This window comes from Perca flavescens, chromosome 11 (assembly GCF_004354835.1).
Source record: "Perca flavescens isolate YP-PL-M2 chromosome 11, PFLA_1.0, whole genome shotgun sequence".
In the NCBI taxonomy this organism is placed as follows: domain Eukaryota; kingdom Metazoa; phylum Chordata; class Actinopteri; order Perciformes; family Percidae; genus Perca; species Perca flavescens.
The window spans coordinates 28,982,878-29,093,867 of record NC_041341.1 but is presented as its reverse complement, the minus strand read 5'-3'; the positions used below and the strand labels follow the sequence as shown (position 1 = coordinate 29,093,867).

The 110,990-nt window shown below is 40.9% G+C and overlaps 5 protein-coding genes across 11 annotated transcripts; 3 read left to right on the top strand and 2 right to left on the bottom strand.

The window, feature by feature from the left end:
* Positions 1-6,148: 6,148 nt before the first annotated feature.
* Positions 6,149-11,849, top strand: LOC114563537 (uncharacterized). Its single transcript, XM_028590326.1, has 5 exons — positions 6,149-6,255; positions 7,320-7,435; positions 10,011-10,195; positions 11,197-11,257; positions 11,493-11,849. Exons 1-5 carry the CDS (start codon positions 6,158-6,160, stop codon positions 11,675-11,677), a joined length of 645 nt encoding a protein of 214 aa, XP_028446127.1. The 5' UTR covers positions 6,149-6,157; the 3' UTR covers positions 11,678-11,849.
* A 4,207-nt stretch (positions 11,850-16,056) lies between these two features.
* On the top strand, positions 16,057-20,847 carry map3k19 (mitogen-activated protein kinase kinase kinase 19). The gene is made up of 6 exons (XM_028591878.1): positions 16,057-17,090; positions 17,922-18,026; positions 18,296-18,534; positions 18,635-18,887; positions 20,097-20,305; positions 20,520-20,847. Exons 1-6 carry the CDS (start codon positions 16,158-16,160, stop codon positions 20,650-20,652), a joined length of 1,872 nt encoding a protein of 623 aa, XP_028447679.1. The 5' UTR covers positions 16,057-16,157; the 3' UTR covers positions 20,653-20,847.
* A 1,239-nt stretch (positions 20,848-22,086) lies between these two features.
* Positions 22,087-31,829, bottom strand: ccnt2a (cyclin T2a). Of its 6 annotated transcripts, XM_028590970.1 has the most exons (10): positions 31,532-31,828; positions 30,774-30,855; positions 30,525-30,653; positions 30,148-30,208; positions 29,513-29,575; positions 28,937-28,982; positions 26,471-26,634; positions 26,179-26,249; positions 23,893-25,207; positions 22,087-23,720 (listed from the first exon to the last, which is right to left on the bottom strand). In XM_028590970.1, exons 1-10 carry the CDS (start codon positions 31,687-31,689, stop codon positions 23,647-23,649), a joined length of 2,163 nt encoding a protein of 720 aa, XP_028446771.1. In that variant the 5' UTR covers positions 31,690-31,828; the 3' UTR covers positions 22,087-23,646. The 6 variants fall into 6 exon arrangements, 4 of the variants coding, with proteins under 4 accessions (XP_028446771.1, XP_028446772.1, XP_028446774.1 ...); XM_028590971.1 differs by lacking the exon at positions 29,513-29,575 and having other exon boundaries at positions 31,532-31,829; XR_003693705.1 differs by lacking the exons at positions 22,087-23,720; positions 23,893-25,207; positions 26,179-26,249 and having other exon boundaries at positions 26,550-26,634; positions 28,541-28,982.
* Positions 31,830-34,052: 2,223 nt separating this feature from the next.
* On the bottom strand, positions 34,053-41,061 carry acmsd (aminocarboxymuconate semialdehyde decarboxylase). Its single transcript, XM_028590974.1, has 10 exons — positions 40,982-41,061; positions 39,037-39,081; positions 37,591-37,687; positions 37,449-37,498; positions 36,889-37,125; positions 36,636-36,729; positions 36,054-36,149; positions 35,702-35,874; positions 34,516-34,614; positions 34,053-34,194 (listed from the first exon to the last, which is right to left on the bottom strand). The coding sequence occupies exons 1-10, from the start codon at positions 41,036-41,038 to the stop codon at positions 34,132-34,134; spliced, it is 1,011 nt and encodes a 336-aa protein (XP_028446775.1). The 5' UTR covers positions 41,039-41,061; the 3' UTR covers positions 34,053-34,131.
* A 5,121-nt stretch (positions 41,062-46,182) lies between these two features.
* On the top strand, positions 46,183-110,205 carry tmem163a (transmembrane protein 163a). 2 transcript variants are annotated; one of them, XM_028591316.1, is made up of 8 exons: positions 46,183-46,717; positions 52,912-53,031; positions 92,998-93,041; positions 94,317-94,408; positions 99,796-99,892; positions 107,359-107,470; positions 109,716-109,857; positions 110,077-110,205. In XM_028591316.1, the coding sequence occupies exons 1-8, from the start codon at positions 46,516-46,518 to the stop codon at positions 110,135-110,137; spliced, it is 870 nt and encodes a 289-aa protein (XP_028447117.1). In that variant the 5' UTR covers positions 46,183-46,515; the 3' UTR covers positions 110,138-110,205. The 2 variants fall into 2 exon arrangements, with proteins under 2 accessions (XP_028447117.1, XP_028447118.1); XM_028591317.1 differs by lacking the exon at positions 46,183-46,717 and adding an exon at positions 51,991-52,071.
* The last annotated feature ends 785 nt before the right edge of the window (positions 110,206-110,990 follow it).

The window sequence follows — 110,990 nt, the reverse complement described above, 5'->3', positions numbered from 1 at the left end:
GATTGTGGATTCATTTGGAATTACTCAAATGGATTAAAAAAACACTATTTGCTGTGTGATTAGTGGACATGTAGAAAAGCTGTCCACCTGTGGTGTGGATCTGAAGACAGGTGCAATGGTTTAGGATTGGATTCAGAGTTGCCCAACACTGTCATCTAGTGGTCATCTGGAGCGCTACAGCACAAGTTTACATACATCTGTACACGTTTTATATAAAAAACCTTATACAAAGTTATTATCGGGCCCTTTTCGAAAAGCTTTTAGGAGCTTATTGGGGTTCCCTCATTTCACGCGGCCTACATATGATCATTGTACCTTCTGAAGTTGTGTTTTAATGACACGATGATGACGTGTGATAAACCACACACAATAAAAGTTAGAACCCAACTTTTTCCAACTTTAATTAAACTATTGTATCGTCTTTAGACAATTTCTCAGTCTGACTTTCCTTCTTTAGTGTAATAAAACAGGAGAGGTTACAAAGATGAGTGGTTGTAATCATGGCTCACGCACATCACACTAAATATATTTAACAGTTCAAAGTGGTTTCAGCAGAAATGAATAAACCACGTGCCTCCTGTGCAGCACTCTACCGTCTGCCCAGTATGACCCACAGTGATGATGAGGGGGAACACATCAATAGAATATTATAACACTTCACTATATTTCACTGCAGCAAACCAGTAGTTTATGTTTGGATCCACATTGCACATGTTTTACTCTGGTGATTCATACTGGATTCTGTTTTCATTTAGAATCCATGGCCAACCTCGTAAAATCCAGTTTCTCTTCAATATATCCTTATACGTTGTTGAGAAATCCACTTTTTCCGTTTGTCTGACACCATCACATACTGTGTATTGCAGGGTTTTTCAAAGTCTGAGACTGTGGGCCTCCTCTCAGACAAGGCTTGGAAAAATGCGCCCCCTCACCCTGCCTTAGTTACTTACTTACCCATGCCTATGGGATCATGCTTTTTAATTCCAGGCCGAGTTAGCCTAATATTGCTGTCTGACATAACTTCAGACTACACATGCCTGTCCTCAGGCATGTATTAGTTTCTGACTCTGGGAAAGTGGGAAAAAAACATAAAATCCCCCAAACTACTGTGAACCATCTCTTTAACTAAATCACACACGTTTGGGCTATTCTATGTAATCATAACTAATGTAATAACGTATGTTCTATTCTTTCAATTCCATTCACTAAGCCTCCCTGAAACTGCTTGTAGCCCCCCTGGGGAGTCCCAAACCACTGCTGTATTGTGTATCAGCTTTTTTCAACTTTACGCTCAAACTACATGATCTTTACTCTTCAGGAAACATGAACATGAAACATGTCCTTTTGGAATTCAAAATAAAGTTGTGTTCAAAGTTCAAACCCACAGCACACACATGCATGAAAGAAAAATGTACATCACAATTTAATTATAGCTACAGTAAATACTAGACTAGTTGGAAATATAGTTTTTTTTAGAGCCTTTTGAAGGACGAGGAAGGTCCTGACTGAATAGAGGATTACACAGAGGCAACAAAAGTACCAGTGGCTGACTTTACAAATAAGGCAACAGAGAATGTTTTAAATGGAAAAAGCAGTGAAAGAAACTAAGGTGCAACTCAGATAAGTCTGTGCCACTAGAAAAGTCTCGAAAGGTCCAGAAAAAGGATAGCACAGAACAAAAACCTGTCCAGACCAAGACCAAGCACATCGTCCTCATCCAGTGGTCCAGTCGGGACAAAATAGAAACATGTTATGGAAAAAAAACATCACAGAACAAGGCGGATAATTTTTAGTAAGACAAAGAAGAAAGGATATCATAAAGAATAAACTTGAAGAAAATAATGAATGTATTATCTCTGTTGAACAGAGGGTGGAAGGGATAAGGAAAGCAGGAACGGAAGACCCCCAACAAATTCTAGGCTGTAAATCTCACTCTCATCTCAAACCAAAATGCTTTTGAGGCAGAATGCAGAAAGATTTAAGAGGAGATGAAGCAGAGAGGTTAGTAAAGCACTTCGTAAAAGTACAAATTATTCAAGAAGGACATAAAGCAAAAACATGAAGTGAAAACTGATGTAAAGTCAAGGAGGAAAGCTTAGGACTGTGACTCAAAAACAGGAGATGAAATGGTAAACCACATGAAGATTTGAAGAATAAAGCTTGTCAAGAAGTACCATCTACCATCAGGGTTGAGTGATCACACAATGATGTCAATGACTTTCTACCACATTAGTATTCTATTACCAAGAGGACATTAAGAGCTCATTACAAGAAAAAACTACATCTGGAGACAAACGTGTTCATCTTTAACGAAGGATTAAGAGCACTTTAATAAAAAAAATAAAAAAGGCTGAAATCAACATCTGTCTACATTGCCAAAAAGTATGATTATACCACACTATGAAGCATTGGAGCATTACACTGTATCACAGCTGTGGTACAGTTCACACCTGACCACACTGTGGGCTAACTGTACACACATCTTTTAACCCACAGAGGTCAGTACAACAATGTTTTTTTTGTCCATGCAAGTGTGGATTTACTCTTTAAACTTCCCTAATGTCTATGAGGAGCTGTGACCATCTGGAAGTATAGCATTACTGAATGGTATTATATCAATTTGCTGCATATGACTGATGTAAGTACGAAACACAACTTTGATATATTCTATTACATGATGATAATAGTTTTTTGTGTTCTGTTCCAGATCCCCTGTAAGTTTAATTCAAGCAATGACGTTGGTGTACATCATTAATGGTTCATCATATTATTTTGAAATTTATAAAAGTAATTGTGTGCACATCCCACCTTCTGGCAGGTGCAGGACAAATGAAAATTACTTAAAGTGAAAAAAAATGTAATGTCTGCAACACAGCTTTAAACTCCCATATTTAATATAAATGCAACATTTCGACCCTACTGGGTCTTCTTCAGGCAAAATGATCATATTATTTTGTTCATGAAGTTCCAAATCTGGAAATTAGCATGAAAAAGTATTTTGTTCCTTTAGAAATCAGTTATGTTTACATGTGCAAAAATTAATAATATGTTAATAAATGTTGCCTAACAGGTCTCACTCGGTCTAAATATGTCAGGCAGCAAACAGCCTGCTGGCATTTAAACCTGTCTGTCGGCCTGGCCATCTCCAAGGCAACCAAATGTAAACGTACAGCAGGAGGCGTACGGGGAAGAGAAGAAGAAAGGAAAGGAAACACTAGAGTGGAGAGTCTGTTGAAAAGGATCAAAAGGTTTGCTCGTCAAATGTCCACAGAGGGTCCGAGAAGACATATGGCTAGATGAGCTCATGAAGGAATGTGAAGAACGGGAGCTGAAAGAACAAAATGACATCACTACAGTGAGTAAACAGTTGTTCATTTTAACATTGTATTCCAAATCATGGTTGTTAGTCTTATTTTAAAGCTGCTGACAAATGTTTAATGTGCAAAAAGTACCTTCATATCTTCTAAAAGGCACTTTTGTATTATATCTATAGGGTATAATTGTTTGTATATCAGACATTTCGGCCATTTTGACTGTTGCTCTGTTAGTGTTGTCAAACATTAAACCACAGGGGTCATGTCTCTATTGTGAGCACGCCACACACACACACACACACACACACACACACACACACACACACGCACACACGCACACACGCACACAGTTACATACACATTTAAGTTATATATACCATATTTATGGCCTGACAGAAGCCAAATATTGTCTACATTCAACTATTTTATAAACCTGATTTCACATTGCATTTCCTGAACTGTAAAGCGGGGTTTTTTTAAGCAGTTTTTTAAGCAGGGGATTCATAAATGCCAAAGAACAATGTTACTCTGAGGTTTGTGAAGTTCATGCAGCAAATGTATCACTTGACATATCACACACAAACGCACGCACACACGCACACACACATTGCCACTGGTGGCTCATTTAAAGCAAACTGATGTTTATCATGGTGATTTACCAGCAGTGATAATGGGAAGGAATAATTCCTATCAGGCCCTCTGTGCTGCCTCTGCTGGGAATAAAGGATCATTAGAGACTTACATCCCAGGGCAAAGATCCCAGTGATGATCACACAAACATACAGACTAGCTAAGACACTGAGCTGATAGAACCGCATCGGTTCAGGGTTTATAACTATTTATTTCCTGAGTCATTTTGTCCTCTTGTTTGTCTTTTTCCATAACAACAAAAAAAGGTCAAGTGATGTCTGGCCTCCTGCTTAGACTCGGCTCTTCTCTCCGACTGCATTCACGCAGATCCGACTGAGATCCTGTGAGCTATGGAGAGAAGCGAGAAGAGAAGAGAGATAAGGAGTGTTAATGAGATGCTGAAAAGAGAGAAAGAGGAGGAAAATGAAGAACTTCTGGTTGTGAGGCGTAGACAAGAGGTAGAGGGCCGGGAGGATTTGGAGGTCTCCGACTCTGAACATGAGGAGGAGGAAGGATCCACTCCCCTTATCGCTGCCTGTCACAAAGGCATGCCTGAGGTAAATTATGTAAGCGTGTGTGTGTGTGTGTGTGTGTATGAGAGAGAGTGTCTAGTGTTGTGTAATTATGGTTTAGCTTTGGTCACCTATCACTTAGCAGATCTAATATCAGTCCATTGTTCACTAGTAAACAGGGGTGATTCCAGGAGTTTTTAAGTGGGGTGACACAGGTGGGACTAATTGTAATTCAGCTAAATAGAACATCACATTCATTAGTAATTTCACTTGTTTTCATTTTAAACAAATTATATATCTGAATAAAATACACATTTTCTATACTATAGGCTCAGTCTGCCACTTTTTTTTTTTTTTTTTTCAATTTCTGGTTCCATGGTATCAGAATTTTGGATAGTCATTATAGAAACAGTAATTGGTCATGTGACAAGGGCTGGGAAAATTGTCAGAACAGGCAGGCAAGTGCTTTGATGGATTGGGAAGGGGCACCATGGGGGCCAATCAAATTTCATGTTCAAAACAAGCATATGACTTACCGGTAACACAGCGGAGACACTCCCCCCACTGATCTCCTGTGAAATGAGATGACTCACATTTACTGTAATTACAGCTGATTTTTACTGAGAATTTACCCATGTACAAAGCCTTGTTTGTATCAACAAGGAGAAGGTCTGTAGCTTCACAAAAACAGCTATTTTCATTTACAGATGTACGTGTGATAAACACCTACCGACTTTCCTGTTTGTGTCATTCATTGTTTGACCTGCTGGTGTTGTTACTGTAACAGGTGGCACAGCGGCTGCTGGGGGCTGGGGCTGATGTCACCTTGTGTAACTGCAGCCAGCAGACAGCGCTCCACATTAGCCCTCCTGAGCTCCAGGGGAAAGTGTTGGGGTGGATGTCGAGGCCTCATCTGCCTCCCCAGGCACAGCTGCTGCAGGCTGCCTGGCAGGGAGACCTGCACTCTTTACAGCACCTGCTGGTAAGACTCCCACACAGCTAGAGAGTGAGTGGTAGAGGATGTCCCTGATGAGCAAAGGGAACAACTAAGTTTCCAGATAACAAAAACACAACTGGGTATTAATGTCTCATGATGTCACTGTGCAACTTTGTGTAACTAAAGGGAGAAACATCATCAGGTGCTTTTCGTTCAAATAATAAGTGTAATCTAAACAGCAGGCATGTGAATAATGTGTATTGTGTGTTTTATGTCTGGCCTCCAACTGTATTTACTGCTGTAGCACACAGAATTTTTAGGTGTTTAAAAGATACATTCAATTATTAAAATGATGATTTAAAGCTATAGGGTGCAACTATTTATATGAATGAACGTCAAGCCATCGCCAAATGAGTTGATCCAAAGCTAATTAAGACTATCAGCTCCACACAACTCTCTCTGTATTTCTCAGTATAGCTGTGTTTACAAAATGGTGTAGTCCATTTCACTATTTTACACTTTCGTCAACATTGCGAGATTTGTGCTGCATTCATGCGATGTCGGAAAGTTCAGAAACATGAGTTCCAGACTGGGAAAATTCACAACTCACAATGTATTAATATTGTGAAATAGGGCATGCCTTGGCAGAGGTCTGCACTCTCTGATTGCCCTTCTAGTAGATGTTTGTGTCTGTCGGCATGTTTCAGGTTCAGACAGACAAGGTGGATGTGAATGTTCCTAATTGTGACGGCGTGACGGCTGTGATGCTTGCTGTTCGGGACATTGACCTGTTTGAGGCGATACCGTTGCCATGGGAACACCGACCTGTGGAAGTGGTAAAGGAACTGCTGGAACTCTCAGCGTAAGAACACACACATTTATCCATGCATTAATATACTAAAGAAAAGTTAGCACACATACAAACACGCACAAACTTTTCTTTAGAGTCACGCCACCAGCAGTCAGAGGCAGTTGCATCTTGAATTAAAATACTCCTACTACTAATAATAATAATTCTACTTTGTGCACCAACAAGGCTTGACATTTCTTTGGCATAAAGTAACAATTTTTCGTGAGCTTAGAATTATAAGGTTCTATCTCCACTTTTGGCCGAAATTGAGTTTTTGACATAATCTGATCCCTTACGTGTTTATTAATGCCTGTGTGGTGTTATTTTTGTAAAAAAATATTTTCTTAGTTAGTTATTAATAAAATAAAAAGGTTTCATCTCACAAAATAGCTGGGATGTAAAAACTTTGATGCTCAATATCTCAGAACTACCTTAAACGGAGATAGAACCTTATAATTCTAAGCTCACGTTTTTGCTGACATTAACACACCGAATTGAAATGTACAGTAAACGCCAAGGGAACACATTTTTAAATATCAGCCGTTCTGTGTCTACTTAGCAGTGTTGCAGTCAAGACCACCTAAAGCGAGACCAAGTCTTTACCAAGACCAGAGTGTATCGAGACCAAGATAAGACCAAGACTTTGCGGGGTTGAGACCGAGACAAGAACAAGACCAGACCAGACCAGTGCCAGACAGGCTGAGCCTCTTCTCCTGTCTCTTTTGGGAGTGCGTGTTAAGGGGGCGGCAAGAGCGGATTGACAGTAACCAATTTCAAATTAGAAATGGGTGAAGTTATGGGTTGCATTTGAAGCAGGATGTTTTACATCCAATCACATTAATGATGATAACACATAAATCAGACAATGCACAGGCAGTTTGGTGATATCCCCGACCGGTCTTGAAATTAGTCCTCTTTATCCAAGACTGAGAGAAGACTGAGTAAAAACGCGGTCGATTCCGAGACGAGACCTTCAAAAAGTGGTCTTGAGACCGGTCTTAAGACCAAGACTGATCTTGAGTACCACAACACTGCTTCTTAGACTTGTTCCCTCTGTCTTTAAACTTGTCCATCAGCGATCTGCGGGTACGAGACCACAGTGGCCGTTCTGCTTCCCACTACGCTGCTAACATCAACAGCCCTCTGAAGGAGGACATCATTCATATGATGGTTGAGGCCCTAAGTCACACAGGTACACACTTACACTCACACAACAACAGCACAGCACATGCCAACGCTCGCAAATTCAATCAATCAGTGTTGTTTTCAACGGAGGTGGATTGAATACTAGAACATTGTACTCAAGTAAAAGTAAAAGTGCTTGTGGACAAATTAACTTAAAATAAATTTAAAAGGCAAAAAGTAGGTCAGTTAAAATGTACTCTGAGTAAACTTTTCTGCATAACATTTTTAAACGTCAACTGAATGTGACTTTGTTTTCACTCTGTAACCGATGTGACTTGAAATGTAGCAAAGTACGATACTTGTGATGAAAAGTACTAGTAACACTTTACTTGAAGGTATCTAGATAAGAGTGACATGACACTGTCATGAACACATGACACTCATGACACATGAACCCTAACTTGTCATGACAAAAACCGAATGACACTTAATGACAGAAGCATTATGTCATAAACATGTATGACTTGTTTATAATGTTCATGACACGTTCATGACAGTGTCATGTCACTCTTATGTAGATACCTTCAAGTAAAGTGTAACCAAAGTACTTAAGTAAAAGTAAAGGTACCAATTTTTAAAGTACAAAGGCTTTGTTACAGTAAATAGAGTAAATGTAAATTGTTACTTCCAGCCCTGGTTTCCAACTGCAGCGGGTAGCTGTTTCAGAAGAAAAGCTGACTGTATGCTACGTGCTCACACAATACGACAGGCAGACAAAGTTAGCAACTAGCTAGTGAACATACAGTCATGTGAAAAAATTAGGACACCCACGCTAAAGTTGACTAAAAAGAGGAATACAAAAATCCTCTTTTGGAAATTGATCTTAATGCCTTAATTAAAAAAATGAGGAAAAATCCAATCTTTAAGGACACCAATTTTCTTTGTGAATGAATAATATATCGTAAATAAATATATGTTCTTCCTTAAAATACAGGGGGCATAAGTATAGACACCCCTATGTTAAATTCCCATAGAGGCAGGCAGATTTTTATTTTTAAAGGCCAGTTATTTCATGGATCCAGGATACTATGCATCCTGATAAAGTTCCCTTGGCCTTTGGAATTAAAATAGCCCAACATCATCACATACTCTTCACCATACCTAGAGATTGGCATGGTTTTATTTCACTTAGCCTAAGAGCTGGTTTGATTTGCATTGAGAGATGATTTTATGGAAAGTACCCCATGCTAATCTCTAGGTATGGTGAAGGGTATGTGATGATGTGGGGCTGTTTTAATTCCAAAGGCCAAGGGAATTTTATCAAGATTGGATTTTTCCTCATTTTTTTAATTAAGGCATTAAGATCAATTTCCAAAAGATGATTTTTTTATTTGTCTTTTTAGTCAACTTTAGCATGGGTGTCCTAATTTTTTCACATGACTGTAGTGGAGCATTCAGCAGCTATAGATCCAAGTATATCCTTTAGGACTTGTTGGAGACAAAACCAAAACTTAAAAATGAAAGAATGCATTAGTCAGGGGGGCAAAATCACAACATCAAATGAATGCTATTGTTGCTCAGTGTCTGCAAGTAACTGTTAACTGGCAAGTTGGCCATATCAACTCCGTACTGTGATAAAATGCCAGCGTTGTGTTTACAGCTTAGCCAAGTGGCCAAAAAAGTCTACTAATGCTTGTGAAATTCAGATCTTAATCCAAACAGTGCACGTGATCTGCTTTGGGAAAGTACGGATTATTCAACTATTAGTACGTTCTCAAGCTATTTAAGCTGTTATCGTTCGAAAATAAATATAATCTGATTAGCAATATCCAGTTAACAAAAGTTTTGTATGCTGTTTCCCTACACAGGATCACATACAACACATGACCTGAAAAAGTAAAACATAGAAACTGAAAAAAAGAACGTAACACTTTTGTACTATACATGCATTAATTAATAGGTACCCATTTGCAACCTTGAGTAACAAATACGTTTAATTCTCTGTTCATATGATGGCCTTCTCATCACATGAAATTGATCACACTTCCTCATGTTATTGGCTTTACGTTGGTTACTGATTCATTGATCAGTTACTTATTAAACTGGGCGTTTAGTGCAAAGCATGCATGTACACACCTACCTATTCATGATTATGTGTAAGCACGCACACACACACACACACACACACACACACACACACACACACACACACGCACACACACACACACACTTTTCTCTCTCTCTTACACACATATAGGCATACACACAAACAGCATACCAAGTTCATTCATGACCCTGTTTTTCAGAGTAAAACCTCTGCAGTAGCACTCAAAGCCTGCACTTATGAGGGAGGTTATAAGAAAGGCTTGTTTGTGTATGCTTGAGCCAGCATGCTGCTAAGAGCCTTCGTGAAAGTGACACATAGATGGAGAAACAGAGATCAAAAACAAACAAAAAGATGTTGTTTTCTGACTTTTAGAACACTAACTTCCTCACCTTGTGCACGGAAAATACATTTTGTGTAAACAGCACAGAGGTGTGGAGTTTGGAGTATTTTTTTTAAATTCCTGACCTGCTCTTGTTGTAACTGGGAGAAAAAGTTTTCCTTCTTGATGCGTCAATACATTTCTGATTTTGCGCAGATGCTGCCTCCATGTCACTCCTAGACTCCCTTGACAAATACCCATGCCAGCATTTGGACTCAGAGTTTGGAGATTCGGACATAGAGTTGGACCTCGAGAGCCTTTGTCCTTGTCAGTCGACTGCTGCCTCCCCCACGCAGACACCAACCCATCAGCACGACTTTCTCCTTTACAGCCACACAGGGGTAAGTGAGTGCTTTGTGAGAGAGGTTGCTTGGATTCAGTAATTGATTGAATTGTCCAGGTTTTAGGGAACAACATTCGGTTCAAATGAGACTAACATGACAGAAACAAAACCTGTATGATCCGCCTCGATTATTGATCTGTTGTATTCACGCATGCAAGTGCAGAGGTCTGCACGGTTCACTGATAGCCACAGTCTGGCTGTTGTAGCCATGTAGCCACAATTAACAGACACACAGGCAGACTGGCAGTGAGTGGTCACCCAGAAGACAAACATGTGGAAACAGTAATTGGCTGTGTGTGTGTGTGTGTGTGTGTGTGTGTGTGTGTGTGTGTGTGTGTGTGTGTGTGTGTGTGTGTGTGTGTGTGTGTGTTTGTGTTTGTGTGTGTGTAGGAGGGGTGCTCTGGGTAGCTGACACTTAGCTGCCATACTACGGCATTATGGGTGTCCATATAGATGCTGCAGACAAGTAGGGCAGCTGGTTAGCTGTAAGAGAAGAGCAGGTGCTATACGAGTCTCAAAGGCCAACTGGCACACTCAATTGTAATGTATGTGTACATAAAGTGTTAAAACTACTAAAAAAAACTACACTTTATTCCAAGGGTTTACTTGGAATAACTGAAAAATCATTAAAATTGTAATGTTTAAATTGACTTCCGAACCACCAAGAGAGCTATATCTATATATAAAGCTATACTTCTATACATGTGCACAAGCTCCATCATATTAACAACTGAAAAATGAAATGCATGCCTTTGTGGTTTGTTTTGTTGTAATCTCTTCTTGCTTTGCATTCCGGACAAGCTTTGAAAAAGTATTCACCGAATAACTGAGAACACAGGAATTTAAAACCTTCGTTACAAAATGAAATAAGGGCATTATTTACTCTAATTTGGAAATATATTAAAATAAAATAAAACATCAGTTCTGCAGGATTTCTACCAGCCTCTGCTTTTTAAAGACTGGGACATATAATAAATTGCTCACTGTTGTTTCTTCCAGGAAGTGCTGGAGTCTCCAGGGTCCCCTCCTCTATCTGCCCATCACAAAGGCCTCCGCCAAGGTAAGGACTCTTTCAAGGACTCCTGGAGTTTTAGTGGGCTAAGGTGTGGACTATTGATGTACGAAATTTTCGTTTTTACTTTGTGGGCTTGTAAGTAGGGGCCAAACTTGTGTCATAAGTCCATAGAGGAAAAAAGGGCTAAAGAGAAAACACAAGAAGGTGATATGAGCGTCTTTGATGCCAAATAACTACTTGAAAAAGGTCAAACTTTTGAACTGTTTCTGGCATTTTATAGTGACAAAGAAAGAGACTGTCAGCTCCCAAATAGGCCATCAGATCACCTTCTACAAGGAGCGGAGAGAGGGAGGCGTGACTAGGTGGGAGGGGTCTCACACACAATACGACCTCTCAGCTGAGAAACCTGCCTGCTGGTCTTGTATCTCAGCCACAACAGCATTGCTGAGACGCAGAGAAGATTGAGCAGATCACTAAAAGACAGTGTTACATGGAGGAAAGGACATGTTGAGAATACAGAGAGCAAAAACAGAATAAAGGTGTAATCATTAGGTTGTGGAGAAATAAAGAAATAAACAGAGAGGAACTATCTGATTAAATTCTTAAACGTATTCTCGATATGGGAGCAGAGTGGACCAACAGGCTCAGAAACAGGTAATTTTGTTTTCTCTATGATAAGTATCAATATGTTCTATATGAATATTGGCAGCAGTTTACCTGTGGTTACGTGTATTACGATGGCTTAGGAATGTAGAAATAGAGCAAATTTGTAGCCTGTCAAGTGATACAGGTGCTGCATGAACTTCACAAACCTCAGACTAACATTGTTCTTTAACATTTATGAACTCCCAGCCTAAACGACTGCTTCAAAAAACACTGTACAGTTAAGAAAATGCAATGTGAGATCAGATTATTAAAATATTACATTCAACAATTATTAAAATAGTTGAAAGTAGACAATATTTTGCTTTTGTCATGCCAGAAATATGGTATATATAACTTAAATTTGAGTGCAAATTAGTCATTTTGTCTCATGTGTGTGTATGTGTATGTGTATGTGTGTGTGTGTGTGTGTGTGTGTGTGTGTGTGTGTGTGTGTGTGTGTGTGTGTGTGTGTGTGTGTGTGTGTGTGTGCGTGCGTGTGTGGAGCAGATAAGGGAATCCCCCTCTGTTTCCAAAACGCCATGGAAACAGCAGGTGGGCAGGGACGACATCAGGCACACACACACACACACACACACACACACACACACACACACACACACACACACACACACACACACACACACACACATCAACATCTGTTCATACGTACAGTAACCACAAACAGTTGTGTACACACAAACATCTAATGTGCGTACAGTTAACACTCCATCACACACAGTCACTTGTATAAACAGCACACTCCTTGGGCTAGTCAACAACTGCCTCTTACTTTACACCAACAAGTAGAATAGTTTCCTATCTGGTTACACTCCTGTCCTGTACGCAGACACCTGTCACTGTGTCCAGAGGACAACCTGTTCTACCCAAACAGGTTAGAATCACAGGGACAGGGGGAGAGAGGGCTTTGGTGAATCAGCTCATTGTCTGTTATGTGGAGCTCTCACCACTGAATCAAGTCCAAGCTCTCCAAGGAGAATAAAGGTCTTTGAGCAGGTCTCTAATTTCATAGCATCAGCTTCCAGTAACAGAGCTAGATGGGAGGAAAATGAGGCTTTTGGCATTATGTTCAGCTCAGCACAAGGCAATAAGACTCGTCAGCATTTGGAATTTCTGTTAAACCCGAACAAACTCCCGAGCGACCTACACTCTCTCCTTGTCAAAGGCAAAACTAACCCCATACCTTTCTGTGCTCTCTCCTCTTCAGCACAGGAGGTTTGTCTCTGCCGAGCCTGGGTGACAACAGCAGACGCTGGAGCCATCTGGATCCTGCTCCCTCACCTGGTTTGCTGAGTACCAGGGCCTCCTGCCTGCCAGTACCACCTAAACACAGGTACATGCTGCAGCTGGACTCATTATTTATCGGCATTTGGCATTACTTAAGAAAGACCAATCAATAGCAGCTAATCGATCCGTTACCCTGCTTGCCAATTCAATTCAATTTTATTTATAGTATCAAATCATAACAAGAGTTATCTCGAGACACTTTACAGATAGAGTAGGTCTAGAATACACTCTATAGTTTACAAAGCCCCAACAATTCTAATAATTCCCCCAAGAGCAAGCATTTAGTGCGACAGTGCAACAGTGGCGAGGAAAAACTCCCTTTTAGGAAGAATCCTTGGCAGACCCAGGCTCTTGGTAGGCGGTGTCTGACGGTGCCGGTTGGGGATGCGATGAACAGTGGCAAATAATAGTCACAATAAAGATAAAGGAACAGTGACTACAAATGGTAGTCGTAGCAGTTCATTGCCACCATCAGAGAGTGGATTGAAAAAATACTGCCAGCTTAATGTGACGGGTGGAAATTAAACATTGAATGAAATACTGAACATCTATCTTACTGCCCTTCCTTTTTCTAATAATTGCACTTTTTTGTACACAATAAATCAGTGGCGCACACACACACACACACACACAGAAAAATCTGATTTTGATTTGTCCCTCACAGGCAGAGAACAAGAAGTGTGGTTGCTGTATCCCCATCCTCCCCCGGCCTGCTGTCTGTGGCTGAGCACAGCCAGCTCAGCCAATCAGCCCCCAGCATCATGGAACCACTACTGTGTTCAACCACTATGATGCAGGCCAGAGCACACATTCAAACCCGTATGTAAATGGAGTTATAAAAGCTTTGACTCGTTTAGCAGTATTATATTTAGAACAGAGGAGTTACATTCATTTCCTTATATGTTATGAATATCCAAAAGGGTACGGAGCCCCTAAAGGGACATTGTGATGGTTTTTTTTCTACTTGTGTGCAACTTTCTCGCGGGCACAAGATACTTTTCTCGTGAGCACGCGAAAGTATCTCATGCTCACAAGAAACCAATCTGAGTTCTAGTCAGAATTGCTGCAGAGGAGGAGGTATTCATCTTCTGGAAAACGCAATGACATTTTCCATCAACACACTTAAAGATGATGAAGTAACTGGTAAACGATTTCATGCTGTGAATGTGAAATATTAACTTTAGCCACACTTTAGCAGTACTTCGTTGGCATAATTTTGCTAGCCTGAGATTTGTATCTCATGAGCACGAGATACTTTCACATGCTCACGTCACAAGAAAAGTTTCTCGTCTGCACCAGAGAGGATTCCCCATGTCCCTTTAGGGATTGCATAAAAAGGAAGCTGTGTTGTATGTAAAGTATGAATAGAACTATTGTGGTATTCATTTTGAATAGTGACCGATTTAAAATCAAATCAGCATTGTAGTTTGCTGATACTGATACTTGTGTGGATGTCGTTTAAAATGTATAATCTCTTCCTGCCTGCAGGACTGGGTTCTCAAGACACTGTAAATCAACAAAAGGTGAATTTCAACCAAGAAAACCCTCCTTATAGCATCTTCACATATTTGAGTTGTCATACTTGCATTCCTTTTTTCTTTTCATCCATCTAATAGTTTGTCTACCTCACCAGTCTGAACCATTGAATTACTGTCAACGTCCATATTCTGTGCAGTTCTCGCAGGGTCCCTTGCCGGCTCTGCATCCCAGAACACCCAAGCTGTTGGCACCACTAGACAGAAGGCCCAGGGACATTGCGGCTCTGCCAGAACTAAAGCCCCACATTCCCCTGAAGCCCATCAGCCGGGGCCCACTTTGCTCCAGGAGTCGGCTGAGGAGAGAGAGGCTGTACTGGGGCAGCCCACGCACTGGCCCTGTGACCACTAAGGGGGGTAGTGAGGAGAGTGGTTCCAGCAGCAGCATTAGCAGCCAGAGTTCCGTCGACCTGGAGGATGAGGAAGATGAGAGGGATATGCGTGAGAGAGCTTCAGGAGAAAGACATCTGAAGTTCGTAGGAGACAGGTTGTTGCCGCATTCAAACGATGTGAGCTCCACCGAGGCTGATTTGGTTGAGGAGACCCGGCAGCATTTTAAAGTTCAGTCAAGGATCAGTCATATTTCAGCGATCCACAGATCAGCACATGACCTGGATGGAGAGCCTGTCAATCATACAAGCGATCTTCTCAGCACTAAAAAAGCTATGAACTCTCACTGTGAAGGCAAAGCCACCAATGTGAACTATACAAAGGAGCCCGTTGACAGTCAGTCCTTTATAAAACGTAACTATGCACAACAAGGAGAAACTGTGAACAGTGAAATACCTTTCACATCAAAGTCTAAGGAAGAAAAGAACGATGTGGGCTGCACCCCGGAGCCTGAGACTAGCCATGGGATAACATTTAATATGAATAATGACCAAGGTCATGTTGTTGCATGCTCTGAAGAGACTTACAGAAATGACCTGCAGGATATCAAACAGACAAAAAGAACAATGAATGTTTCCTGTTTGGAAGAAATCAGAGTAGATAACGCAATCCCTTGTAGGGAGGATGGAAAGTTAACTACTAGCACTACTGAGGAGAAAATGCAGTTATTTACTCCAGCTGTAAACCTTCCACAATCAAGCATGGATCCCAAGAGAGCTGAGAGGATGTTGAAAGGTTTAAAGCCTGTCCGAAACAAAGAGAGAAGAACCAACATGAACTGTGAACTAAGAGCAAACATTCAAACCAGCCAGCAGTCCTTCAACGTTCTAGCACACAAAGACAGAAGCATCTTAAATCGGAACAAGTCCAAAAAGAGTCTGAAGTACTCCTCACTTTCCACACAAGTTATAGATAAAACCAGGAAAAGCCCCGAGCTAATAATTGGTGGAGAGACAGTGACAAAAGGAAAGTCGAAGCTTAAATCTGTTAAAGGTGCTCATTGTTACACTGGCACCCCGTCAACACGAAAGAAGCTCATTGATCAGGGCAAAAGAGGAAATCCTGACAAGATGACGAACAGCAACAGAGCTCCACCGTTGAGGGAGCTGAAGAGCGTCCGTCAGTTGAAGAGACCAGGTCTAGCTGGGACACCGAGGTCTAAATCTGCCGTGGACTTCATCACCTACAAAGACATGTTTCAGGAGATACAGAGTGGGGATGAAGGACCGGCCATCTACGAGATGTTTGCTGGTCCGATCTATGATAACCTACGAGTTTCCAGCACCAGTGGGAAAGTAAAGGACAGACAAGTGCAGTCTGCTCCGCCGAGGAAGACACAACAGTGCCATAAAGTCAAACACAGACCATTGAAACAAGCACAGAGGAGAAGTCTGGGGGAGAGTGTAGTGGTTTCAGCTAAAAGTAAACAAAAACTTGCGTCCTCCAGGGTTAAAACTCACAAACCTGTACCAAGGAAAGGCACACACAAAATCAAGGATATGCCTAAATCAGATGGGCACGCAGAGGCTGAGTTAGCTCTCTCTAAGGATGTTGACATTTGTCATACAACGGCTCAAGATACTATCTTATCTACCATAGAGGAGGATCTTTCTAGATATGGGTCTGAAACAATCAAATCTCATGACAAAACACTGACTACGCCAGCAGGTTCATCTCATGCTGAGGATTATAGTTACCTGCACATGAATATGCAAGAAATTGGAAACCCAAACCGACCGTTTCCTGAGCCTGTGTTATCTCAAAGCCCCGAACAGCTAAAGGTTAATACATGGGCGTCTTCAAGCAGCAACCACACCACCATGTCACCAGTTTACCGGAAGTTTCTGGATGAGGTGGGGGACGGGCCGCTTACAGATGACCTGCTGCAATGTCTGGCCGAGGAGCTGATCTCACTGGATGAGAGGGATGTATCCGTAGGCTCCGAAAACATGGAGTCCAACAGAGAAGACGAGCGAGTGTCAGGAAGAAATAAAATCCCTGAGGTAAACTTTTATGGTCAAAAGTAACAAAACAGAAGCATTGTCATAACTTCATATAGCCAAGAGTGATTTGGAAGTGCACATTTTTAACACTAACTTTACTCATTTGATTTTATCTCGAACAATCAACATTTTAAAGAAGAAAATGAAAAGAAATCAGATAAAAACAACATTTAATCATGTTCACAACCCTACAAATATTAGGGACTGTATGAAAATGATTAGGGGCAGTCTGAAAAGGGGGAGGGTATTATAGTTTTTCTTTTGGCTGAAGGTGGGGTAGTCTGACTTTTTTGGAAGGACAGGGTAAGGTTCTTTTCTAGGTATATCTTTTATTTCAGCCTTCTTTTGCAATATAGTTAGTTACATAAACAGACCTTCACTTGCACCATGGTTGATAAAGGTGGACTTTTCCACATGCACAGGTCCACCGTTCTATCTCTATATCAGGGTTTTATTAATGTATACATTTCTGGCAAACATTAGAAGTTCCATTAAGACATTAAGGGTCTACACAATTAAACATGTACCAATTTAACATAGTATTTTGACATTGTTTTTGCAAGTCAAGACATTTAAAAACCTGCAGAGGGCCTTTTTAAAAAAAAAAGTAAAACATAAGGTTCAGTCCACCTCACCAACTTAATAATTTCCGTACAGTCCCTTATGAAAAAATAAGACACAATAACGTTCACATGTGACCCTCGAATCTATTAAAAAATAGACTTAATATTCCAGAGCAACCAAACTATTCTCATTGACTAAAGCTTCAGAGGCCCAGATGTTGGTGGTGAAAAAGAAGATTAAATTGGTGCATTTTATCCCATATTATAGGTTAATTCAAAAGACGGTGCTGTTCTGCTTGGCTCTGGGTTGGTTGTGGACGACGCCATCACGTGGACAAAGGGTGAAGTGCTCGGCAGGGGAGCCTATGGGACAGTAAGTATGGGAATTTACATTGACAAAGAAAGGCTAAGGACACATTTAAGCATGAGAAAAATGTAGATTGTGTCTTTGTATCACTAACCGTGGGTCTGTTGACCATCAGAACTCCAGCTTTTTGATGCTCTCATATTGCTTAAAAAACACCACCAACGTCCAACCATGCTCTCTATAGTAATCTTGTAAAAATACTTAAAACATTATAGATACCGCAGAAGACATTGGTGCTCAACTAACCCTGGCGATCACTGCTGCCTTCTTACCAGGTGTACTGTGGCCTGACCAGCCAGGGCCAGCTGATAGCTGTGAAGCAGGTGAGACTGGATGCCTCTGACCCCGACGATGCAAAGAGGGAGTACAGTCGTCTGCAGGGGGAGGTGGAGCTGCTCAAAACCCTCAGACACACCAACATTGTGGGCTTCCTGGGTACCTCACTTTATCAGCATGTGGTTTCCATTTTCATGGAATACGTCCCAGGAGGATCCATCGCCAGCATCCTTCACAGGTTAGGTTGATTCCAAACAGCTTGACAACGAGCCCAGGAGTACCTGTTGATAAATTGGTCTTTACTAATGCCTTTAACACTGTCCCTTTCATGCCCTCAGGTTTGGCCCTCTGCCAGAGCGTGTCCTGGCTCTTTACACCCATCAGATCCTGAAAGGGGTGGCCTTCCTTCACCTGAACAGAGTGATTCATCGGGACTTGAAGGGAAACAACGTCATGCTGATGCCCACTGGCGTCATCAAGCTCATAGACTTTGGCTGTGCGCGCCGTCTCAGCTGCCTGAACCACACTGCCAGCAACAGTGGCGATCTGCTCAAGTCTGTCCACGGCACACCTTACTGGATGGCACCAGAGGTAGATATAGAGCGATTTTCTTCTCATCTGTAGAGATGGCTCTTTTTGAATTATGTTCTATCGGTAACACTTTATAATAATGGTACCTGAATTATCATGAATTCATGCATGACTTCCTGCACGAAAAAGCATGAATTCATGCATGTAGTACTTCATGAACTATCAGTAATGTACAAGGATTAATAGTATCTCAAGCATGACTTAATGCAGGAACAATTTGTTAATTAATGCATTGATTAAGGTATTTGAATCATCATGCCTTCTGATTTATTAATGATGTTCATGTCTTCTTCAAAAATACTGACCAGTCACAGCAGTGTACATATATTCTTAAAAAATTGTAGTGTTGTAATCATTGTTAACTAAACATTACTTCTTCATTACTTCATCATGTTTGTGGCCTGTTAAATAAAGTGCTGACCTGGTCCATCTTTGACATTGATAAATAAGATATAATTTATGGTGGCATGAAATTAAATGTATTAAGATTGAAAGGAGTGGGTTGGCAAAATAATACAAAGGTCACTACATTGACACAAAATACAGTATACTGCAGATGCATTTTTATATTTGCTTTATTTATAACAACATAAGGCAAACACAAATGCCTGGGAACAATGCTCACCCAAGCAGGATATTTATTAATCTTACTTTTAACTAACAAAAAAAAATCTCAAGACATTTTTTTTGTGTTCAGACACTTATTATTTTTTTTTATTTGTGGGGTCACAGAGATTGGGGCATATGCCACCATTATTCATAACTTATGTATCAATGTTAACGATGGACCGGGTCAGCACTTTATTTGAAGGGCCACAAACATGATGAAGTAATGAAGAAGTAATGTTTAGTTATTCATGATTACAACACTACAATTCAGTTTATTTAGCCTGTCACTTTAACTACACATATACCTGTGAAGAAGACATGAACATCATTAATGAATCAGAAATCATGATGATTCAAATACCTTAATTGATGCATTAATTAACATATTGTCCCCGCATTAAGTCATGAATGAAATACTTGTACAATGCTGATAGTTCATGAAGTACAACATGATTGACTTCATGCTTTTTTCATGCATGAAATCATGATAATTCCTGTACCATTTTTAAAGTGTTACCGTTCTATTTATTTCATTGCAAGCTTAAGGTAAAATTGCCCGTTAAGTCTTGCCTGACTCCTAGCATTTTTTCCGCTCCTCAGGTTATCAATGAGACAGGATATGGCAGGAAGTCAGATATATGGAGTGTGGGTTGCACTGTGTTTGAGATGGCCACAGGGAAACCACCACTGGCACACATGGACAAGATGGCTGCCTTGTTCTACATTGGGGCTCAAAGAGGGTTGATGCCCTCCTTACCAGATGGGTTTTCAGAAAACGCCAAGAATTTTGTGGCAATCAGCTTGACAAGGTAAGACCTGTTGTCCTCCCTGGTCAATGCAAACTGGCAAATTCCTTTCAAACACTCACATACCCTCTGAATCTTTTCCTAATGTAATTATAATAAAACATACTTATGAGTTTGGAACTATTTGAGTAAGCAACCTAATTCAGAGCATTGTTTTATTAATAGTCATGTTTGGGAATAAGTTCCCTTATTTTCATTTGTTTTCCCTCAACTCCAGTGACCAGAGACTACGGCCATCTGCAGACCAGCTGCTGAAGCATGTATTCATTCCTCAAAGTGACACTGAAGAGAACTCTTGGGAAACACAGAAAAAGAACTGCTGTGGTCACCCAGAGGGACTGTGTGGCTAAGCTACACAAAGACAGAATGCTTTTGAGTTCAAGGGGACATTTAATGCGCCAGATTGTTGATTCAAAACATTAAGTACTCTTCAGTGACCCTTTAAGGCAGTGGTTCCCAACCTGGCGTCCGGGCACCCCTCAGGGGGCGGCAAAGAACACAGGGGGACGCATGTCTTTATCTGGTTTGAGGTTGAGGTAAAAAAAAATGTTTGCACGTTAAAAAAATTATAATACTCTAGAATATATAATGTATACAAAAGTCTGTATGAAAACTATATATTTTTGTTCTCGCTTAAATTGTAGGCAGGCTACTTAGTAGGCAAAACCTCCGGGACCTCTTAACCTGGGACCCTTGCTGTCATCAGATCAGCTGATAGCTGTTCTTCCTGCCGCCACGGCATCACTATTTTATGAATGAAACATGGCGGAGAAACGTAAAAGTGCTGATGACTCCTCTGTATCAAAAAAGAAAGTAAGGCTCTATCTCGAGAGTTACCTCCACTTCGGTTTCGGGGGGGCTCAGCTTTTCTTAGACACGAGTAGGGGGGGCGCCAAGGAAAAAAGGTTGGGAACAACTGCTTAAAGGGGCATGCCACCTATCCCCAGTGATGCACTAGTAGTGTTTTTGGGAGCAAAGGGTGCTGGGCTCATGTCCCAGGCCTTTCTGGAAACTACAACAAAGTATATCAAGAAGGACCTGTAGTCATTGCACTCTTAAGTGGAAGTTTAAGAAGCTACATGAGATGCACTTTTATACGTTTAACTTTAATAGAACCTATAAAATGTGAACAGATAGATGCCAGATTTTTGCTACAGACTTCGGATATTTCCTATAGCAATCTTTCAAATGTGCCAATCTTATAAATACCTTAATTTTGTATTTATGCAGTCCAACTCTAGTTCTCTCTGCTGTGTAATATATGTTATGTTCTGATAAAATGTGTCTAATCCATATACAGCATAACTTTCATAACCTAGTTTTCCATGCTGAAAATGTATACTACTTCCTGTTAGCTTTCCTCAGTTATTGAGGAATCAGTGCGTACAATTACGCTCAAGAGAAATGCCACAAATAAAACTTGGCATTACTATAAGCAAATATACAAGCATGTCCGCTCCATTCTACAAATCACCAAGTTTCCTTCCCCCTAGACTCTAGCAACATGTTTATGTGCATAATAAAATGACAGCAACAACCATGGTTTATACTGTGTCAGGGTAGTGGCAAGTTTATTCATAATATTGAAATGAAGAAAAAAAAGAAAAAAAAGGATGTAAAGAGTGGGGTGTGATTATTTGTCCACAGTAGCTTTCGCTGTGTGTCTAACAGTAAATCCCCAATAAGGGTACAAACAATCCAGCCTCAGGCTTACCAAGTATTACGCAAACTCCTATCAAATAAATGAGTAACAAACCCAGTCAAGAACAGAGGGGACGGTCATGTCAAGATTTGAGAACAATATAGCGTTTAATGTATGAAAATCATGTGAAGACGTGTCCGGACAGGTACATGGCTGCAAATGTAAATTCAACCAATTGGATGAGGACATCAGTGACAAAATATCCAGCAGGTCATGTTGCATTTGGACAATTGGTCACTCTTCTGACAACTTTTGCTGGGATGGAAACCAGCCATAATTTTTTATTTTCCTACATTGTACAATGTTAATGGCGGACTGAATAATACTTACATGTATCGCCCTTTATGGGCTGACATCTAAGGGCCACAGCTTCATGTCATGAAATTATGTCTGATGCATTTCAAAGAAAAAAGGGTTATGTAAATTTTAATAGCACACTACTACCGTTTCTTTTTGAGGCACAACCTTTGGCATCCAGCTTAAGGTTTACTTATAGGTCCAAAAAAAAAAAAAAAAAAAAAAAAAATTATATTTTTGGTACAAATTGCATCGCTCTGATGTGATAAGTAGGTGTTGGATGTTGCCTGTGTTACTGAGGGCATCAACTGATATCCCCTGTGATGAAAAAGAACAGTACAGCACCCCCTGTAGGAAGGTAAGAAGCACACACCACTGGAATCATTCACCCGATGACGCCCAATCCATTGATCAACAAAATAAGTCTTTTCTAGGTATTATAGTTATACTTACAAGCAGCTCTAAACCTGAGTAGTCATGGTATAGCTTTTTTTAAATCTTTAAACATACAAAAACGTATGTACATGTATCTCCACTTTCTGTAAACAGCAAGTACGCGTTCTCCTTTTAAATCCCATTGATGATTGAAACATGCATATCATATGCACAGTACACTTAAGTATAAAAAGAAATCAAGACAAAGAAATTGAGGAGATGAAACTTTACATCTAAAAAAAAATGTTTTGCATCCATCAAGAGTACTAAATGGAACGCCAGCAAACATAACTTGAACTCATCTCCAGCTGGCCACTGGCTTCCTCCATACAACCGCAGAAATGTGATTAAATTAAATTACTCGTTAAAAAAAAAATATTTGAGGAAGAAAATGAAGTAGGTGCACCTTCCATGCCTCTCATAGTACTTGTTATACTTTTGTTTTCCCATATGGAGATCTGAAATGTGGGAAGGACTTTCCCTGCGATGAAAAAACACGCGCACACACACACACACACACACACACACACACACGCACCTTTGCACATTTCTAGACTCATTTGAGGAGGAAGGAGAACCAAGCAGCAATTCAACACACTAACAGAAAGACAGGACTGAGCATCACAGCCCAGAGATCCGACAGTCAGGAAGCATAATTTCTTTTTCATCTTTCTTATCTCTCAAAAATTGAGAAGTCCAACAATACTGATCTTTTTCTCTCTCTCTTTTTTTTTTTTTTTTTTTTTTTTTTTTTGCAGATAAGTTTTTCTGCCTTTTTGGTTTATCATGACATAATGAGTTATTTTCCTAGGGCACTTAACAGGGAGGTGAGCATAGTCTTCAAAGTCTGAGGTGTGGGTAGTTTGTTGCCATTTCCACGGGGGTTGTCAATGGCTGCAGAGCGGTAGACTCAGTGTCTCTGCTCTCCTACTTCATGTGGCGATTCGCTAGGAGGAGGGTACTGCTGAGAGGTCCGCAGCCCACCTGGGTGTGACAGGAGGGGGGGGGGAGGAGGAGAAACAAGAATAAGGAGGAAGAGGGGGGGGGAAGGGGGACGGGGAGGGAGGTTAGCCATAGAGCTGCAAGCCAGACGAGACACACTGCAGTACAGGAGAGGAGCAAGGAGGGAAAAAGGGGAGAGAAAAAGATGTAGTACCTGCAGCACCAGAGCCACCCTTGGAGATTTTGCTCACTTTGGAGCATGAAGTGGAGAAGGAGGATGGTGGGTGGTGGTTGTGGCTTGCCTCGGGGTACGCCCTCTTGCGCGAAGAAGACAAAGAGGTGGATCCGGGAGGAGCGAGCGGAGTCCCTTCCACGCTGACCAGTCCTGGAGGACCGCGTAGCAGGCTGCCGCCGCCGTTCCCGCTGTGCGTGTGTGGGTGAGGGTGACTGTGCTTGTGGTGGCGATGGAGGTTGTGGTCCGCTCCACGATGTTGTTTCTCCTTGCTCGCCAGAGGGCTGGAATGTTTGCTCTTGTTGTTGTTGGCCGCCATGCCTTCGTCCGACGAGCTGTGGCGCTCGGACGATGAGACTTTTATCTTCATCTTGAGCTCATCTTTGCTTGGCTGTCCACTTTTGTCCAGCTGGGAGCTGCTGCCAGACCCAGGAACGGCCAGGCGCAGTTTAAGCGAGCCTTTGTCCCGTTTGTCGCCGTGGTGACGTCTATCTTGGCCTGAAGTTGAGGAGGAGGGGACTTTCATTTTCATTGGGGAGGCAGTGGTGCTCCCGACACCACCGTGAGAGGTTTGGTGGGGCTGTGAATGTTTTCTATGGTCCGCTTGGCTCGCAGAGGACGGTGCATAGGTAGAAGAGGAGAAGGACAACATATCCCCCCTCGCATCACAATCCATATTTCCACCATGCGGTTCCTGACCGCGTTTCTGCCCAGAGACGGCCAGCTCCGCGGCATGTTTCTCTCTGTATTTGTCCAGAGACAGCTTCTGAGCGGGTGACGGCTGCGGTGGAGGAGGCTGAGCTGGTGGGGGGTAGGCGGACTGAGCTGGCGGCTGATGCTTGCCAACTCCTTTTTGTTCCTGTTTGATGACGGGGATGAAGTCTAGTGTTTTCTCAGTCTTGCACACCGGCAGATGCTGAAGCAAAGAGGAAGCGGAGGCCTGCAAGGACAGAGTCGGCTCTTGGATAGGGATGCTGAGGGGCTCCTGTTTTATACAGGTGGAAGGGATGCTGAGGGCTTCCTGTTTTATACAGGTGGAAGGGTACCCTGTTTGGCTCTGGTTGCCCAGGGGCCACTCACTGTGGCTAGCTGGGTTGTACGTGCCAGCCAAGGCGTCCAACGACAGGGGCGCACCTCCGGATTGGCCAGGCATGGGCACGGTAAAGGGACCGCCCGCTTTGGAAAAACTTGGGTTGGAGGAGGCATCACCGTGATCTTGGAGCATGGAAGGCCCAGCAAAGGAGTTGTCAGCCGACTGAGTGCTGTCACCCTTGGGCTTTTTGGCAGCTTGTGTTGCCTAGGGGATAAAAAGGGAGTTGTGACGCTGTTAGGAGTTTAGTTTTAGTTAGCAGTAAGCTCCCTGAAAAGGGTTTAACCACAGATTTCTGTTTTGGTTATTTGTGATTTATAAAGCTGGCACCAACAACTGCTGTAAAGTTGTTTGCCAAACTGGGGTGTAAATTTATAGTTCCTATACTATGGATATTTAAATGGTTTTCAAAAGTGTGTTTGATACTTGGGCCCTGTTCAGACCTGGCATTAAAATGTGTCTTGGGTGATCTGATCACAAGTGGACAGCTCTATGCACGTCAGTTCACACCTGGCATTAGAATGCATCTAAACACGGGTCTTGAGTGACCACATATGATCGGATCTCACTTCCCCACTCGACATGCAAATAAACATGTAAATCATTTCCGTTAGCAAAGACCAAATGCGTCGTTTCACCAGCGAAGCATTTCCTGTGCCTAGTCTGCTGGAAAAAAATAAAAAGATAGCAAAAAAGATACAGACTGGGTCTCCTTGGCTTTTTCTAGGCAAACCATAACCCCCAAGATCTTTGACCCAGGCATAATAAATGTCTGTGGGCTTTTCCAAATTTTCAGACATTGAGGACAAAGCCAGTTTACGCAATTTGAAAACGCTCCGCTTACGCAGAGGATGCCAGTTGACTAATGTGCATACACACTGCTAAACAACCTTGGAATGTGGTCCTAGTGGTCAAATCTCTACACGTCCTCAATGTGTCTTGGGTGCATTCACACCTGCACTTAGAGCTGTCCACTTGTAAATAGATCACCCCAGAGGAATGTTAATGCCAGATTTGAACAGGGCCTTTTTTGGTAGACTGAAAGATCAAAATGATGTGTAATGTAGCCGTTTTGGTGACACCATCTACTTTGATACATCCTGCGTTAACACTTAAAAATGAAATTGACAAGCCACACGTTTTTCCAATGCATGAAACAGAGCAGCAGTGCATCCTACCCTCCAGTTTCGTATTCTCTTCAACCGACTGGGTGTTTTCTCCAGAATCTGCAGAAACTCGTGGGTCAGCTCTACAAGAAGAAGACATACGTGTTGTCACAAAACCACCTACGTTCTGCTGCTACTCCGACACTCCTTTACGCCTTTTGACCTCGTATGTGAATTCTAAATACAAAAAAAACGCCCTATGGAAAACCTTACTAAATAATAGCAATACATACGAAATTGCTTCACAGTTAAGTTATTCACACTAAAATATTATAGAAAAGCAAAACACATTATTCATTCTCACCATCAAGCAGCTCAAGGGTGACAGAGTCGTCCACGTACTCCCACCAGTGTTTACCATCAGTGGACACTGGGATCTCCCAGTTGGACCACTTACACGCCAGGTGGATGCACACACAGGAGATCACTGTGGGCTTGTACTGGAGGCAGAAGGTAGTGAGGTGTAGACTGCATAGTGTGTGTGTGTGTGTGGGTATGTGCAAGTGACGAACGTGTGCAAGACAGAGTGAATGTTTGGCATGTGAGGATATAGGAATGTGAGGGAGTTGATTCAGGCCAGGCGTTGTCCCAATTGGTCCAACATATGCAGAAAAGAGAGAAAAAACACAAGACGGAGCAGACAGTTTTAATTTACTGTAGGGAATGGTTGCTAAAGATAAGCCATTATTTGATTGTGTTGATACATTGAACTCTGTCTGATAATGTAACATGTCAAACCCAGGTCACAATACAGGTGATACGATACAGGTCTCTAATAACTTCATGATTCATGGGAGGACATAATTCCTAGTGTGCTTAAAAAAGTAAGCATCCAATTGTGTCATGCAACAATAATTTATGTTTCAAGGAAACTGGCTGGTTTGAATGCTAAGACACGAAAACCAAAGCGAGGGCAGTGGAGAGGGGGGGGTGCCACGTGTGGTAGTTAAGTGCAGTCGGCCCATTGTGAAACCCTCAGGCCAGCCATGTGACAGTTAAATCATTGTACAGTTAACTGACGAGGGGCTGCTCCTACAACCCTCTGTATGGGTCTCTGGGACAGTGTTAAAAAGGGATGAACCTAGTGGGCCCTCCACATCAATGGATACAACGGGGCGCCAGCGCTGACAGTGAACGCATGGTCTCAACACAGAGCATTCCTAAATTGTAATATCGTAGCTAGTCTGACCTATGACTCAAGGGTAAAAAAAACAAAATCATAATTTGATAAGTGCAACATCGCTCTGCAACAGTAATGCAAGCAGAACAACATCAACAGTAACATAAAATTAGATAAATGGCCACCATTTATTTTAAAGCTAAAATGTAGACAAAAACCGCTACTGCACCACTAAAGGCTTTGGTTCTTTGTTAGCTCACTCATAGTGAACCAAGCAGTAATATCGCAAAAGCAAATGAAAATAAGTTCCCCACAATCATTTATCAGACACTTAAGCCATGAATATACTATTGTAATCCCACTGCATGAAAGTAAAGATTCTTAACAAAAACCTAGCCCATGACATAGCTAGATTCAACTGCAATGCCTCAGCATGAAGCTGTATTAAAAAAAAAAAAAAAAAAAAAAAGAACTAGCCATAACTTTGCAGTGCTGCATTTTAAAACACTTTTGGTTAGAGCTGGCGGTAACCTTGTACTGGGAGACAAGTACAATGTCTGGAGTCTGGTCTGTCAGATTACAGCAGCCTTAAACAAAGCTATCAGTCACAGCCAACGTTTACAGGCATTTGGCTAATGACATTTAAAACCCCACCTCAGATGGATTTGTACATCTTAAACCCTTAGAAACATTAGGAATGAGTCTTCTTGACCAAGTTAAAATAAAATCAATCCGTGAGAGTATTGGGCTATTTTAAGAACTTGCATTGGCTACGGCTTGCACTTCTAATAAGTGCCAGCTCAGTGCAAAACTTCAAAGACCGGTCACAGTCAGCATCCAGACATTGTCAACTGATTTGAAGTTAATTACATTAATGTGAATTCCTTTCCACCACCGTTGAATATTAACAAACCCTTTAAGGACCCAGTTTCCCTACTAAGACATGTCAAAAAGAACATTTTGTCCTTGCTTTAGAAAAAAAAAAAAAATCATGATTACCAAATGCATTTTAATTAGTATGAAAGATCATCAAATAGTTATAGTATTACACATACTCAGGTCCTTAATGGGTCGCAATTATGTTTTTTTTGGGGCATGTTTTACATGAGCTACATGTACGAAAGAATGTTTTAGAAAAACCAGAGAATGTGCATTTAAAAGACATTAATAAAAAAAGATAAATATTTGAGGAGATGCATTTTGAACAAATGGATATGAAAAAGAACATTTAAAAAGTGTATTTGCGGTACTTACCGGAAAGACCTCTACGAGAAATGTTTACATCTGTGAAATCTTTAGCTGCTATTCAGGCTACCAAAGTGTCTTTTTCTTTTAGAATTATGCACTTTTCGCAACCGAACAAACATGTGGGTTTCAAGCGCACCACTACACTCCACACCTTGCATTCAACCCATCTGTGCCAACACGTGGTCCCTTGTACAATACACCGCACTGCAACTGGGGCCGGTAACGCTACAAGCCACCCTGTCCCGCTCGCTTTGAACAAGGGAGGGGAGCTGAGGGGAGGAGGCAAGCATCCCAATAACCACCAGCGCAAGTAGGGCCCGTTGGACACTGAAAGGGTACCCTGCATTACAGGAAGCTATGGTGTGCAGTCAAAGTGCAACAAAGGAGGGGCAGGATAACAACCTGTTGGTAGCCATGAAATAGGAAGTCTGTGCCAGATCCTTGCTTGCTGTAAGGGAGACAGAAAAATAGAAAAAGGGGGATAGGGGGAGAAAGAAAAAAGGATTACGATTTCTGCAAGCCCAAAGCGTTTACTATCATTAGGTCAGTAACTGAATGTTTCAATGCACTGATTAAGCCAAGGCCAAGACTGACAACACTAAGCACATGCTGTTGCTAAATTTTTGAAACTTTCAGCAAGTTGGAGGATGTTTATAGATTAAGCCAGAACCACTTCATTGACTGCATCAACCACAACAAATATTTAAAAAAGGGGTCAGTGTCTCAGATACAGACTGTAAAGGTAAACCCACAAACTAAAAAATGATTTCAATTCTGTCTTGGACTTGGCCCAATAAGCGTCAGTAAATGTTGTGTATGTGCCATGTCATATAATGAACTCAAAAGGCGATCAAAAGAGCAAGATGTGTGGCCATGTAACCATTAAAATCGGCACGGTTTTCACCCCCCTCCCCACCCATGTTTGAGGTGGGACAAATAAGAGCAGAGGGCCCAAAGAGCAAAGAAGGAAGCCTCTACCTCGCACTAGCTGGGAACATTTCACCACATCAGTGTGTGGGTGATCAATAGTAATTTCAAAGCCTGGAACAAAATACATGACAGGTGAGTTCGACACAGAGACAGTTGGGAGGTGACATGTCATTTTATGATCAAACAAACAAATCTAACGCTCCAGGTTAAGGCTATCAATTCAGATTCTAGTAGGTATTTATGGACTTCACGGTCAATTCATATATGTACATTATAAATGATGTGCAATAAAAGCAGCTCTGGCCACTTTCATTCTGGATGAAAGAAGTTTCTCAGTATTGAATGTAATCAATAGGCAAGCACACATTGCTGTAGACCTAACGTGAAATGTTGTGCAGAACTGAAATGGAGAGAACATTTCTAAAAGCCTTATCAATGCCATGTTTCACGACTAATGTCAGCAATGGCAGAATGACATGTCACCTTTACATGATTTTTTTGTAAATATGTACATGACAAGATACCCATACAGCAGCTGATTAAACATTTCACTCAACAGGCTGTGATGAATATATTCACAACAGCGATCAACAGCACTTCCGCCTTACTGAAAAAGATAATTATTATGATAAACAATATGCTATGTCTCTCTCAAGTCATCCACTCCAGTCACCACTACTTACCCAGGGTCTGCAGCACTATGGATTCAAGTATCACCAGCTCTTGAGCTTGCTGGAGGTATGCCTGAAGTTTGATAGACAGTCATTACATCACAATTGTAATGAGTCTATTGATCTATCCCCCTAACAACTGATTTCAAAAAGGCCAAACCTCCAAACAGAGATGCTCATTTTATTATTAATGTAGCCTTTGTTAGGTGTATGGTACACACCAACAGCAGACCAGGGCAGTTAAAAAGAAGCCCTTTTTAGAAGGCAATGGAATTTGGCACAGCCAGTTACACATAGGGAAACCATGACCACTGAGAGAACAGAAAAGTCAGATGTAGAAAGGGGAAACTTTCAACCATACAATATGTAGAGCATGAGCCCAAACTTACATTACTCTTTGTGTCTAGAGGTGGTTCTTGGGGATTTAGGCAAGCATGTGCCACTTTGATCACATGTTCGAGTTTCCGAGGTTGCTCTTCCACTTTCGCGGCCAAGAATAAGGTGGTTGGAGATATTATCTATACCAAAAAAAATCAAGACATTTCAATGTATACTCCTTATGTAACAACTGTGGTAACAATACAACACGTGATACTAGGTTGCAGGTCAATAGCAGTATTATGTAACAGAATACTTACATTCCTATGGAATTTGGTGAAAGAGTGGTGCATATAAAACCTATGCATGTAAACAATGGCTGTATTTATGGTTAATTGAGAGCTGGAGGGTGGGTCAAGGAAAATGTAAGGTTTCACCGTCTGTAAATCACGTTGCCAAGAACAGAGTGAACAATTTTGCTCTACGTCATTACATAAAGCCACGCATCATTGGGCAACGTATTAGCACGACTGTAAACAACTGTTTGAAATAAGTAAAGGCCAGAGTAAAGAAAAGTTAACGGTGTATAGCAATCGAATTAGGTGACTTACGTTAGCTTTACGATAGCGCTAATTGAGCTACGTCTAAATAACGACGAATGTCAAATACATTTACACATCAGCTTTCGTGTTCTAATGAAAATTGTCGTTATTTGACCAACAAAGCTCTATCGGGCAGAGGGGTAACAGTTCAGTTAAAGACACCCAGTGCAACAGCTGCAAACTCGGCTAATTGTCTTTTGGACGTTAACCCTTAGCTAGCTTGGTAACTGTTAGGCTATATTAGCACATATCTAACGTCAAACATAAAACAATGACATTCCGATTCCAGGCTAAGACTCATAACGTAGCAATAGTTTAACAAACACAACAACAAAATATTCATTCACAAATCTTGGTCCCTAAAATCAACAATCTGTTTAGCATTAGCTAGCTAGCTAGCTACCAGTATCGGGCCCGCTGCAGGGGTTAGCGCATGTCTAATAGTTCCAGTCTAGTCGTTTGTTTACAAAGGATACACGTTGAGTCTCTGACCCATATCTTGGATCAGATTCGCCGCTTGTTGTCGGTAGGAGAGCTCCCGGTCTGGTTCTACTCCACATCGGCGCGACGGCGTGGTTTCGAGCTGTTCCCGGGTGAAAAACCATTTCGACGAGGATCCCCGGCACGCCGCCATTGCTCTCTAACATTCACTGGCATCGAGAAAGCGGATATGACGCCGATGTCGCACAGGAAAACACTTCTTCTTCGATGGTGAGACCGTGGTGCGATCATATACTGTCTATGCGTGCGATCGGTGCGATGCGTTCCGAGCATGGGATCCGGATCCGAGCGGTTGGGTGGGTATGAACGGTATGAACCGTTCTCTTAATGCATCAATGATATGAACCTGTGTATATTCAAGAAGCAGGTTGGGGGAATAATTTAAATTTAAGTTAAAGGTGCTCTAAGTGATGTGACGTGTTTTTTAAGCTACAACATGTTTTGTCACATACAGCAAACATCTCCTCACTATCCGCTAGCTGCCTGTCCCCTGAATAGGGGTGGGGGAAAAAATCGATACAGCATAGTATCGCGATATTTCTCGTGGCAATACTGTATCGATACACAGGCGCCAAGTATCGATCTTTTATTATTTAAATTGCACATCAGAATTTAACTTTTTGGTAGTATAATAATGAAATCAATTGCTTATTCAGTCCACCAGAAGGCGCTGTTTGTTTTCTGGTGAGGTCAGCGGGGTGACTGTCAGCGTGCAGGAGGATGTAGATAAAATAAACATGGCAGCGTCAGAGAAAGAAATCAGAAATGCACCATCTGCGTTTAAATCAAGTGTTTGGACTTTTTTCGGATTTTTTAACAAGGAGGGGACAACTGAGATGGACATGAGACATGGGATTTGCAAGGAGTGTCGTATGCAAATAAAATACTCAGGGAATACCACAAACATGAGGGCTCATCTCACACGGCACCATCCAGAGTTAGCGTTAGCCGAGGACGGTAAAGCTAATGCTAAACCAGCTCCGCCGAAAAACCAACCAACACTGGACACACTTAGCTTGACAAAGCTACCTCCCAATTCAGAGCGAGCTAAGAAAATAACTCAAGCCATCGCCTACTTCATGTGCAAAGACCTGCGTCCATACAACGTTGTGGAAAATGAAGGATTTTGTCACTTGCTAAAAACACCGGAACCAAGGTACGTGACTCCGTCACGCCGTTTTTGTACTCATTTTAATTGTAAAAAATACCTGTAGTAGCACAGCAGTGCATACCTGTTGGTATTACAGTCTAGTCCACCTTAATTAAAAATGCAAACAGTTCAGTTTGCCAGGTGTATACAACATTTATAACATATTCATTAAAGTGCTGGTTAGTTAGTCAGCTTGACAGTCACATTTTACAGCAATAAAATTCATGTGAGATGAACAAACAGATGTTGACAAAGTTTTCCTTTGGGGACATAATAATGAAGTTGGAAAAAAGGTAATAAATTGCAATATATTGCAGAATATCGCAATATGTTTAAAATCGCAATAATATCGTATCGTGACCTAAGTATCGTGATAATATCGTATCGTGGTACCTCTGGTGATTCCCACCCCTACCCCTGAACACAAAAAAACGTGGTCTCTGTAGACAGCCCAGGCTCTACAAACGCCAACAAAAACAAACTTTGCCAACCTGCCCCACGAACCATAACAAACAGTGTTCCAGCCAATAACAGACAAGAAGGAGTTGGTTGAGTGTCTGTCTTAAGAGACTGCGTTTTTTTTACAGTGTGTTCAGGGGACAGGCAGCTAGCGGATAGTGAGGAGATGTTTGCTGTATGTCACGAAAAATGTTGTAGCCTAAAAAACGCGTCACATCACTTAGAGCACCTTTAAGCAGCAAGAGGTAGCTATAGCTTCAAAGTCTTTAACCCCGCACTCATTAGCCGAATGAATGATTTTTTTTTTGTGTGTTGCAATTAACCTCATTAGGCAAGAAAGATAGTAGAAATTCAGACCGCAGCAGAAAGCTCCGTGCTTGAGCATCAGAATACTCAGGGAAATAATTTAGCTTGCGTGGACACTACATCACTACTTGATCAATAAAAGAGCTTACTAAGCAGTTAAACTAGTAATGTTACTGCCCAACAATGCTTGCAATACAAGTTGGATTTATTCCACATGTATGTTTACCATTAAAACACAATGTATAAATGCAATATATGAATATCCATCCATTTTTCATCCATCCGGCCTTGTTTATTATGCAACTCAATTGAATACAATATGTCATTGCTCCATCTCTCTTTCAGCTAAGGGGATCTTGGCTTACAGAACATTGATCTAATCTGAACTAATCAAACTAACACAAACTAACTCTCTATTGATGGCTAACCATATAGGATGTATAAGAATACAATGTGTGGATAAATAGTATCAAACAAATAAAGCAATTCACAAAATACTGTGAGTAAATTATTTTATTATAACAAACCACCAACAAGTTTGTTATATTTAAAGTTAAGTTAATCCAAAAATGGTTTTCATAATCATCCAAATAAGAATATTTGAAAAAAAGCCTTTGCACTGAATCATTGGGTATTGCAGTTGTATCTCAGGTTTGCATCTCACTCAAACTCCTCTCGTTTCAGGCCCAAAAATTCCACTGCGTTTCCAGCAAGCAATTTATCCTGCAAAAAAAAAAGAGTACACACCATGTATGATTGGACATGCAGTACTTTTAAGATTTTAAAACTTGTTCATTTGTGTATTTGTGCAGTTCAATATTAAAAGCTAGCTGAATTAGAGACATTTATGGACATCAATATGTTTGCCATGGCTTCTGGATTCTACCAATACCAAATTCTACATTCTACCAAAGAAGAATTGTACTGCATCCTTTGCACTTCTGCTAATAAGCATTTGCTACCTGGGTTATGGAGGCAATGCATGACAGCAGTATTGACACCATGACTGCATTGTCTAAATGAAGGAGAGGAAAATATTTATACCTTTAGTGTGTCATCAAATTCATCCATTGACTCAATTAGTGATCCAGGCTGCAGCTCACCCAGTGGGAATGGATAATCTGTTCCCAGCATCACTTTATCCTGGAAGAGAAATACATGCATGTTAAACTATTGGAGTGAACATGTGCAGATATACAGTAGGCTATGTCTGTCGAATTGATGAAAGCAAGAATAGTTACTGTCATCAGTAGAACCATTCTAAACACACTCGCCACGTTCAAAACTGGCAACACTCCTCCAGTGTCTTCTAAAGCTTGATTTATGCATTTGCGTAAAATCTACACCATTGCTACGTACGTAGGAATGTGGAGACCCGAACCTACGGCGAACCCTACGCTGTAGCCTGACGTGCTCCTCTCGAAAAATCTAATGGTATGTTCTTTTTGTCCCCCGAAGTCGATTTACGAGTCGTTTTGCGGAGTTACGAACCGGAAGTTACAAAAAGAACGCCACCGAGGTGGTATATACGACTCGTCAAGTCGTCTGAACTCAGAGGACCCCGAGTTCACTTTCAAAGATGGCTACGTCGTGCATCACACGTAGTAAACATTGTAGTTTTCTACAATTTTAAGCACTTTTGTCGTTGTTGTAACCAAATGAAGAAGTGGTACACATAGCACTGTATACTGCTACCTATAGGCATGTCGCTACAGTCTTATTAGGAGTTAAATACCGCCTGATTAGTTATTTGTAGCTTGTGCAGCTGAAATTGGCTAGAGACGCTCGGTTGCTATATGACAACAATGGCTTTAAGCCGAGTCTTGAGCAGAAAGCAGAGCAGTAGCCTAACGTTAACGTTAATCAAAACGTAATTTTCGTGTATCAAACTGTGAAATATATTTGTGTAATATGTCAATAACTGGGTGAATAGAATCCTAAATGTTACTAAAAATGTTACAAAAATCCATCTTTTCTCCGACTCGTAGGATTGTGTGACAAAAAGAACGCAACAACCCGCGGTTATTCGTTTTTTCGACATGGATGTGACGTCACACTCGAGCTACTAGTCGAGATTACAAGACAAAAAGAACGCACCATAGCTACACGTCGCGGCGACATACATCGCTCGGCCGTGGCTTGGTAGGGTTGCATTTCCACTCCAAACCCACTCCCCAAACACACACATGTGTATGTGTGTATGTGTGTGTTAATAGAAATACAAGCTCACTTTTCCGATCACGTCAATGAGCAGCTTCAGGGAGAGGGGATCGTGAACTAGAGAGTCTGTGTAGAAAGAGCCAAGGTATTTCCGTGGACTGATGTTGTTGTCCACCGCACACAGGTCAGGGCGGACTTGGTGGCCATGCTCAATTCTGCCAACGGTGATTGGAAAAGATCCACCTGTATCCAGATGAACAATAACGGTAATAAAGCAATAAGCAATATACAGTAGGTCAAACAACATCTGTAGTTTAGCATGAAGTAAGAATATGTTGAAGTTGACACCTCAGTGCTTATATTATTCAGCTGTGACTTTTATGTTCAACAATTGAAATGTGTCACCAACATCTGGTTTATACCTCCATGTGCAAAGCACACTTTCAATTTAGGAAATCTCTCGAAGATGCCTCCGAATATCATCGAGCAAATAGCAATGGTTGTCTCTGACGGCATGCCTTTGAGTTGGAAAAGACAAGAAAACATAACCTTTCCTTTTCAAACTGTACTTTTTAACATACATAACATCATATATGTCTTGTTATTAAACGGCAATATAAGTGGGTGGATACTAAGTGGCAGAAGCAAAATCAAAAAGTAGGGTATAATATAATAATAATAATATAAAATATACTATAATCCCAGTGCAAATCAAATATCATGTGAACGCTGCAACACTCAAAGAAAATCAACACCAATGTGGGAGTTTTAACAAATGGGGAAATAAAATGATTTGGTTTTGATGGTTTCATCAATCATTTTAGGAAAAAGTGGGTATAATGTCGGTGCTGCGTTTTTGCTATTGGTTTGGTTTCCAATGCACAAATAATTAAACACGGATCCGTTTTGTCAATGTATTTTCACAAGAAAAGATAATTTTATTTTCTATTGACTAGACCAGGGGGAATATTCAATTCCCCCTCTTGCTACTCCATCTCCCTCACCCACCAGCCAGGGCAGCCAATACTTAGCCATCCTCCCATCTGTCTGCATGTCCCACGGGTGGACAAATATGGAGCAGCCCAGCTCCTCAGCTGCCTGCATGGAAAACACACCGCAAGTTTTTGTCAATGAGAACTTGACCCTCTTAATACGCTATGAAATTAGTCAAACCAGTGTAAACATAGGGACATTTGCAACCTTTACAGGAACATTATGTCATCATATAAGCATTTACTGCAATATTCAATGTCTCACAGCATAGAAAGGATAGAGTTCGGTGGCGTTGAGGTCCCAGTCGTTGATATGTGAGCCGATCTGCACCCCAGGGAAGCCCAGCTCCTTCACACAGCGCCTCATCTCCAGCACAGCCAAGTCAGGGGCTTGCATGGGCAGAGTGCCCAGGCCCACAAACCTCTTGGGGTGGCTGCGCACGGTCTGAGCCAAATCGTCATTTAGAAGGACACAGAGATCCAGTGTATCATGAGGTTTGGCCTGTAATCCAAAAAAAAAATAATACAATAGGTAAATATATCTGTGAAAGGTGGAAAGACATTTTAATAACCTATTCTTCATCTTAGTTTTGATGCTTCTGTGACTGAAGAAGAGTAAAGACAGTTAAGCAGCGTTGAGAGAAGTATAAAAGCCACTTTGGTATTCCACAAAGAGCCTAGAATTTAATTTGCTCCTTGTTTCGAAAGGAATGGGTAGCTGCAGCTCACTCAACACTGTGATACAGGTCTTTACCATGCAGCAATAAAACATAATAGATGCATTGTTTTTTTCATCAAAGTTGCTCAGACTTAGTGTGCACTTACCCAGTAACTGAACATCACAGGAACAGTTGAAAGGGCTTGAACTGTGACACCTGAAAGATCATAAACAGAAACGTACGTTTTAGGAATCAATAAGATGAAACACTTGAATACGTGTAGGCGTCTTTCATGTCTGTGCATATACCATGTTGATCCATGTCCCTTATGCGTGCCTTTGCATCCCAGCAGTTCTCTTGAATCACTCGGAACAGCTTCCCATCCTTCATCATGTTTGCTTCACCCTGAAACACAACATGCACAGCGGTCACATCCTCTGTTGATGTGACTGTAATTAAAATGTTCCTTGTCTGGACACCTTGGCAGATTCATTGTTCTCGCTCATGGTCATTTCACTCATTACATTTTCAATTTTCCAGCTAATGAGACCATGTGACAATTAGATTTCATAACACTTCTAAATACGACCACATGATGGCAGCAGACAGCTAATACACCGTTTCATGGAACACACACATTTTATATAAAAACCTTGCATTAAACACCTGGCATTAAAGTGTTATGACAAACAAAATGTATTTGTAATGCTAAACGTATATTTAAAATATATACAAACAACATCTGGACAATGATTTTCCCCTGTTAATGCCTGTAATTCAAAATCTTACATCTACACCTGTGTTACAATGTGACCTGGAGTCCTAATAGATCTTGTCTAAATATTAGCATCAGGACTTAAACAGATGCTCATCACCAGACACGGCTTATGTTTGAATGCATGTGACACAATCCACTATTCGTCCTTATGTGCAGTTTGCTGATGCTAAAAGCTCAACCAACGTCGGCTGCTAAAAGTTGCCACGTTGCTCTGAATTTTGCTGTGTTGCAGCGCTATTTCAAGTGATGCAGTGGCACCGTGCTGAGTCCTGCAGCTGCTCGCACGTCGAGAGCCAGGCTGAAAGGTCCACAGGGTGGGGGTGCAGCTGGGAGGAACCTGCTGTGTCCCGAGCATTGTGTGCAGTAAGATTGCATAACACCCTGTCTGTATGTACTGTACAGTACAGGCCAAAAGTTTGGACACACCTTCTCATTCAATGCGTTTCCTTTATTTTCATGACTATTTACATTGTAGATTCTCACTGAAGGCATCAAAACTATGAATGAACACATATGGAATTATGTACTTAACAAAAAAGTGTGAAATAACTGAAAACATGTCTTATATTTTAGATTCTTCAAATTAGCCACCCTTTGCTTTTTTTTGATAACTCTGCAAACCCTTGGTGTTCTCTCAATGAGCTTCATGAAGTAGTCACCTGAAATGGTTTTCACTTCACAGGTGTGCTTTGTCAGGGTTAATTAGTGGAATTATTTCCCTTATTAATAAAAAAGCAAAGGGTGGCTACTTTGAAGAATCTACAATATAAGACATGTTTTCAGTTATTTCACACTTTTTTGTTAAGTACATAATTCCATATGTGTTCATTCATAGTTTTGATGCCTTCAGTGAGAATCTACAATGTAAATAGTCATGAAAATAAAAAGGAAACGCATTGAATGAGAAGGTGTGTCCAAACCTTTGGCCTGTACTGTATGTATGCATAAAAGAAGAAGAAAAAAAACTATAACTCACCTTACAGTGATGGTGAAGCTGTACAAACCCATCATATCCATACCTCTGAAACACATGCAAAAGAGTGCCTAAGCTTAATAACTGAAAAACACTATGTATTAGATTATGTTGTATTTCATTGAGATGTGAAATCTCTGTGTAAATGTGAACGTAGTTTGGTATCCCCCGTGCGTACTTGCTGTGGGAAAGCCTCTATTGATTGTGTTATCCAATCTGCAAGGGTTCAATCTTCATCCTAGAGGACTTTCCACTCCAACGCCCTGGATAACTCGAAGCGAGTGCCACCTGAGGCTGTTGACTCTTTTGCATACAGATGAAGCTGCAAGTGATCTACGTGAGCAATACCGCCAGTTAAGCCCCATTTCATATGCCTATACAGGTCTGTAGTACTCTGTGCCACAGATAAGCTTCAGGTATTCAAAATGTGAGATGGGTTTTACACCCTTCTTTTAAAAGTGCCAATCAATGTCTTCCAAGTTACTATTTTGTTGAAACTTGCTTCAAATAAAACCCATACGTTCCAAATCAACAGTGGAGTTTATAACACGTTAACCCTGATGTTCTTTTCGGGGTCCTGAGTAACCATAATCTGGCTATCACCAGACCAAGCTCAATCTTTTAAGATTGAACATTAGTCTGGGGAGTCCGCTCTGTATTTTCTACCGCACAAGAGGGGTGATCAACGGGCATAGTTCAAATAACTCTGTACGCAATTGGATAGTCCTTCAACCAATCAGACCAGCGATCCGGGTGACGTAGCAGCGACAGCGGCATCAATGGGTTGCTGCGCTCCGGTGGCCGCTATGTTGACTGTAAACAAGAAGCTGCTTGCCGTCACTTCTCTATCTTCATCGTGTAAAAATAGCGCGCCAGGTGGATAAGCCAGTTTGTGATTGGTCCCTGTAAAATTGTAACGGAAGCAGGATATTTAAACGTACAGGTTTCCAGCCTGAGCTGCAGGGCGAAATCAAATCGCCGGCAGATCGGGCTGGGTTTACCCAGTCTGGAGTAACCAGGCACTCTTTACGACCCCAAAATGTACATAATATTGTACTATCACCGTCATACTTCATGACTTTTCAGAATTGTATGAGACCTGTTCATGAAAGTAATTTTGAACTGAGGACATGTCTCAGAAGTCTGCTACAGAAAATGATGCATTACTTCTGTTTCAGAGGTTCTCAGAGACCCCAGCTGTAAAACATGGTTAAACACAAAGGATTTTCATATGCTCTAGTTTTTATGCAGTACTACCCCTGCCAAATCCTACAAAAATTATATTATAGCCTCCTGTTAGATGTCTATAATCTACTGTACATTTCTTTGTTTGTGAATAACTTTTTGGCTAACAAATAAGAGTCACCCAGTTTGTGCAAAAGGGGTTTTTATAAGGTTGGAAGGAAATACATTTTTAATGGGGGAATATGTTAATTTTGCAATTATTATAATTATTGTAGTAGCAGAGAAGGTACTTCATAACTCAAAATAGGGTAACATGCACCAAACTGGCATGTATAAAGAAAGAAATGCATTGTGGGAAGGTGTGGTCATCAGTCTGCAGACCACCTCTTCTGTGCAGCACTAAAGGAAAGGAGACCAGGCCTCCACAATAACAAAGACATAGGAGCAGGAACAGATAACAGATAGGACAGGGAAGAGCGAGGCCAAAGTCACACATTGATTAAAGTTTAACCATCCGTAGAGAACACACATTTATGGAGTGAGCTGTTAAACTTGCTGCTGACGCTCCAATGGGAGAAGTCTGTACATTTTATTTTTTTGGCTTTTAATTGCATTGAATTGAAGGAAGTGCTCTACCTGCTGCAGAACTGATACAAGGATATATATATATATTTTCTTTATAAATCTACTCAACCGCCAATATGTGGCTGATATAAAAAAAACCTCTCAGATCCCCACTGAGATTGTGTCTCTCAGTGCCTACCTGCTTCAAGTCGGGCCACTCCTTTGGTAAAATATGATTATGAATATCGACCTTCATCTTTATGATTTTCCCTCGGGGAGACGTGGAGGTCTGCTGCCAAAGATTTCTTGCAGTAAACTGAGCTCAAATCCAGCAAGTTCACTCTCCGCCCTCCCCCAGAAACCAATGACCGACAGGTGAATGACTGCTGCTGCTGGTGCTGGTACACCCTGGTCATTTATTACCTAGTCTGTAAAAAAACAAAAAGAAAGTAATCTTAAGTCTGTGGAGGCTATTTAACGTCATAAATAGTTAATATCCTGAAACATCAATTGATTGATTATTTACACCCAACCCCACTTCAATCACCAACACACAAACACACATAGCCTTATAGCATTTCTGTGCAGGTGGCTGTTTATGAATGCTTGGATGTTGCAACATGATGCAGTTAGCCACACATTTTTAATGCCATGGCTCCTGCTAAATGGGCATTATCAGTGGTTATCAGCCTCATAGATATGGGTCAGAAGGGCCCTGCTACACAGGTTCAGAAGGCCGTATGATTACACCTGGCTTTTGCTTGCAGTAATTTGACTATAGGTTGCTGCACAGTAATAATAATAATAATAATAATAATAATAATAATACATGTATTTTATATTGCACTTTCAAAAGGTACTTAGAGGCACTTTACAAGGTATAAACAAAGAAAACCAATAGCAAGATCATTATACAAACATCAATAAAAACTATAGATAAATATTAAAAAGGTGGAGCAAAACAGCATAAAAACAGGATAGAAACAGTAAGGAAGGAAGGAAATAAGGGAGCAAAGGAAACAGCTAGGTTGGTTACAGGTGAAAAGCAGATTTAAACAGATGGGTTTTGAGTGCGGTTTTGAAATTAGCAAGTGGTGTGTAAAGTCTGAGGTGTTTGGGGAGAGAGTTCCAGAGGGAGGGGACAACTCATTAACCTACAGAATGTAGAGCAAATCGGTGTCCAACTGACTGATTATTACAGTGGGCTCACATCCTCACCGGCCCACAACCCTGCGTTTTGGCGACACATGGTGGTCAGTAGTTGAAGCTTAGGATGACAGACTGCAGGCAGGTTGATTCACCCAGAGGCGTCGTTAGGCCTGGGCGTCCCCCCCGCTACAGCCCCGAATGAATTGCCCCGGATCTCTCTCTCTCTCTCTCTCTCTCTCTCTCTCTCTCTCTCTCTCTCTCTCTCTCTCTTTATTTTTTTTTATTTTTTATTTTTTTTTACAAAAATAAGTAGCCTATAATAGTCCCAGAATGGCATACGCAAATTAAGAAGAAAAGTATTTTCCCATGCACTCGCAGTTTTTTTTGTAGAACTCATGGTAGAAGTGTAACTTTATCCAGTTTATTTAAGGTGTAATCATAGCCAAATCAGTCTAATACATGGATGCCATTAACACAAAGTTTAGGAGTGCAATACTATCGATATAGTTTGAAGTTCCTGTGACGTGACGTTTCCAGTCTATGGTTCAGACTCAAACACACGGAGCTCTGAAGCAGACCCTGTGCGTCGCTTGGTGTCCACTCTCGCTGTAAAAAACTGTGCAGCTTTACCCCTCAGTCACATTAGCTACAGGAGACTGACGAAGCGGCAGGCTGCCATTCATTTTCAATGAGAGTGGCTGTTTGCCAGCGACAAGCGACGAGCTTGCCGCTGCCACGGGCAAGGCGGGGCCAAAATAGACAAGAAGTCTGTTTTATGCAAATGCTGAGCGATGCGACAAAGCGACTGCCAATCGGAGTAAAGGCAACGTGACGTATGTACGTTGGTTGCTTGAGTGGAAGAAAATCATTTAAGATGGCGGAAACGCTTCAGGACATCATATTTCTGTATATATCTGATATGTTGGGCATTTTATCTCATGTATTTTGTTACCCCTATCTAGAAATAAATACTCTTAAATCCAAAAACATCGTTCTTGTGACTTGACAATACCTCTGAAGTGACTTATAAGACCTCAAATCGATCAAACTTTAGTTCCACAAAGCTGTGAGAAAATGGAGGAAAAACTTATTTTAGTGGTGTCAACGTTCACGGTCCTGTACAATCTAACCGAACGTGCTTGAAGGTAGCGCCAGAGAATTTCTGTTTACGTTTGCAAAGCAACCAGGGGCCTGTTTCACAAAAGCAGAATATATAAATGCAGGATAACTGATAAAGCGAGGCTTGACCTAGTCTAATCTGTGCATCGTGGCTCGGTGCGTTTCACGAAGGCCGAGCCAGGCTGAGGAGGAGCGACTAGGTCGAGCCAGGCTGAAGTCATTCAGATAGATGCACGTCCACGGCTTTCCTCAAAAGACCGCGAGGTCGATCACAGATTTACTGATGCCAAAATATGCATTGTATACTTCATACAGAGTGAGCAGCAGCTTCTTGTGGAAGTATGATGATGTGAAACACATTATTTGTATAAAAAGAAAAGAAACACAGTTTACGATGTTTTTGGCACTTTTTCAGACCATTTAAACGTTTGGTTTTTTTTCGGCCTTTTTCCAACTTTCTTGGCGCTTTATTCAACGTATTTTCCGCTGGCTGAGGAACGTTTCTAACTAACTTTTTTGACTAAAATGTATGTGAGAAGACTACAGCACATGAGTCATGCAATAATACAGTCAAAATATTTGACTTTTTCTCTTAAATAAAAGCATGTCAATAATCACTACATGACTGGCCCTTGATGTGGTTCTCATTTTCCAGTATGGCCCTCTGGGAAACTGAGTTAGACACCCCTGCTCTAATGTATCAATGAATTACAACTGCCAAAAGAAAAAGATGTTGAATTTTACTACTTATTTCGCTCTACATGTTTGTAGTTGTATTCATTAAAAAGTTAAAATAGTATTTGCTTTGTTGTTTTTATTGACCAGATGCAAAACATGTTGGTATAGGTCTGGTAAAATCACATGTCAAATTTACAATGTTCTTCACTGTAAATTCACAGCAAATTGCTGGCTACTGAGTTGCATTACTTTTACAGTAAAATTTAAAATATACAGGATATTATTGTGATTATATACAGCAAGATAATGTAATTTCACAGCTAAATGCTGCTTTATTACAGTAAATATGTGTGCCTGGTTGCTGTGAAGTTACAGTATATAGCTGTAGATTTATTGTAACGTAGGGAATAGCCGGGACAGTTGAAACACTTTTTAATTAAACGTAATTTACAAAGCGATTGTATCGCACTGAAAGCTAATATTTTGTCACTAGCAACCTACACCTGTCCTCTGTCAAATACAGTTGCATTTTCAGCTTTCAACAAAACCGTTCAGGAATTATTACAGCAACAGTGGGGCGTGCGTAATGTTTCATTTGTCCCTCCTAGTCGGGACAATTGAAACAGCATAGGGGGACGAATGAAACATACAGTTTAAGCCATATAAACTTCCCACAACTTCAATATTTTACTACATATCATGAATGGTACTCCCAAAAGGTGTTATTTTAGATAGATTGTTGCTGGGCTATACGTCTTGGTGAATATCTGTTAACAACTCATTGCCGTCACCTTCAAGTGTGTATGAAGCGGTTATTGAAATATCATGCACTGTGGATGATTCTGCCATTTTTATAGCTAGAACAGTACGTTTTCCCATTTATATCATGTTTCTATTGTGGAAAATGTCGTTTCACTAGGTTTTTACGTGGGTTAGGTCACTGCATAGTGCCCTTAACGACCCACAGCCCATCAGTCTCCATAGGATAACATGGGAAAACTCGACCCCCTACCTGGATGGGCCCAAATATATTTTCGTCTTTCTAAAACTGCTTTTCCATGTCTCCCCTCCATAAATTATTGTATAAACACAGATATTTGGCTGATAGTAATAGGTTAACATGCTCTATGTTTTGACCTAAGGAAGTCTGTCTATCATCATTACACTCCGAGAAAACTGGAATGTTTCATCCGTCCCGCGTTTCAATCGTCCCGGCTCTCCCCTACTGTAAAAATGATACAGTAACTTACTGTGAAAGTCATGCAACTGGTAACCTGCAATTTATTGTAAATTTACAGTCAAATAATTAACAGTGTGTGTTTCCTTGTCTTGTTAGATTGTTGTATTCTGTGGCTGTGTGTACTGTTTGGGGTTTTGTGGGTGAGTTGCTTTTTCCCCCCTGTCGCTGTGTTCCTTGTGGTTTTTGATGACTTTGGATTTTTTTGGGACTTTGGAGATTTTTGGTGCTCGTTTTTTTCCCTACCTGTTTGCCTCAGGACTTCCTTTGTTGTTGGCTCCGTTTGCCATTAAATCCTCTAAACTATTCACTGCCTACCGTCGCTGCATTTGGGTCCACTACACTCCAAACCCTGCTAACAGATCTAACAGATCCTAACTAACCGTGACAAAATGAAGTGTTTAATGCTCAACATCTCCCCCCCCAACCCCTCCCTACCACCACCATGAGCCACCACACAAATCTGGAAACAAAACCTTGGCCTTCGAGTTGCCTGGCCAGTTATGATTAGGCCAAATGTTGGTGCCATCTAACAAACTGGAAGCTAAAATGAACATACACTGGCTATTAACAAGCTGGGCAAGCCAATCCGTTTTGCATTGCATTTTTGATTATTTAAATGGCCCCGGGCTTAGCCTCAAACCTCCTCAAGTCCTAGAAACGCCGCTGGATTCACTCCCAAGCTGAGGAAATAGCGGATTTCAATGGGTTTTGATAAATCGATAAAAACGGGTCAATAAGATGATTCCGGGATTAGATGGAAAATCCTCCATCAAGAAAGCTGTACACCAATCCAATTATCATCTCATTCAGTGCGCTTTGGAGGAGGGTTTGGCAAAGCGAATAGCAAAAAGCATAGCCTGATAAAAGAAGCTATAAGTTATTAGGGGTAATCCACAGAAACAATGCAACTTTTATTCGTTAGGCTACTTATTCTGCTTAAAAACAGCTCCTCAAACCCCATTAAAGTGGTGTTTCATAGCTACACCAATCAAAGCTAAGGTGTAGGAAAAACTTCAAAATGATGAAATAAAAAAAAAAAAGTGATTTAGGATGGATGCCAGTGATGCCTATTTCATGTAGTGGCCTGCATGATAAATAGGTGCTAGATGAATTCTGAGAGGAGGAGGAGGAGAAAAGGAGGAAGGGGAGGAGGGGAAAAAAAAGAATAGCTGGCACCGCCTGCCAGATTCCCAGCAGATCTCCGCGATTTATCGCATCGCTGCATCTAACCCTGAACTGTCTGAGTGGCTCCGCCGGACCCGGTGTTTACTCTGACGCTTCAGGGCTGTTCCTCGTTCGCAGGGTGAAGAGTTTCGAGGGAGTTGTCTCGCTGCTGATGCTGGGGAGATCAGTCCGTTATCTCCCATCTTCTCTTATCGCCATATCTCCTCTCTCCCCCCGGTCTGCGCGTCTGAGTCGACACCGGTGGCATATGGACGCGCTGGATGGCTGGTGCACTTAGCAAACCAGCGTGAACGTTTTTTTTCCTTTTCATATCATCATCTTTCTTTGCCTTTGAGCCTGAAACCAAAAGAGCAACTACAACAATGACGGACCCGGTCAACCAAGAGTCCTACCCTGTCCCAGACCCGACTATAGTGGATCCCAGCTCGGCTGCGTTGCGGAACGGCCAGTGCGCCCCAGATGGCTTCACCAACAACCATCACCAGTCAGCCAAAAGCCCCAGCCAGCCCGAGGCGTTCACCACGGGCCAGGAGATGAAAATCACAGACAGTGTGGAGGGAGAAGGTAACTTCTCTCTATCTATGTTTGGATCTGCTTTTTATTTTATTTCAAAGTTGTGTGTGTGTGTGTGTGTGTGTGTGTGTGTGTGTGTGTGTGTGTGTGTGTGTGTGTTAACGGCGACCCTGGGGAGATGGGAGGGGTATATTTTATCCATGTGAGGTATTTTTACTCTGCTGTCATTTGAATAATTTATGATAGTCCTACATCAGCAGGATTCATGTTAGAGTCAAGCAAAAGTTGAATTCAAAGCTTAAAATATTGTTTTAAAAAGCCATTAATTCATTCAATATTATTAATAATAGAGAGTGTAGCTCAAACCACGAAACAAACAAAATCACGCAAATAAAAAAAAAAAAAAAGTGCAGACACTTGTGTGATAAAAACCATGCAATCAAATGAGCAACAAACAACAGACAGACAATATGTGAAAGATCAAAATAAAACATGGGAAAGCATAGGAACAACAAAACATGTCAACCATGATTAAAAACGCAAAGAGGGACAATTGGTTAAAAGCACTGCTGAATAAATACGTTTTCAATTGGTTTAAACATTTTCACGGGAGGTTGCATCTCTTATAGCCTTTGTAAGGGAGTTCCATCATTTTGGTGCATAGTTAAAAAAAATTACGTGTCAAAGTTCCCTGTGAGAATTCAATTGATCCTTAAAAACATGCACACATGACGCACACAGACTCTGCCTGCTTTAAAGCTAGATTCTGATACCAGTCACATGCATGCCAAACCCTTAGGAGTGCATTTGCTTAAGCATGTGAGTGTGTGTTTGTGACTTTTAACGTAATCCCATTCATCTTCTAATATGCATAAAAACCTGTGAAACATTCCACAGTTGATAATACCAGGGCCTCGGTTATACAAAAACCCCAAGCCTGTTACTAGTTAAGCATTTAATTTGTTTATTGTCATGAATGTTTACTGGATCTGATTTCAAGGGATAATTGACAGGCAAATAGCTTTCAGTAGCTTAATGACACTAATATATTTAAGCATGTCTTGAGTAATTCATAAAAAACTGAAATGGTTATTGTATTTAGAGTTGCTATGTTGATTGGATTTGGCTATTTTCTTTTAGAGCTGAAATCAACCTACAGTATCCACCTCGTATCTCCCGTAAGAAAAGATACAGAAATGGTCAGAATGTAGGATGATAGAAGAAAAATGCTTTTAACTGCGTGTGTCTCAATGTTAAGAGTGTTGTCATTTCTTAAATGGCTTTAAGACGCTGCTCAGTTGGCAGATTTTTAAATCTTATGCTGGGTTCGCACAAGTTTGCACGAGACGCACCGGAGAGTAGAAAGGGCTCCATGTAGATGCCAATGTTTCTTTACGCCATTTCTTTCCATTATCAACCATGGCCGAACATAGCATCATCTGGAGGTGCACACAGCTCGGAGAATTTCGCTGCCCACGGACGGCTACAATGATTTCGCGACATTTCACAACAACTTCAGGATGTCAACACTGATAGGCTTTCGTGACACAGCTTCACGCGAATGATGTAAATTAATTTTGCACTGCCCGGTGCGAATTTGTGTATGTTTGCATCTTTGCATTGACTTTTTAGCCTATGTAATTGCGCCATGCCAACAATTTGCTTTGCATTTGGTGTGAGGGGTACTCCATTGAGTTGCATTTCATTCATTTAAAGTCTGGTAACTTGTGAGAAACATTTTTTAAATGGTTGAAAATCAAAGCAACAGCGGCAGAGATATTCTGACTTCTAGTCCCTCTTATGGATAAAAAATACTGGATCCTTCATTGCTCCATAGTGCAACTTATTACCATTTTTAATTAGAGCTCCTCCCCTACCCCCATGCCTGGTAAAGGTCCTTCTGTCTGATCCCCCAGCCAGAGATCATGTGAGCAAAGTGATTAACCATGCTGTTTCACTTTCGTCCTTTGCCCCACACACACACACACACACACACACACACACACACACACACACACACACACACACGCTAGATAGTTTAGCTAAAATAGTTTGAACAAAATTAATGTTCTTTCAGTTGAGTGTTTCTCAGCTTCATGCAGCATCTAACCATTTCTCGGCTGGAAACAATGGTCCTGTTCATCGAAAATCCCTTTGGCTCCTAGCACCTTAAGGTGTTATCACAGCATATCCAGTCAGGGGTTTTACAGACATGTGCTTTGCAATTAATCAGCATGTCAGAGCCAATGGATCTTCCAACATTCAGTTGGCCTTGCATGCTAAAATGTGATAGTCATATAGTTATATATCCCGTAGCTCTTAATGTTGCTCCATGTGACTGCTTCCTTCACACGTACAGTAAACCCTACCATGTAGCCTACAATACATGCATGCACATTTGCAGCTCCCATTCAGTGCAAGTTGTTTGTTTTCCTCTTCTTAACAACTACAACATGTTGTAATGAATTCAATATGTGAATGACACTGAACGTAGAAAATGATGGATGCAAGAGAAAAGAGAACTGCTCATAAAAGGTTTCTCAGTAAAGATATAGGAGGCTTACATTAGTTGGCAGCTTTCTAAACCAATGACATTCAAACTAGTTCTCTTTGTTTCCCACATTGGCACACGTACAGGAGATGTACATTTTGGCATAAAAAAAAATAAATATTTTTTACAGATGCATCATAACAGATTCTTAAGGGGCCCCGGCACGTACCTTTTAACCTTTTTTATATGCACTTGGATTTAAAGTAGCTTCTGACAGTTATAGATACAAGTTGCCGGAGGGTTCGCTGGTGGGAAGCTGGTGAGGGATCATATCCTAGTGGCACCAACTCCCTCTGGACACTCTGTCTGCAATGTCTCTTTCTGTCTACACCCACACTGTTGATTCTTTTAAAAAGCAGTTGACGACTTGACTATTCAAACAGGCTTTTAGTTAGACAAGGGCTTTTATGGCTGTCTGATTTTATGTACCTATGTTGTCCTTGTATTCTTAGGTCTTTTATTTATCCTATTCCAATTTATTGTAAAGCCCTTTGTGATTTTAAATGTGAAAAGTGCTATATACATTTAATTACTTTCTTACTTTTAGACAAACAGGAGTTAACAACAAGGACTGCATGCATGGTGAACTGGCCACCCCAGAGAAATGCAAACATGAAAAAGAACCTATATCAAGAACATATATCAAATTAAGGTATGATTATACCCTTGACAAAGGACCATTTTCTCATATGGGATACAAGATTGTATTTCTGAGGGTATAAATGGTAGGGGTACAACATGTACTTAGACAAAAGGGAATTTTATGCACTTGTACCAGGCAATACTCCAGCAATAAGCTTTTCTACAAGGGATTTTTTTAAACTCTACTGATTTTACACATAGACGTTGAATTCTGAAGTCATGGGGATCACTCCTTAGCACGGTATAATCTCTTCTGTGGTTGTGGGGGAGCTTTGTCATGTCTGAGAAAAAAACGAATTTCACAATTTAGTGTAAAGTCTCTAAACGCAGCTCAGTTTGGGCTTCCTAGCAAAAAGCTTGCGTTACAAAGCAGACTTGTGGAGTTGAGAGGTGTGGGCATGCACAAGACAGGAAGGGCCAAACAAAAAGATGCAATTGATTGCATCACAGGAAATGTAGATTCTTGCATTTTTGGCTAGGAACTAAAAGTCTTCTGTGGTTCTCCCCCCCCAAAAATGTATGGAAGTGCAATACTAAAACACCAGAGTTCTCCTTTAATTATTTAAAGGTTTCCTGTAGATGAAGTGATGTGGCACCCTGACAAATATTTACAATTGAATATTTACAACAATAATGACCCAGTTTTGTGTCCCATTGGAGACAGAGTGGAGGTTTCTACAATATTCACGGAGATTCAGTTGGTTTTTCCTTTTATTTATTTATTTTTTTAAAAGAGGGAGCACAGAAGAGGTGGAGGTCTACTTTGTGGAAGCATTTTGGAGTTCACGTGCACAATCTTGTATAATAACTCTCCCACTGTAATGACACATTATCCGTGTTGAAGCTTTGTTCATCTGTGCCAGTGAGAGAAAATGCCCCCAAAGCAGGAGTTTTATGCACCAAAAATACCTCAATTTCCAAAAGACTTGAGCAAATGATTTTGCTCGATAGAAATTCCATTTAAACCTTTTCCATTTAGCCCCAAAGACCTAAAAATTATGCAGTTAGCCCTTTGACTGCAGATAGCCTACTCCTAAATGAAAATATTCAAGTAACGTCCACTGCATGGTGTCCAAAACATTTGGTTCAGTGGGTTGAAAAGTTAAAATAACCTTGTTTTCAACTTGACTGGTTCCAACTATCTGCCTGTTTTGGTGGCCAAACTTGCAGACTGAAAAGGAAACACCCTCTCTCTGACTCTGTGGTCCCCGGGACACATTTCTGGATAGAATAAGAATTGATGGCATTAAAAGGATGTAAAAGTTCAGGCTTATAAATAGTGCATGAATCTGCAGAGCCGGCCTCACGTTTCATGACAACGGAATAGCTTCAGGTAGTTTGGAATCTGAGATGTTTTGTCTGTGGCTTCAGGCAAAGACTTCTCACCCAGACACAGAGCTGTGACTGTAAGCCATTAGGAAATGCATGTGGAATATGAGGCGCATTCTGCCTTAACACCTTCTCGGTTTAGAATAGACCTGTTAGAAGGGAACCGTGCCTTCAAAAAGCTATTACGGCTGGTTCTCAAATTCAATGGCAAAATATAGATTTTTTTTGTTGACTTATTTTGTAAACTTGATATACTTTGATTGGTTTCGTTGGTAATTCTATATTCTAAAGAGGTTATTACCTAATTGCTTTTTGTATTAGTTTGAGGGACTACTTTACACAGATAATGTACTCTGTAGCTGGGAGTGCTCAGCATGGTGGATTGATAGGTGTGCGGTGGCTGCTCTTGGAGTTCTGTTTAACTCTGTGAAGATCCATAAAGAAAGTAGAACTGGACAAGATATCCCTGTTTCTCTTAAGACCTGTAATCTGCAGTATAACAAGGGTCCTCAGGCATTACACAATGTCCCTCAGTGCAAATCCCCAATGGCATGTTGCTCTCCTGGAAAGTTTGAAGAATTATCTAACAAGAATGATGCATGGAGGGTGGAAGAAACCGCTCCATTCATGTTCCAAACAGTAATGATGTTTGTAAAGTCTGTTTCCTGTTTTATTTTGAAGGCTCACTCCTCACATGTCTGGTTTTACTTCCTGTATTTGTAATTGCCTGCGCCGCCCCCTGATTGGTTTCACCTTGTGTATTTAGTCTGTACGTTTCGTTGCCGCCTTGTCAGTTCATCTTTGCTTTGGTGTTTTTGGAGTTTTGTTACATGCTCTATGTTTGCCTATTACCTGGCTGCCTGCATGCCTTTGGACTCTGCCTGTAAGCCTTTTTTTATTTTTAATAAATCATTGAGCTGTACCAGTCTGCTTGTCCTCAACTGCATGTGGGTCCTTCCCCTGCTGACTGCTCTCCAATCCTGAAACATGAATAGCCATTGGTGGGTCTATTGGGCCTCTTGCAGTGTATTGATTGTACCAGGTACAATAGCAAAATGTTTCTATGAACATGTAGCATTTATCTAGCAGAGCTGGACCTCTGACCTCCCTTTGCATTGAGGAAAATAGAGATACGTCCGTACAATGTTAAATAACATGGAGGACTGGGACCAGTCGCTGGCTCCAACAGTGTGAATATGCTTTTGGAAATCTACTTTTAACCACAACCTAGCTGTTGTGAAATGCAATAACATGGATACATTTTAGGATACTATGGCATGGCCATTGTAATGTGTTTTTTGAGGGGGGTCTGTTTTGCGTCTTATATATTTTTTTTCAAATGAAAATATAGCATAGTAGCCGATCCCTCTCACCCCGGACACAGCACTTTGGTCAACTGCTCTATAAATGTAATGGAATTGAATTGTATAGTAATCATTAGCCTAACACCATTGTTGTGGAATTGATCCAAAATCCTGAATTTTAATTAGTTAATTTTAAACAACTTTTAGCATACTTAGCAGAATTTGTAGCTCAGCATTTCTCCTTTTAGTGGATTTGATTATTCATGATTTCAATGTGTTATTCCTATCCCATATGGGTGTTGGAAAAGGTCAAATGACCACTAATGCAACCTCTAGCTGTCTGATATGATCACACACTAAAACATAGACAAAAAGAGCAAAGGAATTGCCCTTGTTACAGAGTGTATGTCTCATTGCAGGTCTCCTGGAGAGCAGCATGCGCCTAAAGCCCCATGAGGCTCAGAGCTACAGGAAGAAGGCACTCTGGGTCTCCTGGATCTCCATCGTGGTCACACTCATACTGGCCGTGGCAGCTTTCAGTAAGCATTTAAATTACTAATTTATAGGCATGCAACATGTACTAGAGTGCTATACGGTAACTTGTTACCAGTGTTGGTGTAGACTGACTACAGCAGTTTATTTCTCACTTCCCTGTTGACTAAGAGGAGATGGTGTCATCTAAACGTCTGCTCTATAGTAATGGTGCAAACTGCATGTTGTAAGTGCAAAGACTGCCAGTGAACACATCCAGGATGTCACTGACAAATGTGAATGTAACTAATAAAATGACACACGAAAAAACAGAGATAATTCATTGTACGGCTAAAACTGTGTAGTGTTTTTAAAAGAAGCCTGTGTAACAGCATATCATAAATAGACCACACGTGTTTTTGTACAGTATGACGACAAAAGAGAGCATGTGCCTTTTACCCACATGATGAAGGTCAACTGTCCAGAGAAGCAAATGAATGAATCGCTGCAATTTCTTGTGAAAGCAGAGTTCAGACATTTAGGCAAATCAACAGTGCTACTGTTCTCTGCTGGAGTGGGGCTGCACTTTCATACTTTTTATTCAGGACATTTGGTTTGGCCCTTTACATCATGTGATACAAAGAAGCACTCTTGTTTCATTGTTTCATCAGTTGTGTTATGTCAGTTGTGTTTGATGGAGCTTTTGGAAACCATTATAGTACTTTACCATGAAAATAAAACCGCGGAGCATAAGACACATTTCTCAGAATCAGAAATCAGTAAAAAGAGTTTATTGCCCCAGTAAGTTGCTTATGTGGAACTTCCCTTGGTGAATGGTGCATACATAAACAAACAACATATTAAACAATAATATGAAATAAACCAACAATAGGTTGAGTGCAGAATGTGCCAAAAATGTATAGTATGGGCAGGTGTATAGTCCAGGATGAAGGTTGGTGCAAAGTGTAGTGACTGGGGGGCGGTCCAGGGCCTTGTTAATTAGGCTGCAGAGGGGGAGGACCGCAACCTCCTGCCGGGGGGTGGTCAAACAATTTGTGTCTGGGGTGAGAGGGATTGTCTACAGTCTTTCCTGCCTGCCTCAGTGTCCTGGAGGCGTATAGGTCCTGGAGAGAGACGGCAGATTGCAGCCAATCACCTCAGCAGAGCGGATGATACGGTGCACTCTGCCTTTTGTCCAAAAAGTGGCAGAGAACAACCAGAGATGCTGTGAAATTGTGTTGTTTACTTTCAGGTAGAGGCTTTAATCACATATGAGCAATAACTAGTCTTGCATTGCCGACCTTCCTCAACAGCGCTGCGGAGGAGGGTCTGGCTAGTCCACACAGCATTCCGGGATGGGAGAAAAACGTGCTCTGGTTTATTGGCATTTCTTTAAACCAATCACAATCGTCTTGGGCAGCGCTAAGCTCCGCACGGAGCCGCTGCAAAATAGCCTCGGGAAGGAACTTGTTTTGGTGGAACGTGTACGTTCAAAAGTTGTTTAAGTCGTGCAACAGACAAAGATTGGACAGATAGTCTAGCTAGCTGTCTGGATTTACCCTCCAGAGATCTGAGGAGTAGTTAACCATAGTCCTCAGAAATCGAATTGAGTTTAAAAGAAAAGCGGAAGGAAACCGACACTGGCAAAATATTCTTTAAAGGCTCCCTGCCATTAATTTGGCAAGGTGACTGATTCCCTAAAGTTAAACACTACCGGTCGAAAGTTTGGGGTCACTTAGAAATTTCCATTCCACTCCATTATAGACAGAATACCAGCAATATCAGTTGCATTGTTTTTTTTAACCAGGGCAGCAGTTTTCAGATTACATTATGTGCTTACATAATTGAAAAAGGGTTCTCCAATTTTTTCTCAGTTAGCCTTTTAAAATTATATCAGATTAGTAAACAGAGTGGCTTTGGAACATTGGATGAATGGTTGCTTATAATGGACAAACAGTTGAGAACCCTTTTGCAATTGTGTAAAAACATAATGTAATCTGAAAATTTCTGCCCTGGAAATTTCTAAGTGACCCCAAACTTTTGACCAGTAGTGTATATAACATAAGAAGTTGTGAGAATTCACCGGAAGAGGGCAAAGATTTGAGAATACATATTATGCATTACATTTCTCAATATTGCATACGGTTAGAGAAGAGTGCAGAATGGCACATTCCAAATTTTTCTATTCATATTAGAGGTGTTGAAATTAATCAAATAATCAATGCATCAAATCGTGGACACGGACAATGCTGCATCGATAATCGGCCGGGCCATAATCGATTATTTCTGTTTACAATTTAATGTAGGCCTAACAACATTTCTGTTTACATATTCTGTTATGTTTTGCACATTCAGGAAGTGCCATGTGCTCAGTGCTGTAGTTTTATGTATCCATTTTATTTAGTTTTTGAAGCTTGAAAAGCTATGAATTAAATATCCTACATGGCTTTAATAGAAAAATTAATTTGACACATCGTGATGCATCGTGATATCGAATTGAATTGCTGACATGATAATCGTAATCGATCAGTGAAGATTCACATCTCTAATTCATATTCACCCTCAGTTTTTAAAATAGGTCTTAGCTGGAAATGTTTTAAATGTACAATGTGATGCCTTTCACTGCCTTGATATCCCCTTACCGTGTGCTAAACATGCCTTTGTTCTTTACAACTGAATCGCACAGCCTCAGATCTGTTTGGAGTCTGCCTGGTGATGCATTTTTGGTGTTTTTTAAAACTGCATACTGTACCTCAGTAACCCCTCAGTAGTGTTGTGAAATGATGCTGCAACAGTTTCATCATACATGTTGTCTTATGATATAGAGGATGTCTGTGATGTGCTGCACTGTTGTGTGCAACATGGGATAATGCCTTGTCATCCTGACAAAGCATCAGTTTCGGGTCACGATGTGTCCCAGTATATTTAAACTTAACCTTGATGTGCTGACTAAGAACAAACTTGCTTTTTTACGTGATGCAGCTGTGTGGATTCACACTTAGACACTACCACAGAAAGGGACTTAAAGAAAACTACATGAGGGAGGAATGAGCATTTGTAAAAGTTCCTGTACACCTATAACATGACCTTTTTATCTAAAGCCTCCTTTTTCTAATCTAAAACAATACCCAGTTTTATTTGAAGAAATATTCATACAATTTAACGGACCAAACCATAAGGCAAACCAATTTCAATTAGCCAAAAGGTTTATTCAGTCGGCCACACAGGATTCACCATTTAAATATTACTTTGATTAAAGCTGCTCTAATACATATTTTTATATTCAAAATGGATCACATGACTACTTGTTTATGAAATGTTGGTGCTTGTATTGACGAACCCACAGAAAATAATCCCAAAATCCAAATCTGAAATTCACCTTAGTTTCTGGAGTCTAGTAGCATCTTCCAACTTTTTGTTTTGGCATCTTAATTGTTTTACTTTACTCTCAGGGCTGTCATCAACTGCTTTAAGCAAAGAAGCTAAAAACCCCCTGTATGCTATTTGCCAGACAGACCAAGTTAGAAACTGGTAAACAGCTAGTCCACACAGCATTCCGGGATGGGAGAAAAACGTGCTCTGGTTTATTGGCATTTCTTTAAACCAATCACAGTCGTCATGAGTGGTGCTAAGCGCCGGACGGAGCAACAGTGCCTCTGCAAAATAGCCTCGGGAAGGAACTTGTTTTGGTGGAACGTGTGTACGTTCAAAGGTTGTTTTTAGTTGTGCAACAGAAAACTCAGATTGAACAGATAGTCTAGCTAGCTGTCTGGATTTACCCTGCAGAGATCTGAGGAGCAGTTAACCATAGTCCTCAGAAATCCACCGGAGTTTAAAATGCCAACATAAAGATGGCGGAAGGTAACGGACATCGGCCAAAATGAGGGACATCCGGCGGGATTTCCGGCGGCATCTGAACAATCCTGAAAAATTAAAAAGTTGTCGATATAGACTACGAAATTGCTAGAGGCAGAGTGGCTCTCTGGTGGCCAGGCTTTAAATGTGGCTCCATACCTGCTGGATGTGTGGAAAAGTGGAAATATGTCAGTGTGTTCACAGACTTCTTCCATGGCCTCCAAGTGGTCAAGAAATCAGTTATTGTAGCTTTAAAATTTCTTTTGAACAAGATGATAAATGGTAGACTCTGCAAAGTGGAAAAATGGAAAAAATATTGTGTGTGAACAATGTTCGACGGAGACAAATAGTTGGAACACAGGCTTGAACAGATGATGACCCACAAAAGTGTGAAGCACTAAAATTGAAGGCGACAGCCCGGCTTCTGGGACACAAAGCGGCAAGAACAAGTGAACGGAGGAAAGTGTAGACATGCTCCCCTCCGCCAGTCATAACAGCAGCCTCTAGAGGATGGGTCGGCAGCACTCGGTAAAGAAAATGAATAAATGAATGCAGCGCTTCACTCTTTTGCTACCACCCAGCATGGCGACGGGTAAAAAAAATAAATAAATAAAAGCAGGGAGGCTGTGCGCTGAAGAGGAGACAACTTGGTGAAAGAGAGTGAGAGACAGATGGGTATAGAGGTGTGGAGTGAAGCTCTGAAAGGTGTGATGGGACCAGGGGACGAGGCAGGCTGAGTCCTGGCAGGCAGCGTTGGGGATTTAGTGGTTGTGATGGCTCAACTTTAAAGAACCCCAGCGTACCGTTTCCTCCTGCCTGTGCCCTAGTTTCTCTTTCTCCCTCGCTCTCGCCATCCTCCATCTTTTATCTTTTTACATTTTTACATCCTGTCAGCTCCTTCCCTCACCCTCTACTTTCTTTACCTCCTCTTTATGTGCCTGCTCACCATATCGCTCCCTCTTTGCCCCCCATTTATTTTTTAACTAAATCTACTAAATTCTATGCGGGCAAAGTCAAAAGATGATTTGATTCTGTCAAGTGTGTATGTTTTAGTAAAGCAGGGTAAAAGTCAGTCATCTTTTTTTTCTCTCTCTCTCTCTCTCTCTCTCTCTCTCTCTCTCTCTTTCTTTCTCTTTCTCTCAGGAAAAGCACAGACATCCTCTGCTCTTCTGTGACCTTAGCAGTAGTTTAACATTTAGAAGGGATGAGGGTTCAAGTTCCTGATCCCTTTCTGCTCTACTTTCAATTGTATTGACTCTTGAATGGCTCGGTCACAAGTGGCAGCACAGCGTTCATTCACGACCTTTCTGAGGAGCTTTCTTTTGTGTTGCCTTGGCATGCTATTCACCTATTAAATTGGTAAAAGACTTGGAGGCTTTATCAGTAGGGTTGGGTACCTTTCGCATTACCACTACCGGTACCTGGAATTCGGTTCCGGTACCCAACAGTACTTTTTTCTGTACTTTTCCCTCTGTAATTGCAAAAAAAAAAAAAAAAATCTGTTGTAAAAATAATTCCAAACCTATTTACTTAGAACATTGTTATTTATTTAGAATATTTTACACTGACAGAAATTAAACACAAACAAAAATAAAACCCGTCCCTCTCTTCTCCCAAACCCATCCCTACAACCAATTAAATTGAATAATTATTCTACTTTTCTTCTTGTATTTGTATATTATTCTATTTCAGCCTGTTTTTATTTTCATCATTTTAATTGCTATTTAATGTTTCATGTAATGCACTTTTGAATTGCCTTTTTGCTGAAAGGTGATCAGAGAGGACAGATAAGCTTGCACTACCGAAATTTGGCACCGTTTGACTTTATGTGAACCAATACTCGGTAGTACCGACGTGATTCGGTCGGTACCGGTAAAAGTACCGGGTTCGGTACCCAACCCTATTTGTCAGACATATCAAGTTCAGATAGTGAGCAGAGACCACATTTCAAGGTGTTATATTAGTGTAATGACATCACATTGCCTTGATGTATTGGGCAGTAAGGCATGTGAACACAGACACAGATCTGAACTTTGAGGAAAATAAAAAGACAACCAAAATAAATATAACAAAATAAAAAATAGAGCCACAGTGATGCTGCAGCAGACACTTCCACCCTCCCACGTATGTTTCATTCCATTTTTTTTCTGTAAATAAGAGTCTGAGACAACAAATGCTAGTCCGAGACAATATTTTATGCAGTTGGTGATTGAGATCCGACATTTTACTGGATTCATGACGGCATTATATTATGTCATTGGCAGTTAGTTCTATTTAGGCAATAGTTCCCTTACTTCTTCGTTCCCTTAAAAATCCAAGTGAAATATGAAATATAAGCTATTACAAAACAATTTATTCTAATGAAGTTGGAAGTGAAAAATAATGCCACAGCTTACAGCAGATTTGCACACCCTCCTTTGTTACATTTTTCCTCAGATTGTACTTCTACACTTGTACCATTGCAAAAAATCATAATGCGACACAAAGAATGTGCTGGGATGTAAGAGCATGTCCACGATGGGTGACCTTATTGATATGAGGACGATAAGGTTATGTAGGCTACATAACTGATAGACTGGGAAGAAAAACCATACCGCTCAAATAGGTAGGCTAGTATCTGGAAATGAAAATGCATCTATAGTCGGGGCCTCAATATCGTCTCCCGATGTATGTTTAACTCCCTGAGAAGTAATACAGCTTCTTCATCAACGGGATCATCGACAAAAGGAAATGCCATGTTTTGAGAAAAAAAAGTTTTATAGTCTGCCTAACAGTTAATAAACCAACACTGTTTTTTTTTTTTTTTTAACTGACTCGGAGGTTAAGTTCCCTCTCTTTCTGAAACGGGCTGGAGTTACCCCTCTCTCTCAGGTTTAAATAACCTCTCTTTCTGAAACTGAAAACTCAGGGTTAACAAACTCAGTTTTCACTAAACCTGCTTTCTGAAACGGGCCCCATCCGCCGGCTCCGTTTGTCAACAACCCACTCCCTTCCGTTGTCACTCCCTTCCGTTGACGCTTATGTATTTGTGTTGTGGCTTTTATATTTGAGTTGTGGACCTAGTGGGTATTGACGGACGGCGGAGCACGGAGCCGATACGCAGCGGAACCGGTCCGCAGACATTCTGCATTCAGTGAAAATCCGGAGTAAGCAATGTTTCTGTTGCCTGTAACGTCTGTTTCGGAGCATCAGAGAGCAGCGCAGACATTTAGGTGGCACTGTAATGAGGCACTGAAATCTGAGTTGCTATTCCGTCCTGTAGACACCAGGCACCGGTGCCATATTAGCACCGGATTTTAACATGCGCCGTTAACGTAAACAGAAAATTGCCTTGCCTTTGTCTTTTCACGGCAAACGTGCGTGTGGGGAAAGCAGTTGCACAACAGCAGACAAATAAAATATTGACTTCTTTTGGAATAAGATTTTCCAGTTTTGTAAGTTTTTATGTTTTTATTAGAAAAAACACAAATATTGTAGGTGGTTGCCAAAGGGGGCAACTAGAGGCCACGAAATGGTTGCCAATTGACTCAATCTGGTTGCCAAGGGCATTGGTCCACAGTGCTACAGTGGTCAAAATCTCCAATGGCTACAGTTAAATTTGTGTGTATTTTGTAACCATTGTTAATTGTTAACATAGGGTGAAGCATTGCTATTGTTGCCAGATTACTAAACCTTACAAATGGATAGAACGCTGGTGTAACTGTTGACTGGAACTCCTACAGACACCTTTCAGCTAATCCGAAAAGAAGACTTTTTGTGGCCACTGGCCAGGATATCAAATTCAAATGACACACAGGAAAGGTCTTATTTATTGCACTTCAGCTCCTTCGTTGGAAATCAGAGGGTCATATAAATGAAATGGAAGAAATACATATTTCCTATTTCTTGGATGTTTTTTTTCCAGCATTTGTTTCTAATTAGAAATACCAACCCCAAGGTGTGTTAGTAACTGAATAGATATTGTTTCATTATCAGGTATAAGGGGATTTTTTAAATTGTGTTTTAGTGATGCATTTGGATTGTGCTTGATAAGCAGCCACAGGAAACGCTGTTCCATATTCAGTGGGGCATGGACTGCACACCAGCAAGGATGATTTTCAGATTGCCTTACAGGCCCTCTGGGTGCAGGCCTGTGGACTAAAAGGCTGCCACACGATCAATCAGTGGTCCTGCCAACCAATATTTAATGTTTGAGCAAGGAGATGGGGAGGGACTAAAAGAGGGAGGGAGGGAGGGGGGGAGGAATTGGCAAGATGTTGAGTAAGAGCAGGACGGAAAGTAGGGGAACATAAAAGAGGAAGAACACAAAAAGACTGCAGACTATAGAGAAAGTTAGAGTGGGACAGGAGGAGATGGAGATCGAGTGAAGAGAAACTATTAACCACTGTAGAGCAAAAAAAAACACAATAAAACATTTGGCCAAGACCCACAGCTTCTCTCTCAATCATCTTTTTCCAATTTCTCTCTTTCTCTGTTTCTTGATTCCTCTCTCGTTTTTTTTCTGTCCCTGCAGTAGAGCTGTAATTACTGTGATTTAACCCAGATACATAACGTTAAAAGCCCAACATAGTTATAAATAAACCATAAATTTATGGATATCTATCTGTGCTGGGCCTTTTGTAGATCGGAGCTGAGCCAGATAATGTAATAAGTAAACCCTTATTTGACATCAACACTTTAATCCCTGGTCTTCTCCATTCACCAAATGTGTAGGGGACTGTAGCTCCATTCTGTACACATCCCTAGACCACAGAATAATATCAGACCTAATAAGAATATTTTAGGAGCAGTAGACTTTCAGGCCATTAAAAGTTGTTATTGTAATGTTTACAGTGGAGACATAATCTATATCTATATTTTAGATTACATTCTGTGTTGTTGGGGACTAAGAGCTTGATGGGATATTTTAGTGTTTCAGCCTACAGCGGGTGAAAATAGTCCCTCAGAAATGCACTATTTACTCCTTTTGTAAGTAATGTTCGCTGAAAACTACCATGCTCAGCTAGTTTAGGGAATTACATCTACTTCCTAAATAATTAAGCTACATATGTGTGACTCATTTTTAGAAGATTATTGTCTCCAAAACGAACAAATGAGATTCAGGCTACGGAAATATTGAGAGGTCGTGTAATGCAATGGTGGTTTTGGTATTTTTGTGGGATTTAGTAACAATAAGAAAAAATATAAGACACCAGCCTTCTCGTCTTCATAAAATGCGTCTTGAATTATTTTCAGAGTGATGTGAATTAGATATTTAGCATGTTTGCAACCACAACAGGTCGTGTGATAATTCTTTATGTCGTGGTTTTCAGCGCTGTGATAACGTGTCCTATTATCAGGATTTATTTGTGGTCATTAGAGATGCATTTGCTGACTCCTGCTGCTTCCACTGTCTCATTTGCTGAAACATAGCCAGGGAAAAAACAAATGAGGAATCACAGAAGGCAGAGTGTACACAATAGAGATGTTTGCATTCAGCTGTACAGTGGTATCTGCAGGCCATTCATCATATCTGGGCAGTCAACGCAGAAACACAGTCAGTACCAATATGTCTGTCTCTCCCCCTTCCCTCCCTCTCTTGCTCCAATTCTACCCCTCTCTGCGCGTCTCTCCCCTAACATCCAGGCCCACCCACTTTCCCTCTTTTCTTCCTCTCTGCCCAATCCCCCTCCTCCTATAGCTTCCACTCTCTCCATCTTCCATCTCCTTCCCTCTCTCCATCCACCTTACTCGTACACCCAAACCCCACCTACAGTCTGTCTCAGAGTAGAAAACACAATCATTTATTCATTTGTTTTCCCTTCCGTCCCTGAGCAGGCTATTTTTACTGGTAAATACCAAGTTGCCAGCGGGGACGTTACCATATGGTGTCAGACTTAGAATTCAAAAATAATTTACTTCCTGTTGTTTCTCTGCAATCATACTAACTGTGCTTTTAGCTTTGTTTTGCCTTGCCTGTCTACCCACTACCCTATTTATATGGCTGTCCAGGTGTGTATTGTTTTTATGATTACCAGCTGATTCTAACAGAATCAGAAAAAGACTTACAGTAATCTCCTGGTCAGCAGCAGCCTTTACATGTCAAGTCAATTTTATTTATATAGCTCAATATCACAAATGTGCCTCAAGGGGCTCATGTCACTCTGTTGGTCATTTCCAAAAATGTCAGAAATTGAACTAACATTGTGTTAAACGATTGGTACTTTGAGGTCAGCTTGGCTTGTGTCCTATGTCCATTTACATTCCTGAGGTGCAGAAATAAATATACCAGTGGCATTCATCTGCCAAATTTCAGCATATGTATTTGCCGGGTCCTTTTCAGATTTCTTTTGGTCAATAGCTTTCTAATTCAGACCAACTTTATATTTATCTGGGTCTCCTGCCATAGACACAACCTCCACCTCCAGTTTTTGAAGAAAAATCAACCGAATGCAACACAAAGTTACACCATTAATTGATATGCCTATAAGGTGTGTAGCAAATGTGACCTACCTTTTTACAAGCTTTTGTACAAATCCATCATACCGTTCATGTTAAAAAGACAGACAAACTAAAAGGACCAAATACATCATACTGTATGTCTCAAGTGTTTTTTTCCTCAATATTACACGTGTTTAGCTTATCCAAAGCAGCTTACGATAAATGCATTCAACCATGTGTATACAACACACAAATTGCAAGAATCATGCCAGTATCAACTCAACAAATATGTGGAACTGCTTCAAGTGCTACATTAAGAAACAATAAGAGATAGAGAACAAGTATTATCTGCCAGCTGCAGAAAGAGAAAGCCATGATTACTTTAAAAGATGTCTATTCAAACTGGATTACTATTATCAATTGACCTAGGAATTTGCAGTGGATAATTTGCCCTGAATCCCGACTTTCTAAACAGCAATTACAGACATAAAAAATGTCAGATCAAATCACGGCTAACCAACTCTTACGATTGCGCTCTAATACTCCACATACCTGCTTAGTGTTCAGTGACTACCCCTGGCATTTACACTTGAACAGCAGCAGACAATGTAGAATAGTGAAGCAGAATGGGGTCACAGACTGGCTGTTGACTGGTATGTTAATCTTTAGTGGTTAAACGTCTCATTCTTTGCCTTAAGTAGTGTGTGCTGTAGAGGATAATATTGTCTTTTACAACCCATGATTTGACATTTGCTGAGACAGTATTTGCCATTTACTAGCAATAATGGATAGTAATTGGTCTGTGTAAAAAAATGTACTGGACTCAGCAGCACGGAGCATCACTATATAGTATCTTATTGTTGACAGAATGGGGACAAGGGTACTTTGACTTCTCCGGGATAGAGTGGGGTTACTGAGGTGTTAGCTGCTCTGCATAGCTACCACTCTCCATGATCCCTGCTCTGTGACTTGAGAATACATCAAGTTCTGCTTTTTAGAAAATGTACTTTGATTGTAACAGCCTCTGGTTTGCTTCGCCTGGTGTGTTGAAGAGCAAGACAGCTTAAAAGAGAGGCTCTTAACCAAGCAAACTCTGGTGCAATGTGTTTAAACCACAATCTTTTTCCAAACCTTAGCAAGTAGATTTTTTTCAATTCACAAAGTTAACCCAGTGTTTAAAACGACTGGTTGACATCATGTACTGGTTGCTCTTTTGAAAACATGATTGAGAATTTCTTTTTTTTTTTTTTTTTTTTTTTTTTTGTCTAAGAACATAATTTTCTAGGAGACAGGGTTGGAGTCCGTCAAACTTGTAAGGTGTATTGTGGCGGGCGCCCGGATAGCTCAGTTGGTAGAGCGGGCGCCCATATATAGAGGTTTACTCCTCGACACAGCGGGCCCGTGTTTGACTCCGACCTGCGGCCCTTTGCTGCATGTCATTTCCCCTCTCTCTCCCCTTTCATGTATTCAGCTGTCCTGTCAATAAATGCCTACAAATGCCCCAACAATCTTAAAAAACAAACAAACAAAAGATGTATTGTGGCGGTAATCTAAACTACCATCATACAGTGCGGCATTATAACTGCACGGTTTTCTGCAGAAGTACCACCCTGTCACAATAAACAGGTCCCCTGCTACTCCCACTCTCTGAAGCTCCTCTGAGAGCAGCAGTGTGGTTGTCTACAGTGTTCTCGCTTTCTCACACCAGATGCTATCAGTCACATCTCCCCTCCTCCTCTTCAGCACCAAGAAGACAAATCCTCACTCTCCTTTATAGGCATACACATATAGATGTCCTCACATGGCAGCAGAATGGCGTAGATTGAAAATATGAAGACATTTGTTAAAGCATTACAATCAGAAGTATTGCAAACATTTAGAGTGGTTGTAGTTTCCTGAAGTTAAACGCTAATAACAAATGTAATGTCATCTTTTATACCTACAGCTCTTTTCTTGCTACTGACTCCCCTTTCATGGATTTAATTAATTCAAGACACCATTGTCTTAATCATTAGTGACTGAAGTGTCCACTGGGTGTTTGGTGTAGCATGTGTGCATCAATCTAACATACAATAACACTGGGCGTGTGTAAGTGTTTGTACTCAGGCCCTTGTTCTACAGGTCTAGTTATGAAATATTTATAATGCCGAGGATAATGTCAGAGTTATAAATCAGTCTTAATGTTCCCTGAGCACCCATTTTTCTTCCTCTCTACTAGGCTTGGTCATTCCTTTGCATCCATTAGTGGATCATGGCCATCCCTGGACCTGTACCTTTTTATATAAAATGTGAATTATTTTTAGAGCGATGTAAATTAGATATCTAACGGGTTTGCAACCATAACAGATCGCATGAATTACCTCTTCTGAAGTGTCCATGTTTTTTTTAATCCTCCGTGTCCTCCTTGGCAACTAGCAATTGCTTGGAAAAAAATCTCTAACTTTGTGAGATTTATCAATGAGTTCAGCATTTAAATGCATGTTGCAGAGCTGAATATAGTTCAAGACTATTGTAGTTTTGAGTCTGTGTGTCATTTGAAGTTGTATGCTGGTATGATACCAGAGTGTTGTTACCGATACCGAAAGACTAATTTTGCTGATGAAATTTTCAAAAAATTTTATTTTATCTTTGCCTAACTAAAAACAGTCTAGAATTGTTGCAATAATGATTTAAATGAGTACTTCTGTGACTAAAGATTGAGTTAACAATCCTACAAATCTGACAGTTTTCAGTATGCCAAATATGTGGAAATTTTGTGTGTGCGTGCGTGCACCTGTGCTGTAAACCCTTGATGTTCGAAGAATACCATGTGATCATGCGTGGTTCGTTACACAGCTTCAATCATCAGATGTGATTAAACTGGATAAATTATGAATGCTGGAACAGACACGCATAGAAACACATATGTAGGTTGTGCAACATGCCATTAGCTAATGTAGTAACGGGACGAACGCTTAGGATGTCTTCCCTGTGATTCAAGACCTGCTTTTTAAAGCAGGAATTTGTTCTAGTCCTGCTGAAATATTGCAGCTGGCTTTGTTCATATGTAGAACTTGTTTAGTGATACTGAAGACAGAGACAAGTAAAAAAACAACTCGCACTGAAAAACATGCTGGCATTTTGTAATGAGACTGCAGCTTTTTGTTTACATTAGGATTCAGGCTTTGCCAATGTTGTCAAGGTGCTTCTGTCCTACTCAGCAGCACTACTCAGCCTTACAAGTATTCACGCTGGATGTATTTCTGTTCAGATTTCACACTACATTAACTGTCTGATCCCACCTGTAGTTTGTGCCCGGGGTTAGATGTTACAATCAGGCTGCTTAGTGGCTTTAATGTGGTTAATGGGCCAGAATGACTCTATGGCAGCCATTCCAGTCAGGTCCTGCTCAGGTTTTAGTTGAGTACATGCTTTTAGGGTGATTATTTTTGGTTTGGATCAGGAAGTGAGGCTGATACAGACAAGCTCATCCATTCTCTGTCACATATGATCATTTTCTACATCTCCATCCACATATCTTTTTTTTTTTTTTTTTTTTTTTTTCCTCGAAGGACATATGGGTTGAAATTTGTTTTCGCAGTTGATTTCATTCGTTGCTACCGTTGGTGTTGCCAACGTGCAAAGTCGCCTGCTGCTGCTTTAAATATGAAGCCATCTCACTGCAGTAATGCTACACTATTGATCCCCTTCTCAAAATAAATTGTTTTTAAAACCGTGCAGGAATGATGCAGGGTAAAAGATACTTTTATTTACCAACCAAGATGGACATAGAACCTTTTTTGTTTTATAAAAGAACTCGTCTCTCACACACTTCACCTTGCTGTTGATGTGTAAAGGAACTCTGTGTAGGCATTTTTATCAGAAGCTACAGAGTTGTTTTATCTGTGTATTTGCTTGGCTGTCAGAAACTCTCCATCTGCAGAGTAATTATAGGGCAGGCTCACACCATCTTTTATCAGTCATCAGCACTTGACTATTTTTACTCCTCACTGGTGAGCCAAAGAAGTAAAGGTGTGATCGGATATAAACGTCAGAAGAGAATGTCTGTGTGTGTGTGTGCGTGCTCTGGTTATTTCTTGTTAGTCACACAGTGGAAGCGTTTCACAGCTATACCAAACAGCTCTGTGCAGCTCAGATATTCATCGCTGCTGAAACAGAATTGTTAAAAAAGAGAGAAACTTCCTAGTGGGAACTTGACAGTCTGAGACATTGTCTACAATAATGTCAAATTGTAGGACTGTCACTGTATCTAAAGAATTGCCATTATTTCCTACCTTTTACAGTCGCTGTGGTAACTATACAAGTGCAAATGTAGCTCAGACTGTGTAAAGGATTTTGACTGGGAGACATGATGAATTGTGAGTAGTTATTAGTGTGATAGGACCCCACAGTTTCGATGTTCTCCCCTCCCTGGTTGTTATCTTGTATCGCCGCTACGGCGCTGTTGCGTGTGATCTGTACACGAGAGGAACAGCCTTGTGAACGTCATTAAATATTAATATCAGCTCAATTAATTGCACTGTACAACATCAGTGTGCTGTGCTGTGCTGTAGTCCACAACATGTGAGGTGGTTAACAGCTGAGGGGAGTCCATTTTAAGACTGTAGCTGTGTCGGTTGATCATAAAATACGTTGAAAAAAATACAAAAGTCATCATACTAGTATCTGTAAATGCAACCACTCTACAACTACAACTTGATGTGCAGGGTGTCAAGTCAATACTCCATCAAACCAAGACTAATAAAAGAGCCCCAGCCATGATCATATATCTGGTTACCTTCTGAAATGCTGTTCAGATCAAATATGTTTTTTTTTAATATTATTTTTCATCTCTTATTATAAGTGTTCCTTAGAGCAGTAAACGGTCAACAACTGTCATAAATGTCTTATGGCCTTGTCTAACAGTTACTTTACTTTAGTACTTTTGTTCTGTTTTCTACTTGCTATTTTGTTTTCTGTTGTGAAGCCCTGTGTGACGTCTTCTCTTGAAAGGTGCTATATAAATAACTAATTATTATTAGCATCCCATGAAACTACTCTTGGCTGATGTTTTTGGCGACAGTTTTCGTTGTCACTATCTTTTTATGTATTATGTTTTTTATACCTTAGTCACTGTGCTCACATCTCTATGCATTTCCCCCTCAACAAAGATGCTCCAGATCCACAGGAGACATTATGCAACTGTTTTTACAGTCTGACTAGAACTAGCCATGGCTGGTAAATTAATCCTGATGTACCACATCAGTAGATTTCCCCGTTAATGCATACCGGAAGACATTGTCAGTCAAGGCCAATCACGAGTATTGCAACCTGACTGATGATCTTTTCAGAATTTTAACCTGAATAGGACTGTCTGTTGAATCCATATTCTACCTTTACCGTACCTATCGTCACTGCAGCGGTTATTCCACTCTAGTCACCCGCAAATGCAAGGACTCACTGTAGCTTGTAAAAAATCTGAGAACAAATCACATGACCCACTCACGTCCTACTGTTCCCAGGTGGATTTATTGTAGAAGAGCATCCCTTTAATGTATGAATGGCTCGACGATCAAGCTGTTGTAATGGACTCTTATTGAACTATTAGCTTTTCTTGCCTTATGCATTGGGGGGAACTCGAAAGACCAGGAGGTAGAACTCCCAGAGCAGCCAACAGCTAGTTCCACGCTGATCGATGGTAAACTGATGCTTGCAATGGATCCATTACCAAGAAACCTGGGCTTCCTCATACTGCAATTTGTTACCTGGCAATAGATTATATGGTGGTGACGGTGGCCTCAGGGAAAAGAGACTGGGAAAGCCTAATTTTCCCCTTAATGCATTACTTTTTTTATATTGAGCACTATGCTGTTGGGCCTATGGAACACGTATATATGAAGGGGGGGAGGCCATATAGGGGGTGAGGAAGTCAAAGCTGTGGAAACAGAAAGGTGAGGAAAAAAAAATGGACATGTAATTTATCTTCATTCTACAAGGTAATTTCCCTCCCTTCCTTTTATCTTTTTTGGCGAGCAATGAGGTGTAACTGATGTCAGCATCTTCCTTTCTACTCTCCCCATGTTGACACACAGCTTTACACCTTCTGAGGTTTTATTACGAAACTGAGAGTAAGCAAAGAGAGAGACCGATATAGGGAGGGGGCTTGAGAGGAAGACCAGGCAGTGATGTCAAATAGAGGGATAAAGAAGAGAAATGAGTGACCGCAGACAGAAAGTGGAAGAGATACAGGAGCGATTGAGTTCACAGAGGCAAAGGACAAGCGGAACGCGAACAGAGAGCTGCCGAATGGCTGCAGTACGCCGCTCAGCATTTCTAACAAAAAAGTCAAAATCCAGTTTGCTGTCCACATACTTAAAGCCCAGCTCCAGCCAGTGTAACTTTGTGTTTAGCGCTTAACGTTGTTTTTTTTTTTTCCCCAAACAGAGAATGGTTGTGTGAATAATAGTTGGATGTAATGTATTACCATGGTAACCAGATTGTAGCAACAGCATCTTGTAAAACAGTAATATGGCACTCAATTTGATGGATTTAAAATGTGACAAGGATTAACACATCACAGACTCTCTTGTTTTCCGTCTCCTCCTGGCCAGGCGGCCATCTGGCTGCTGCAGCTGCACCAAGTAGCCACAGCGCCGCACGCAGGCCATAGAGCACCGCAAGACAGAGATGTTGCCGAGGTCTGTCATGAGAGAGAGAGAGAGAGAGAGAGAGAGAGAGAGAGAGAGAGAGAGAGAGAGAGAGAGAGAGAGAGAGAGAGAGAGAGAGAGAGAGAGAGAGAGAGAGAGAGAGAGATTTCTACCGGTGGGGTTTTGTGTAATCGCTGCCTTGATAGCAGCCTTAACAGCACACACAAATGTAAAATTACACACTAAACTAAGGTGGAGGAAACTACAAAAAATAAAATGAAGACCCCCCCATTAAGCTAATGCTTCTATAGTCTCATGTCATATTCCCGTTTTTAGCAAACAACCTCCTTTTTTTTTTTTTTTTATTATAACTTTGAGCACAAAAATAAAACAAAGTGGTTAGTTTTAACATTGTCAGGAAATGACTCAAAATATAGAATTACATAGAAAGTCTAAATACATTGGACAATATTGGTTCAACAGTTCTACATCATGCAATAGCCTTGAAACACAGTAGGTTAAGATTTGATGTTAAGTTGGGCTATCTAACGGTGCACGTATTGTTCTGACGACCACGTTTGAATTACAATACGCCTTTTGACAGCATTTAATTCAGGAGAAAAGAAACCGCTGAAGCCTGACCTTCAATGAATCAATTTTACCTTTACTTTTAGCTCGCAGGCTCTGCATTCATTCCCCAACAATAGGATGTGCTTAAAACAGAAATATTTGTCTAAAAATAGATTCTAGTGTATTTTATGCAATTCCAGCAGGGAAAACAAAATGGTAGATGCTTACTGCGCATGCCACCTGCTAAATGCACATCATTCCCTGGAGAATTCATTCACAGTTTACACAAGTTACTTTTGGCAGTTTTGGGATAATTTCTTTTCTCCACTATTGAATAATAGTATACTCTGAGCATCCACTCATGCTAGGCTGGTATGAAAAGAAGCAAACCCATCCGCTGAACTCAACCCAGTCAAAGCCTTGACTCATGTCCATCCTGTCAGGCTGACCGATGAAACCGAGGTAATCAACCACCTCTGTGAGACAGCCAAGGCTACAATGTTGAGTGCCTGTGTGTGTGTGTGTGTGTGTGTGTGTGTGTGTGTAAAATGATCCTGGCTGATGAACCAAAAATAGATTTTTTTCTTTTCTTTCAACAATCTTTGATAACAGTGACTCAGGATGTTTTGCTGAATGAACAGCATGCAGAAAAGATGTCCTGCGGCACTCAGACACTGAGCAGATCATGTACTGTAGGTGTGTGTGAAGTCAGAGATATGGTATGAATAGGTTGACAGATGCTGGCAAGCATTTATTTTAAGTAGCGAACAATAACAATTTGACCTTGGCTAGAAAAAAACCACTTTATCACTGCTTCAGTAGAGGACTGTGTGGACTTTCTGACATGTTGACCGCATGGCCATCCTGGATGCATCTACGTGTGGTGCATGTCATATTTTCTAATATTATCTGGTTGTGAAGTGATTTAGGCTGAAGATCTTTTTATTGTTTAATCTCTCAGCTCATTTATTGCATAGAAACAAAATGGTAAAACGATCCCAGATGAAATTTCAAGCTGTCAATTGACCCCATCTGGTGCTCGACTCCACTGCCTAAACAGCTGTAGCCCTGAAAGCACATAATGTACAGTAGCAGCCTCTCACTCAGCACAAGCACACACTATATGATACCAAGATCAGAGCAAAAACGGCACATTCGAAGTGTTATTTGCACCTCGATATTTGCTGAGCTGTTATTGCTTCTCCAGTATGACAGGTACTGCCAGGTAGTGTTAATAGTACAAGTCACCAGTCTTTGTTGCACACATGGGTTGGTTTTTATTTAAATTCACAGCAATAGTTGGACAGCAATAGTTTCTTCGCTCAACCAACCTGGTGAACAAAGTGCTAATGGTTTTATACATGGTTAGCAACAGGGAACACATTCCCATCTGCATCTTTTTACTTGATCTATGTATGTGTTTTCAGTGAGTCAAGGAAAGAGATCATCATCATTGCTGTAACGTTGAAAGATAAATATGGCTGGTTTATTTTTACGAATGCTGTTCCCTCATTGCTACATGCGTATACTTTGTATTTTGGTTTACAATGTTTGGTGTGCTTGACAAAGTGCAGTGTAAAGGCAAACTACACCATATGAAAAACGCAACAATGTAGCAACTTCGCACCAAAGCTACAAAACTATAGCTGTAAAAGCGTATCTTAATATTATCTCTGACCTTACGTACACACCGCCGCCGACTTGAGCTGCAAAGAAGCTCTGGACGCCCTGTCGAGGACGCTTGTCAAAAAGTCCGAGGAAGCTGTTTGACGCTTTGGCCGCTCTGACGTGGGAGCATTCTTCGATCATGTGCAACACACGATTGAAGAAAAAGCACAAGCAGCCACTGCACGGCCAATACACTGACACTAGAAACCTTTTATAAATTACATATATAAGGACATCATTTGTATTGTTTGTTGGTCACAGCGGTGTCTGTTAGCAGTTAGCCGCTGAACCGCAGCAGAATGCAGGCAGAGCGAGCAGCCGCCAGCTGTTGACCCGTGCAGGACTTCACTGTGAGCGGACTGTTTAGAGACCATGTGACGGCACGTTAACTGGTCCCTATACGCAAACAACGTTACATCATAAATGATAGGGGAACCCAGCAACGGCGATTAGGAGATTTCCCTCCATTTTCATGGAACTAATGTCTTGGTAGGAACAAACGTTTACATCGTATGTTTCTCCAGAATCAGCCAGCGAGAAGGACGTCTATATTCCGATTGGTTGCTGCCGTTTGCCGCTGCTTGCCGCTGAACCGCGTCATAGCTCATTACCATAAAGTTGACCAAAGTTCAACTTTCTGATTGACGCTCAAAACGCTCAAAACGCCCAAAACGCGACGCCGACAGTTTTGACGCTCCTTGCAGCTGAGAGAAGCCAGCTTCCTTTGAAAATTAATGACTTCCGGTATCTTTAGACGCCCAAGTCGGCGGCGGTGTGTACGTACAGTGAGGAATGATTGCAACATATGGTCGTTACACAGCCTGTGTCCAAAATTTGCTTGCTGTAGCTTTTTAAAAGTACAAACAAGAGATGCACTTAAAGCTATAGTGCATAGTTTCTGTTGCCCCCATTAGGAATTCGCGAATCCCCCCCCCACCCCTCCGCCACACAGTTGCTAGTAGTCAAGGAGGACACGGAGGATTAAAAAAATATGGACTCTTCAGAAGAGGTCATTATCTTCACTCGAGTTTCTGCGTGTGAAAGTTGCCAGACAACACAATCTTTTAAACACAGCCATGCTGAGAAATACAGAGAGTTGTGTGGAGCTGATAGTCTTAATTAGCTTTGTAGCAACTCATTTGGCAATGGCTTGAATGTAACGGACGTTTGTTAAAAAAGAGCAGGACAGCCAGTCCTGTAAATATTCATTCACACTTGTGACTTGTGTTAAAGGAAAACAATTCAGTAGTTTATCTTGCATCATTCTATCCTCAGTGTTAAAATGAGTCTTTCTCAGTCTGTTAGCCCCGCGACTGTCTCATAATGACGTGTAACATAATAAACCTGAAAATCCATCTCCAGCTCCTAATTGGGGACTACAGAGTCGTATATCACAGTATCTACCTTTTTTTTTGTCACCTAATTGAATCCTTCCAGACTTGTAAACAACAAGCTTATCCCCGTTACATGGCGGCAGGTTTTTGAAGAGCCAAGAAAACACCTCAGCGGATCACTCGCTCAAGATTGTAATAGGTATAAAAAGTTCTGGTGAAATACTTTTCTGGTTTATTTATTTAGCGTTAGAAGTGTGCTAACAATGCTGTTAGGTAAAAACAAGCTACAGCTGTGAAGCTTATCAGAGCATTACAGTTTATCAAAATTCTAATCTTCGCGGGACATCATGATGTATTCCCCCCGCACGTGATAGGAGTTAATAGGAGTCCACACATAATATCCTAGAGAAAAATTAACATTCCATTCACAGGGGAAAAACTTGTTTCCCATCTATAGCACAATATTATTCTACAGCTAGTTTAAGGCCAGTAATCACCAGTAAAACATCATTGACAAAGTATGCCTGTTAGACTTGTTACCAAAGCCACGTCTCCTGATATTGAAACATAGTACTTATTGTGTTAGTAGATGATAATATACGGGGGTAAACTGTGTTTCTAGGTGCCTCTTCAAATCAGTTATGATTTGTGTTTGTATTTATGTATGTTTTTTTCTGGTAACGCATCCTTTGAAAAGTGGCAGATCTGGAGTTTCTGGATGCACACTGTGACAAGCAGTCCTGTCATGGCAACGGGCCTCCTGTTTAATAATCATTCACCGTGGTAACACAAGCACAGAAGGCGCTGATGGGCTTCTTAGTTGACAACACTGTGTGATGTATTATTGGACTCAGTAGTGATTGGTGGCTGAGGAGATTCACTGAAGTGAAACTGTAGTTAAATCAAAACACAAACATAGAACATGACATCAAGCTCCAGTATATAGCAAGGAAGGTGTCACATTATGACCGTGTTATGACAAAAGTCTTCTACAATCCTACCATGCTCCCTTTTCATGAAGCAGATTGAGATTCCTCTCCCATCACAGTCCTTACTGAGCATCTGTTTACATTCAAACATCGGTTTTGAAACACTCATATATATCACTTTGTCAGAATGGCCTCTGGCTTTGAGAAATGTATTCAACAGTGATTTTTATAGCTCTGTTTGAAGAATCTTGTGCACTGCGCGCTAACCCACATTCATGCGGAGTAGCTGCAGCCCAGTTTCACTCATTCAAACAACTCTGCACTCAATACACTTTCGTACATCTTGCTTAAAAATGAATGAGGTTTGAGTCGGGACCAGCAACTATTTCCATCTATTTTGATTCTGTGCTGTCAATTTCTATTATAGCATCTTGCATCTTGGGAGAGTAAGCGCAAAAGATAGGCAACAGATTATATTGGTCTGTATGGATTGGCCATATTTTGTTTGATCCAACTAATCCATACCCATCCATATAAAGAAAAAGTTGGTTTTAAGCATGCTCCAGTGTATTTGCTTTTATTGAAATCATTTAATTATCACTACAATAATTGGTTATGAGTAACCTAATACAGGAGCAAACATGAATCTGTGTCTATTGACATTTAATAGCACAAATCATGCTCTGAATACTTGCCACCACTTATCTTTGTTGCTGGGTGATACAAACGTCTTTAGAAATGAGAATAAATATAGTATGCTATTACTTTGTAAAGGGAGACCGCAGACTTTTTTTGGACATTGGTTGTATCTTGTCTCATTTTCAACCACTTATTCAGGCTCAGCAGCTCCAGCGGCAGATGCTGCCTAGCCTAAAAAATATAATATTAACTAGAACTTTTATAACATCCCTCCCACTGTGTCTAGTGGGCTGCCCTAGTTGAATACAGAAAGTTGTAAATGGCTGATGTAGCCATGAACCCTTTAAACTATGGAAGCTGGGCTATTATCTCACTTTCTCACACATTTCCTAGCTGGCATCTACCCTGCATTTACCCTTCTTCTCATTTTGGCACATAACGCCAACTGTAACTCACATATACAAGTGTTGCTTTTTATTGCTAAAAGCAATAAATGGATGTGCTAGTGAAATGTTCGATAGAGCCAGCCTGCATTTATTTTGTTCATATTTTATTTTGGCACAATAATGACCCCATTTTGGCCTTCAAATTAATTGTTGAAAGCAGTGCATGGAGGCCATTATTGCTGACTTTCACACCCTATTCTTTATCCAAGTTATGTTTACTTTAAATTTGTTTAAAGCTTTAGTGCTTAACTTTTTGATACTAAAACCCTCTGAAATGGAGCCTATCGTATACGAGGAAAAATGGCATCGCTTATTTAGATTTTAATCATTTTATAGCGATAACGGAGACCTATTGTCTTTTGCAGCTAAAAGCTACTTGGGCCTTCACGGTGGTGTCTTTGGTGTTTTTGAAGCCCTTACAGGAGGTTTTCTATCCAGAGCAATAAATCCAAACTCTCACATCCAAGATTCATCCACTTGATGTCCATAATTTATCACTTTCGGTCATTACTGCCACTAGCTTCGATGCTAGCATCCATCTTAAAATTCCCCATGATGCTTTGCGAGAGTTTGTTGACATTTTGTCAACCAATGGAAGGCAAGTCCGTCACAAGAACAAAGATTGTTCATTGTGAGGAGAGATCACTCACACAAGTCAGAATAGTAACATGTGACCAAAGATGTACTATTACCATTCAAAACCATTCTACAGAGAATAATGGCATCACTGTTTTGAGATTTGGGCCTTTTTTGAAAAAACTAATTTGTTTTCCATGGTGGTCTGCTGCTTGAAGTGTTTAGTAAGGTGCTGATGTAGAGTACCTCTCCATGGTGGTCTGCTGCTTGTAGTGTTTAGTAAGGTGCTGATGTAGAGTACCTCTCCATGGTGGTCTGCTGCTTGTAGTGTTTAGTAAGGTGCTGATGTAGAGTACCTCTCCATGGTGGTCTGCTGCTTGTAGTGTTTAGTAAGGTGCTGATGTAGAGTACCTCTCCATGGTGGTCTGCTGCTTGTAGTGTTTAGTAAGGCGTTGATGCAGAGTACCTCTCCATGGTGGTCTGCTGCTTGTAGTGTTTAGTAAGGCGCTGATGCGGAGTACCTCTCCATGGTGGTCTGCTGCTTGTAGTGTTTAGTAAGGCGCTGATGCAGAGTACCTCTCTCCAAAACTGCCATACTGACTTTTCCTGTTTTATCAACGATTTCCTCGCTCGCTGCGGCACTCACTTTCTACTCCACGCCGGTTCTGTTATTGAAGAACACGAGACAGCGATGTGGCGCAACCAAACATGATACTGTTACATGATTGGCTGTTAGAGTATCACTGCCTACGTTGCTATGTTGCCAGAGAGTGAGGACCTTTTGTTCATGCAACCAAACTTGATTCACAACCTCTGGTTTCTTCCAATGGTTTCTTCTGATGAAGAAAAACAAGTTATCGAACGTTTTATCGACCGCATTTTCTATTGATATTGATTATGTGTCTATTGCGATACATATCGTTATCGTTTTATCACCCAGCCCTAGTTTGAACTAGTTGATAACCAGCATCGTGATACAGCTTATGCGGGACTGTGGTTGTTAGGTTAGGTGAAGCCAGATAACTGAAAGAGATCCAGGGCATGTTGATCTTGCTTACAGGCGTCTGGTTTAGACAACGCAAGTGTGTGTGTGTGTGTGTTATCAATAATTATGACATTATTATTTTGAGTATTGCCATAAGGGCAAAAGCGTCTGGACTTTTTTTGAAAAGAATTTAGATATTTTGTCAACTGTATAAGTTATGTTTATTTCTTCACAGTTTGACTCCCAAGATATGACAAGTTCTGAGTTTTTATTGCTGTTTGTGTGATATCAATACATATTTGTGAGATTCATGTCCCATTGTCTTTAAGGTCCTACAACCTTTTTTAACATTCAAGTGACCTCACTGCAGTACAAATATTCGAATAGCTCAGTTTTTCGTGAAAAAAATGGTGTTCATAGATTGACTGTGTACTACAGGGTTGATGTTTTACAAGCTTTTTTAGAAAATAAAACCAGACTGACCAGAGGTTGTCACAAATACTTTAGGCCTCTGAACGTTAAATGTCAGTATCCAACCCATTATTGCTTTAGCAATTTTACATAATAATGAAACTGTGGTGCACTCGAGAAACTTTTGTAAAATGGTATAATACAGATTTAAAAAATGATGCAGTGTAAAGGTGGTGCAGGTGTGTTTGTTCACTTCTACCAAAGTTGGTCTAGGTTAAGGTGTAAGTGCAACTTTGAAACACACAACAGACTTTTTCATTGCCTTGTGAAGAGATGCATTGCTTAACTTTTCGCTGTTTTTGTTGCTCATGATTGCATATAGCTACATCGAGCAAAGGCTCCAGAGACTCACGCACTTACACTGGCGGGAGTCTTCGAAAAGACAACCCCAATATCGTTTGTACAAGCAGCAATTACAAACCATATACGTTTATTGTTAGGCGGTGCCCTCTAGTGGCCAAAGTAATTATGACTGGAGCAAAACAGGAAGTCATATAACGTGGTATTAAGACCGAGAAAGTCCGTGGGTGGGAAGGGTGGTGTATGGGTCATACAAACACAGGACTTTCACCCAGGAAACTGGGTGGGAAACTTCCACTGCAAAAAGCAATGGCACGTTCTACGTCACGTGCATACTTTTGTCATGCGCGTATGCACAGAAGTGAAGTAACGTAAAAAATTTACTCATTTTAACACTAACCCACTAACCACAATCATTTTTAACTAAGTAGTTGTGTTGCCTAAACATAACCAAGTACTTTTTGTGCCTAAACCCAACCAAACTTCGACCATTTCACAACGTTAACGGCATTTTAAACCGTAACAGTTATAGGTATGAGGACCGAAAACGCGTTTCTCGTATGTAAGGGCACTGATTATGAAACACTCCTATTATAGGGTAAGAACAAACAACCTATGTGGTCATATGTATGGAGGACGTGTTGAGCCGCTGAGAATTTGCCCATCTGTAGTCTCGAATTGCCAGACCTTCCTCCACAGCGCTGCCGAGGAGGGTCTGGCTAGTCCGCACAGCATTCCGGGATGGGAGAGAAATGTGCTCTGGTTTATTGGCACAATCGTCTTGGGTGACGCTAAGTGCCCAATGACCATGTCTCTGCAAAATAGCCTTGGGAAGGAACTTGTTTTGGTGAAACGTGTACGTTCAAATGTTGTTTAAGTCGTGCAACAGAAAACTCAGATTGTACAAATAGTCTAGCTAGCTGTCTGGATTTCCACTGCGGAGATCTGAGGAGCAGTTAACCATAGTCCTCAGAAATCCACCGGAGTTTAGAATGCCGACACGAAGAAAGCGGAAGGTGATGGACATCCGGCCGAAAAAGTGGGACATCCGGCTAACTGTATTTATTTCCACTCATGCAGTTTTATAACAAAACGTTGCAGTAATTGGTGTTTGACAGCTGAAATAATCCTTGTACTTCCCACTAATAGTAGCCTAAATCATGTGTGTGTACTATTGTGTGCCCAATTAAGTATGTGTCTCGGGAACCTCTCTCTGTCTGCTTAACTCGATTTGATTATGTAGAACACAGAGCTTCTCCACAGAGCTCATTATTAAACTGTGGGGGAAATGTGATGTGGTCATTTAGTTGTGACTGAAGCTTTCACAAACAAAACACTGTCTGCCTTACTCCCTCATCTTTATATACTTCACACATATGCACAGAATGTCACATTCATACATATGAAGATGCACAGGTATAACAATGTAAAAATCGGATGTGTAAAAACACGCCTCGCTTTCCCTTATTATGGTGAAAATAAATCCTCACTCGAGTTATATCTGAATCAGTACTTCAGAGATGGAGAAAGATACTTTCATACTGAATACACTTACATGGACACAAAGGTGCAGATTGGGTATTTGAACTGTAGAAATTAAATTTGAATTGTTTTGTGTAACTATCTAGACACAATTACAAATGCATTTTAATACTGAGGTCTTAACTTTAATGTACGTTAATTGTATGGTTCAGTGTATTCCTGTGGCCCGTGTATTTAATGCCGGTCTGCTAACCAAATTTCCATAGGGATAAGTTAAAGTTGAAATTACAGGCTTTAAGAGTTTGTGTCGGAGTATTTCGGAGAAAAAACTGTCAAGGTGATGTTCTGAAGATAAGGTTGAATGCTTGTTTATGAGTCAGTATGGGAATTCTCCCCATTATTTCACATACTAGCTCCTCGAAATGACAAATATAAGAGAAATAAATATAATCTCAAATAGAAATTGTAAAGTTTGACGTCGCAAGCTCCATGTAACCTGCCAAACAATGCATTGAATGTAAACCAAGCCCTGTATGAGCATTTTGATGAACTAAAAGTGAGACTAAAACTCTTTTGATTGGATTTAGCTAGCTTGACTGAGACTGCAGGCAAGCATCATCTTACAAGATCAAAATATTAACTTCCCTAACAGGAAAAGCTACTGGATAAACAATCTGGCTGCATAACATTTTTTACTGTATATCTGTAATACTAACAGTGATCTGGACTTGCCATTTGCCTTTTTTTTGCTAAGTTGGGAACTGTTCAGCCTTTTCATTTTAACAAGGAAATGCATATGCAGTTTCTGCAGCATATAAGAAAAAATGCTCTCAGGCTGAGGTGATGTGGGAAATTGACAGTGATACAAAGAAATGCTGCTGAATTACTGTAGCTCAAGGGCATATATAAGATTATTAAAGACAGAAAGAGAGAGGTAGTGTGGTGACTCGGGTGTCTCGCAGAACTCCTCACTGCAGGGCTAAAACGGTCAGCCTTTGGGAAATCCATTCTGTCATAAGCTAAATATTATGTCACGAGTACCAGGAGGTAGGTAGGTAGGTGTGTGTGTGTGTGTGTGTGTGTGTGTGTGTGTGTGTGTGTGGTCATGTGCCTATTAATTTGGTCTCCACAGACCTGTGTGGACCTTATGTAGTGAAGACTGTGTATCTGTAGTTTGCGTGTCAGTAGCCAATCCGGTGCTGACAGGTCAGAACAGTTAGGCAGCAGTAGTTCCACCCACACCTCATTGAAACTGCTTAAACACTTCGTACTGGTCAGAGTTAACCGCAGCAGCTGTCTACTTTGGAATAATGAATCTGCATGATTTCTGCTAATTATTGCTCACTGTGTTCCAGCCAGTAAATGCTGGAAGTCTTGAAATATCAAAGCACATAAATTAGGTAAACCATAAACAGTGGGGAGATTTTTTTTGCAATGCTCCTGCCAGCCGGGGGGGGGGGGGTGAAAAGGTAAACAGAATTCAGCTGCAGTCAATGAGAAGGATTTTCACCTAATGTTTATTAGTTAGATAATAATGCCCGATGCAACTAAAAGCATAAATAAGTAGTAAAAGAGAGTATAGTAACACAATGTCTACACCAGACATTCCAATCAATTCATTTGTCTAAACCATAGACTGTTAATATTAGTGGACAGAGCATGTGTGACGTCACCCATAGACTGCTGGGCGCCATCTGTCTGTGACGTTAGCTGAGAGTTGGCAACACTGCTTACACTCTACGTTACACACTTTCACTGGTGATCTGGATGCAACTGCTGCTGAAATTAGCCTACATAATTCGAGGTAAGATTTAGCTTCGCTAGGTTTTAAATATATCTTTGTCCCATAGTTATATTACATATAAGACAGGCCGCGAACGGTCAATCACATAATGGCCATGCCCTATAACACCCCCTGCTTTATCGTCGATTTTAAAATCGAGACTATAATTAAAAAAAAAATGAACATCATTCGGTGTTGCAGAAGACTTCAAACTAGCGATTGAGACCATAAACTCTTTATGAAAAGGTTTACTGAGGTAATAAATCAAGTGAGAAGTGGTTCACTTTCTCATAGACTTCCACAGAAACAGACCTCCTTTTGCAACCGCACGTGTCGCCCCCTGCTGGAATTCAGATAGAATGCAGGTTTAAGGCACTAACACATTTGCAGCACTTTGCCAAACCGGATGCTTTGTCCATTAATATTAACGGTCTGTGATCTAAACCAGAAACTTTCACTTTACTCAGACGTGTACGCACCTAATTGCAACCCTTGTAAACCTAGTTTTCAATGCTTTAACTACTGTGAACAGTCCCAAACATCTCTCGCTGCATGACAGATCCACTGCAAACAGATGGAAGACTGCTGATAGTGTGCTGCTGAAGGGCTGCTATACTGTATAGCTATGAATCTGGTGTGGACAAGTTTGGAGTCTGATTCAGCTAGTAGTGTGGCCTGCTGCAAAAACAGTGACACAAATTAAGTGCTAGGCTAGTTGACAAAACAATCTTCACTCCAATTCTACTTAATTTCTGAAGCTTTAAATGCCATCATCACACAGTCCGCATCAGCAGAATCTGCTCAGTTTTAAGATTAGATGCTCAAACTCAGAGTGATTCTGAGCCCCTCTACAGCTTCTCATTCATCTAGCTGTCATGTAACTCTTTTTCCAAGGACCATTTGGTTAGATTTAGAGAGTTTCCACAATTACTGCCCTCACGTGGTCCAGCTGCAGCAAAGAATGGTCAAATTGGCATCAAAAACACAAACAATAAGAAAAGAACCAATCTGTAAGGTGCAGTTTTGCCAGTTGGAAACTAGCTCAGTGTTTGCAGAGGCCTGGGCTCTAACAAGTGACTTTTAGTGAGAGATTGTATCTTTTGAAGCACATTGACACACTGATTTGGAATGGGTAGAGAAAATTTTTTATAAGTATTTGAAAGCCTTTTGTCTTGGAATAAAAAGCATGATTTCAAACAAAATGTCATGCCGTGATTTAGGTAGAAAATCTTCCTCAATGAAATTGCATCATTTAGGATGACTGCTGCAGGTGTTCTGAGATCTGAGAAGTCTTAGTATTAAGAATGAGTCTTCGTGTCAGCTTTTCTTTACTTCAACTTGGAAGTTACATTTCCCAATTGAATGGTGTCTATACAAATCAAATTGAACCAACTAATTCTTCTATGATATTGTTGAAGCCATAACTGCACATTGCATTTGCACATGGAGTAGAATTAGAGTATGTTCCACAGGGATTCAATTAGATGTTTGTTATATTGTAACCAGAAGACTTCTATTTTGTGCAGCTAAGACAATGCACAGCCCTGCCGAGGGTATTTTAGCTTTATATTTTGGGATTATTTAGATAGAACATTTAGTAGGACAATTAAAACTCTTGATGTATGAAGCCACTGCCTTTCTTTGTTCTGCCATTGAACTAAAAGCCTGGATCCTAGTGTGTGTAAACTACTACTCAAACCAGCTACAATAAACCACAGTCATTTATGTAAGATTATCTTTTAGATTAATCATCCGGTCACACGATCCACTCATCAAATTCTGAGAGAAACTAAAATCTGCGCTCCACTGAAGTACAGCTCTGGCTGTCGCAGTGATGTAGCGGAGCACGACCACAGCGGCGGAGACCTTGCAAGGATATTTTGTGTGCTGCTAATGAATTCCCTCGTAATACTGTCACATTTGTTGCCACAAGATGTCCTTCAGCTAACTGCATCCTTCTCCCTGCTGTGAGGACATTAACAGAAAATGAATAGTCAGTGGAAATGTCATGTATGACTCTGTTGGGTTTTGCTGAACTATAATTCTTGCCCAATTCTGAAGCGTTATGTTGAAAGTCTTGTATCTTATTATCACTTCACCCAACGCATACTGTACGTGTCCAGTTTACAATGCAAACAATGACACTTCTCTGTTGATATTGGAGCAGGATAGACTACTCCTTTTTTGGAAAATCCTTAAACACCACTGGACTTTTGTTAAGCTGGTAAAACGTTTCCAGAATGAAGCTCTTTAAAACCTACAGGTGTCTAGGAAGCATTAGTTCAGTCAGCCGCGTGCTTGTCCTAGCTTAATCTCCACACAAACCCCAGTGCCAAGCCGCATGCAGATAGCACCTCCCTCGCTGTGCCCATCCACTGCACTTCTGCCCTGCTACAGATCAATACTGCAGGGCTACTGTGAGGGGAGAGGGAGCCCAGGAGGTAGGTACCACAGCCAGGGAGGTTTAGGAATACAGGAGTGTTAATGTAGGAAAGGAGATGAGAGAGGGGCTGAAATGGAGAAGACGGATAAAAGAGCAAAAATGAAAGGGATGGAAATAGATAGGGAGGGGTAGGAAAGAGCAAAGAGAGGATGATTAACGGTAAAACAGAAGTGGGATGAAGGAAGGAGACGGATGGGAGGATGAAGACAACTGCAGCAGAGGACCGAAACAAGGGAATGAGTTCTCTTTTTTTAAGGGACCAAGTGGGCCATCCACAGGGGGACGGAGAGGGGAAAGGAGGACAGAAAAGAAGGGAGGTTAAAGAGGAGGAAGGAGGAATGGAGAGAGGAAGCATCCCAGTAGGGTTTTCCGCAGGGTGAGCTCAGCCACAATGCGGTGTAGAGCTGAGCCGTGCTGAGCAGTAGGTCCTGAATTATTAAACACAATATTTTGCAGCAAACGGCCGCAGCCATCTCTGATGTGTCTGCTGAGGAGGCAAGGGGGGTGGGGGGTTATGCCATAGTATTTGCATGGACAGATGTGCGTTTGCAATAGTGTGTGTGTGTGTGTGTGTGTGTGTGTGTGTGTGTGTGTCAGGGCGAGTGCATGCCCATTTAGAGGCACTAATTGATGAGGAAGCAACATCCTGAGGGCCTTTGTTTTAACTCCCTGCCCCAGTGGAGGGCAACCGGCAATTTAGCACACATGCATTTGGTAATAGGTTTGTCCAGACAATATCTGTATTTACCCTTGTCTCCTAGAAATGACATTTAAATATAATGAAATTGTTTTCTTAATTACGTTGTAGTGCAAAAACGTAGTGGCTGAACCGCAACAGAGTCACAGGGAGTGGTTGATTGTGGGCGTACAAAGCAGGACTCTCGCCTGTAGGCAACAAAATCACTTTGGTTAAGGTTTGGTAAAGTTCACGATTTTCATTTAAATGTTAATAAGCACATCACATCTCTTGTTTCAAGTCACTGTGGTCTTTTTTTTTTTTTTTTTTCCAGACCACAATCTTTCCTTCAACTTAACCAAAGTGCTTTTGTTGCCAAACATAATCACAAAAAAAGTTGAATAATTTTGTTAGTGAAAACTTTACTCAGATTTTCAGTGTCAGTTTTTGCAACTTGCCCGATACGTTCATAAACAAAACTTCCTCATTATGTTAGAAAATGTAATACGGCCGGAATAATGTTTCTTTCAAAATGTATATGCTGTTGCAAACCAGTTGTATATGCGGACAGTCTAGGAGACATTTCAAGTTTCTTGTATTCAGATTACATTACATTTATTAAGCTGATAATTTTATCCAAAGCGACTTAGAATAGGTGCATACAGGGGAGTGCAGTAACAGTTTTACATTATGTTTTCATATTCAATAAGAGTCATTTGAAGTCACCGATCAAAACGTTTAAAGCTGCATTAGGTCACCTTGCACATTTTAAGTCAAACATAGCAGTGAGTCTGGCAGGGATTTCATATAAAGTCTTGTGATGCACAGCGTCAACATTTGTGCCAATGGGATGTTCTTTTCCATTCCAACCCTGCTGCACAATTTCAGCCCTGACAGGTGTATTTGCATAAAAATCTTGTTTAGTCCTGCTTTAACGATGCATAATTTCTCCTCACTGTCTGCTCCTTCCCCCACACTCTGAACCTCTTCCCATTTCTGTCCAGCTCTTTTATTCCTCTCCCTGGCCTTTTCCTTACCCGCCTTTGCCTTTGCCTACCATTACCCTTCTAATTATTACATTGTGCAAATAACAGCTCTGCCATCACCACAGCGCAAAAACAAAATAATGAACTGCTTTTGCACCACACCACTATACTTCAAACACGTTGAATTGCTTTCTTTATCCTGGGACGGTTAAGTGGTTTTCCTCAACTTCAATAAATGTGTCCATTGGGAGCTTTTTTTTCCAGGGCACTAACACAGATGAGTCACCTCGATGAGATTGGAGGCTCAGAGATTTACTGATTGACAGCCAGAGAGTGGCTCCTGCAACCTCTCTCTGGTCTCCTTTCTGTCTTTTTTTTTTTTTTTTTTTTTTTCTTTCTCACTTTCTTCATCTCTTCTTGTCTGTCTGCTTCCCCTCTCACTCACACTGCCTCCCTGTCTCGCTCTCGGTTTGTCTGTCCATCTGCCACTTTCTTCACCTCTCTCCTTCTAATTCCCCGTCTCCCGGATTATTCCTTTGCTCCTTTTGATGTAATTAAATTTCACAACCCTGAATTGAGCTCTTGCCCTGGAGGAACAGAGAGGAGGACGTAATTACTTTTCCGTTTGGCTGCAAATGATTCCACTGATTTGATATGGTATTTTTTATATTTTTTTCATACAGTCAACAGCAGGGGTGTTTTGACGGGTCATTGAGTGGAAAGCAGCCAGAGTGGAAATCGTCCGTCTGGATCTACTCTACCTGTCAGCGGACAATTGGAGAAAGACACAAGCATGAGTCAGTGTGGATTTTGGCAGCTATCGTTTAAAGCTATAGTGCGTAGTTTCTGCCGCCTCCATGAGGAATTCTATGGCAACAAAACTGTCGGTGCGTCCACATGATGCAAGCCTTATGTGACTGTGCACCGCCCCCGCTCCCCTTCACACAGTTGCCTAGTAGCCAAGGAGGACCTGAAGGATTAAAAAAAACATGGACTCTTCAGAAGAGGTCATTATCTTCCCTTGAGTTTCTGCGTGGGAAAGTCACCAGACGGCACAATCTTCCGAACCTAGCTATACTGAGAAATGGAGAGAGTTGTGTGGAGCTGATAGTCTTAATTAGCTTTGTAGCAACTCATTTGGCAATGGCTTGCATGTAACAGACGTTCATTAATATAAAAAATGTACGCACTAAAGCTTTAACACATTTATAGATTCAGTAACATTTTAGTTCCGATCTAGAGCAGTAATTGCAATTAATGTCCGATCAGATCCTGCTGCGAGAGAGAGAGAGAGAGATGGCACTATCCCCGGTTCTTGCATAACTCACTGATAATTAGCGTTTTAATGCTGCCGAGTCCTAACCATGGCTATGCAGGTATTGGCAGGACATCTAATTGGACTATATGGAACATGAAATAGAATAAAAATAAACAGAATAGTAAGACAAAATGGCCTCATGTTTGACGACCATAGACTGGCGTGTGTAATCGGCTTATAAGGGTTAGGATTAGTGTTTTACAACACAACAAAGGCAAAGAAGCGCATTATTTAGACACACAGCACACTATATGTAGTGACTATTTTGTCTTGTTTGTTCTTTGTCACCTTGGTGTTGACTGGGGGACTCTTTGACGCTTGTTTGTCCCAATAAACCCAAAAATATCCAAGAGTAGAGTTGAAAAATATATGTTCCTTTATTACAACAGATCCTTTATCTGGTACATAAATTATAAGGCAGACTGAATATTTTAAAGTACGAAAAAAAAAGAGAAGCAGCAGATCATGCAACAGTTTGCAACAAGGTCAAAAAGCTGTGTGCTCCCAGTCAGCCACACCTCCACTCACGTCACCTTCCTATTTAATGACTTTTGAAAGGCACAACTTAAGAAGAACAGAACAAACATTATTATAATGAATAATCAAACAAAATATATGTTTAAGGAATGGCTCCTACACTATATTCCAGTGTTTCCTTTTCTTTGATTTTTCAATTTAAAGAGCTTTATTGGCATGACAAGACATTGCTTATATTGCCAAAGCAGATACCATATAAATAAAAGGAAATTAACAATAACTTGCACAGCATACACTACATAAACCATAACATGAACACCCACTTAAACATAAAGTGATAGAGGCACGAAGAGTACAATGGTAGAACAAAATCATTACACAATCATCATTTTCCAGTCTCCTCTCTTCCTAGTCGGCGTCTCCTCTTCTTACTCTTTACTGTAAAAGCTTTTCTAAAATTCCAGTCAATGTGATAAATCAACTTCTTGACTCATGCACCTTGGAGAGGAGATCTGGTTTAATGTACTACAGTGGCTTGCCTTGTATACAACATCATCAGGATAGTCTATATCCACAACCTTCCACTTCCGGGATTGGTCCGGTGGCGTCGGAAATTCCTTGTGTCCTTCCGCTTTCTTTGTGCTGTAATTCTAAACTCCGGTGGATTTGTGAGGACTATGGTGAACTGCTCCTCAGATCTCTGCAGGGTAAATCCAGACGGCTAGCTAGACTATCTGTCTAATCTGAGTTTTCTGTTGCACGACTAAAACAACTTTTGAACCTCCACACGTTTCACCAAAACTAGTTCCTTCCCGAGGCTATTTTGCAGAGGCACCGTTGCTCCGTGCGCCGTCCATGACGATTGTGATTGGTTTAAAGAAATGCCAATGAACCAGAGCACATTTTTCTCCCATCCCTGAATGCTGTGTGGACTAACCAGACCCTTCTCTGCAGCGCTGTGGAGGAAGGTCTGGCAATGCGAGACTATCAGGACAACAGTTGCTGACCTCCATAACAGAGATTGATTTAGTCAGGCGTTTCAAACGGAGGCCTGTCATAAATGCCTCTTTGGTGTTACAACCCAATTGTTAGCAGACTCTCATCTGACAAACTCACGCACACGATCATGGGCTCCACCAGAATCATTTGACTACTAAAATCTACAGTTTCCACGTCCCACATTACCCCTCCTTTTTGAATACCCTCCTTTTTTGTATTTCCTCTTCCATCTTCTTTGTCTCCCACTGCCCTCTTCTTCTTTCCGCCTCCTACTACTCCATTTCCACCTCTCTCTCCACCTTCTCTCCTGTTTCCCCAGTCTTGTTAGCACTGGTCACGCACGCTCGCCTTCCTGATTAACTAACAACCCAAAGGATGTTACACCGAGCAGTGGCTGCTCTCACCGAGAGAGGCATCGATTTGCTGGCAGGCGGTAACCGCACAGACTGGCACATCGAAATGAGCTTGAGAACAGAAACTGGAAGAAAGAATGACTGCCAGGCAAAGAAAAACGCACCATTTTCAAATTAGTAGCCGATATGGAGTCAAGAGAAGAATTGTCTCCTTGGCTCGATGACCACATACAGTACACAAACACTTTTTGAATACTACATGTATAAATGAGGGCAGACAGACAAGGTGATGAAGATGAGGGGTCTTAAATGCTTTCACTAATGACTTAGATGGCACAGACACCGAGAGAGGACATCTGTTTCTTCGGTAAGTAAATGCGTATTAAACATAGCTGTGTGTATGTGTGCACAAGTGCTTCCTCGGTGAAAGTGTTAATTAACGTTCCGCCTGACTCACTGCGTTGCTGTTGAAGGCACAGGATCAGATAAGCCATTTATTATATAATAGGCTCGTTCGAGATGAACTGCGCCTCGCCTGTAAAGCGCACGAGAGCAGGCGGCAGCAGCCGAGGGGCGGTGACAAAAATCCGCTCTCAAGTCGGACAGTTTTCCAGCCGTTTCCAGCAGCCTTCAGGCTGAACAGGAAGTGACCGAAACACTGTGGTCCGATTTTAATAAAATATTATCAGACCCATATATCTGCTTGTACACAGTCTCCAGTTGTTTTGATTATGACAGAGTAGCTGTCAGAATGCTCTAGATGCGATCTGTTGCTGATTTTAATTAACAGACTGTAGATGATCTGTAATCTGAACGGATTTAGTCTTTCTGACTTCTAAACATAACTATCAGCCACACATGTGTTCTGTACAGAATAAGCCTTTAAATCAGACAAATCAGTTAAAATCCCTCCAAATCAAAATTAATAAAATGTTTATATAAAACGTCATGTTGAGTCGATTCTGAACCAATCAGCTGTTGGATCAGCTGAGAGGCCGGCGTTTCCCAGCATTCCCTGGGTCCACCTGGGTCTTGCAGTCGGTGGAGAGCAACTGCGGCGCTACGCTCTAAATACTGCGGCCGCCTTGATCTCGTGAGGTTATCGGTTGCCCACGTGTGCATGACGTCAGAGCAAGTCGGGATCAAGTCGGACACAAATCTAACCGGCATGCACTGGGCGGCGATCGCCGGTGATCGATTCTGCGCAGATCTGGCTCATCTCGAACGATGACAAATTCAGAGAAAACGCTCACACTCACGTGGACTGATTGTCCCCGGAGAAGCTGTAAAAAAAATATGTATTATAAATAAATGTATAATAAATATATAAATATGTAATTTTCTATTTTCAACTAGTTTATTCTGTATTATTTGCCCTTCTCCACTGAATACATGCAATTAGTCCTACATGCAGCTTAAATAGTTGTCATTATTCTTATTTCTGAATATACAACAGCATTAGCTATTTGATTTTTGGCACAAATCACCATACTCCAACTAATATCCTCGTCATGTTGAGTCTGTATGATATTATGATCCATTTTAATTATATACAGTAGCCTATTGTGAGAAGATGTTAAACATGACCTTATAGTCTCAAAAGGATGACACGGGTTGGTTTTTTTTCCTGATCCAAGGCACGCTGTAGTCACAAGTTTAGTCATTTTTGAGCCATGTGAAGATTGAAATTTCTTTCTGTAAAGGAAATAAATATTTGACTGACTCAAAATTAGGAGCCAAATGATTTCTGCCCATAATAAATCTCTTAATTAGGCATAGCTTGGCGTTGTATGTGTTCTTGAGGTGTGCATTAACCTGGATGAAAACCATCAAACTAGGCTAAACCCGTGACAGTTAATGGATCCGTGCTTCTCAGCCAGCAGTTCAACTCTGAACTCTTTATCAGAGACTCTCTTGGAATGTAGACGGTCGGTCACACACAGAGGCTTTTAGATCCAAGAGCTAATTATCATCGAGGTCATAACCTAGCACATCACTGGACGCACACCCGTCATCCTTAAATCTCATAGTGTTCAGAGTTTGGAAAGAGTGAGAAAAGAGAGATCTTTTCCTTTTCCCCACAAATTATGCCTTTTTGAATTTAAGAAAGTACTAGCTTGACTCCTCTCACAACTAACAAGTAGGGAATTCTGAACATGGAAGGCGATCTAGTGCCCCTGATCAAAGCACTAAGCATTAAAAGCTACCCACCACCAGGGTGGGATTATGGTTGTCAAAGGCAGATCTCTAGAGCAGATTAACCAAATATGATTAGCTCAAATCAATCCAGATAATCTTTCTTGTATGCTATTAGTTGGTGATGAAATACCGTGGTTTCTTGATCCTTGGCTGTGCGCCAATGTTGTAAAAAGCTACAGTTGTTTTCAGGACTATTATTTTGCGACATGAACTCTGCAAAACACAAATTGTGCAAGACAAGAATATTGGAACTGAATTACTTCAAAAGTACAGTGAAGTTAAACATTTTTTCTTCCTTTTTATAGAACTGAAACATATTTGTTTTTAGAATATCTATAAGAAATATGCTCCTGAAATCGTTAGTCCTCCTAAATATTTTAACACTTCTTGTCTGGCCCCGTGGTCTCCATTGGCATATGTGACATATCTCAAATCATATCAGAACCATTTTGAAATAACTGATGAAATGATTTCAAGGAGACTGGTTTACTCCGATCCCTTGTATTCTTACAAGGACTGTTCTCTCTTGGGAAAAATCGACCTCCATGTGAATAAAACGCGTCGTTACAGCTTGTAAATGATAATTAGCTCATTGGTTACACATATTACAGTTACACGGCACTAATATCTGCTGCAAGTTATCGTTCTTCTTCAGGGAGCTGAGTTTAATGAAATGTAAGTGGAGTAATGGCAGGAACCCTGACACCCATGTAAAAGAACAAACAAGTGGAGATGCTTTACAGTCTTGCGGTGCATTGGTGGTATTGATAGACATAATTAATAAGCTGTTTATTAGTATGTGATTTCAGCTCTCAGGTTCACTTTATTGATCAGCTGTCCTAATTTCCTTCACAAGGAAAATAACAATGTTGCACTACATTGCTTGCTATGATGTTGGTAAGTCTGACCAGCTAAGATTGACACTGAGCAAAGTGATAAAAGAACATGGGTTCAAGCCTGGGGACCTAGGTGCAGTAACTTCTCCCAGCTGCCCGATTTACCATGTGTGTTTTTTTGAATTCATTGTCAAAACAGTCACACTCTCAATTTGGCTCCATTTGTGGACTCTCCAGATGGGTCTGAGGCATGGTGGAGCTCCTGAGGGTGTGTGTGTGTGTGTGTGTGTGTACGTGAGAGAGAAGACAATGAAGAAAGGGGTTGTGTAAGAAAAGCAAGAGAGACCCTGGGTGACAGTCTCCAAGACGGAGCGAGACAGAGGGGACAGCATATGTGTGTGAGTGTGTGTGGACAGTCATGTTACACACCCAGCCTAGACTAGTGCCATCTGCCTGGTATCAGAGGTCTGTCTGGGACTGCCCTCTCCTTTTCACTCTTTAATTCCTCCTTTCACCTTCTCATTATTTCTTTTTTTTTCTCCTGTTCAGCCTTCTTTTCTCTATTGTGATTGTAGTTCAGACTACAGCTGCTTTTTCATTAATTTTTTTTTTCATTAGTGATACTGTAAGCAGCAAAATCAATGAAAACTTATCTGTTTAAATATGTATGAGTGCCTGGCAAAATGCAACGTCACTCCATGCCTGTGGGCAGTCAGCTCTAACCAGAATGAATAAAAAGACAACAAGACGTGACAAGAGACACTGAGATATAGGGAGGAAAAGAAAGAGAGAGAGAGATGTGTCAAAGGCAATCAGAAACTGAGAGGCCTGGAGGAAAAGAGAGGCCAGGAGAAAAGAGTGGGAAGGCGACAAAAGGCAAACAATGAAGAGTTGAGAAAAAGAGGGATGACGAAAGCTCTGTAGTTCAAACTTCCAGCTTAGCTTCGAATCTCCTGTTACCATGGTGATTTAACTGCAGATATGCTGTCCCCCCGAGACTGTCCTGAAAACACACGGGGGGGAGTAGTAACACAAGGACAGTCAGAAGGGCAAATAAGCACAGGTGTTTGAGACAAGGGCTTCAATAAATGTACGCTACCCTGTATCCCATTCAGGAAACCTTCCAACCCGGTCTTCTAAACGGCATCCTCCATTACGTTTTCGAGGAAAATTTATGTTTACCGGATTGGGTTTGTTTCAACATAGTCTATATCCACGACGTTCTACTTTATATATCTACTTTATATATTTGTATATCTGGCTTGTTTGGTATACACACTGGTGCTGATACTGTTTTCTCTTGATCTTCTTATTTCATCTAATGTATGTTCTAGATTGTTATTCTATCAGTGGGGCTATAAAAATAAGTAGAAACACTTAATAATCCTGTAATGTTTGATCATGTAATTGCTTTTAATTTTGCATTATTAACTCTTCACACGAGACACACTTACGTTTGTTCTACATGATGCAATGTGTGTGCAGGTAATCAATAATGCAACTGGGAACATGTGACATTAATATAGTACCTTATATTCAGCTAAAGTATTGAAACCACTAATGTCAGATAACTACAGCATAAAGCTGACTACTAAAATACAAACCATTAAATCAGTATTAACTGTTTTCTCTCTCTCTCTCTCTCTCGCTCTTCCCCCCACAGCTGTATCATTCATGAGACACAGCGCGTCAGCCTTTGGATTTGCCGTGAGTTCCGCCTCCCTTCTCCCCTCCATTTGCATTGATCAAATAGTCATAACTTTAGTCTATTGATTTATTAATGAATCTTGTTACCAAAGTGTTATTGGTCCCTTTGTCTCCAAGGTAACAGGGCAGAGAAGAGAGACTGGGCATGGAGCTCAGGTTGAATGCCTGTTTGCTCAACATGTCTGCTGGCTTTCCGCGAAACTAGAGTTCATATTACTACTTATTACTTCTTGTAATTAGTTTAAAAAATAAGATTTATTAAGACTGAAGTGAAAATTAAATCCTCCACACCCTAGGCCAGTGAGGGCAAATGTGATTAGCATAATGTGATTAGAATATTATAAATCATAATCTGCAGTGCTAGCTATCTCTTTATTAAAATGTGGGTTTTAATTAGCAAGTACTTGGCTATCTATGAGCTTTTTAATAAAGTAAGAAGACCAACCCAAAGGGGTGAGATCACAGCAGCTGGACTGTAGCTTTAGCTGCTATGATGTTGGAAGTTGACATTTTTACAGGTTTACAGGTACATTATGTGCCTTGAACAATAAAATAATACTCATGCCATATTTTATGATAAAGCTTCAGGGCAGATAAGACTTTCTTTAGTCTTCTTTGAGAGAGTATACCTGATTAATGCAGCACAAAGTCATATATCATGTTGATAATGCTTATCACCGTGATTCCCCTGAGGCGATTAAACATCAACAGGCTCTTGCTCATGCAATAGATTTTGAGATGTCTCGATGAATGCTTGCTCTGGTGTGAATCATACAGGAACTGCATGCTTTAATTTCTACACAACTAAAGTGCCCAGAATATCAAGTGCCTCTTTATTTTGTTCGAGTTCAATACATCATGACATGCTTTTTAAGTTACATTATATACAATACAAATATTTTACTACACAGGATTTTAATTTGAGATCTTCTTTACCGTGCTGGCAAAATTACATGCTGTATTTTTATTTTCAACAACGCAGATAAGATCGGGATACTTATATGCCACAACCCATTTGATACGTTTGAGCGTGGTGGTTTCAGCAGCATTGATACAGTATCGTATAACACAACATATCATATGTCATAATAAAAAAATATATATACACAATATTCTGTGTGTATTGTATTAGTGTTAGAATTGTAACAAGTTATCAATGTGCTCTTTGAAACATGCTCTTTCTTTCCTTTTTCAGCTATTGCATTAAGTTAAATGTAACCACTGTAATAACTTGCTACCCTTTCCTCTGTTGCTGGGTTTCTGTTCCTGCTACAGTTTGATGCCACGCTGGACGTCCTGTCATCAGTCATTGTCCTCTGGCGCTACAGCAATGCAGCAGCTGTGCACTCTGCACACAGAGAGTATATGTGAGTACCAAACAACCTGCTCAGTATAGTCAATGTTTGATTCATGATGAATCTATATGGTGTGATGCAATCTGGGTTACTCTTCTCCACCTGCATTAAAGCAAAATAGTTCCTGTATTTCATTGTTAATTTACAGTTTTCATCCATCTCTTTTTGTGTTTGACTTTCTTACAAATTCCCCCTAAACTTGATTTATTTTTACAAAGATGCAAATTCAACAACTAAATCTAGTTTCTGTTGCTGTCCGACGTCAGAGATGGTATTATTTTCATCATAGTCGATATTTAAATGGCTGGTTTCACTCGAAAAGACACTGTGAAAGTATGTTTGATCTGAAGGTAGCATTTAGTTGTTGGAGGCTGGATGAATAGATGCAAGAGGGAAAGGGGTTATTTATCTACACTGGCCTTTTTAGACAGATAGCGTTGAGTCAGAAAAAATGTAAACTCTGTGCAGAGGATCTGTCTCTCAGGTGTTGCTACCATAGCCTACCTAAAGCCCCAAATGGTACCTGCAGAGAGGAGGAATGGAAAATATTCAGATGATGACAAAGGGAGAAACCAACATAAAATGGCTGAGTAAGGTGTTGATCCACCATGAGCCTCCACAACAGATTCAATGCTCCGTGACATACGTTATCCAGGTCTCTGAACTCTACTGGTGGAGGAACACCATTCTTAACGAAGACATTCCCTCATTTGGTGTAAGAGCTTGTTGTTATTGAATGGGAATTTTACAGAATTGAGCAGTTAAAGTACGGATACAATGGAGAGTCACACTTAGAGTTTGTTGAAGGGCTTCATTCCCTTGCCTTACAATCCACTAATTCCATGCATGTGTGTGTGACATGTCTTGATATTCTTTTGAAAAATAAACTACGTGGCAGAATCATTCTGAGAGCTGAGAAATCGAAAAAGGTGGATAAAACGAATTGTGTTTTTGCAAGGTCGAAGCACTGCATTGCACTTGCCCACACTCCAAATCCATTGTGTTTCCATATTTTCCAATAGAATACAATAGAGTGAAAGAGCAGTTCAGGGGCATGTTGGAACTGTGAGCTAATTTTCTTATTAATTGCACCTTTTGAAGGTATGAGGCCCTGTCTCATTAGGCTTTCAGTCGTGTTGGACATACCCAGCTGGGCTGATAACGTACTTTTTAGAACCTCTATTTCTTCATTCGAGGGTGATAGGGAGTGGAGCAATATATTCCTAATTGAACAAGGTCACTGTACATCAGGGCTAAACATAAGCCTGTTAATCCATCAGTTTTCAGTCCCGCTGCAGCTCAGCTGAGTCTGTCAAGTGGCTGTCAGGTTGCACAGAGCCTTGTCGGTCTTAGGTCTTACAACAACACCTCTGCTTCGCTCAGAGGATGGAAGACCGAGCTGCCACTCTGCCCCCCATTAATACACACACATACACACCTGGATGTACAAAATCATTAGCACACACAAAATATTTTTTATACAGTAGTCAACAACCAACCACATATGCATCAAAAATGACATTCACATACACACCAAGGGCCCTATCTTGCACCCAGCGCAGAGCAGCGCAGCGCAAGGCCCGACTCAAGTGTCTTTGCTAGTTTAAGACCGGCACAGTTGTCAATTTCCCGTCCAGCGCCCACGTCATTTAAATAGCAAATGCACCTGCGCCCATCTTTGCGCCCATGGTGTGTGCTGGTCTTACTGCGAGGTGTGTTCAGATGAATTCTTGGCGTATTGCTATCTTGAGGCAGCGGGAATTGATCGCGCCATTGACCAACAAAAACCTGGTCTAAAGTCAATAGCGCAGCAGATCATTGTTACATGTCATGTCATTTGTTACATGTAATTTAGCTGACACTTTTATCCAAAGTGACTTAGAATTGCTATATATATGTCGGAGGTCGCACACCTCTGGAGCAACTAGGGGTTAAGTGTCTTGCTCAGGGACACATTGGTGATGTATCGCAGTGGGAATCAAACCCAGATCTCCAACACCAAAGGCATATGTCATGTCCACTGTGCCATCGGCACCCATCATTGTTATTTTATTAATAAAATGTGCCTAGGCTTTTGCACAGCGCGCGCACACTATGATTGTTACACACACACACACAGGGAAGCGCAGCAGCATGCAAACATGCAAAAGATTACAAATAAAAATATTACGGTGCAAATCCGCCATCATTATAGCAATGTGCCAAGGTACAAATGCGCCTGGCTTTTAAAGGAAATGGGAGATGACACTGATTGGTTTATTGTATTGTTACGACCTCGCCTCTGCAGTGCAGGGGTGGTTCCTCCTGCAGGCAGAGGAGGGTCGTTAATGATTGGAGCCACCTGGGCTCAGGGTATTTAAGCTGCTTCTAACCACTCTACAAGTGGGGGATCCCGGACGAGCCCCCACTTGTCACAAACCGGCTCATGGCCTGTGGCAAAGAATGAGGGGACACCAACAACAAGTATAGGCCAATCAAGAAGATACTTTATTGTAAACCAAAATGATTAACTTTAAACAAAGAAAAAGGAATGAGGTGTGAGAATGTCATAATTAAGGTGTCTGTAAAGTGCATGGTTGAGCGAGTCTGTGTGTGTGAAAATGAGTGGAAACTAAGTAAAACTATAAAGGAACAAACAAAACAGGATCATACCTGGAGGAGCAGAGAGAAGAATGGTTAGAAGCAGCCCAGGTGGCTCCAATCACTAACGACCTTCCTCTGCCTGCAGGAGGAAACACCCTTGAACTGCAGAGGCGGGGTCGTAACAGTATGTTACGCCCAAAACACACCTATGAATTAATAGAGACACTAAGTAAAACCCTTTTGAACCATGCGCCCGGCGCACAGACCCTTTTTTCTGCCGACAAACTAGCAAAAGTGGATTTGGACACGCCCTAAACGCACCTGCGCCATGCACTTCACACCGTGCACTTAGATCGTTCCAATAGGGCCCCAAGAGTGAGAGCAATCATTTCCTATACACTAGGATGACCAAACGTGCTCTTTTGCCCGGACATGTCCACTTTTTACCTACTGTCCGGGAAGTCCGGGGGGGGTTTTATAAATTCTTGAAAATGTCCGGTTTTCACTGTTTTTCATGGGACCATTAAGCGTGTGCTTAAATTGACTGCCGCTTTGCACACAGTACTACGGTACTTTGTTGTGTGACGTAATTCCCGAGAGGCTGCCTTGTGGGCGGCTCTGCGACGCGCACATACTCAGGGACCAGGGCAGACAGCGGAGCAGCATTGGACACAAAATGCTGACGCGTTTCCTGCTAAAGCTTTCCCACCGTGGTCAGAAAACACAGGGGAGACACTTTTTCTCTCACTATGACTCTAGAGTCGCTACTCGCTAGCCGTCACTCTCTCTTCTCCCTCGCTCTATCACCCACTCCCCACGCACACACACATGCCGGATCGACGAACACACCAGCGCACAAGTATAAACATCGGGCCACTTACGTAGGCTACGGAGCCTGCGCACAACCACAAAACAAGACTAGTGCCGCTTCACAGTTGAACAGCAAAAGAAATGTCCCACGTACCGTCCCGGTCGGGACCGGACAAGTGGGAGGCGGAGTGCTGGCACATATGTTTCAGTGTCTGGCACATATGTTTCAGTGTCTTTATTATTTATCTTATTACATTGAAAAGGTATTAAGAGATATTTTGTTGAAGCTGGATTTTCTAACACAGATGAGGTCATATTTAGAACATTATTTCATATTATTTATGTATTTTAAAAGAGAGCTATTATTTTGTTACAGGTTGTTGGAGATTTTATTTTATTTTATTACAGAAGTTATTTTTGCACCATTGAGGTATAATAAAGCATGTTCATTAACCTCTGAGAAGCCTGTCTGGATATGTTTCGAGGCCGGGCCGAGGCTTCCTTTAGCTTGATATTGCACATGTAAGTTTGTTGGGTCTTCCGGTAGGGCTGAACGATGATGAACTAAATCACGATTAATTGAAGACTTTACCTCGATTCCGATTATTGAATGATTATTTTGTAACTGGCTCACGGTTGCCTTTTGTTGGCTAAACTTATTACTTTAGTGTCTTTACTGAAGCCAAAATGTGTCCAAACGACAGATGTTGCGTTTTTCTTTGGTACAAGCTGCTCCTGCTCAGTGGACTCGTTTCCATGTTGCTTCCATGCCACATACTGGACGGGGCAGAGTCACATGACTACACACACGTTAGTATGTTTTTAAGGGGAAAGTACATGAGAACACACACAGTGGGGAATGTATTAACATGATTAACAAACTGAAATAACCGACCTGGGAAAATTATGACGGTTAGAGCAATCTCAATTTCAGCTTTGATTACTTTTTGATTAATTGTCCAGCCCTGTCTTTTGGTACTACATATAAAAAAACAAAAATAACATTGTGGGAATGAGACAGAATGAGACTTGTAGGTTGTTGTGCATGTAAGTGAAAGACTGGATACAGAGGCATAAGAGACAGGGCCATAGGGGGATAATAACAGATTTTGAATTAGATTGGGGCAAATGGATAAAGATTGTCTTGGATGGAGAGTGTATTTGTATTTGCATACCATTTGTAATATTATGCCATTTTTTCCCCCCATTATTTTTTTTAACTCAAGTGCTCTGATGGAAGTCGGCAACCTTGTTTATTCTGGTACCACACCGTGCCCTAAATACAGTGTAAAACCGTCTTCTGAAATCTCCCAAACACTGATTGTGTTGAGAAATGTAGTTGTGAGATTAGATGTTATCACTCAAATCAGACATAAATGTTCTTTGTCTTTTTCAGTCAGTTAGTTTCTGCATTATACGTCATTCACTGTGCCAGACACAGTCATGCTGCTAATTCTAACAATAGCCTGTGAAATTCATTTTAATATTAAGTGTAATTTAAGGGAATTTATGCATCAGTAGGCTTACCACCACAATGCCATATCACTTTTACACACTTACTGACATGTCGTTTTTAAAGGTGCACTGGCTGAACAGTTAACTTGGAGTTGTTAATGACTGCCTTTTTAATTTTTTGTTAAAATGTTCCTTAAATATTTCATAGAGGTTGGTAAAAACCTTTCCTGTTTTTCCAGACTGCCAGAGGCCACTGTCAGTATCATTTATAACTCTTTATGTCGGGAAACTTTGGTTTTTGACTTTGTTTGGGTCTTTGCTGCAGCAGGAATATTATTTTCATTATTACAAATGATCTTGAATTAAATGCAAGAGAGAGAGACAAGAACTGAGAGAGATTGTGACTGCTTTCGAGTCACCTTCTTTAGGTTATTGCTTTGGATCAACTTTACATAACTTCCACATGACAGGTTTAGCAAAGAGATCCCACTCACTGAAGCTAACTACCAACACTCTGCTCTCTGTCTTTCTGTCCGTCTGTCCATCTGCAGAGCATGTGTAATCCTTGGGGTTTTGTTCATTCTCTCCTCCTTGTGCATCCTTGGAAAGGCCATCCATGATCTTGCTACCAGGGTGCCCCCAGAAGTGGTAAGATCTCTCTCTCTCTCAATTTTGTTTATATTGAACAATATTGTTGGGTTGATGTCCATGCCTACACAAGAACTGTGTGACATATATATGTAGTCATTTTTGGTGTTGATGTGTTAGTTAGTGTTACAAACTTCACACCTGGAGTTTGTAACACAGGCTTTCTGTTATACTTTTTAAATATCAAGCCCCAACTCCTCAGGGTTATTTTTTTTTAAACTTTGGAAAGCTCATCTAGAGCCAAAGTAGAACCCGTACAACTGTTTTCACGAGCAGTGTACAACTTGTGACAAGAAAATTGTGTAAAATTGGTAGAGTGTAAAGTGTTACATTAAAATGTTTAAACTGAATATCGGAATGTAAAAAAATATTTCTGATCATTCGTTTACAATAATGATGCCTTATGGCATTGGATTGCATGGTCATAGTTTTGTGTTTGGCAGTTCTGATCAGGGCAGGGCTTATTTATTTATAAAGTGCTGTTTAATTCAAAGTTAAAATATCTTTTTCTTTTTTTTTTTTTTTTTTTTTTTTTGCCGGTGCAGCAGTTTACACCTTGCATTGGGCTTTGTGATTTTCTACAGTATTTTATTGAAAATGGCACAACACATTAGCTGCTCCTGGCTATTTTCTCAACAATATAAACATGTTTACGAGAAAACTGGCAAGTGTGTTTGTGAGATTATGGCACACATTACCCCACATACACACTGTGCACACGTTCACATGCATACCACACACAAGCTGGCACAATGAAAACAAATGAACAAGATTCTTGAGTTCCATATGCTCCCAATTTGAGTCAATATAGACACATGCAGTACAGGTACGCACAGAGCAACACAAACGTGCACACACACATCATTCATTGTTGTGAGTGCCGCATCTTTTTATAGCCCTCTGCTGTAGCTGCTCTGACGTCAGTGTTTTTGTCTCCCTCCACCTGACTGTTGTTCCTTTTCTCTCTTTGACACAGACATGCATACACTTTTAGTTTTTTAATGTCAACCACCCACCCCAGCCCGCGCACACACCTCTCTCTGGAGGTGTTAAGAATATGAATAAGGTCTCAAAATAGTCTCATCTTTCTGTTGCTGGGGCACGGCCCAACTCTTCCATCGTCACACTGTTTGGGGAGTGCCCATTGCATCCTTTCCAGTTCTTTGCTTTGAACCCTCCTCTTTGATTTGTAAATGATTTACCTTCACCATCTGTTCATTTCACTAACCAGTGAAGCCAAGAGAGATTTCCACACCCCCAAAAACCACTTAGTTCCTCTTTAAGTTTCCTAGCTTCCGTGTTTCAGAGGTCTAAGATGCACCTTTGATTTTGTTAGAGAGCCCAGCAGTGCTCCCAAATCCAGAAATGTCTTCCCATTCCACTGTTGATGTTTTTGAACACAACACAGTTCACACTTGAATTTTAAAACAACCTTGAGCTGAGAGGTACATTTGAGACTTGTTGGACTATTGGACAGAGATGTTCATAAGTCATTTCTTGGAAGTCCAAGTCGAGTCTCAAGCCTTTTGAGCTTGAGTCCAAGTCAAGTCGCTGGCCATCTGATCTGTCCCTAACACTGTATTGTTAAATCTTATGAATTCAAAGCATGTCCTGTAGCTACCATCCATACAGTACAGTATCAGAATCAGTTGTAGGATAACTTTATGGGGTTTACTGCAATACAATCTGAAGAAACCCAAATTAAGAACTCCGTTTCAATTTCATAACTGTATTTTTCAACATTTTGGTATCTGCAGCAAAATTGTCTGTGTTACTAACTGGCTGTAAAGCCCAACCTCATGCATTACGTTTTTCAGTGTTCAAAGTTTGATGGAAACCTCTGTATTGAAAGTTAATACACCAACTATGGTGCAAACATGTGAGAAATGATACTTTCCGTATTGCTATTTAACAACAACCTGGTGAAATATTAACCTAAGTCTGTCACATCATATGGATACAACTATAAAGATACAATTTGCATGTTGCCAGCATTAGCACAACACTTTTCGATGGTTAGCTTGTTACCTGTGACAATATATGCTAAATTTAACGTCTCTTTCGCATTAGCAAGTGACTGACCTATCTGGGTGCGTTTTGAGATGCCTGATGAAGTTCCACGTTGTTGATGCCACACACCTTGCATGTAGCTGTTGGCTTACTGCCACTGTTTACCAAGTTATTGAAGGCAAAACTAATGACAAAAGACACAACTCCGGGAGGACTTGATGTCGTTATCGTCAATGCATTTATGGGAGTGCGCGCACATAGGCATAGCACATGCGTTACATTGCACATTATGGCAAAGGGCAGGGGACAAGCAGCTTGTCATACATTTCCCCAACGTATATGCACCAATAAAAGAAAATAGAAATATATGACTAAATTTAGATTTAAAAAGTCAAGTCTGAAGTCTTTTGGGTTGAGTCACAAGTCAAGTCTGAAGTCAGCTGTTTGTGCGACTTAAGTGCAACTTGAGTCTGAGTCTCAGACTCAAGTCCCCATCTCTGCTATTGGGCCCTTAACCTGTGGTGGAGTTTTCTTGTAAACGCGTGAAAATGTCCTAACACATTTATTGAAAGCATTTCCTTCCTTATGAACCACATGCAAATCCGATTTAAAAAAAAAAAAAAAAAAAAAGATGCCTGGGTAGATTACCTGGTAGAGCGCGTGCCTATATAAAGAGGCGTAGTCCTCGACGCAGCGGCCGCAAGTTCAACTCTGACCTGCGGCCCTTTGCTGGATGTCATTCCCCCCCTCTCTCCCCTTTCAAGTCTATCCTGTCAGAAATAAAGGGTGTGTGTGTGTGTGTGTGTGTGTGTGTGTGTGTGTGTGTGTGTGTGTGTGTGTGTGTGTGTGTGTGTGCGCGCATTGTTGGTATCCATGTTGCTATTGGCTAACTGTCTTCTTTGTCAGGAATGTCGAATGCGTGCCAGAACATGTGCTGTGTCCTTGTGCGTGTGCACGAGATATACCCGCCAATAAAAACCAAGCTCCATAGTGCCACTAGTGACCAAAACTCTAAAGGGTTCCTTTTTAAGATGAAGAACAAGTTTCTTGCTTGTAGTTTATTGTAATGCAAATGTTCTTTATCTGTGCATATAGTTTAAGTTCTAACGTTCTGTATAGGCTATTTCTGACCATGACTCTTAAACAATTGCTATAAAAATATATAGACAGAAAGTAAATTTAAGCTCTATTTACTCCAAAAGTGAAGACAGTTTTAGCCTTGCATCATTTGCGCAAATCTTTCCACTGCGCCATTAATCGCTCCAAACAACCAATGTGCCAACTGTGAATGCAGCATCTGTAGGCAACGGGACAAGATTTTGGGATTGGAAGCGTTCTGGTTTTCATTTGTAGTCTGTTTGCTACCCCAAGTAGTATTGGCCAATCACGTTTGAGGAGGCTTTGGTTGCATCCAGGTAAGCAGTCTGTGTGGAGAGGAAAAGCGACAGAATGCATTGGTCAAAATGCAATCTCTGAACCCGTCGCCATCTTCTAAAGACAATTTAGCCTTCGTAAGGTTTTTTAAAATTAAATTAATGTAGACGTTTGTCTCTGCAACTCCAACTCCATTCTCACGCCCCAAGTTGCTAATCAGACTGTAAACTATGACTGGCGCACAGAAGAGCACCCGAATATACGCTGGCTACAATGGAAAGCCGGAAATATTGGCCATCGCCCTCAGTGGCAGATCGGTTATAACATAGCTGGCAACCGTTGTACACACAGTCTCTCTCTTTTTTCTTCTTGTCACTGGAAATTTTTGGATAAAATGAGATTTAAAAGGAAAGATAAATATGAAGAAGAGTTCTGATGTGAGAATGTATAAATATCTGTACCAGACAAACCAAGTGTGTTTTTTTTGATCATTTTTAAGCCCATGTTTGATGTTGTAAAAAAATGACTCATTGATGCTCGCTTTGACCACAAATAAAACGCCAAGAGACTGAAGCTGGCAGAGAAGCGGGTTGAGGGCTGCTATTCTGCAGACTGCGTTTGATGCTCCAGTTCCTTTATGTTAATAGAAACTGGGGGTGTTAGGTCTCAGGGGAGCTTCCTGACACCAGCAAGAGCCTATTACCACTGTCTGTCTCTTTGACATTCTCTCCCTTTACCTCACTGTCTTTGTACTGCATCTTCCATTTCAATCTGGGCCCCAGACATCTGGGTCTTAACCGACATCTGATTGATTATCCGTTTGTCCAATCTGTCGTTTTATGCAAAATACTCTCGCAGGCTACTTGGCTTGGCAAGATTTCGTAGATGCAGGAGTGTAAAGGATCCATCTCATTCTCTGTCTCATTTATCCAGGCCCTATCTATTTTCTCATTCATTATTTTTTTTTTTCACACTCTCTCTTTGTCCCCTCCCTCCATACCACATCTCCTCACCCCCAACTTTACATCCAGACTCTTTCTCTAACCTCTATGGTTCTCCCTTAGTCTGTCTCCCTCCATTACTATGTCTGTCTTCACTGCTTTATGGGTTTCAGACTTGTCATTCATAGCCTCACTTTGATTGGGCTTTTATTTGGTCGAAACAGGCTGTTTCAAGGAAGTCTTCATCAAACAGAAGTCAGTGGTGATTTATCAAACTATCTTTGATCTGTTAATGTGCTCTGTTTGTAAAGCTGCAGGACAGCGTGCATGAAAAAAGAGCCAGATAGTTGATGGAAAAAACTAAAATGGAAATGAAACGTTCAGGGGGGAAAGGGGAATCTGCAGGCTGAATATGAGGTTTCTCAGTTGATAGTGCTATTGACTAAAGCCAGTGGTAATACTGTAAACGTTGCTACCCTGAAGTATTGGGCTGTAAAATCACATTGAGCGCACAGAGGGTGGAGAAAATCAGGAATCCTGATTCGCATCACGTCCCGGCTCGCTGCTCTCATGGCAGGCTGTCTGTGTCTAGTGCCTGATTAAACACAGAGAGCTGAGATTGTCTCCCTCTGACTCTGTGCTAGATGCAGAGAGGACAACACACACTGAAGCAACAAAAACATACACGTAGTGACACACATTCGTTTTTACAGTTTGTTCTCTGATTTTGATCACTGTGAGACTTCCCCAATAAAAAAAAACGCCTAACAATTTAAATAAGGAATTGCCTAAAGGCAAAATTAAAACTAAAAAAAACTAAAAGGGGTCCTTTTTTTATACCCTCTTTCATCCTATTGAAAACAAAATGTACAAATGATGCATGGATAGAGAGTCCATAAAGCAGAGATCCAAAATCACTAACTACATTGTAGTCAGCAACACTGAAACAGTGCACTTGTTTAGCACAAGCTCTTCCTTATTCTGCCTTCATCTAATTCAAGTAAATGGGAGTAAAAAGGGTGCAAGGGATTAAGTTATTTGGTGACCGGCAATCGTGTGTGTGTGTGTGTGTGTGTGTGTGTGTGTGTGAGAGATATAGTTCAGTGTATTTTCCATTAACACTTTTATTTTAGTGTTAAATATCTTTATAATGCCCTCAAAATTCCATGGCATGTACTTTTTGTTAACAATCCCACAATGCAATGCGTTATATCTTATGTGAAAGTTACCATTGTGTAATTTTGTCTGTAATGTTATGACAGCTGTAGAGTTGATGTCATGATGACGCCAATGATACATGTCCTCAATTTGTATTTGCTGCGCACTATAGAGTAAACCATTGAATACATATTATGTAGGGACATTTAAACTTCTCATAGTAGGAAAAGCTGTTTCTAATAACATTACACCCAGTAAGCCGTGACAGTGAGTCAGCAGCATTAACAAACCAGGACCCTAAAACTGAAGCAGCTAAATTGAATTCAGCCATCGTTAGCGTTGCCGTTATTTATCTGCTTTTCCTACTTTGACATGCCCATATATCTTTTGTGAAAAAGGCCTATTCCACTCTTCAAGACCCTGTGCACCCACACTCAATCAGTTGCTGGCTGGATCTATGCTGGAATTACACAAGGTCACCATACTTCACAAACCAGTAAGAATGATAAGGTGTAACAAAAATGTGATTTTAGTCAAGCATACTCTTTACAAAGAGTCTAATCTGGCAGATTAAGTGAAAGCACCTGTGTGGGTGGACCATGAGTGTGTAGTGCCTTGAATAAATACATACTATTATAATATATGGAATATAGTCTCGCTTTGCCAGACCTTCCTTCACAGCGCTGTGGAGGAGTGTCTGGCTTGTCCACACAGCATTCCGGGATGGGAAAAAACGTGCTGTGGTTTATTGGCATTTCTTTAAACCAATCACAATCGTCATGGGCGGCGCTAAGCACCGGGTAAAACCACGGTGCAGCTGCAAAATAGCCTCGGAAGGAACTAGTTTTGGTGGAACGTGTGTATGTTCACAAGTAGTTTTAGTCGTGCAACAGAAAACTCAGATTGGACAGATAGTCTAGCTAGCTGTCTGGATTTACCCTGCAGAGATCTGAGGAGCAGTTAACCATAGTCCTCAGAAATCTACGGGAGTTTAGAATTCCACGTATACAGCGCATTCGGAATCTGCGTCTCAATCTATATATTTCTGTAGTTTACGTCCAGTTTACAGCCTCTTGCCGGTTTACGGCTTATGGTCAGCTCTGTGCGTTGCAATGGTTGTTATACACATACTAACCAGCCAACAGTTTGCAGGGCTGTGGTAGAGATGCATGCCCGAAAGAAAAGAAGGATTAGCACTGCTATACTTTTTAAACATTATGAAAGACTTGGATATCAACAAACATCGCTACGGCGACCTTTTCAAGAAGGGGGTTGAACAAATGAAAGAGGGATGTTGTGTTTGAACGGTCCAGCAAGTCCGCCATCTATTTTGCATGGCTGCCTGTAAACTGGAATATTATTGTAATATTCACTTTCATTAGCCATGTACACAGCTCAGTCAGAATATTGTCTTTTTCGGAATAAGGACAAAACCGGAATATTATGTGCATGTAAACCTATTCAATGTTAATAGTTAACACATGTACTTTTATGAGTATCTGGTAAAAATAGCCCTAACAAAAGTCTGGTGAACAAAGGTGAAGTCTTCTCTCATGTGTCTCTTATTGTCTTAGTTTCTGTCTTTGTTCTTTTTCTCTCCTCCTCGTCTCGTCTCTCTGGTCCCTGTTGGCCCAATTAAATCTGATAGACACACACTCTGGGGTCAAGTGCTGGTTTTTGCTTAGTCCGTTTGAGACTTAAAAACACCAGACCTTCATATCACTGAAAGATGCCATCTAAATGACCTTCGGTTGATGCACCAAGTTGTGTGTGTGTGTGTGTGTGTGTGTGTGTGTGTGTGTGTGTGTGTGTGTGCGCGTGTGTGTGCGCACAGGAAAGCTTTGTGGGTCATTCTGACTGATAATGTTCATGTGCTTTTTTGTGTTTGTTTTACAGATACTGTGTGCATATTTCTGGGTTCATTTGCATGCTTTATTTTTAAGCACACATGGTTTACCACAACCTATCTTCTCTTCCCTGTAGGATGACTTCCTCTACAGTGTGTCTGTAGTGAGCGGGATCACATGTGCTGTGCTAGCTGTGGCCAAGTTCATGCTGGGAAGAGTGCTGACTAGCCGGGCACTTATCACTGACGGTAAGGCACACGCCCACACACGTCCACACACACAGCACACCAGTCTCGGAGGTCTTAACAAAGCTTACGGATGCCTACAGAATGGCACGAGGATATACTATGCCCAGGAAAATTATCTTTTTCCCCATCACTTATTAGTAATTTCTTCAGCCTTTCAGTGTTGATGATCAATGTCTGTGTCTCTCCTGCTAATGACGGGCAACCAGAGCCGTTACAAAACTGACTTTTGTGAAATAGTTAGTTTTTAGGGGGATAAATATGGCCTTAAAATGATTTCTGCATGCTATGAAAAGCAAGAGTTACAATTGAATAAAATAGTATGTATGTAGTGAAAACAGTGGTAGAAGATAATTTACTTAAAGACAAACTAGAAATACCATAGTGTAGAAGTAGACAAGTATTATCAGCAGAAGTATCCTAAGAAAACATTTTTTATGCAGGAAAATGGCCCTTGATATATTATTAGATATTATTTGTATTTGTTTATTATTACTCTTGCATTTACTTGTCAAAGGCATTTCAGAGCTAATTTTCTTGTTGTATATCCTGTTGCGTAGTTAACTGTATAATAATACATCACATTTTATATGCTCATTATAGGCCTTCAGAGGCTTAAACTGCAAAGTAACTTAAAGTAACTTAGTAAAGTAACTGCCAAATAAATGGATTGAGGTAAAAGTAGCATAACATTGAAAGACTTTTGCCTAATCCTGGCCTAAGTGTAAAAGGCCAGGGTTAATGTTAGGGTACTCTAACCCAAGCGTGCAAAAGGTATCCGAATCCCAAGCAATAAAACCAAAGCCACAAAACTGAGTATATGTGTTTCTATGTTTGTATGTGAGAGAAAGATGCTCTCACAGCTGGATTGGAAGTTTTTCTGGATTGGTTATGACCCACTGGCTGCTCATAGGCACATGCAGCATCACATGCGGCATTTGAACAAAAGCACAGTACACACACACACACACACACACACACACACACACACACACACACACACACACACACACACACACACACACACACACACACACACACACACTCGCACTGCTATCCCCAGGTCTCAGAACGCACAGGGCATCAATCCAATAAACCTGAGGTTGCTGTTTTCAGAGACTGGATTTATTTCCCACAAGACCATACACTAACTGCAGGCGAGACAATAACCCACTGTGCTGGCTTTCACACAAGGAGAAATGCAATTATAAAAAAAAACACATCAGTAGCTATACAAGGTAACTCAAATACAGTAGATGTAGTCAACAAGGATGTTAGCAGTTATATCCATTCATATTTGAGGGTTTCAAAAAAGACTCCTTTCTCCTCTGCCACCTCTGAGGTATTTTTAAAGGAATCCCACATATTTTTAGACAAAAGCTGAGAGGATACCATTCTAATGTCTGTATGGTAAACATGAACCAATACAGCCAGCAGCTGGTAAGCTTAGCTTAGCACAAAGACTGGAAACAGGGGGAAACAGCTAGCCTGGCTCTGTCCGCAGGTCAAAAATTCCTCTAAAGCTGGATGCCTGGCAACCGTTTTGGTGACGAATGAACTCCAGGAAGTCACTGCGCTTGGCCAAGAAATATTACGGGGCACAATATTTTTTTCCTAGGATGGCAAAGGCATGACCCGCCCTACTCTGCCTCTGATTGGCTTACCCTGATAGTCTTACCCTAACCTTAACTAATCTCACTCCTTATGCCTAAACCTAACCAACCAATGAAGGCAACGACTACTAGCCAATTCCAGGAAAAGAAAATTGCAGTCCGGACCATAACCCCTATATTTTAAAACTGTTTTTTTTTTTACTTTTATACAGTTTAAACAGTTGGGATGTAACATTTTAATTAGTCGGCTTTGAAGGTTCTTGTAGGCAGCCAGGCTTTGCTGTTTTTCCCTGCCCAGTTTTTTATGCTATGAGCTAAGCTAACTGGCTGCTGGCTGTAACTTCATATTTACTGTACAGACACGAGAGTGGCATTAATATTCTCATCTGAATCTCAGCACGAAAGCAAATAGGTGAATCAAACAAAATGTCATACAAGCCTTCAACACCAAAATAGCTTACCCTCCGATAAACCCACTACTTTTTATGTTCAAACCTGTGTACCACTTTTGACAATAACCGCGTAAATCCTTTGATGGGTCATTATCAGGTTTAGTAATGAGTATTTAAGTTTGGGTAACTGGAACTACTCCAGTACTCATACACATAAAAAGACTTGTTGTTTGTGCTTTTTAGGGTTCAACTCTCTGGTCGGTTCAATTATGGGATTTTCCATTTTGATCAGCGCCGAAGTCTTCAAGCACCATACTGACGTCTGGTTTCTGGATGGCACCATGGGAGTTGTTATTGGACTCATCATTTTGGCATATGGCATCAAGTAAGGACATTTCTTTGACCTATTGAATTGTATATGTCATCATTTCTATAAGGTTGATCCATATTCTATAAATGCCAGATTCACATGTCAACTCGACAGCTCTGTACTGGCTACACTGGCTGCTGAGTGCCAAAACAGGCCGAGACATCTTGCAGAAGTAATTTCTGCAATCTGCACATTCACATACTTTACAATGAGACCTTGTTTCTGTGTACGCAGACTCCTGAAGGACATGGTGCCCCGTGTGAGACAGACGAGGAACTACGAACGCTTTGAGTGAGAGTGTGTTGGCCAGACGAGCAGGTTCAAAAACACACACACACACACACACACACACACACACACACACACACACACACACACACACACACACACACACACACACCTGGCTGCCTCTGCCCTCTTCTCTCTGTCCTTCCTACACACGTTAATACACATGCAGCACATACAGACTCTACATGTTCCCATACACACAAATATATACACACATGCTGTATAAACTGTACATAGTACATTCAGACAGAAACAAATGCACATGCATACACAAATGCAGCAACTGAGAGACTTTGAGGAAAAAGGACGTGATTGAAGACCACATCCTGGAGAGAAAACATTTAAAGTTAAATTCTTCTGTTCTGCCCTTCTTTACTTTTTGTCCATTAAAACCACCATTTGAAAAATGACACCTAGAATTTAAAAAAAAATGCCCAAGAGCTGAGACTCCGGGTCTACCAGCAGGAGCATTGGATTTATTCGACCTGGGGATCCAGCAGTCGCTGTTTAGATAACAACATTCACCAGTTATAACACAAGAGACAACAGTGTATTGGTTTGTCCTTGTGGGTTCAGCTATTGGCATGGTGGGCATAATGGGGATCAAAATCCAAAAATTACCAAATGGTGGTAGATTTTACTGTAATGAGGCCTACACAAAACACACAGTACATTTCCCCATAATTTATTTAGCAGGAATTTCTTTGTCTCCCTATTGTATCTTAAATACAAACTCCAAGTTGAGCTGAGGGCTGCTCACTATAATTTAAGGTTGTTTTGTTTTTCTATTTATTGTTAAGGACAGGTGTTCCTTTACTAAATCCATTCCTGTCAAAACCTCACCAGACTCCCCTCTTTAA

Excerpts from the sequence above, each read along its gene's own strand:
- LOC114563537 (XM_028590326.1), top strand. The coding sequence starts at position 6,158 with ATGCTTGCTGTTCGGGACATTGACCTGTTTGAGGCGATACCGTTGCCA. Across the intron at positions 6,256-7,319 it reads GAACTGCTGGAACTCTCAGC|CGATCTGCGGGTACGAGACC; the intron begins GTAAGAACACAC and ends CTTGTCCATCAG. Across the intron at positions 7,436-10,010 it reads TGAGGCCCTAAGTCACACAG|ATGCTGCCTCCATGTCACTC; the intron begins GTACACACTTAC and ends GATTTTGCGCAG.
- map3k19 (XM_028591878.1), top strand. The coding sequence starts at position 16,158 with ATGACGAACAGCAACAGAGCTCCACCGTTGAGGGAGCTGAAGAGCGTC. Across the intron at positions 17,091-17,921 it reads GAAGAAATAAAATCCCTGAG|GTTAATTCAAAAGACGGTGC; the intron begins GTAAACTTTTAT and ends CCCATATTATAG. Across the intron at positions 18,535-18,634 it reads ATCGCCAGCATCCTTCACAG|GTTTGGCCCTCTGCCAGAGC; the intron begins GTTAGGTTGATT and ends TCATGCCCTCAG.
- ccnt2a (XM_028590970.1), bottom strand. The coding sequence starts at position 31,689 with ATGGCGGCGTGCCGGGGATCCTCGTCGAAATGGTTTTTCACCCGGGAA. Across the intron at positions 30,209-30,524 it reads CTCTAGACACAAAGAGTAAT|GCATACCTCCAGCAAGCTCA; the intron begins GTAAGTTTGGGC and ends ATCAAACTTCAG. Across the intron at positions 26,635-28,936 it reads TATTTCATGGCTACCAACAG|TCTACACCTCACTACCTTCT; the intron begins GTTGTTATCCTG and ends CACACTATGCAG.
- acmsd (XM_028590974.1), bottom strand. The coding sequence starts at position 41,038 with ATGAAGGTCGATATTCATAATCATATTTTACCAAAGGAGTGGCCCGAC. Across the intron at positions 37,126-37,448 it reads CTGTGATGTTCAGTTACTGG|GCCAAACCTCATGATACACT; the intron begins GTAAGTGCACAC and ends TTTGGATTACAG. Across the intron at positions 36,150-36,635 it reads TTGGCTGCCCTGGCTGGTGG|GCATGCCGTCAGAGACAACC; the intron begins GTGAGGGAGATG and ends TCCAACTCAAAG.
- tmem163a (XM_028591316.1), top strand. The coding sequence starts at position 46,516 with ATGACGGACCCGGTCAACCAAGAGTCCTACCCTGTCCCAGACCCGACT. Across the intron at positions 53,032-92,997 it reads ACTGGCCGTGGCAGCTTTCA|CTGTATCATTCATGAGACAC; the intron begins GTAAGCATTTAA and ends TTCCCCCCACAG. Across the intron at positions 94,409-99,795 it reads TCTGCACACAGAGAGTATAT|AGCATGTGTAATCCTTGGGG; the intron begins GTGAGTACCAAA and ends GTCCATCTGCAG.